This window comes from Budorcas taxicolor, chromosome 11 (assembly GCF_023091745.1).
Source record: "Budorcas taxicolor isolate Tak-1 chromosome 11, Takin1.1, whole genome shotgun sequence".
Lineage (NCBI taxonomy): Eukaryota > Metazoa > Chordata > Mammalia > Artiodactyla > Bovidae > Budorcas > Budorcas taxicolor.
This window is the reverse complement of record NC_068920.1, coordinates 129,111,850-129,256,028: the sequence shown is the minus strand read 5'-3', so window position 1 is coordinate 129,256,028 and position 144,179 is coordinate 129,111,850. Positions and strand designations below refer to the sequence as shown.

Genomic DNA, 144,179 nt, shown 5'->3' with positions numbered 1-144,179 from the left:
GATATACAATTATAAAAATTCACTAAATTATACTGTTAAGATTTATACATTTTATTGTATATTAATTATATTGTGATAAAATATACATAAACATGTAATGAAAAGGGAAATGGGAATCATGTTCCAGCCTATTAAAAATGATGTAGAATATTTTTTAAAGATTCAGAAAGAAATTAGAAATAAAAATATAATCACTGAACTCAAAAACTGAACAGGTTCTGCTTAAAGCTGTGGCTTATATTAAACCAAGTGTTCTATCAGGAATATTCAAAAAGCAGGAGAACACATCTGTTATTTAAAAAGATGTTTCCAAACATCAGAGAGCTACCAAAACAGTCAGAACTTGAACCTAGACCTCAGAGAGAAAAGAAGTGTAGAGATGGGAATCAGAAAAACAGATGCTTTTTCCTCTCACACTACTTACTGGAAGTGACAACAAAGAAGCTGAGAAACTAAGCAAAGCTTCTTCTGGTAGTCTTGAGAGTTAGCGAAATCAATAGTAGAGACAGGAACTCTGTAAAGTACTCCCAGGAGGGCACCTAGCAGAGGTATATCCTCAGAGTAAGAGTAATAGCCCTCACAAAGATCAAGCGAATTTCAAAATGGATTAAATCTTCACCTAGCACAATCGCCTGACTGAAGCAAAAGGAAATCACCTCTGGGGGAAGATACTATCCACAGCCTCAAATTATTTTCACTATTTTTCAAATACAATGTCTCTCATTCTTTGAAAAATGGGGCAAAGGTCCCAGAGAGCATCCAAGACAGCTGGCTACCACTTCAATGCCTACTTGGTTCCTCGAGCACCTTCACTGTGCTCAATAAGGTTAGGAAACTTACAATTCAAAAGTAGAAAGGGGGACTCTAAGTATAACAGGAATCATCTCATAAGATGGAAATGTTTTTCAGGAGAGAAAACTTTTCTCAGGAGAGAAAAATTTGACCCCTTATTTGGTTTTGTGGTAGTATCTCCAAAAATTCCAGATGACTGGATCAGCTTCATGGACTGGGAGACTGCCATTCCAGGAAAGAGGGGAAAGAGATTCCACTGAAAAGAGACTTGTTCCAACTACATTTCTCAGGGATAATTTTTCCATTCTCACTACCATAAGATAAATTTGTACAATCATTATTTCACACAATGCTCTCCTTCAAGAATAAAGTGTCTGATTATCTTAGAGGGAGGTAGGACTATAGTCCAGCAGTCACAACTAAACATATCATATTAGGAATACAGAAATTGCTAAATGAACCAAATTGTTGTTATTGTTTAGTCGCTAAGCTGTGTCTGACTCTTTGTGACCCCATGGACTGTAACCCACCAGGCTCCTCTGTCCATGGGATTTCCCAAGCAAAAATACTGGAGTGGGTTGCCACTTCCTTCTCCAGGGGATCTTCCTGACCCAGGGATCAACCTGCGTCTCCTGCAGTGGCAGGAGGATTCTTTAGCACTGAGCCACCATATTCAAGATCAAAACTGTGTAAAAGGTTTAAGAATTCACTGCCAAAACAGTATTTTTTTTAAAAAAAAGTCTGTGCACAAACCAAGAGTTTTGTACTCTTGTACCTATCAACAAATGATATCTTCCTTAAAAATGGATATTCAGGTAGAAACTTGCCTAGGAAATGTTTGCAAAATCTAATTTTACTATCTGCTGCTGCTACTGCTGCTAAATCACTTCAGTCGTGTCCAACTCTGTGTGACCCCATAGACGGCAGCCCACAAGGCTCCCCCATCCCTGGGATTCTCCAGGCAAGAACACTGGAGTGGGTTGCCATTTCCTTCTCCAATGCATGAGAGTGAAAAGTGAAAGGGAAGTCACTCAGTCGTGTCCGACTCTTCGCGACCCCATGGACTGCAGCCTACCAGACTCCTCTGTCCATGGGTTTTGCCAGGCAAGAGTACTGGAGTGGAGTGCCATCTAATTTTACTATCTACAACTACTATTAACTTAGCCAAAGGCTTGTATTATGACATGTCTCCATTTTTGTGATTTGTATATATTTCTAAATTTGCTGAATTGCCCTTAATTTTCTCAAGCATAGTTCCTCCCTTGAGTTTAAGTTGCTACATAAAACTTGCCTTTATTTAATACTGATGTCAGTATCTCAACTGCTACAAAATCATGTATTTTTATACTATAAATACTCTAGTACCTGCTTTCCTTTGCTGATTATTCCAGTTATTAAGATAAGCCTTCAATATTTTGCTCTTTGATGCTGCAGCTGAGCCTCTGTAAATCACATTTCTGCCTTACCAGCTGGCTTCCTGTTGAGCTCTGCCAATAGGAGGTGCCAGAGGCAGAGTACAAGGATGCAGGAGGAAGAAGGGAGTTTCTCCTGTTGGTTTCTTGTCTGTTTCCTGTTCCTGTGAGCATCACCTTAGCAACACATCTTCATTCAGGCAGCAGGAGTTCTTTCTCACAGGAGCAGCTGCATTAGGTTTGCAGTTTCTCAGCTGCAGCAGAACAAGACTCACTGGATACCCTCAAAAACACCAGCATCAGAGAGGTCTAGATCCAAAACTCATAAGGGCCTACCTCTCTGGTCCACTAGGAGGAGATGAGCAATACCCTCTCTCCAATGGCCTACACTTTAGCTTCAGGAGACCCCTCTTCTAAGTATGCAAATTTTAGTAATTTTAGCTTCTTACCTTTGCTCCCCCAGCTTTAGGGATGGTGTCTGCACTTGCTACCTCTTGAACAGCCCTCATTTTTGGTTTCTTTTCAGAAAGCTAGGCAACAAATTTATACCTGATTAACAATTCTTCAGTTACAATTCTCCATGTTAAAATAACTGGTATATCTCTCCAATCAATTAGGTCTTTTCTGACCTTCTCTTCACTGTTGTATAATTGAAGGAATGCAACTTTGCACATAATTTGATAGACCTGGACCACATATTTCATTTTGGAGTACTATATTAAATGGTACTTTTATTTTTTATTTTTTTTAAATGGTACCTTTAAAATGAAATAAGAATTGAAGGATTCATTATTGTTAAGATGTCAGTTCTCCCCAAACTCATCTATAGGTTCAATACAATCCAGACCAAAATCCTAGTAGGTTTTTTTTCTAGCAAGCTGATCCTAAAATTTATATAGAAAGGCATAAGGAATCAAATTAAACAAAACAATTTTGAAAAGGAAGAACAAAACTGGAGAGCCAACACTACCTGTTTTCAAAACAATATAAGGCTATAGTGATCAAATAGTTTGGTATTAGAGAAAGAAAAGACATACAGATGAGTGGAACAGAACAGGTAAGAGACCCACACATATATGATTAATTGATTTTCAACAAAGTATCAATGCAATTCAACAGAGAAAAGACAATGTTTTCAGCAAATGGTGCTGGAGCAATTAGACAACCATATTAAAAAGTAACACGAAAAAGTCCAACCCAGATCTGACATTATATACAATTTCAGATAAATAAACATTAAGAATTTTTATTATCAACTATTTTCACTAGAAGACTCTCCAAGAATATTTCAAGAAGAAGAAACCATTGCAAAAAGAAAAAGTGAGAAAAGAAATTCATAAATGTGTGTAAATCTATAAAAATATGCAATATCTGTGTAAAAAGCAGTAATATCTAGTTTTGGGAGTTTTAAAATGATTTTTAAAAAATACTACATAAAACATCTAACATAGGAAAGGGCAATTGGGGTTGAGGTAAAATAATATATCTTTGCATATTTCAGGAAAATCTTTAACATACTTAATCATTTTCAATTTTAAGCTAAATATAATTAAAATATGAAGAGCAACAATTAAAAAAACTAAATGAGTAAAAACAAAAATAAAATTATATCACTTCCAAAACAGTACAGACAAAATTGAATCCAACAAAAAGTAAATAAATCCTAAGATTGCTAAGAAATGCACTGAAAATATGGGCAAACAGCAAGCCCCAAAATTATATATCAATATAGTATAAAAAAACAGTGACTATAAAAAAGAAAAACTGATTACACTCAAACTTAAAAAGACTGTCATTTTGGATAACAAACAAAATCCAACTAGGTGCCACTTATAAGAGATCTACCTAAAAGATGACACACAGTAGCTGAAAATAAGACTGAGAAAGATGTACCACGCACACATCAAATGACAGAACTGATAGATAGCTCTCTAGTAATATCAGACAAAATATAACTGCACAGAAAACACTGTTAAAGAAGGCCACTATCTAGTGGTAAAAGTTCAGTTCTCAAGAAGATATAGCTATTCTACACTTTCATGCAACTAATAACCTATCTAACAAACATATCGAGCAAAAATTGACTGATTATCACAATAAAAATCTTTTAATGTACCTTTCTCAGTTACTGAAAAGATCAAAAACTCAAATACTAACAAAGCTATAGAAGATTTTGAACAATACATTAAGAAGCTTGACCTAATGGACTGTTGTAGAACCCTTCCCCCAACCATTAAAGAATATGCATTTTTCTCAATCTATTGTTGAACTATTACAAAAAACTGACCATGAATTGACAGTAGGGAGACCACAAAGCATGTCTCTATTAAGTTCAAGGAATATATACAAAATAGTTCACATTTTCTGATCACAATGCAATTAATTCAGAAAAACCAAAAATGAACAAAACCACTTTTATTTGCGCATTAAAAATGCACACTACCAAAGAGAGTAGTTGATATCTCCAGTGGTGCTCAAACTTAGAGGCAAAAATAACTAGACACCTGAGAGTTATAACAGCCTCAGAAGAAAGTCAACAAACTGAAGAAACATATACCCATCTGAAATAGAGCAGAGCAGATGAACCAAGGTTTGTTTTTTTAATAAGCATTAAAAGTATAAGTAATAAACAAAATATTAATAATGCAAAACAAATTACTTTTCGAAAACACAGTAGAACTATTAGATTTGGTGACTATAATTGTTGAAATAAAAAAATCACAATAAAGGAATAAATAGAAGGATGGATTCAACTAAAAAAATGAATTGGTGAATTTGAAAATTAGATTGATAAACTGTCCCAAAATCAAGCATGAAAAAAATTAAATATATAGAAGACTTTAAAATATATATATATATATCTACCATGGGAATTGTCTGGTGGTCCAGTGGTTAGGACTCTGCGTCCACTGCAGGGGACCGAGGTTTTGATCCCTGGTCAGAGAACTAAGATTCTGCAAGCCTGGTGGTACAGCCCAAAATAAAAAAATAAATTATCTACCAAATAGTGGTAGAAGCCAAACATCAAGAAAGTAGGGGCTCCAGAAGAAAAAAAAAAAAAAAACGAGAAACTATTTGAAGAAAAAAGCAAAAATAAATTTCCTACAATGAAAGAAAATTAACAAGTTTGAAAGGGTTCGAGGACCAGCAAACATGATAGTGATATGTAAGAATATCAAAATAGGGAGAAATAGATAAATTAACATTTGCTATTAGAGATTTTAATATATTCCTCTCAGAAGCTCATAAATCAAGCCAGACAAAAATAAGCAAAGATATCGAAGATTAGGACAACACAATTAATAAACCTGGACTATCAATAGAATGACTCTATGCCCCAATTTGTCCCCAGACAGTACTGGGTTAATGCCTATTACCCTGGATAATTATTAATAGTATCTCTCTCCAATTTGTCATAGTTTGGACAACAAATTATAAATCATGCTGGCTATTTAATGTATTTAGAACTTTACACTCAACAATAGAAAATTTTAGCATACATGTAACATTTACAAAAACAGATTTTGTATTAGGCCATAAAAGAAACCTCTATAAATTCATTCATTTAATCATTCTTTCATTCAAGAAATATTTGTTGAGCACCTAACATGTGTCTTGGCATTTTTCTAGCCCTGGGAATACAGCCACAGTGCTAGCTACATGGCACAAGTTCTCAGGCAACCATTCACATCGTGATCTAACAGAAATACAGCCAGGAATGCCGTATAGAACCACTCCAGTGCTTGGTGATCTATCAGAATGGCTACCTACGAGTTTTACAATGCACAGACCACGTGCCATAAGTGACAGTCTTGCGTATAACAGTGAACAAAACAAAAATCCTGTCCTACTGGAGCTTATATTCTAATAGAGACAGAAAAAGAACAAAATACAGAAAGTGTTTAGTATTAAAGAAGGTGTAAGTGATATAAACAAGAATAAAGTAGACAATGAAGATAGGGGTACCAGAAGTCAGGGCTGAGGAAAGAGTAGTAATTTTAAATAGAGTGTTCAGGTCTACTAAGAAGGTGACATTATAGCAAAGATTTAAATGAGGAAAAACTGAACCACAGGGATATCTGGGGAAAAGCATATTAGGCAGAGGGAACAGCCACTGCAAAGGCTCAGTCATAGGAACGTTCCCGGCACATTTCAGGGAAAGCAAAGAAGCCAGTGTGGATGAGTTCAGAGAAGAAGGAAAGCTTAGGTGATGAAGGGAGGAAGGTAAAATTGGCCAAATGGTATTGAGTCTTATTGGCCACTGTATGGACACTGGCCTCTACAGTGAAAGAAACTGGAAGACCTCTGCTGCTGCTGCTGCTGCTAAGTCGCATCAGTCGTGTCCAACTCTGTGCGACCCCATAGATGGCAGCCCACAAGGCTCCCCCGTCCCTGGGATTCTCCTGACAAGAACACTGGAGTGGGTTGCCATTTCCTTCTCCAATGCATGACAGTGAAAAGTGAAAGTGAAGTTGCTCAGTCGTGTCCGACCCTCAGCAACCCCACGGACTGCAGCCTTCCAGGCTCCTCCATCCACGGGATTTTCCAGGCAAAAGTACTGGAGTGGAGTGCCACTGCCTTCTCCGGGAAGACCTCTATAGAATTCTAAATAAAGGAATGACATCATCTGACCCATGTTTTAAAGGATCACTTAGGCTGCTCTGATGAGAACAGATTGTAAGAACACAAGGTTACCCAAAGAGAAACCTGCTCAGAGGCTGTTACAATAATCTAAATGACAGATGAAGAAGATTTAGATCAGAGTGGTTGCAGTACAGATGGTAAGAATGGTCAAATTCTGAATTTATTTTGAGAGTAGAGCCAATATAATTTCCTGACAGTTAATATGCAATGTGAGAGACAATCAAAGGTGATTCCCCCCAAGGACTTTGATCTGGAAACTGAAAGACTGAAGTTGTCTTTAACTATGATGTAGAAGACCGAAAATAAAGCAGTTTTAGGACAGGAGGACTGTTTGGGGCATGTTAAACTTAAAATGTCTGTTAGACATCCAAGTAGGGATATTTCTGACAGCACCTGGATATATAACTATGTAATTAAAGGGACAGCTCTAGGCTGTCGATTAAAACTTGTAAATCACCAGCAAATAGATTTTAATACTTGGGACTGGAAAACCATGAAGATTGAGTCTGGAAAGAGGACTGAGCTGTGGGGTGTACCAACACGGAGAATGATGAGAGAAGACACTGAAGAACAGGCTGTGAGGCTGAAGGCAAGTTAGAGTGTGAGGTTCTGGAAACCAAGAGGGGGGAAAATCATTCCAAGGGGAATGCTGATAGCAGATTAAGTAAGATGAGGAAAACTAATCCTGAAATTCAGAAAATAGCTTACACTGTTCTCTTGGTAATTGGTTGAGGGGAGAATGGAATGAAAAAAGGAGAAAGTGAGTACAGAAAAATCCTTTCAAGGAGTTTTGCTGTTAAGGGAATCAGAGAAAAGGGGCAGTATCAGAAGTGAGAACTGCAATCAAAAGAAGGTTTTTAAAAAGCAGTAAGGAGGGTGGGATGGGAAAGAGCAGGCTGGTAATGCTAATGAGAAGTGGAAAACCCAGTGAAGAGGAAAATGATGATGCAGGAACTGGATTGGAAATGAAGGCGACTGCAGAAGCAATACCTCCCAGTAGACGCGAGGTGGCCAAATTTAGGAGCCTGAGGATTCAATTGAGAATAACAGGAAGGCAGAGGGAGCAGAGGGGGACAGATACGGTGGAAGGGCGGAGGCAGGGGTGGGTGGGGTTGCAGGTTCTCTCCTAGTGGCTTCCACTGTCTCAGAAAAATAGGCCAGGAGCTCTCAAGGGTCACAGGTCAGAGGGGAGCGCCAAGTAGCCAAGGCCAGGGCCACTCCCAGGCCTTGCGGAGCGGGAGCTGAAGCTTTGGGAAGCTGCTTGTACGTATGACACCACTTATTCAAGAGGAACACTGGTCCATACAAGCAAAAGAGAGTGCCGGAGCCCCCACAAACCAGGGTTGCCCCCGCAAACCGCAGAGGCCCACCGGGCCCAACGCCCCGCGCGGACCGCCTCCCCTCAGACATGCCTGGCCAGGCACAAAGGAAGATACCCGGGTCCTCTGGCCAGATACAGAGAAGCTACGCGGGCCCGCGCAACAGCTTTGTGTTCTAGAACGTTCCTCTCAAGCAACCTGCACGCCTCAGAAGACGCGGGTTCTCTCTGAGGCAAGCAGGGAAACTCACCTCCACTCAGTCCCTGGGATGTTGCAACGTTGTTGGGGATCCATCCGTCACTGGGGGGCCACATCTCCTCCCCGGGGTCCTGCCCTCAGCTGACCGCCACCCGCCTCCAAGAATCAATGAGACACCCCTCTCCCCGCTCCAAGACCCATGAGACCCCCAAGACCCGCGAGACCGCTGAGACCCGCGAGACCGGCGCCCACCCCTCCCCCGCCCTTCGGATGTAACCTCCGCCTAGTTTCCGCTGAAGGGCCATCCTGGGCGGGCAGCAGGACATCCTGAAACCCCAGGCTTCTGTCTCCTCTGGAAACAGCAAGAGATCCTTCTTCTCTTAGGTACAATGAACCTCACTCCAGTGTCCGCGCTTGAGCCAGCCTGGGCCAGGCTTCCCCGGAACCCTTCGATGCGAACAAGCGAGGGCAGTGTGGGCAGCGGAAGTTATTTCACTGAGCCTCGGGTGGAGAAATGATCAGAAATAGATGGGGGATTGGTCAAATGGGGAGCAAGGAGAGGAGCGGGGAGGAAACCTGCAACTTTAACCTGAATGCACGAGGACTTTGGACCTACATACAATATAGCAGGAAAATGAGAAACCTTAGGAAGTTTGTTTATGTGGACTCGGTAAGGCTGGTTGAGGAGGTCTTAGTGTGAGTGCACACCCTGCCCACCCCTCCCCACCCAACACAGCAGTCCCCTGCACACTCCTTGCTCACTGGCGAAATGGATACATCAGTAGTCACGTGGTGTTTGACGCGCAGGTCCCAAGATACCATGATTTTCATAATGTTTTCCATTTACCCTTTCCTTTTGAAACAATCTCCAGTGTCTTATCAAACTCATGTGAAATTTCCTTTCTAGTGTACCTAGTTTAAGTTGTAGAAAATTCCAGAGGACCTCAGATCCAAGACTTAAGTGTGTTTTGATACTTAAACTGTAAGTCAAGTTTTGTAGCTCCTTGTTCAGATGCAAAAGGAAAACAGAGTCAATATAAAGCAGGCTTTACCTTGGTCAGATTTTTTTTTATATATATATAGTTTTTAAAATTTAAGATTTTACAGACTTCCCTGGTGGTCCAGTGGTTAAGACTTCACCTTTCAGTGCAGGGAACGCAGGTTCTATCCCTCCTCAGGGAGCTAAGATCAGACATGCCTCAAAAAAACCAAGCAATATTGTAACAAATTCAATAAAGGCTTTAAAAAATGTTTAGTTGAGGTATAATTGACATGTAGTCACATACACCTGTGAAACTAACCCTACAATGGAAAGAGTGAGTATATCCAGCCCTTCTAAAAGTTTTGTTGTGTGCCTTTGTAACACCTCCATTCTGCCCTTTTTGGCTTCCCCCTACCAGTCAGGTGACTGATTTACTTTCTGACACTACAGATTAGCTTTTATTTTCTAGAATTTTCTATAAATAGAATCCTATATTATTTATTATTTTTGTCTGGTTTCTGCCATTCTGCATAATGATTTCAGACTCTTTTATGTCCTTGCATGAACTGTATCAGCAGTTCATTCCTTTTACTGGTGTGTAGTATTTCTTATATGAATGCACCAGCATTTATTTTTTAACTTATTGATGACTATTCTGATGGTTTCCATTTTGGGCTATTACAATAAAACTATTGTGAATATTCTTTAATAATTATAATAAAAAATATGAGCAAAATATCGGCTGTGAAAGGGAGAGACAGCAAATGGACTATGAGACTATGATAGGACTGCTGAACAGGTGCAAAGGCTCCATTGACGTTTGTAGTATGAACTTAGAGTAAGGCCAATCAGCATGATTTTGTGTATCTTTCCAGCCATCTTCAGCTGCATGAGTATAGGCATAAAGACAGAGTTACATTTAACCAAGGTTAAAGTTTTTCTCTGAGAATATTTCAAGGCAGAAGGGGGGCAAGATATTTGAGAGTGCATCCAACAGAGGAAGGATGCTGGTTGGCCTTCAAGTTTGGAGAAGGACTTGACTGTGTTTGTGTTCAAGTATATATACATGTGTGTATATATACACACATATATAGATAATTTTGTAACTATAATCTCAGTATGTATGTGTATGTGTATATATATATGCATGTATATATACACCAAGTGTATATACTTCAATCTTTTTCTGTACCAAACTGTCAGCTTAAGCTCTTAGTTCATGCCAAGAGACATGAAAAAGAGAGAATGGGTGGTTTATTTGTAGGACTCTGGGACATTCCAGAAAGGCTATTCAAACATATTTGAAGGGAATTCAGCAAAGAAATAGGATGGACTCATCCATATCCACCTTTTTCTCTGCCACTCTCCACTGCTCATCCTCAAGCTGTAAGAGGATGGATTTGTGTGTTAATACACACTGCAGGAGGTCTGTTGTGGTCTGAACCACTTTGTGATGGCCTGAACTAAGTATTTTCCACAACAAAAAGTCACAACATACACAAATGTTGACAGAGTTTACATAGAACACTAGAATGAGCACTCGTCCCCTGAACAAGTAAACCTAGGCTCAGGTTCCAGTGTACTGAACCCTAACAGGCAAGTCTCCTAACCTTGCTGAGCCACTGTTTCCACATCTGCAAAATGGGATCATTCTTGATCTGCCCATCTAACAGAATTATAACAACAATCCTTTGGGAGAGCAGAGGGTATGTCTATCTCATTACTTATTTGAACCCTTGTATCTTGGACAGTGCTGGGCTCATAGTAAACTCAACCAACATTGATGGTTAAATGATAGAGCAAATGATAAATATGAGAGAACATTTTTAAACTAGCAAGTATGACACAAATGTTTAAGAATCTGCATTCATTTTCTGACTTATACATTCTTCTTTCTCCACACTGGTATTGCTCTAGACAGTTCCCCTGTAACAGGACCATGCTTCAACCTAAAAGTTTTCCCAGGCCTCCCTGGCCAATGTGATATCTCCAAATATCCAACCAGCCAACCGAAAATCAAGAACAACAATCCCCAGCACAGCTGAGCTCTCCTAGGTCACCTAAGTCACAGTGCTCCCAATATCTTGAACATACCAGTCTCCCAGGGCCACCCCTTGCACAGAACCCTCCCCTCTGCAGACCTCCAGGGATATCTAATAAACTTGGTCCACCAAGAGCCCTCCCTAGTCAAACAAATTTCACTCAAGACCTCACCTTCTCCATCTCAGCCTAGCTTCTCGGCCCCCTTTTATCCCCATTTCAGCCCAGGACTCCAGTCTCTTTAAACAACCCTCCTGGCAGCTGGTAGAGGAAGAAGTGGAACCTAGTGGCAGCAACCAAATTATTAGCCCCTTTACCTTTACTTTTTAGCAACTCTAAAAGCAATGTCATGGGTAACCCTAGAGTAATCCAGGACAAATTCAACAGAATACTATCCTTTCCAACACTTCTCAGGTGAATGTGACAAAGGGGAAAAAAAGTTTCAAAAGCTGATGCCACCACTTAGACCACCTGTTAGCCAAGTGATATGATGCTTAATGTCTCCAAGCTTCCATTTACCACCTAAAAAGTAAAGATTACAGTATCTTTTGCACAGGATTGTTGGATGGATAACAGAAATCATTTAAGTACCTAACACAGCACCTGGCACTTTATATCTTAGCGTCAGTTTCTGTCCTCCCCTGACTCAAGACATCCAATTGCAGCCACAACCCAGACCCAAATGGAAAACTTTCCCATGTTTTACTTGTGGACCCTTCTTCCTTCATCACTGCAGGAAGGAAATTAACATTTCCTGGCACTCTCCTCTTACCTGACCCTTCTCAGAATAACCCTGGGATGACTCTCTCTTTCACAGAGGCTCAGAAATGTCAGGTGACTTTCTCAAAGTCACACAGCTCCCGCAAGGCTTAGCTGAGATTCAACCCTGCTTCTCTGGAATTCGAGTCTACTTTTATGCTTTCCACAGCTCTTCCCTTCAAAAGGATGCATATGAATCAGAATCACAAACTGGTTTAAATGATTATACAACATCAAGGAAAGAAACATCATCCAAGAAGGGTAGTTTACTCAAGGGACAGCTTTTTCCTATTTTCGAATATCCGGCTGTCCTTGAATCTCCTTCTCTCATCTGAATTTTCCACTCACTCCACAAGGTGGCAGTATTCAGCAAAGTTAGGTGTAAAGCAATGTATTTACCAGGGATCCTTGAGGGTATCAACCCCTCATATTTATCAAGCCCCTGCAAGGAAAAGCCCTTCACTGATAAGTACCCTGGAATATGCTGGGGAGAACAAAGATGAATATCACAACATAAAAGTGTCCTTCAACTCCCCTAACCCCGTGAAGACAAAAAGTGTATTTTCAGGTGCTGACCTGCTGCTTGGTTCCTACATTACAAGTCAAGGCAGAGAAACAAGAAAAAAAGAAATGAAGCAAGGGAGAGAGGGATAGAGGGAGCAAAGAAGGAGGGAAGGAAATGCGATAAGAAGGAAAAGAAAGAAGGGTAAAGACAAAAAAGGCTGGCAAACAATAAAGGAACATGGCCATGGTTAATAGTCAAGGAAAGCAAGAAGGAAAGAGAAGAACGTTTTGATAGTAAGGACCTTACATTTCTAGCAACCCAGGTCAGTACATGTACGAAATTTGAGAGAGATGATCACTTAGGCAGAGTCATACAGCAGTCGGGGCAGAATCACCATTTGTGCAAAGCTAACTTTCAGGAGTGGTGGCTGCCCGGGCGCAGGAGGGCCTAGAGGAGCCATCCCACGTTGAAGGTCAGGAAGGGTGGTGGGAGGAGATACCCCTCATCCAAGGTAAGGAGCAGCGGCTGTGCTTTGCTGGAGCAGCCGTGAAGAGATACCCCACGCCCAAGGTAAGAGAAACCCATGTAAGATGGTAGGTGTTGCAAGAGGGCATCAGAGGGCAGACACACTGAAACCATACTCACAGAAATATAGTCAATCTAATCACACTAGGACCACAGCCTTGTCTAACTCAGTGAAACTAAGCCATGCCCGAGGGGCGACCCAAGACGGGCGGGTCATGGTGGAGAGGTCTGACAGAATGTGGTCCACTGGAGAAGGGAATGGCAAGCCACTTCAGTATTCTTGCCTTGAGAACCCCATGAACAGTATGAAAAGGCAAAATGATAGGATACTGAAAGAGGTACTCCCCAGGTCAGTAGGTGCCCAATATGCTACTGGAGGTCAGTGGAGAAATAACTCCAGAAAGAATGAAGGGATGGAGCCAAAGCAAAAACAATACCCAGCTGGTGATAGACGCAAGGTCCGATGCTGTAAAGAGCAATATTGCATAGGAACCTGGAATGTCAGGTCCATGAATCAAGGCAAATTGGAAGTGGTCAAATAGGAGATGGCAAGAGTGAACGTCAACATTCTAGGTATCAGCGAACTAAAATGGACTGGAATGGGTGAATTTAACTCAGATGACCATTATATCTACTACTGCGCGCAGGAATCCCTCAGAAGAAATGGAGTACCCATCATGGTCAACAAAAGAGTCCGAAATGCAGTACTTGGATGCAATTTCAAAAATGACAGAATGATCTCTGTTCGTTTCCAAGGCAAACCATTCAATATCACAGTAATCCAAGTCTATGACCCAACCAGTAACACTGAAGAAGCTGAAGTTGAACAATTCTATAAAGACCTGCAAGACCTTTTAGAACTAGCACCCAAAAAAGATGTCCTTTTCATTATAGGGGACTGGAATGCAAAAGTAGGAAGTCAAGAAACACCTGGAGTAACAGGCAAATTTGGCCTTGGAATACGGAATGAAGCAGGGCAAAGGCTAATAGAGTTTTGCCAAGAGAACTCACTGGTCATAGCAAACACCCTCTTCCAACAACACAAGAGAAGACTTTACACATGGACATCACCAGATGGTCAACACCGAAATCAGATTGATTATATTCTTTGTAGCAAAAGATGGAGAACCTCTATACAGTCAGCAAAAACAAGGCCAGGAGATGACTGTGGCTCAGACCATGAACTCCTTATTACCAAATTCAGATTTAAATTGAAGAAAGAAGGGAAAACCACTAGACCATTCAGGTATGACCTAAATCAAATCCCTTATGATTATACAATGGAAGTGGGAAATAGATTTAAGGGCCTAGATCTGATAGATAGAGTGCCTGATAGCAAGACATCTTGGAATGTGAAGTCAAGTGGGCCTTAGAAAGCATCACTACGAATAAAGCTAGTGGAGGTGATGGAATTCCAGTAGAGCTATTTCAAATCCTGAAAGATGATGCTGTGAAAGTGCTGCACTCAATATGCCAGCAAATTTGGAAAACTCAGCAGTGGCCACAGGACTGGGAAAGGTCAGTTTTCATTCCAATCCCAAAGAAAGGCAATGCCAAAGAATGCTCAAACTACTGCACAATTGCACTCATCTCACATGCTAGTAAAGTAATGCTCGAAATTCTCCAAGCCAGGCTTCAGCAATATGTGAACCATGAACTTCCTGATGTTCAAGCTGGTTTTAGAAAAGACAGAGGAACCAGAGATCAAATTGCCAACATCCGCTGGATCATGGAAAAAGCAAGAGAGTTCCAGAAAAACATCTACTTTTGCTTTATTGACTATGCCAAAGCATTTGACTGTGTGGATCACAATAAACTGTGGAAAATTCTGAAAGAGATGGGAATACCAGACCACCTGACCTGCCTCTTGAGAAATCTGTATGCAGGCCAGGAAGCAACAGTTAGAACTGGACATGGAACAACAGAGTGGTTCCAAATAGGAAAAGGAGTATGTCAAGGCTATATATTGTCACCCTGCTTATTTAACTTCTATGCATAGTACATCATGAGAAACGCTGGACTGGAAGAAACACAAGCTGGAGTCAAGATTGCTGGGAGAAATATCAATAACCTCAGATATGCAGATGACACCACCCTTATGGCAGAAAGTGAAGAGGAACTAAAAAGCCTCTTGATAAAAGTAAAAGAGGAGAGTGAAAAAGTTGGCTTAAAGCTCAACATTCAGAAAATGAAGATCATGGCATCCGGTCCCATCACTTCATGGGAAATAGATGGAGAAACAGTGGAAACAGTGTCAGACTTTATTTTGGGGGGGCTCCAAAATCACTGCAGATGGTGATTACAGCCATGAAATTCAAAGATGCTTACTCCTTGGAAGAGAAGTTATGACCAACCTTCATAGCATATTCAAAAGCAGAGACATTACTTTACCGACTAAGATACATCTAGTCAAGGCTATGGTTTTTCCTGTAGTCATGTATGGATGTGAGAGTTGGACTGTAAAGAAGGCTGAGTGCCAAAGAATTGATGCTTTTGAACTGTGGTGTTGGAGAAGACTCTTGAGAGTCCCTTGGACTGCAAGGAGATCCAACCAGTCCATTCTGAAGGAGATCAGCCCTGGGATTTCTTTGGAAGGAATGATGATAAAGCTGAAACTCCAGTACTTTGGCCACCTCATGCGAAGAGTTGACTCATTGGAAAAGACTCTGATGCTGGGAGGGATTGGGGGCAGGAGGAGAAGGGGACGACCGAGGATGAGATGGCTAGATGGCATCACTGACTCTATGGACGTGAGTCTTAGTGAACTCCGGGAGTTGGTGATGGACAGGGAGGCTTGGCGTGCTGTGATTCATGGGGTCGCAAAGAGTTGGACACAACTGAGTGAGTGAACTGAACTGATCTGAACTTTCAGCCATGAGGCACCGGTAGGGCACTGAATCCAAGCAAACTCCATAGGGCTCCAGGGTCAAAGACCCATAGATTGCACAGTTAAAACTGACCTAGGGCTACTACTTCCAGAAAAAGGAACAGGCATATTTTTCCCTATGTTTTCTGCTAAGTACAAATAAAATCCTAGACTCAGAGAAGACAAGCAGACTAGAGACCTCATGACACAAGGAGCTACACAATGGTGAGTTCTCTAAGTTGTTTTTTACAAAATCCAGTTTGTGATATTTTCTTTCTTTGTTGTGTTTTTTTTCTACTTTCTATAATAGACATTTATTTCTCGCAGTTCTGAAGGCTGGAAGTCCAAGATCAGGGTGCCAGCATGGTCTGGTTCTGGTGAGAACTCTCTTCTTGGCCTGCAGACAGCCACCTCCTTGCTGCGTCTTCACATGACACAGAGAGAAATAGATCTTCTTTTTAATATTTTATTATGTATTTATTTGGCTGTGCTGGCAACACACAGGATCTTTGACCTTTGTTTCAGCTGGATCCTTTTGGTTGCAGCGTGCAGGATCTTTAGTTGAGCATGTGGAATCTTCAGTTGTGGCACGTGGGATCTTTAGTTGCCGTGTACTAACTCTTAGTTGTGGCATGTGAGATCTAGTTCCTTGACCAAGCAGAAAACTCAGACCCCCTGCATTGGGAGTGTGAAGCCTTAGCTGCTGGACCACCAGGAAAGTCCCCTTCCTCTTTATAAGACTACAGTCCTGTTGGTTTAGGGCCCCACCCTTATGACCTCACTTAACCTTAATTGCCTCCTAATGACTATCTCCACATACAGTCATATTACGGATTAGGGCTTTGACATTTGACTGGTGGGGGGCACAATTCAGCTCCTAGTAGTGGGGGAATTGATGGGTTGGGTTATCTCAGCCTAATATCATTAAGTATTCAAAGGAGACAACTATTTTTCTGTGTCCAGAGCCCTTGCCCCCCAAGCCACCTTCTAGTATTCTTGCCTTCAGTGATCTTTAAGGAAATGCACTGGTCTCGCCAGCATGAAAACTTAGTATACTTCAGTTCAGTTCAGTTCAGTTCAGTTCAGTTCAGTCGCTCAGTCATGTCCGACTCTTTGTAACCCCATCAATCGTAGCACGCCAGGCCTCCCTGTCCATCACCAACTACCGGAGTTCACTAAGACTCACGTCCATAGAGTCTGTGATGCCATCCAGCCATCTCATCCTCGGTCGTCCCCTTCTCCTCCTGCCCCCAATCCCTCCCAGCATCAGAGTCTTTTCCAATGAGTCACCTCTTCACATGAGGTGGCCAAAGTACTGGAGTTTCAGCTTTTAGCATCATTCCTTCCAAAGAACACCCAGGACTGATCTTCAGAATGGACTGGTTGGATCTCCTTGCAGTCCAAGGGACTCTCAAGAGTCTTCTCCAACACCACAGTTCAAAAGCATCAATTCTTCGGCACTCTGCCTTCTTCATAGTCCAACTCTCACATCCATACATGACTACTGGAAAAACCATAGCCTTAACTAGACGGACCTTAGTCAGCAAAGTAATGTCTCTGCTTTTGAATATGCTATGAAGGTTGGTCATAACTTTTCTTCCAAGGAGTAAGCATCTTTTAATTTCATGGCTGCAGTCACCATCTGCAGTGATTTTGGAGCCTGGAAAAATAAAGTCTGACACTGTTTCCACTGTTTCCCCATCTATTTCCCATGAAGTGATGGGACCAGATACCATGATCTTCGTTTCCTGAATGTTGAGCTTTAAGCCAACTTTTTCACTCTCCTCTTTCACTTTCATCAAGAGGATTTTTAGTTCCTTGGTGCACATTTAGTATACTTGGTGCACATTAAATATTATGACATAATCAGTGTAGGTCAGAATGCTCAAGACTGAAAACTTCTGGCTGCACCTACAAAATGGAAACCCAGATTCTGGACTTTGGTGAATTCATCACAGTACATACAACTGCAAGAGGTTTCCTAATGGTCAGCCAGACTCACCCAAGAAATATTCTTCTGCACCAACAGCTGCTATCTTGCCTGGCTCATGTAGAAGGAGGAAACAACAAAGAGAAAGGGCTAAGGAGCAGGCCCTTGCAGTCCATGGGCATAAGATTCCCTGGAGTTTTGCAGTGCCCAACCTGTGCAGGGGCCCTGTTTATGGTTACTAAAGCAAAGTTCAAATGCCAATGCTTTTACTTACCTACTATAGGATTCTATGTAAGTCATTAACTTATCTACCTTGGAAAGAGTATGTTGAGAAAAAAAAATATACACCTCAGAAAAGTGAATTGAGTGGAAAATGGTATGTGAACCTTTAGCCCAGTACCTTGCATTGGTAGGCAATCAAAAATTATGATTCTCTTTATTTTTAGTGAAGAAAAAAAAGAAGGAATAATAAAAGCCATTGGGGAGGCATTGTGCATTTTGTTTCAACATATGATTTCCACTGCTGCCAACTTAATATTGCAATGAAATGGTTATTCAGAACCATTCCATAAAATCTGCAGGGGCTGTGGGGCATAAGAGAATAGTAGATGGAATAGCCCATGAAATGGCATGGAGTCCACATTTCTGCCCAGAGGGGATCCATTTTCAATTTTGATCATCACTCCCCCATCAGTAAGATACTCTTCCTGCAAAAAGCAGCTAAAAATTCCCCCTAATTGGCATGAGGAAACTTCCAGGAATCATATATAAGTTCATTATCTTGATTCTATATGTATCTATGTCAAAACATCAAATTATATGCTTTAAATAGGCACAGTCTATTGTATATCAATTAACACTGATCCAGGTAAAGAATGCCATATATTGGGTGGGGGTACAAGGGGAGGGGGTGGTAGGAGATTAAATGTAGGATAAAATGTGCATAGATTAGAAGGAGTTGTCAGAATTTTGAAGGACATGGTAAAAGGAATAAATCTCCTAGGAAAGTGACTGATCAGGACTGCTGTTAAAATAAACCTGGAACTATTTTTATATGGGATTAAAGGCCTTTAAAAGAAAGTGCCATCCCCCCAGAGAATGGGACAGAAATGACTTGAAACACAGCAAATCCTTAAGAGGAGTCGTTTCACAGTCACTTCTAACCCATCCTGTGTACTGCTGTCAGAATCGTTTTTCTCAGAGATCACTTTCACCATGAGCTCTCCCATTTCCTGTGGTCCTGCATGTCTTATGTGGACGAGTACAATACCTGCCTCGCCTGTCCCCAACTTTTCTCCTCTACTATCCAGTCTAACAGGCCCACTGGCTTTCCCCAGCACGTCCTCAGCAATCCCGAGGTTACACCATTCCTTTCCACTCCATGGCTGTCCTTCTCCTTTCTCCTTTCAAATCCAAGCTGCCCATCCTTTTAGACCCAACTTGATTTCACATCCTCTGCAAATCCATTCTTGGCTTCACCACTAGATGATAAATTATCTTTCCTTTCATTAAAAACCTATCTATAGAGACTATATTTCTGAACCCAAAATGGGGACATGTGGATGTGGAATTTTCTACTGTTGACAGATGTGAAAGACAGTCTGGGAAATGTTGCTTGAATGCTCAAAAATTGGACTCTGGAGACTGTTTTGATAGTTAATGGGGCCAGCAAACAGAATATTTGAAATGGTGATAGGATAGGGCATTCAGGATGCATGATTGTATTTGTCCTTCAGCTTTTGGTATGAGCTACATACAGTGCATTATTAAATGCTTTTATCCATGTTATTTTTCCCAAACTCAGCTTTAATTTCATTGGGAAGAGGCACTATATCAATACCTAGATTTACTCCCAACACCTAGGTAGAGCTATAGAGCAAAAAACTGATTATGAATAAATAACTCCAAATTCATAATCTCTGTGGGAAAATAATTCCCATATAGTATTACCATTATCCACACATACTTATCTATTCTTCTGTGAACAACACCTCACCCCTGGGATACAGCTCATATGAGTGATACATAGGAGAAGTAGAGTCAGGAATTTTTGGGGTGGCTCCAAGAGTAGACACAGGAATCCTGTGTCATTTGTGGGAATTCCCTGGTGGTTCAGTAGTTAGCACTCCATGCTTCCATTGCAGCAGGCATGGATTCAATCCCTGGTCAGAGAACTAAGACCCCACAAACAACTCAGCCTGGGCAAAAACAATAAGAAACAATAAATAAATAAAATCCTGTCATTTGTACTATTCTATAACCCATACCTACAGTTCAGTTCATTCAGTTGCTCAGTCATGTCCAACTCTTTGTGACCCCATGATTGCCAGGACTCCCTGTCCATCACCAACTCCCAGAGTTTACCCAAACTCATGTCCATTGAGTCAGTGATACCATGCAACCATCTCAACCTCTATTGGCCCCTTCTCCTCCCGCCTTCAATCTTTCCCAGCATCAGGGTCTTTTCCAATGAGTCGGTTCTTCACATCAGGTGGCCAAAGTATTGGAGTTTCAGCTTCAACATCAGTCCTTCCAATGAACACCCAGGACTGATCTCCTTTAGGGTGGACTGGTTGGATCTCCTTGCAGTCCAAGTGACTTTCAAAAGTCTTCTCCAACACCACAGTTCAAAAGCATCGATTCTTCAGCACTCAACTTTCTTTATAGTCCAACACTCACATCCATACATGACTATTGGAAAAACCATAGCCTTGACTAGACGGACCTTTGTTGGCAGAGTAATGTCTCTACTTTTGAATATGCTGTCTAGGTTGGTCATAACTTTCCTTCCAAGGAGTAAGCGTCTTTTAATTTCATGGCTGCAATCACCATCTGCAGTGATTTGGGAACCCCAAAAAATAAAATCTGCCACTGTTTCCACTGTTTCCCCGTCTATTTGCCACGAAGTGATGGGACTAGATGCCATGATCTTAGTTTTTTGAATGTTGTGCTTTAAGCCAACTTTTTCACTCTCCTCTTTCACTTTCATCAAGAGGCTTTTAGTTCCTCTTCACTTTCTGCCATAAGGGTGGTGTCATCTGCATATCTGAGGTTATTGGTATTTCTCCAGCAACCTTGATTCCAGCTTGTGCTTCCTCCAGCCCAGCGTTTCTCATGATGTACTATGCATAGAAGTTAAATAAGCAGGGTGACAATATATGGCCTGGACGTACTCCTTTTCCTATTTGGAACCAGTCTGTTGTTCCATGTCCAGTTCTAACTGTTGCTTCTAATCTGACCTGCACACAGATTTCTCAAGAGACAGTTCAGGTGGTCTGGGATTCCCATCTCTTAAAGAATTTTCCACAGTTTGTTGTGATCCACACAGTCAAATGCTTTGGCATAGTCAATAAAGCAAAAGTAGATGTTTTTCTGGAACTCTCTTGCTTTTTCCATGATCCAGCGGATGTTGGCAATTTCATCTCTGGTTCCTCTGCCTTTTCTAAAACCAGCTTGAACATCTGGAAGTTCATGGTTCACGTATTGCTGAAGCCTGGCTTGGAGAATTTTGAGCATTACTTTACTAGCATGTGAGATGAATGCAATTGTGCAGTAGTTTGAACATTCTTTGGCATTGCCTTTCTTTGGGATTGGAATGAAAACTGACCTTTCCCAGTCCTGTGGCCACTGCTGAGTTTTCCAAATTTGCTGGCATATTGAGTGCAGCACTTTCAAAGCATCATCTTTTAGGACTTCAAATAGCTCCACTGGAATTCCATCACCTCCACTAGCTTTATTCGTAGTGATGCTTCTAAGGCCCACCTGACTTCACATTCCAGGATGTCTGACTCTAGGTGAGTGAACACACCATCATGGTTATCTGGATCATGAAGATCTTTTTTGTGTAGTTCTTCTGTGTATTCTTGCCACTTCTTCTTAATATCTTCTGCTTCTGTTATGTCCATACAATTTCTGTCCTTTATTGAGCCCATCTTTGCATGAAATTTTCCCTTGGTGTTTCTAATTTTCTTGAAGAGCTCTCTAGCCTTTCCCATGCTATTGTTTTCCTCTATTTCTTTGCACTGATCATTGAGGAAGGCTTTCTTATCTCTCCTTGCTATTCTTTGGAACTCTGCATTCAAATGGGTATATCCTTCCTTTTCTCCTTTGTTTTTTGCTTCTCTTCTTTTCACAGCTATTTGTAAGGCCTCCTCAGAGAGCCATTTTGCTTTTTTGCACTTCTTTTTCTTGGGGATGGTCTTGATCCCTGTCTCCTGTACAATGTCACGAACCTCCATCCATAGTTCATCAGGCACTCTGTCATCAGATCTAGTCCATACTTTAGGGAAGGTAAAAAGTAGTAATAAAATAAGTCACTGCTAAAATGTAGAGTGAGTTTCTGAAACTTTAATATGGGTAAGAATCCCCTGAAGAGCTCATTAAAATATGATTCCCAGACCCCATCTCCACAGATTCAGTATTGAGATGGTGCCTGGAAATGTGCTTTCCTCACAGTCTCTCAGTTGAGGCTGGTGCTGCTGATCTTTGCACCATGCCTTGAGGAGAAATGATGTAGAATATATTAGTAAGACCTTTTTGCAGAAGTGGTGGTAGGAATCCAAGTCAGGCCATCTTAAGTAAGAAAATGGATTTGTTGGAAGGAAACTGGAATAGGTAATTCACAGTGTGAGTGGGAAAGTTGCAGAAGTGAGTGAAATTCTGACGACCTCGGGGATCCATGTTTCAGTTATTTATTGCTATATTACAAGCCATCCTAAACTTTGTGGCTTAACACAGCAATAATTTATTTTGCTCATGAATCCAAAATAATTATTGTTGTCGTTTTAGTCACTAAGTGCATCCAACTCTTTGTGACCCCATGGACTGCAGCCTGCCAGGCTCCTCTGTTTTCTAGGCAAGAATACTGAAGTGGGTTGCAATTTCCTTCTGGGGTTTTTCCCGATCCAGGGATCGAACCCGTGTTTCCTGCATTGGCAAGCAGATTCTTTACCACTGAGCCACCAGGGAAGCCTGTAATAATTATTACTATTACCTACTATTTGGGCAGGGTTCTCATCTTTAGTCTTTGTGGTATCAGCTGGGATTCAAAGACTAGGGGTGACTTGACAGCTGAGATCTGGAACCATCTAAGGGATCCCTCACCCACTTGTCTGGTGATTGATGTTAGCTGCTGATTGAGACCTCATTGAGGCTATCAGCCAGAACACCTATTCATGGTCTCTCTATGTGGCTGCAGGCTTCCTCATAGTATGGTGACTGAGTTCCCAGAGTAAGTGTTCCAAAAGAATCAGAGGGAAAGCACGTTATCTTTTATTACATATCCTCAGATATCCAAAAAAAAAAGTCATTTCTACCATAGTCCTGAGCTTACCCAGATTCAAGAAGCAACATAAACCCCATTTCTCAATAGGAGGAATGAAAAATCACACAGTAAAAAGAGCTAGAGTCTGGGAGACATTGTTGTGAGCATTTTGAAAAATACAATCTACCACAGTCCGTCCTCTGAGATATCAGATCTTCAAGTCAGCCAAGATGGACAGGGTGGACACACACTTGGGGATGGCAGGCGAGATGCAGAGTCCAGAGAAGCCAGGAAGGGAAAGTTGGTGGGTTCTGTGGTGGGAAAAGCGAGGCCCATGACAAGTGGGCACAGCCCAGCATACTTCTGCATATATTACCTGATTAGTTCTCATAACAACCCTGTGATACAGATATGACTTCTATTTTCAAATTAGGAGATGGATGTTCTGAGAGACTGAGAAATTCTCCCAAATTCATCCAAGAGGTAAGCAGTAAGGCTGTTTGAACAGAGACAAGTTGAAGTTCCAGGAACAAATGGAAGTCACACCAGTAAGCAAGAGACCTGGGTGAGCATACTCTTGTCCTAGGGCAGCCCTTGACTCCTCTCATTCCAGCACTGCCCACAGTGTGTGGTCCCCAGACCCACATACTAACACATGGGCCCCACCCCAGACCTCTCTTGGAGTGAAGTCTTTGGGGTTTTCAACAACCTTCCAGGTGGTCTTGAGCACACTCAAGTCTGAGCAGCTCTACTCTCAGTTCAGTTCAGTCCCTGAGTCATGTCCGACTCTGCAACCCCATGGACTTTGGCAGGCCAGTCTTCCCTTCTGTCACCAGCTCGTGGAGTTTACTTAAACTCATGTCCATCGAGTTGGTGATGCCATCCAACCATCTCATCCTCTGTCATCCCCTTCTCCTTCTGCCTTCAATCTTTCCCAGCATCAGAGTCTTTTCTAAAGAGTCAGTTCTTTGCATCAGGTGGCCAAAGTATTGGAGTTTCAGCTTCAGCATCAGTCCTTCCACTGAATATTCAGGACTGATTTCCTTTAGAATTGACAGGTTGGATCTCCTTGCCATCCAAGGGCCTCTCAAGAGTCTTCTCCAACACCACAGTTCAAAAGCATCAATTCTTCAACGCTCAACTTTCTTTACAGTCCAACTCTCACATCCACACATGACTACTGGAAAAACCATAGCTTTGACCAGACAGATTTTGTTGGCAAAGAAATGTCTCTGCTTTTTAATATGCTGTCTACGTTGGTCATAGCTTTTCTTCCAAGGAGCAAGCGTCTTTTAATTTCATGGCTGCAATCACCATCTGCAGTGATTTTGGAGCTCAAAAAAATAAAGTATCTCACTGTTTCCATTGTTTCCCCATCTATCGGCCATGAAGTAGTGGGACCAGATACCATAATCTTAGTTTGTTTAATGTTGAGCTTTAAGACTCTCCTCTTTCACTTTCATCAAGAGGCTCTTTAGTTCTTCTTCACTTTCTGCCATAAGGGTGATGTCATCTGCATATCTGAGGTTACCCATATTTCTCAGGGCAATCTTGATTCCAGCTTGCGCTTCCTCCAGCCTAGCATTTCTCATGATGTACTCTGCATAGAAGTTAAATAAGCAGGGTGACAACATACAGCCTTGATATACTCTTTTTCCTATTGGAACCAGTCTGTTCCATGTCCAGTTTTAACTGTTGCTTCTTGACCTGCATACAGGTTTCTCAAGAGGCAGGTCAGGTGGTCTGGGATTCCCATCTCTTAAAGAATTTTCCACAGTTTGTTGTGACCCACACAGTCAAATGCTTTGGCATAGTCAATAAAGCAAAAGTAGATGTTTTTCTGAAACTCTCTTGCTTTTTCCATGATCCAGCGGATGTTGGCAATTTCATCTCTGGTTCCTCTGCCTTTTCTAAAACCAGCTTGAACATCTGGAAGTTCATGGTTCATGTATTGCTGAAGCCTGGCTTGGAGAATTTTGAGCATTACTTTACTAGCATGTGAGATGAGTGCAATTGTGCAGTAGTTTGAGCATTCTTTGGCATTGCCTTTCTTTGGGATTGGAATGAAAACTGACCTTTCCCAGTCCTGTGGCCACTGCTGAGTTTTCCAGATTTGCTGGCATATTGAGTGCAGTGCTTTCACAGCATCATTTTTCAGGATTTGAAATAGCTCCACTGGAATTCCATCACCTCCACTAGCTTTATTTGTAGTGATGCTTCCTAAGGCCCACTTGACTTCACATTTCAGGATGTCTGGCTCTAGGTGAGTGATCACACCATCATGATTATCTGGGCCTTGAAGATCTTTTCTGTGTAGTTTTTCTGTGTATTCTCGCCACATCTTCTTAATATATTCTGCTTCTGTTAGGTCCATACAATTTCTGTCCTTTATTATGCTCATCTTTGCATGAAATGTTCCCTTGGTATCTCCAATTTTCTTGAAGAGATCTCTAGTCTTTCCCATGCTATTGTTTTCCTCTATTGCACTGATCATTGAGGAAGGCTTTCTTATCTCTCCTTGCTATTCTTTGGAACTCTGCATTCAAATGGGTATCTCTTTCCTTTTCTCCTTGCCTTTAGCTTTTCTTCTTTTCTCAGCTATTTGTAAGGCCTCCTCAGACAACCATTTTGCATTTTTGAATTTTTTTTCTTGGGGATGGTCTTGATCCCTGCCTTGTATACAATGTCAGGAACCTCTGTCCATAGTTCTTCAGGCACTCTGTCTATCAGATCTAATCCTTTGAATCTACTTGTCACTTCCACTGTATAATTGTAAAGTATTTTATTTAGGTCATATCTGAATGGTCTAGTGGTTTTCCCTACTTTATTCTATTTAAGTCTGAATTTGGCAATAAGGAGTTGCTAATCTGAGCCACAGTCAGCTCCTGGTCTTGTTTTTGCTGACTGTATAGAGCTTCTTCATCTTTGGCTGCAAAGAATATAATCAATCTGATTTCGGTATTGACCATCTGGTGATGTCCATGTGTAGAGTCTTCTCTTGTGTTGTTGGAAGAGGGTGTTTGCTGTGACTGAGAGTCAATTCCTAGGCAGGTTGATAAGAAGTCTGGGGGTCCCCAAGGAGAGAGGGGTCTGGGGTTCTCGAGGAGGAGATAGGGGTCTGGAATTCTCGAGGAGGAAAGAACAAACTTTCTTTTTTTCTACATTCCTTAGGATTATATAACAATAATGTATCCTGCTTGAGGACAGTTTCTGGGAAAAAACCTCTGGCTAATCCTGTAATCTTAAAATGTAAATTATTGGAGTGGGTCTAGTAAGGTCTTTACAGCCTCCAGACATTCTTTTGATTCACTGTAATAACTAATTTAGAAGTATATAACTCCATTGCTAACACTAGTGAGGGGGCACTCTTTCTGCCCCTTTCTGATGTCTATGTCAGAAGCTTTCTCTATCTCTTTTATACTTTAATAAAACTATATTACACAAAGGCTCTGAGCAATCAAGCCTCGTTTCTGGCCCTGGATTGAATTCTTCTCCTCCAGATGCCAAGAATCCTTGCATCTTTCATGGTTCAGCAACAACCTTTTATGACCAGTGTGTTCTCTTGGCAAATCTCTGTTAGCCTTTGACCTGCTTCATTTTGTACTACAAAGCAAAATTTGCATGTTACTCCAGGTATCTCTTGACTTCCTACTTTTGCATTCCAGTTCCCTATAATGAAGAGGACATCTATTTGGGGTGTTGGTTTTAGAAGGTCTTGTAGATCCTCATAGAACCATTCAACTTCAGCTTCTTCAGTGTTACTGGTCAGGGCATAGACTTGGATTACTGTGATACTGAATGGTTTGCCTTGGAACAAATCAAGGTCATTCTGTCATTTTTGAGATTGCATCCAAGTACTGCATTTCAGATTCTTTTGTTGACTATGATGGCTACTCCATTTCTTCTAAGGGATTCTTGCCCACAGTAGTACATATAATGGTCATCTGAGTTAAATTCACCCATTCTAGTTCATTTTAGTTCTCTGATTCCTAAGATATCGACGTTCACTCTTACCATCTCCTGTTTGACCACTTCCAATTTGCCTTGATTCATGGACGTAACATTCCAGGTTCCTAAGCAATATTTCTCTTTACAGCATCAGAATTTTACTTCCATCAGCAGTCACATCCACAACTGGGTGCTGGTTTTGCTTTGGCTCCATCTCTTCATTCTTTCTGGAGGCTTCAAGATGGTGGAGAAATAGAACAGGGAGACCGCTTTCTCCCCTACAAATTCATCAAAAGATCATTTGAACGCTGCGCATCTTCCACAGAACAACTTCCAAACGCTGGTGGAGGACACTGGAACCCAGAAAGGCAGTCCATTCTCTTCAAAATAGGTAGAACAAAATATAAGAAGCAAAAAGAGGCGCGAAAGAGTTAGGGACGGAGACCTGTCCTGGGAAGGGAGTCGTGAAGGAGGAGGAGTTTCCACACTGTAGGAAACCCTCTCACAGGCAGGTCTGTGGGGTGTTTTGGAATCTCAGAAGGCAACATAACTGGGAGAAAAAAAATACCCATACAATACACACCTAAGCACAACTGCGGAAAAGAGAACTTTGCTGCAAAAGCCTCTAACCTAGCAACCTAATGCGCAACCTGGCCTGCTCACAGAACAAAGGATTGAGTGAATACCAGTGGAGAGCTAGCTGGCTGCTTACTGGCTAACTAGCTGTGCACTGGCCCCTCCCCACCCAGAGGCAGAGAGGCAGGCTTGCGACAGCCAGAGCCTGAAGGCAAGGGGCCGCTACAATCTCAGCCCAAAGACTGCATCTTCCACCAAATTGTGAGCAGGCTCCCAGCTGCTAACCACATCTTCCTGAGATCCTGGATGGTTGGCATCCACCAAGAGGGTTGCAGCCTGATATCAGCTCTCCAGAGGAGACATACGGCACACCTGAGACGGTGCTCTCACAGCACACCTGGGAAACCCAGCAGCAGGGACCAGGGAGGTGATTAAGATGCACGGCCCACCTGGGACAGTGCGCTTGCCAAGCACCTGGTCACCTGAGCTGCTCTGACCTGGGAAGGGCACAAAATGCACACCCAACCCACAGAGACTGAGCCAGAACTGTGTCTGAGTGTCTCCCGTGGAGGTGCAGGTCAGCAGCAGCCTGCTGCAGGCGCTCTGGGTGAAGCAGACCTCGGTATGGCATAAGCCCTCTTGGAGGAGGTCGCCATCAACCCCACCATAAAGCCGCCAGAACTTACACAGGACTGGGGAAACAGACTCTTGGAGGCACAAACAAAACCTTGTGTACACCAGGACCCAGGAGAAAGGAGCAGTGACCCCACAAGAAACTGACCCAGACTTGCCTGTGAGTGTCCAGGAGTCTCTGGTGGAGGTGTGGGTTGATGGTGGCCATTATCTTCATTACCTCCACCATAGTTTGACCTCAGGGAGGGAATACAGCCCCGCCCATCAACAGAAAATTGGATTAAAGATTTACTGAACATGGCCCCGCCCATCAGAACAAGACCCAGTTTCTCCCTCAGTCAGTCTCTTCCATCAGGAAGCTTCCATAAGCCTCTTATCCTTATCCATTAGAGGGCAGACAGAATGAAAGCCACAATCACAGAAAACTAACCAAACTGATCACATGGACCACAGCCTTGTCTAGCTCAATGAAAGTATGACCCATGCTGTGTAGGGCCACCCAAGATGGACAGGTTATGGTGGAAAGTTCTGACAAAATGTAGTCCACTGGAGAAGGGAATGGCAAACCACTTCAGTATTCTTGCCTTGACAACCCTATGAACAGTATGAAAAGGCTCTGTTCTACTCCATCCTATACCCACTGTTTACTCCAAATAGCCTGGGTCCACCCATGTCAGCTGTATCCACAACACGAGAGGCCTGCAGGAAACCTGATTAAACAAGGACAAGATGGTTCGGATTACCTATGACTTACCTTATATGGTTGCTTTGAGGGTGACAAGAAGTCAAATATATGGACATATAATTGGCTTCGCAAAAACTCTTCCTACCCTGACTCCTTAAAGTTACTACTCCCTTACTCTATGTTCCTCTAAACATATAAAGTTTGGGTTACTTGTTTGTTATATTTTACCAGTTGCCTTTCATGTTGGTGATCTGCTCATGTTTATGTCTTACTTCCCAATTAGGTTGTAAACACTTCAAGGCAGATGCAGGCACAATGCTCTATTAATGTTAACATACCCCTGGTGACTAGGACAGAATCTCAACAGAAGCTGAAATATACCCCTGGTGACTAGGACAGAATCTCAACAGAAGCTCAAATAGAAGTAGCATTTTTAAGCCTGCATTTGTAGGTACTTGATAAACATTTTGCTAAATGTTTTATATGCATTATCTCATTTGATCCCTATAACCACAATCCTATAAGCTGGGTATTACCTTGAGGAAACTGAAATTCAGCCTCACATATATGTGGGAACTGAAACAAACCCAGGCTTTTGTGTGATACCAAAATCCCTGCTCTCAGCCAGTGTGATACAGTGTAGGACATCTACATTCATTGTATCAAAGTGGCACTGCTTCTTACAAGCCCTTCTATGAGAACTGGCTGTGTCAAGTGTTTAATATAGTAAGTGCTCAAAAACTATCAGCTACTTTCAATATTCAACATTATGTTTTAAAACTCCTGGTCTTGCCATACATTGACATGTATTGTAAAGTAAAATAAAGTAAAAATAAAATTTAAAACTCCTGGTCATATATAGCATTTGATTTTTTTGTTTCTCAAAACAACCTTTGGGGTATAGAACCCCCATTATTATCTTTAATGTTACAGGTGGAGAAACTGAGGCTTAGGGGTGTGAAGGAGCCCGGGCATCTCCTGCTGTTCATCCCTCTTTCCGCTCTGCCACTCCTTCACTTATGTCACACTCCATCCAGTCTGGAACAATCTCAGTTCAGTTCAGTTGCTCAGTCATATCCAACTCTTTGTGACCCCGTTGACTGCAGCACGCCAGGCTTCCCTGTCCATCACTAACTCCCGAAGCTTGCTCAAACTGATGTCCATTGAGTCGGTGATGCCATCCAACCATCTCATCCTCTGTCATCCCCTTCTCCTCCTGCCTTCAATCTTTCCCAGCATCAGGGTCTTTTCCAGTGAGTCAGTTCTTTGCATCAGGTGGCCAAAGTATTGGAGTTTCAGCTTCAGCATCAGTCCTTCCAATGAATATTCAGGACTGATTTCCTTTAGGATGAACTGATTGGATCTCCTTGCAGTCCAAACACCACAGTTCAAAAGCATCGATTCTTCAGCCCTACAATTCTGGGCTGTTTCCAACTCATGCCCTACCAGACTCCCACCTCTAAAGCACAAGAGCAAAGACCTTCCTCCAGCTACAAGGAGTCTAAGAAAAAGCAGGTACAACTTCTTCAGGTATCAAATTCCTAATCTTTACAGGACAGAGAGTAGCTCTGGCATCTGAGCTGAGGCACCTTCTCTGATGCCTCTCCAGAGCTTTCTCCTCACAACCGTCTCATCTCCAACTCCTCTAACCCCACTCCAGGCTCACACTCTGGAGACTTCTTTTGACTTACTCCCCTGAGTTCAAAGGACTTGGGAACCAGTATGGGAAAAGAGTGTCTTCTGATTGGGCTCTTCCAGGAGCAAACCTGTCCACTTGGGTTTAATCCCCCTGCATGATCAGCTCTAGGGAAAGGCTGCTATTTGAATTCATCATTCTGGGTCTGAAAAATTGATCCACACTCCTCAAACTTTTATTTTTAATAGGATTTTTTTTCCAAGCCAAATTTTTCCAGAGCCCATAATAAAAGAGATAAAAGTGGTAACAGTTTCTTTAGACAGTTTGAAGTTATTCCATGTGCAGAATCAAATGTATCCCTTTTTAGGGAAACTGGAGAGCTAGGGCTCTCCAACAGTTTGAAAAGCCCCTAGATCACTGGGCCACTGGGCACCTGCCCAGCACCACCATCCTCTGGGTTAATGAGTATGACTTGTGAAGAGCAGTGTGTTAATGCTTAACTCAAATAAGGTTTTGAAGGCAAGGGGGATGGGCAGTGTCAGTAGCATAATTTATGGGCCTCATGCATTCATTATTAATATTTACTGAGATTTAAAGGGAGGGGGCAGATGCTTAAAGAGAAAACCAGAGTTGCTCATATACTACTTTCTCCATGAAAGAAAAACAAAATTCCCTGGACTCACAAAACCCTTGTGAAACTTAAAAAAAAAAAAAAAAAAAAAAAAAAAATATATATATATATATATATATATACACAACCTAAAAGTTGAGAGTTATGTTTTATTTGGTGGGAATTTTTAGGACTTCAAGCCCAGGAGACAGCATCTGAAATAACCCTGAGAGAACTGCTCCAAAAAAGGGGTGGAGGGACAAGTAGCCAGTTTATACAGAAGTTTGCAACAAAGGGCAGGTAGTCTGAACATCGAAAAATTATTGTTAGTTAAAGAAAACCAAACATCTCAAGTTAAGGAATTTAGTGCTTTTGTATGTATGAGAAGATGCAAGAGTCTGGGCTCACTGAAATCATTCCTTTCACATGCATCTCAGTTATCTGGGGCCAGTATCCTGTGTTTTTCTCATCATGGGCTCCCTTGGAGCTCACCATAGGGAGTGGCTGCAGTCTGGTGGCTGGTAGATCACAGGTATTCTTCTCCTTCCTGAGTGCCCTTAGGGCTCACCAGCTCATACTGGAGAGCTGCAATCACTGATAACTGTGACATCCGTGTTATAGGAAGGACTGGCAGGGAAGATTCCATTTCTTACTTTTACATTGTGAATCCACTTAAATTCAGTTGTAACCCACCCCAAGATGATGCCATTCTCCCCTCCCATCCCTTCCCCTCTCCCCCCTGCCAGCTTCAGCACTACTGTGTTCTTTTCTCAGAATACAAATTGAGCTTGCAGGAGGATGAACAAGGCTCATGGCAAGTGTGATCTCTGCAGGTGGGATGAGTCATCCAGCCTCCAGAGGGGCCTCTCTCCCCTGGCTTGCCAGCTTGTCTTCAGCCAGTCACCAGGGCCTGCTTACACATACCGGAAGGGATGTCTCCTGTACCATGTGGCTCTCTCACTCAGAGAACCAGTAACTGTAGTTAAATCGACCCAGAAGATGTTCTGTTCCCTGCATTTATTTTCTCTAACTCCAGTTAGCTTTTTTCCTCCTTTCTGTTCACAGTGGGCATGTTATTCAGATGAGATGGTAAAAGTAGACCCACTCTGTAGTAGAACAGCAAGCCTGTCTTCCCATTCTGAATTCTAAATGCTTGAAGGATTTTGAGCTGAACCTGATTATTTTTGCTTTTTTACCGCTTGCCGTTTCCCACTGATCTGTTTATTCCAGTCTGTCTTGCAAACAAATATACTTCACTTCTCTTTCTCTCTTAATCCTCTGGCCCTTAGTTTTCCCGCATGGTTTTCCCCCACACTTCCCAAAGGCCTGTTAAGTGATAGTCACAGTCTTTCTTCAGACAAGGAGGACAGGCTGCCATCTAGTGTCCAAAAAGGGACATGCGGACATGAAAGAAGTTAGCCAACTTCTGCAAAAGTACATTGCTCTGCCAATTTCTGGGAACAAGGATAAAAGTTTGTCACAGAGACAGGCTGTATTCATTAAGCGCTAAAGAAATGGTATGTATTTGAGAAAAAACATTCTTCTGCCCTCTCCTGTTATAGAGTTACCAAACATCCCAGTTTGCTCAGAAACCTAAGACACATAACTTATCGTGCTAAAATCAGGAAAGTCCTGGGCAAACTGACCATCTGGTCACCCTATCTGGAGAGATGAAATGGCCCTTGAGTCAGAAACTGGAAAAAAGAAGAGACTTTGGGCGTTTGACTGAGGAGAGAAGACTCAGCTTGAGAAAGAGAATTTTTGCTTTTATAGAAGAGACTTTGTGGATGTCACAGGGGCTCTCCCTTTCAACCAAAGAGCAGAAAAATTACCTGAGCACTAGCAAGAAATATCTGGGATCAGGAGACTAGACTGAACTCAGGGGATTCTCTGGGGTCCTCCAGACTGAAGAATCTCAGTTAAAATCATCAGTCTCCAACCTGGATAAATGGTGGTGGTTTAGTTCCTAAGTTATGTCTTACCCTTGCAACCCCATGGACAGTAGCCTGCCAGATTCCTCTGTCCATGGGATTCTCCAGGCAAGAATACAGGAGTGGGTTTCCATTTCCTTCTCCAGGGATTGAACCTGGGTCTCCTGCATTGCAGGCATTTTCTTAACCATCTGAGCTACAAGGGAAAACTGGACAAAGGTGGATCCTATATTGCCCTTACACACTTGGACTGGAATGGGTGAATTTAACTCAGATGACCATTATATCTACTACTGTGGACAGGAATCCCTTAGAAGAAATGGAGTAGCCATCATGATCAACAAAAGAGTCCGAAATGCAGTACTTGGATGCAATCTCAAAAACGACAGAATGATCTCTGTTCGTTTCCAAGGCAAACCATTCAGTATCACAGTAATCCAAGTCTATGCCCCAACCAGTAACACTGAAGAAGCTGAAGTTGAACGGTTTTATGAAGACCTGCAAGACCTTTTAGAACTAACACCCAAAAAAGATGTCCTTTTCATTATAAGGGACTGGAATGCAAAAGTAGGAAGTCAAGAAACACCTGGAGTAACAGACAAATTTGGCCTTGGAATACGGAATGAAGCAGGGCAAAGGCTAATAGAGTTTTGCCAAGAGAACTCACTGGTCATAGCACACACCCTCTTCCAACAACACAAGATATCTACACATGGATATCACCAGATGGTCAACACCAAAATCAGATTGATTATATTCTTTGCAGCCACAGATGGAGAAGCTCTATACAGTCAGCAAAAACAAGACCAGGAGCTGACTGTGGCTCAGATCATGAACTCCTTATTGCCAAATTCAGACTTAAATTGAGGAAAGTAGGGAAAACCGCTAGACCATTCAGGTATGACCTAAATCAAATCCCTTATGATTATACAGTGGAAGTGAGAAATAGATTTAAGGGACTAGATTTGATAGATAGAGTGCCTGATAAACTATGGACTGAGGTTCGTGACATTGTACAGGAGACAGGGATCAAGACCATCCTCATGGAAAAGAAATGCAAAAAAGCAAAATGGCTGTCTGGGGAGGCCTTACAAATAGCTGTGAAAGGAAGAGAAGTGAAAAGCAAAGGAGAAAAGCATCTGAATGTAGAGTTCCAAAGAATAACAAGAAGAGATAAGAAAGCCTTCCGGAACGATCAATGCAAAGAAATAGAGGAAAACAACAGAATGGGAAAGACTAGAGATCTCTTCAAGAAAATTAGAGATACCAAGGGAACATTTCATGCAAAGCTGGGCTCGATAAAGGACAGAAATGGTATGAACCTAACAGAAGCAGAAGATATTAAGAAGAGGTGGCAAGAACACAGAACTGTACAAAAAAGATCTTCACAACCAAGATAATCACAATGGTGTGATCACTCACCTAGAGCCAGACATCCTGGAACATGAAGTCAAGTGGGCCTTAGAAAGCATCACTATGAACAAAGCTAGTGGAGGTGATGGAATTCCAGTGGAACTATTTCAAATCCTGAAAGATGATGCTGTGAAAATGCTGCACTCAATATGCCAGCAAATTTGGAAAACTCAGCAATGGCCACAGGACTGGAAAAGGTCAGTGTTCATTCCAATCTCAAAGAAAAGCACTGCCAAAGAATGCTCAAACTACCGCACAATTGCACTCATCTCACATGCTAGTAAAGTAATCCTTAAAATTCTCCAAGCCAGGCTTCAGCAATACATGAACCGTGAACCTCCAGATGTTCAAGCTGGTTTTAGAAAAGGCAGAGGAACCAGAGATCAAATTGCCGACATCCGCTGGATCATGGCAAATGCAAGAGAGTTCCAGAAAAACATCTATTTCTGCTTTATTGACTATGCCAAAGCCTTTCACTGTGTGGATCACAATAAACTGTGGAAAATTCTGAAAGAGATGGGAATACCAGACCACCTGACCTGCCTCTTGAGAAACCTATATGCAGGTCAGGAAGCAACAGTTAGAACTGGACATGGAACAACAGACTGGTTCCAAAAAGGAAAAGGAGTACGTCAAGGCTGTATATTGTCACGCTGCTTATTTAACTTCTATGCAGACTACATCATGAGAAATGCTGGGCTGGAAGAAACACAAGCTGGAATCAAGATTGCCAGGAGAAATATCAATAACCTCAGATATGCAGATGACACCACCCTTATGGCAGAAAGGGAAGAGGAACTAAAAAGCCTCTTGATGAAAGTGAAAGAGGAGAGTGAAAAAGTTGGCCTAAAGCTCAACATTCAGAAAACGAAGATCATGGCATCTGGTCCCATCACTTCATGGGGAATAGATGGGGAAACAGTGGAAACAGTGTCAGACTTTATTTTGGGGGGCTCCAAAATCACTGCAGATGGTGATTGCAGCCATGAAATTAAAAGACGCTTACTCCTTGGAAGGAAAGTTATGACCAACCTAGACAGCATATTGAAAAGCAGAGACATTACTTTGCCAACAAAGGTCCATCTAGTCAAGGCTATGGTTTTTCCAGTAATGTATGGATGTGACAGTTGGACTGTGAAGAAGGCTGAGCGCCGAAGAATTGATGCTTTTGAACTGTGGTGTTGGAGAAGACTCTTGAGAGTCCCTTGGACTGCAAGGAGATCCAACCAGTCCATTCTGAAGGAGATCAGTCCTGGGTGTTCTTTGGAAGGACTGATGCTAAAGCTGAAACTCCAGTACTTTGGCCCCCTCATGCGAAGAGTTGACTCATTGGAAAAGACTCTGATGCTGGGAGGGATTGGGGGCAGGAGGAAAAGGGGACAACAGAGGATGAGATGGCTGGATGGCATCACTGACCTGATGGATGTGAGTCTGAGTGAACTTCGGGAGTTGGTGATGGACAGAGAGGCCTGGCGTGCTGCGATTCATGGGGTCTCAAAGAGTCAGACATGACTGAGCGACTGAACTGACTGACTGACTAACTTGGAATTGTTGATCTGAGCTGTATATTGTTTGTATAAATCCCTATATGTGGGGTGTGTGTGTGTGTGTGTGTGTGTGTGTGTGTGTGTGTGTGTGTATGCTCAGCTGTGTCTGACTCTTTTGTGACCCCATGGACTGTAGCCCCCCAGGCTCTTCCATTCAGGGAATTTTCCAGGCAAGAATACTGGAGTGGGTTGCCATTTCCTCCTCCAGGGGATCTTCCTGATCCAGGGATCAAACCTGCATCTCCCACATCTCCTGCATTGGCAGGCAGATTCTTTACCACTGCACCACCTTGGAAGCCCTAAAATTCCTAATATAATTTTAATGCATCAAGTAAATGCATTCAAGTAATTCAAGAAGTAAACCAGAACTGGTGCTTTATTGACCATTTGGGAATCCCTCAGTAAGCATGTGGACTTCAGGATAGTCATGGACCAAATGTTTGCTTCCTCCAAGATTCATATGTTGTTTCATTCTCAATGGGATGGTATTTGGAGGTGAGGTCTTTAGAAGATGATTGTTTCAATGAGATTATGAAAATAGTCCCCTTCCTGGCATTAGTGTCCTTAAAGAAAAGAAAGAGATTCTTTTCCACCCCAAAAGAAGAGCTCTCTCTATCCACCCCACCCCCAGGCCACGTGAGGACACAGCAAGAAGACAAGAAGGAAATTGACTGCAAGCCAGGAAAAAGAACTGTCACCAGAAACTGACCATACTAGCTAGCATCCTGACCTCCAACTTTCCAGCTGCCAGAACTGTGAGAAACAAACGTCTGTTGTTTAAGCCACCCAACCTATGGTATTTTGTTATACCAGCCAGAGGTGACCAAGACAGAAGTCGATCCGGGCTCAAACTATGATTCTGCCATTAACCAGCAGCATGATGCTGAGCAGGTGACAACTGTGCTGAAGCTCCTCTCCTCAATGGGCTGTTGTGCAGATTGGATGGAGCATGCACATATAGCACTCAGCCAGCATTTGGTCAGCACTGAGCAAACCTTATTGTCAGCCAAGCATCCCAGAGCCACTTCCCAGACCTGAAGCCAGAGTCTGAGGGTTTTTTCCCTTTTTTTCCAGCAAACCTCAGATTAAGCCTGCATTTCTTTCTATTTGAAGTTTTCAGCAACTTCTTTACATCTTGATTTCCTTCCCAAATAGTATCTATTCCCCCTCCCCATGACTGGCTGCAGAGTGGAGATAATAATAGCAATGGTGGGGATTAAATGAGATAATTCATAGAAAGAGCCTAGAGCAGAGCCTGAGGTTAAGAGCTTAAAAATACTCCTGTCATTGTTACTGTATCTGGCCTTTCCCCTTCCCAGCCATAGGCCCTGTTCATTTCAGCAATTGCCAGAAATAAAGAAAACAAAGTTTTCTTAGAGATCCCCTAAGTTTCAGCTTCAAAGGCCTTCCTGGTTCAGCTGTTCATCCATTTCATTCAGCAAAGATTTGTGTCTCCTGTGCCAGACAATGGGCGAGGCAGGAAGACCACAGGATAAACACAGACCCTGCCTTCAGGAAGACTGGTTATTAAAGGCAAATTACTGTGTGATGTAAGAGACAGGGGGACTTGGAAAGAACTTGGAACACATGAACCTGTGTCCCAGGTAGGATCTCCTATGGCAGTCATACTCAAACTGACACATGAAAGATGAGGATAAGAATGAGAAAAGGGCAGTGGAAAGGTGAAAAGAATTCCCAGCCTCGAGAGAGAAGTCAGGATGGCCGATACCAGGGCTCAGAGAAGGAGAGAAGACAGAATAGGGTGGTGTGGGGTGACGCTGCAGAGGGAAGAGGCAGGAGCTAGAAAGCACAGGACCTTAATAAGGACATTGGACTTCCTTCTGAGGGTGATGGGGAGCCCCAGAAGAGCTGGAAGTAAATGATGAGCTTTTAATTTGGAACATTTGCTTTTATTCCTAAGGATAAAACTGAGCAAACATCATCTACCTCTTCTGTTCACTAAATTTTTCAGAGACATATAGTCCAGTTCAGTTCAGTCGCTCAGTCGTGTCCGACTCTTTGCGACCCCATGAATTGCAGCACGCCAGGCCTCCCTGTCCATCATCAACTCCCGGAGTTCACTCAGACTCACGTCCATCGAGTCAGTGATGCCATCCAGCCATCTCACCCTCTGTCGTCCCCTTCTCCTCCTGCCCCCAATCCCTCCCAGCATCAGAGTCTTTTCCAATGAGTCAACTCTTCGCATGAGGTGGCCAAAGTACTGAAGCTTCAGCTTTAGCATCATTCCTCCTAAAGATATCCCAGGGCTGATCTCCTTCAGAATGGACTGGTTGGATCTCCTTGCAGTCCAAGGGACTCTCAAGAGTCTTCTCCAACACCACAGTTCAAAAGCATCAATTCTTTGGCACTCAGCCTTCTTCACAGTCCAACTCTCACATCCATACATGACCACAGGAAAAACCATAGCCTTGACTAGACGGACCTTAGTCGGCAAAGTAATGTCTCTGCTTTTGAATATGCTGTCTAGGTTGGTTATAACTTTTCTTCCAAGGAGTAAGAGTCTTTTAATTTCATGGCTGCAATCACCATCTACAGTGATTTTGGAGCCCCCCAAAATAAAGTCTGACACTGTTTCCACTGTTTCCCCATCTATTTCCCATGAAGTGATCGGACCAGATGCCATGATCTTTGTTTTCTGAATGTTGAGCTTTAAGCCAACTTTTTCACTCTCCTCTTTCACTTTCATCAAGAGGCTTTTTAGTTCCTCTTCCCTTTCTGCCATAAGGGTGGTGTCATCTGCATATCTGAGGTTATTGATATTTCTCCTGGCAATCTTGATTCCAGCTTGTGTTTCTTCCAGTCCAGCATTTCTCATGATGTACTCTGCATATAAGTTAAATAAGCAGGGTGACAATATACAGCCTTGACGTACTCCTTTTCCTTTTTGGAACCAGTCTGTTGTTCCATGTCCAGTTCTACCTGTTGCTTCCTGACCTGCATACAGATTTCTCAAGAGGCAGGTCAGATGGTCTGGTATTCCCATCTCTTTCAGAATTTTCCACAGTTTATTGTGATCCACACAGTCAAAGGCTTTGGCATAGTCAATAAAGCAGAAACAGATGTTTTTCTGGAACTCTCTTGCATTTGCCATGATCCAGCAGATGTTGGCAATTTGATCTCTGGTTCCTCTGCCTTTTCTAAAACCAGCTTGAACATCAGAAAGTTCACGGTTCACGTATTGCTGAAGCCTGGCTTGGAGAATTTTAAGGATTACTTTACTAGCATGTGAGATGAGTGCAATTGTGCGGTAGTTTGAGCATTCTTTGGCATTGCCTTGCTTTGGAATTGGAATGAAAACTGACCTTTTCCAGTTCTGTGGCCACCGCTGAGTTTTCCAAATTTTCTGGCGTATAGTTAGGGTGGGACCATTGGTAAGAAATACAGGCCATTCAGACAAATAAATCTCATCCCAGAAGACTTCCAGACTAGGAAACCAGACTCTCATAGAGCCTGTCAGGCAAGGTTGCACATTTCTTCCCAGCGACTCACGCAAGTGAGCAAGAGCATCAGTGCGGAGCTCTGCCCCCAAGCCCCAGATGGTGAGGGCTGGTGGGGATGTATCAGTGAGCCAGCTGCAGGGCCTACACATGCCTCCTTTTTCTTTTTATAGCTAATCTTACTGCTAGTTTTTACAGTTACTTGACAAACCCAGCTTATTCTAACCCCTATGTGTTTCTGAAACCCCTACCTTCTGTATCAGTTGATCTGTCATGATGTAACAAAAATAGCCTCAGTGCTTTTGAATGTGGGTGGATGGATGGGGTGGGAGTATAGAGAAGTTGTATATAAAAAGACAGAGAGAGAGAGAGAGAGAGAGAGAGAGAGAGAGAGAGAGATCTCTTTTCAGTCTTCACAGAACTTACAATCTTGTTTTGGGACAGAGTGGGGTGAATTCAGTAGGAGAGTAGAACAGTGATAATGATAGGGACAAAGTAGGTGATTAAACAGTTAATCCCACTAAGGAATCATAAGTAAAGAAAACGTATGGGAGATTCCTTAAAGTTAATGTTCACTCAAGAAAGCAGGTTTGCTTAACCACAAAACCAGGCAGGCTTGCTTAGCAACAAAACTGTGCCACAGAAACATGGGACAGACCCCAAGCAATAGTGGAATGAGACCCACATCCTGCCCAGTGGGGTCAGTAAGTTAATGATTCCTAGGACATGTTACTCTGTATACACTTAAAAAAAAAAAAAAAAAATATATATATATATATATATATATATATATGGAAAAGGTGACATTATACTGAAATGTGAGATGATTTATCATTCTTTAGTACATGTTACCACCTTTTTACTCATTTCCATTTTGTCATGACAATCCTAGTTTGACCAAGCAGGGACAAGAAAACTATCCCACTTGACATGGAAGAGGAACTGATGATAGAAGCTTGACGTCTACTCAAGAATGGGGAAGAGAGTAGTCTTCTTCCCTTCTCCACTCTCCTTTGGATTATAAATATAGCCCACTAAGTTCTTGGGGTGGCATCCTCTTGCCCACCTGCTTGTAAACCTCACAAACATCCTATTCTAATAAATCGCTTCTTGGGCCTTCTGTGGAAGTTCAGTGGTTAAGACACCAGACTTACATTGCAGAGGGCATGGGTTTGAGACCTGGTTGGGGCACAATGATCCCATGTGTCTTGCTGCCAGAAAACCAAAACATAAAACAGAAGCAATATTGTAACAAATTCAATAAAGACTTTAAAATGGGTCACATCTAAAAAGTCTTCCAAAAAAAAGATTACTGTTAATTAAAGAAAAACCAGACATCTCAAGTTAATGAAGTTAGTGCTTTTCTATGTATTGGAAGATGCAAGAGTCTGGACTCAGAAATCATCCCTTTGATATGCACCTTAAATATCTAGGGCCAGTATCCTGCTTTTCTGCATCCTGAATCCACTCAGGATACACATTTACAGATGGGAGTGGGGCACCAGTGGCTGATGGCTTGATGACTGCAACACCCTCTGTTACTGATTTGGCAGGTACCACTTTTCATCCACACTTTACAAAAGGAATTACTACAATATTTACTTATATAAGTACTTTCCCTAAACCACTTAAAATAGGCTTCAACTTGAAAAACACTGATTTAGAATCAACATTTCAGAAACTCATCTAGTACATAAGTGAAATCATTTCTACAAAAGAGGGCAGAGTATATAAAATGTGTCTATTCTTGGAACCTGTTGTTTTTTTTAACACTTTGCCCACTGACACCTGGCTTCACTTTTGAACAATCTTTTTCTCCTGTTTATTTTCTCTTTTTAAAAGTGCTTTCTCCTATTTACGCCTGTATGTTTTTGCAAAATTTTTTAGAAAATGCTGAAAAGCATAGAAGAAAACAAAATCACGTATACCCCTAACATTCTGGAGATAACCAAAGTAAAGATTTCTAAATATTTTCCTTTAAATTCTTTTTGTAAATTGAGATTGCACTTGACAGTCTCGTTTTGTACAGAGCATATAGAGTGAATGTGCTACATAATAACGGCTCTATTGAGCTGAATGAGACCCTAGTGAACAGGAGGCAGATGGCACAGAATGGTGGAAAAAGCCCAAGAGTTCGATTCTGACTTTGCTTTCTGGTAACTTGTAGATTTGGGGCAAGTTATTTAGCCATATAATAATTCTTACCACATTGAGCGGTTGTGAGCATTCAATAAAATAAAATATGTAAAATAACAGAAAAGTGGTGATGCTCAATAAATTATAGTCATATCATTAGTACTATCAGCAATAATGTCTTTACTGGTGGCAGCTCAGTTTTAAAGCAAGAGAGTTTAAATTGAACAAGCTGGCTGGAGCCAGACACAGTGGGATAGGAGAGGGTGAGAACTCTGTGCTTTTTGGTGGAATCTAGCCTTGTGTGTCCAGAGAAGACTTCCCATATTCAATCTTACCCTTGAATACGTTGGTCTAAAAAAGAGAAAATCAACGGGAGCCAACAAACCCTATGTCCAGCCACGAACTTAAGGATAGTGATCAGAGCTCTGTATCACTGGCCCAGTGCAAGAAAGAACATGTAGCAACAGCTGCCATGTGTCACCCAGAGTTCCCTTTGGGATACAGGACTAGTTTCCCAGCTGCTGGAATGCTGTTAGCAGATCATCCTTAGCTGTCAGCCCTCTCTAGGGGTGACCTCAGTGAAGAAAACTGACTTGCGAAATCTTTTTGGAATGAGTCTCATCCTGTGACTGATGATATAAGGGTATAAAGTCCTGAGAAAAGCAAAGAAATAGAAGCTACAAAGAGGAAACAATGGAAATTTTAGAACTGAAAATCATAGTAACTGAATTGAAATAAATCCTAATGATGGGATTACAGCAGAATATAGGAGACAAAAAAAAAATCAGTGAACCTGAAGATAGGACAATAGAAATTACTCAGCCTGAACAACAGAGAGATAATATGTTGAAAAATAAAAATAAGCAGAGTGTTAGATATTTATGGGACAAAAACAGAATATCTAACATTAATGTTCTGGAAGAAAAGGAGAAAGAGGACTGAACTAAAAGAGTCTCCTAATATATATTGACTGAAAAGTTGCCCCAAGTTAGTAAAAGACATAAACCTACAGATTTTAAAAGGTGAGCAAACCCCAAAGAGTTAAAAAAGAAACTCACACTAAGGCATGTCATAATCAAACTTCTGAAAAGTAAAGACAAAGAGAAAATCCTAATATGAAATGGCATCCCTTTATAGGAGAAAACAATTTGAAATGACAGCAGATTTCAGAAGATAATACATGGAATCCAAAAGGAAAGTAACATGACATTGTTCAAGTGCTAAAAGAAAAGACTTGTCCTCCCGGAGAAAATGTCCTTCAGCAATGAAGGAGAAATCAAGTTATTTGATTTCTCAGATATTCTCAGATGAAAGAAAACTAAGAGAATTTTTTTGCTCATAGACAGAACTACGCTAAAAGAATGGCCAAGAAAATTTTCTAACAGTAAGAAAATGTTTTTTAAAGGAATCTTGGAACATTAGGAAAGAAAACAAGAGCACATAAGCACAAATATGAATAAATATAATAGTTTTTCCCTCTCTTGAGTTTTCTAAATTGTTTGATTACTAAAGCAAAAATTATAACACCATCTGATATGGCTCTTTATATAGAGGAAATGTTTAAGACATTTGTATTACAAGTGGGGAGGGCAAAGAATTTAAATTTCTGTATTTCATTTGAAAGAGTAAAATGTTGACAATAACAGATTGTAATGAGTTAGGTATATATAATGTACTACCTAGAGAAACCACTTAAAAAGCTAACCAGGACAAATACTCAAAAGTGCTATAGAAGAAAAGGAATTCTAAAAGAAACATTCATGTAACCCACAGGAATGAAGGGGGGGGAAAACACGAAAAACAAATACAGAGAAAACAAAAGGTAAAACACAGACTTAAGTCCTAACATACCAATGATTACACTAAATGCAAATAATCTAAATACACCAACTTAAAAATGGAGATTGACAAAGGGAGTTAAGCATATTACCAAACTATATGCTGAAATCAACTATGTGAAATTTGAAATTGTAAACCTACATCCTAACACAAGATAGCATATCATATTTGTACCATAATTTATTGAACCATTTCCCTACTAATAGACATTTAGATCTTTTCCTGGGTGTTTTTTTTTTTTTCTTTTTCTTTTTTTGGTACTACAAATAGTGCTTGAATGAACTCTCTTTTACATATATTCTTATACCCTTGGATAAGTGTTTTCACAGACTAAGTTCCAAAAGTGGAATTGTTGGTCTAGAGTCTTACCTAAAGTCAAACTTTAAAGCAAGTGTGGGCTGGGAGGATGAGCGTAGACTTCATCTCAGAAGGTCTGTATCTGAATCCAGCCTTTGCCATGTGCCTAGCACTCTGTGACATTGGGGGTTTATACATAAGAGATAATGAGCATGTAAACATCTTCTGGAAAACAAAATTCTGTACAAATGGAAAAATTATTCATCAGGTTGTATGGCATAGCAGAGTTTCCCTGGTAGCTCAGCTGGTAAAGAATTTGCTTGCAAAGCAGGAGATCCTGTTTCGATTCCTGGGTCGAGAAGTCCCCTAGAGAAGTGTAAACTACCCACTCCAGTATTCTCGGGCTTCCCTGGCAGCTCAGATGGATAAGAATCCACCTGCAATGCCGGAGACCTGGCTTGGAAACATTCCCTAGAGAAGAGCATGGCAACCCACTCCAGTATTCTTGCCTGGAGAATCCCGATAGACAAGGGAGGCTGGCGGGCTACAGTTCATGGGGTTGCAAAGAGTGAGACCCAACTGAGTGACTAAGCACAGTACAGCACACGGCACAGTTAAGAGAACAGGATCTGGAGCCAGACTGCCTGAGTGCTCATGTAAACTCCACTGTTGACTTTATGCCCTGGGAAGATAGCTTAAGCTTGCTATGCCTCAGTATTGTCATATTTTTATAAGATGGGGATAACAATAGTAGCCATCTCGCAGAGTTGTTATGAATATTAAGTCAATTAAAATATGGGTAAAATATCTAGAATATTGAATAACACATACTAAGAGGCAATACATAAACCGTGAACTTCCAGATGTTCAAGCTGGTTTTAGAAAAGGCAGAGGAACCAGGGATCAGATTGCCAACATCTGCTGGATCATGGAAAAGGAAGAGAGTTCCAAAAAACATCTATTTCTGCTTTATTGACTATGCCAAAGCCTTTGACAGTGTGCATCACAATAAACTGTGGAAAATTCTGAAAGAGATGGGAATCCCAGACCACCTGACCTGCCTCTTGAGAAATCTGTATGCAGGTCAGGAAGCAACAGTTAGAACTGGACATGGAACAACAGACTAGTTCCAAATAGGAAAAGGAGTATATCAAGGCTGTATATTGTCACCCTGCTTATTTAACTTCTATGCAGAGTACATCATGAGAAACGCTGGGCTGGAAGAGGCACAAGCTGGAATCAAGATTGCTGGGAGAAATATCAATAACCTCAGATATGCAGATGACACCACCCTTATGGCAGAAAGGGAAGAGGAACTAAAAAGCCTCTTGATGAAAGTGAAAGAGGAGAGTGAAAAAGTTGGCTTAAAGCTCAACATTCAGAAAACAAAGATCATGGCATCTGGTCCAATCACTTTATGGGAAATAGATGGGGAAACAGTGGAAACAGTATCAGACTTTATTTTGGGGGGCTCCAAAATCACTGCAGATGGTGACTGCAGCCATGAAATTAAAAGACGCTCCTTGGAAGAAAAGTTATGACCAACCTAGATAGCATATTCAAAAGCAGAAACATTACTTTGCCAACAAAGGTCCGTCTAGTCAAGGCTATGGTTTTTCCTGTGGTCATGTATGGATGTGAGAGTTGAACTGTGAAGAAGGTTGAGCGCCGAAGAATTGATGCTTTTGAACTGTGGTGTTGGAGAAGACTCTTGAGAGTCCCTTGGACTGCAAGGAGATCCAACCAGTCCATTCTGAAGGAGATCAGTCCTGGGTGTTCTTTGGAAGGACTGATGCTGAAGCTGAAAATCCAATACTTTGGCTGCCTCATGCACAGAGTTGATTCATTGGAAAAGACTCTGATACTGGTAGGGATTAGGGGCAGGAGGAGAAAGGGACGACAGAGGATGAGATGGCTGGAGGGCATCACCGACTTGATGGACATGAGTTTGAGTGAACTCCAGGAGTTGGTGATGAACAGGGACGCCTGGTGTGCTGCAGTTCATGGGGTCGCAAAGAGTTGGACACAACTGAGCACCTGAACTGAACTGAACTGAAGACAATTTAAATACTATCATTCTTATTATTACTGTGATTTATTGGAGACCATACAAAGCATTACTTCATGAAGAGCAGAGCTAACCAAATACTTCTTGATACTTCTTTTGGTTTAAAAGAAGTTCTCACATCTTCTTAAATTATGAAAATCTCTCTCACCATCTGCTTCCCCTTACTTGAGCTTTCTCACCCTTTATTAAATTTGTTGTCCTTTTCAACTTGTTCATGTGTCATATAGAATACTACATATGACCTACATTCTACATATTTAACTGAAAAACTGGGTTAAAAAAATAGAAACGCTAATACTTCTCAATGATTTATAGGGAAAAAATTACAATGACATAATATAGTGCTGCTCTGAGAAAATTTTTTTTTTAAAATCTGCCAGTGTATTGTATTGCCATCTACCATCACCAAAAGGCACTGATTATTATTCATGGTGTGTTCTTCTTGAAATACAGATGGCACATCCATGAAAGACAAAGCTCAGCCCTGCTTGAAGTCTTTCTGCAGAACTCCCACTGAGCTCAGCTGCAGTAGTGAAACAGAGCCGTCACTGTAGGTACAGTTAACCCCATTTGCCTTGAACATATTAAATGACATGAGGTTTCCCAGGAACACAATGGCCATGGCACTGGGGAAAGACAAGACTATTTATAATCTGATAAACAAGCACTGATTTATGTTTCTATCTACTATGTGGTCATTATCTTTTTATCTTTGAAATCTTCTTTCTTTCCAGCGCATGCCTCTCTTTTCTTTCCTTTTGTTTTTCCAAGAAGTGATAAGTTTGCCCATTCTCCAAAGTCCATTTTGGAGCCAGGGAACATTTCTGCAGAGGTTAAAAGTGTGCTAGCCATAAGCCACTTCCAAGATTATTGATAAAATTACAACCTTTGTCAAAACAAAAGAACTTCTGTGAACTCTGTAGGATGAAATATTTTCCAATTAAAGCTTATTCAGCTGGCACAGGTTAAAGTTCAGAATTTTAGTAAGGATGTAAAGGTATCGTGATCATTAATTTATGTGTCCATTTGACTAGATCATAGGATGTCCAGATATCTGGCTATACATTATTTCTGGATGTGTCTGAGGTGTTTCTGGAAGAGATTAGCATTTGAATCTGTAGACTAAGTAAAGCAGATTGTCCTTCCCAAAGTGGCTGAGCTTCACCCAGTTCACTGAGCTCCTGAATAGAGTAAAAAGGCAGGAGAAGACTGGATTCAACCTTTGAGCTGGGATATCATTCTGCTCTTGGCATTTCTGGATCTCAGGCCTTCAGACTCAGACTGCAATCTATATCATCAGCAATCTGGCTTTCAGACCTTTGAACTACACCACATTCCTAGACATCCACTTGCAGATTGCAAACGTTGTACTTCTCAGCCTCCATAATTGCATGAGCTAATACCTTATGATAAATTAATGTATCTATCTATCTATCCACCTACATTCTATTGGTTCTGATTCTCTGGACTAATGCAGGCTTCTTAATAGAACTCCTTGATAGAATAGTCCTGTCACCAATACATGTTTACTCATTTTCAAATTTGCATATACTATTCCTTTTCCAATGGACTTGCCAGGTAGCACTATTGGTAAAGAACCTATCTGCCAGTGTAGGAGACATAAGAGACCTGGGTTTGATCCCTGGGTTGGGAAGTTCCCCTGGAGGAGGGCATGGCAATCCACTCTAGTATTCTTGCCTGGAGAATCCCATGGACAGAGGAGCCTGGCGGGCTACAGTCCATGGGGTCACAAAGAGTTGGACACAACTGAGGTGACTTAGCACACACACACATTCCCTTTCAAATAGTGTGGCTTCTGTTCCTAAAAACCTAGGTTTTGAAAATTTTGAAATTGAGGATATCAAGATCTTACAGACCTTGGGATTAAAAACAAATGTACCTCTAATTATACTCTAAAATAATGTATTGGTCCAGACAAATTTTTTAGGCTGGCCTTTATGGTCTGTTTATTAAATCTATTGTCAGTTTAGGTCTCCAACCTTATACTTGGCTACTGCTCATTACAGATGCTATTCTGTAAAACTGAGTCCCTCAGTCTTCCATTTTCCCCAAGAATACTAACACTTCCTATCTCTGAGCCATAGTTTAAGGGCAAATTGATCACCAAGGAACTTTTACAACAGATGCTAGAATGCAACCTGGCAATGTACTCAGCAATAAAAATATGTGGCTCCATCTGCCCAGAACAGGACCACCCTTCTTTGGGGAAATGCCATTATTATGGACTGAATGTTTGTGTCCTCCTATTAAAATTCATATGTTGAAGCCCTAATCCCAATGTGATGATATTTGGATATGAGACCTTTGGATGGTAATTAGGTCATGAGGGTGGGTCCTAATGAATGAGATTCATGCCCTTAAAAAAAGAGGCCAGAGAGCTAGCTCACTGTCTTTCTATCATGTGAGGATACCTGATGTTGGCAGGTCTGCAACCTGGAAGAGTGCTGTCACCAGAACCTGACTATGTGCCAGCACCCTAATATGGGACTTCCAACCTCCAGGACTGTGAGGAACAACTTTCTGTTGTTTATAAGCCATCTAATCTATGGGACTTTGTTATGTACTAGAACAGCCATTTCCCCAACTACAACCCTGCTGCTGCAGCTGCTAAGTTGTTACAGTTGTGTGCGACCCCATAGATGGCAGCCCACCAAGGTCCCTCGTCCCTGGGATTCTCCAGGCAAGAACACTGGAGTGGGTTGCCATTTCCTCCTCCAATGCATGAATGTGAAAAGTGAAAGTGAAGTCGCTCAGTCGTGTCCAACTCTTTGAGACCCCATGAATCGCAGCATGCCAGGCCTCCCTGTCCATCACCAACTCCCAGAGTTCACTCAGATTCATGTCCATCGAGTCAGTAATGTCATCCAGCCATCTCATCCTGGGTCGTCCTCTTCTCCTCCTGCCTCCAATCCCTCCCAGCATCAAAGTCTTTTCCAATGAGTCAACTCTTTGCATGAGGTGGCCAAAGTACTGGAGTTTCACCTTTAGCATCATTCCTTCCAAAGAAATCCCAGGGCTAATCTCCTTCAGAATGGACTGGTTGGATCTCCTTGCAGTCCAAGGCAGGGAGGTATAGGAGTTGCCAATCGTAAGACCTCACATATTTGGCTACAGTGACTGGTCCCAAATCTAGGCAGGCTAATCAGAATCCTCTCTAGGACTTTCCTAAATGGAGATTGCAAGAAAAAGACTTTCCTCTCCAGTCAGGAACCCATAATAATGCAGGCATGGAGCACCATGAGGCCATGTCAGGGAAGGGAAAAGAGAAAAGGAAGTAGAGACAGAATTAATCATTCTTGGCCACATCCAAGTTCTCTTAGGCCAGATCAGACCACCCTTCCTGTTCTGTTCTCTGGTGATGTGGGCATTCCCTTTGTATGCCTAAGTTACTTCAGGTTGGATTCCTGGATTACTGGTGTGACCTGGTACTGACAGTTTTGCAGAAGATGTAAATTCTTCACATGATCATTTAAATTCTTCACATGATACAAAAATCAATCCTCAGTAAAAGCTGAGGGCACACTAAACTTAAAAGTGCTTGCGGCGACCAAATTTATCTTTATCAGTTTTCTGGTTGCTAAACATACATATTATAAAATAAGTTTATGAAAGATAGTGTACAAAGTGACTATTTCAGATTTTTGTCTGTATGTATATAAATACATATAATAATTGTCTTCCCAAAACTTAGATCAGACTTTGAGTCAATCCTATAGCTTACGTCTTCCACTTAATAATGTATTTTGGATATCATGATACATTAATTTAGATAGATCTGCTTGGTGGTATTTTTTTTCCTCTCTCTCTCTCTTTTTTTTCATTTTACTTTACAATACTTTATTGGTTTTGCTGTACATTGACATGAATCCACCATGGGTGTACATGAGTTCCCAATCTTGAACCCCCCTCCCACCTCTCTCCCCATATCATCTCTCTGGGTCATCCCAGTCCAGCAGCCCCAAGCATCCTGTATCCTGTATCGAACCTAGACTGGTGATTCATTTCTTACATGATAGTATACATGTTTCAATGCCATTCTCCCAAATCATCCCACCCTCTCCCTCTCCCACAGAGTCCAATAGTCTGTTCTATACATCTGTGTCTCTATTGCTGTCTCGCATACAGGGTTATCATTACCATCTTTCTAAATTCCATATATACGTGTTAGTATACTGTATTGGTGTTTTTCATTCTGGCTTACTTCACTCTGTATAATCAGCTTGCAGTTTCATCCACCTCATTAGAACTGATTCAAATGTATCCTTTTTAATGGCTGAGTAATATTCCATTGTGTATATGTACTACAGCTTTCTTATCCAGAATGGGAAAGACTAGAGATCTCTTCAAGAAAATTACAGATACCAAGGGAACATTTCATGCAAAGATGGGCTCAATAAAGGACAGAAATGGTCTGGACCTAACAAAAGCAGAAGACATTAAAAAGAGGTGGCAAGAATACACAGAAGAACTGTACAAAAAAGATCTTCACGACCCAAATAATCATGATGGTGTGATCACTCACCTAGAGCCAGACATCCTGGAATGTGAAGTCAAGTGGGCCTTGTAAAGCATCACTACAAACAAAGCTAGTGGAAGTGATGGAATTCCAGTTGAGCTGTTTCAAATCCTGAAAGATGATGCTGTGAAAATGCTGCACTCAATATGCCAGCAAATTTGGAAAACTCAGCAATGGCCACAGGACTGGAAAAGGTCAGTGTTCATTCCAATCCCAAAGAAAGGCAATGCCAAAAATGCTCAAATTACTGCACAGTTGCACTCATCTCACATGCTAGTAAAGTAATGCTCAAATTCTCCAAGCCAGGCTTCAGCAATACGTGAACCGTGAACTTCCTGATGTTCAAGCTGGTTTTAGAAAAGGCAGAGGAACCAGATATCAAATCGCCAGCATCCACTGGATCATGGAAAAAGCAAGAGAGTTCCAGAAAAACATCTGTTTCTGCTTTATTGACTATGCCAAAGGCTTTGACAGTGTGGATCACAATAAACTGTGGAAAATTCTTTAAGAGATGGGAATCCCAGACCACCTGACCTGCCTCTTGAGAAACCTGTATGCAGGTCAGGAAGCAGCAGTTAGAACTGGACATGGAACAACAGACTGGTTCCAAAAAGGAAAAGGAGTATATCAAGGCTGTATATTGTCACTCTGCTTATTTAACTTCTATGCAGAGTACATCATGAGAAACGCTGGACTGGAAGAAACACAAGCTGAAATCAAGATTGCTGGGAGAAATGTCAATAACCTCAGATATGCAGATGACACCACCCTTACGGCAGAAAGTGAAGAGGAACTAAAAAGCCTCTTGATGAAAGTGAAAGTGGAGAGTGAAAAAGTTGGCCTAAAGCTCAACATTCAGAAAAGGAAGATCATGGCATCCGGTCCCATCACTTCATGGGAAATAGATGGGAAACTGTGGAAACAGTGTCAGACTTTATTTTTTGGGGCTCCAAAATCACTGCAGATGGTGATTGCAGCCATGAAATTAAAAGACGTTTACACCTTGGAAGAAAAGTTATGACAAACCTAGACAGTATATTCAGAAGCAGAGACATTACTTTGCCAACTAAGGTCCGTCTAGTCAAGGCTATGATTTTTCCTGTGGTCATGTATGGATGTGAGAGTTGGACTGTGAAGAAAGCTGAACGCCGAAGAATTGATACTTTTGAACTGTGGTGTTGGAGAAGACTCTTGAGAGTGCCTTGGACTGCAAGGAGATCCAACCAGTCCATTCTGAAGGAGATCAACCCTGGGATTTCTTTGGAAGGAATGATGCTAAAGCTGAAACTCCAGTACTTTGGCCCCCTCATGCGAAGAGTTGATTCATTGGAAAAGTCTCTGATGCTGGGAGGGATTGGGGGCAGGAGGAAAAGGGATGACCGAGGATGAGATGGCTGGATGGCACCACTGACTCTATGGACATGAGTCTAAGTGAACTCCGGGAGTTGGTGATGGACAGGGAGGCCTGGTGTGCTGCAATTCATGGGGTCACAAAGAGTCGGACACGACTGAGCTACTGAACTGAACTGAACTTTCTTATCCATTTGTCTGCTGATGGACATCTAAGTTGCTTCCATGTCCTGGCTATTATAAACAGTGCTGCGATGAACATTGGGGTACACGTGTCTCTTTCAGTTCTGGTTTCCTCCGTGTGTATGCCCAGCAGTGGGATTGCTGGGTCATAAAGCAGTTCTATTTCCAGTTTTTTAAGGAATCTCCACACTGTTCTCCATAGTGGCTGTACTAGTTTGCATTCCCACCAACAGTGTAAGAAGGTTCCCTTTTCTCCACACACTCTCCAGCAGTTACTGCTTGTAGACTTTTGGATCGCAGCCGTTCTGACTGGCGTGAAATGGTACTTCATTGTGATCTTGATTTGCATTTCTCTGATAATGAGTGATGTTGAGCATCTTTTCATGTGTTTGTTAGCCATCTGTATGTCTTCTTTGGAGAAATGTCTATTTAGTTCTTTGGCCCATTTTTTGATTGGGTCATTTATTTTTCTAGAATTGAGCTGCATAAGTTGCTTGTATATTTTTGAGATTAGTTGTTTGCCAGTTGCTTCATTTGCTATTATTTTCTCCCATTCCAAAGGCTGTCTTTTCACCTTGCTTATAGTTTCCTTTGTTGTGCAGAAGCTTTTAATTTTAATTGGATCCCATTTGTTTATTTTTGTTTTATTTCCAGTATTCTGGGAGGTGGATCATAGAGGATCCTGCTGTGATTTATGTCTGAGAGTGTTTTGCCTATGTTCTCCTCTAGGAGTTTTATAGTTTCTGGTCTTACATTTAGATCTTTAACCCATTTTGAGTTTATTTCTGTGAATGGCATTAGAAAGTGTTCTAGTTTCATTCTTTTACAAGTGGTTGACCAGTTTTCCCAGCACCACTTGTTAAAGAGATTGTCTTTTCTCTGTTGTATATTCTTGCCTCCTTTGTCAAAGATAAGGTGTCCATAGGTGTGTGGATTTATCTCTGGGCTTTCTATTTTGTTCCATTGACCTATATGTCTGTCTTTGTGCCAGTACCATACTGTCTTGAGGACTGTAGCTTTGTAGTAGAGCCTGAAGTCAGGCAGGTTGATTCCTCCAGTTCCATTCTTCTTTCTCAAGATTACTTTGGCTATTCAAGGTTTTTTGCATTTCCATACAAATCTTGAAATTATTTGTTCTAGTTCTGTGAAAAATACCACTGGTAGCTTGATAGGGAGTGCATTAAATCTGTAGATTGCTTTGGGTAGTATACTCATTTTCACTAAATTGATTCTTCCAATCCATGATCATGATATATTTCTCCATCTATTAGTGTCATCTTTGATTTCTTTCACCAGTGTTTTATAGTTTTCTATATATAGGTCTTTAGTTTCTTTAGGTAGATATATTTGTAAGTATTTTATTCTTTTCATTGCAATGGTGAATGGAATTGTTTCCTTAATTTCTTTTTCTACTATCTCATTATTAGTGTATAGGAATGCAAGCGATTTCTGTGCATTGATTTTATATCCTGCAACTTTACTATGTTCATTGATTAGCTCTAGTAATTTCCTGGTGGAGTCTTTAGGGTTTTCTATGTAGAGGATCAAGGTTCTGCAAACAGTGAGAGTTTTACTTCTTTTCCAATTTAGATCCCTTTTATTTCTTTTTCTGCTCTGATTGCTGTGGCCAAAACTTCCAGAACTATGTTGAATAGTAGTGGTGAAAGTGGGCACCCTTGTCTTTTTCCTGACTTTAGGGGAAATGCTTTCAATTTTTCACCATTGAGGATAATGTTTGCTGTGGGTTTGTCATATATAGCTTTTATTATGTTGAGCTATGTTCCTTCTATTCCTGCTTTCTGGAGAGTTTTTATCATAAATGGATGTTGAATTTTGTCGAAGGCTTTCTCTGCATCTATTGAGATAATCAGATGGCTTTTATTTTTCAATTTGTTAATGTGGTGAATTACATCGATTGATTTGTAGCTATTGAAGAATGCTTGCATCCCTGGGATAAAGCCCACTTGGTCATGGTGTATGATCTTTTTAATGTGTTTCTGGATTCTGATTGCTAGAATTTTGTTAAGGATTTTTGCATCTATGTTCATCAGTGATATTGGCCTGTAGTTTTCTTTGTTTGTGGCATCTTTGTCAGGTTTTGGTATTAGGGTGATGGTGGCCTCATAGAATGAGTTTGGAAGTTTACCTTCCTCTGCAATTTTCTGGAAGAGTTTGAGTAGGATAGATGTTAGCTCTTCTCGAAATTTTTGGTAGAATTCAGCTGTGAAGCCGTGCTTGGCGGTATTTTAAATGTTTATGTTCGAAATGTGTCCTCCTAAATGACTCTCATTGGTAATGGTGGTCACTGAGGGTATGTGCTATTTCACTGATGGAATTCTAAATTAGAGCCAGGAGACCTGTGCAATTGACTTTTTGTGTGCAGACAGGTTTTGCAAGAAGTCGAATGGTTGATTTCTCATTTCCATGTCAGGCTGTTGGCAGTATTTCAAGTACTCTTTTGATTCAGGGTTGAATCACGGGACAAAGCTATAAGACACTTGCCTGGCAATTTGCAAGGTGATCTTATAAGGTGAACAGTACAGGGAAAACAAAACCTGCTCACTCCGGACTCACATTTATAATCAGGAGTTATGAAAATAATAACAACTAACACAACAGCAACTTTTATCAAGTACTTAATAGGTACCAGGGACACTGGCTAAGCACTTGACATCAGATGTATTATTTAATCCTTACAGTAACTCTAAAATTATCACTGCTGCTGCTGCTGCTAAGTCGCTTCAGTTGTGTTTGACTCTGTGCAACCCCGTAGATGGCAGCCCGCCAGGCTTCTCCGTCCCTGGGATTCTCCAGGCAAGAACAATGGAGTGGGTTGCCATTTCCTTCTCCAATGCATGAAAGTGAAAAGTGAAAGTGCAGTCGCTCAGTTGTGTCTGACTCTTAGCGACCCCATGGACTGCAGCCCACCAGGCTCCTCCATCCATGGGATTTTCCAGGCAAGAGTACTGGAGTGAGTTGCCATTGCCTTCTCCGAAAATTATCAGTGTTTTCAGTAATTAATTTGAAGCTTTTGTCTATAGTCAGACAGATCGGAAGTGTCAGCGCTGGTATTTGACCTTGAGCTAAATAACCCTAAAGCCTGTGTTCCTCATCATCAGTTATTCTGCTCTCCAATTTGCTCCCCCGCAGCACCTGACTTGAGATGTTTATCTATTGTTACCTCAAAACTCAGATTTTGAAATGTAAACATTTTTACTGTTAGCAAAGTTTGTGGAAATTTTACTAACGCTTTTGTGCTGAGTTTAAGATAAATTTAGAGGCGGATATTACAATATCCTTTTGGTTGACACAACCTGATGCAAACAAGGGTTGGAGGTTTATTGGTTGAGGTTCTGTTCCCTGACCACTTCAACTTTTGCTAAGTCAGATTTCTGGAAATAATATATGAAGTAAGAAAATTAAAACTAATTATGAATAGCATCATGTAATTTATAAGGAAATCAATATAAAATATGACTTTAGGAAAATCAGATGAAGTATTAGTTTCCTATGGCTGCTGTAACAAATTACCACAAAGCTAGTGGCTTAAAGGGGCTTCCCAGGTGGTCCTAGTTGTAAAGAACATGCCTGCCAATGCCAGTGCAGCAGATGTAAGAGACACAGGTTTGATCCCTGGGTCAGGAAGATTCCCTGGTGAAGGAAATGGCAACCCACTCCAGTATTCTTCCTTGGGAAATCCCATAGACAGAGGAGCCTGGTGGTTTACGGTCCATAGGGTCACAAAGAGTCAGACACAGCTGAAGCAACTTAGCATGTACAGTGGCTTAAAACAACACACGTGTATTATCTCATTTTTAAAAAATTAATTAATTAAATACTTTTGGGCTGCACTGGGTCTTCGTTGCTGTGCACCAGCTTTCCCTAGCTGTGGTGTTCAACTTTCTCTTTGTGGTGACTTCTCTTGTTGCTGAGTGTGGGCTCTAGAGTACATAGGCTTCATAGTTGGAGCACACAGGCTCCACAGTTGTAACACACAGTGTAACACACAAGCTTAGTTGTCCTGTGGCATGTGGAATCTTCCCAGACCAAAGATCGAACCCATGTCCCCTGCATTGGCAGGCAGATTCTTAACCACTGGACCACCAGGGAAGTCCAATTATCTCACGTTTTGAAAAATACAAATCCAAAACAGGTCTAACGTGGCTAAAATCAAGGTGTCGGCAGAGTTGTATTCCTTTGGGAGGCTCTAAGGGAGAATCTTTCCTTTGCCTTTTCTTGTTTCTTGACGCTGCATTCATGATTCATGGTCCACCTTCACTCCAATCTTTGCTTCCATCCTCACATCCCCTTCTCTGACTCTCCTACCTCATCTGTCTTTCTCTTGTTAGAAAACTTTATTTTTTAAATGATGGTGAATAGCACACAACATAAAATTTATCATCTTAACCATTTTTAAAAGTACAGTTTAGTTTTATTAAATGTATTCACATTGTTGTGCAGCTGATTTCCAGAACTTTTTCATCTTGCAAAACTGAAACTCTACTCCACTTCAACAACTCCTCATATCCCCTCCCCGTAACCTTGGCAACCACAATGCTACTTTTGGTTTCTATGAATTTGACTACTCTAGATACCACATATAAATGGACTGATACAATGTTTGTCTTTCTGTGTTTGCTTTATTTCACTTAGCATAATGTCTTGAAGACTCACTCATGTCATAGCATATGTCAAAATGTCTTTCCTCGTTCAAACTCAATAATATTTCACTGTATGGATAGGTCACGTTTTGTTTAAACATTCAGTTGTTGGACACTCAGGTTACTTCTACCTTTTGGCTATTGTGAATAATGCTGCTATGAACACAGGTATACAAACACCTCTTCAAGACTTTGCTTTCAATTCCTTGGGGAATATGTCCAGAAGTAGAATTGTTGGACCATATGGTACTTCTATTTTTTTATTTTTTGAGGAAACTCCATACTTTTCTCCAAAGCAGCTGTACCATTTTGCATTCCCTAAAACAGAATAACAGGTTTCCAATTTCTCCACATTCTTGGCAACACTTTTTGTTTTCTGTTTTATTTTTAGGAATAGCAATCCTGATAGGCGTGAAGTGACATCTCATTGTTGTTTTGATTTATATTTCTCTAATGGTTAGTGATGTTGAGCATCTTTCCATATGCTTGTTGGTCATCCTCCCTTCCTTTTATAAAGACCCTTGTTATTATATTGGGCTCACCAGGATAATCCAGAATAATCTCCCCATTTTAAGATCCTTAACATAATCCCACCTGCAAAATCCCATTTGCTATGTAAGGTAACATACACAGATCCAAGAGATTAGAACATAGACAACTTTGTGGGACAGAAGGTATCATCATTCTACTGCCAAAGCCAAGAGAATAAGAAGTCTGAAGAAGGATGTTTGGCTGATGATTTCAGGTACAAAAAAAGAAGAATTTTATGATCAGTGACCTTTGAGACAGCTTTTAGTAAAGTGGCAGGATTGTAACTCAAAATAAGTTATTAATATTTTTATGTTAACTACTAATATGAAATTATATTTATATATATCTGTTTCTTCCCAGAGGAGCTATTCTGTTTAAATTACCCAGAGTTCTCATAAGTTTGCTGCTGCTACTGCTAAGCCGCTTCAGTCCTGTCTGACTCTGTGTGACCCCACAGACGGCAGCCCACCAGGCTCCCCCGTCCCTGGGATTCTCCAGGCAAGAACACTGGAGTGGGTTGCCATTTCCTTCTCCAATGCATGAAAGTGAAAAGTGAAAGTGAAGTCGCTCAGTCGTGTCCGACCCTCAGCAACCCCATGGACTGCAGCCTTCCAGGCTCCTCTGTCCATGGGATTTTCCAGGCAAGAGTACTGGAGTGGGGTGCCATTGAAGTAAAAACTCTGTAATCCCAGGCTTGTCTGGCAGCTCTACTCTATGCAGCATTCGGGATCTGTGTTCATTTCCCTAGGATAGAGTCCTGGTCCTTATGGTTTAGGCAACATTCACTTTGTGGGAAGCAGGATGGATGGGGGGAAATGAATGTGATGTCAGTATCAGTTCAGTTCAGTCCAGTCACTCAGTCGTGTCCGACTCTTTGCAACCCCATGGACTGCAGCAGGCCAGGACTCCATCTATCATCAACTCCTAGAGCCTACTCAAACTCATGTCCGTCGTGTTGGTGATGCCATCCAACCGTCTCATCCTCTGTCGTCCCCTTCTCTTTCTGCTTTCAATCTTTCTCAGCATCGGGGTCTTTTCAAATGAGTCGGTTCTTTGCATCAGGTGGCCAAAGTATTGGAGTTTTAGCTTCAGCATCAGTCCTTCCAATGAATATTCAGGACTGATTTCCTTTAGGATTGACAGACTGGATCTCCTTGCAGTCCAAGGGACTCTCAAGAGTCTCCTCCAACACCACAGTTCAAAAGCATCAATTCTTTGGCTCTCAGATATCAATATAAAGCAAGGGGAAAGATAAAAATAGACAACTTTGTGGGACAGAAGGTGTCCCACAAACTGTAGTGTTAGATGTGAGGACAAGGCGCTTGTATGTATGTATATGAGTCCAACGAATACTTAGAGCAATTGAAGAAGTTGTGCATGTTGGAGGTTGTTGTGGACTGTGGTCCATTAACAGACATGAGAAGGGAGTGACCATCCTAGTCCTAAGCAAATTGTTTTTTGTCTCTGCTCTTGAGAGAGGAAATATGGATTCTATTTAGGACAAGCTGAGATAAAAGTCAAGCTTCAGACTTTTATCCAGGTATAGATGTCCATCAGACTTTAGAAAAGAAGAAAAACTGTTTTCATCCAACACAGAAGAAAGTACCAAGAAAATAGGTGATGTAGGAAGAAACACTGAGTGGAGAAACTTTGAAGTAGTTCACTTCCAAGTCTTCATCTGACTTATTATGAAGCATAACTATCTGCAGAGAATAAGACAGGTGGGTGGAGGCCCACATGTTTCAAGCTTGTGGAGCAAGGAGGTTTACTAGGTCTTGGGAAGTATGAGGAGGCAATAGGAGACTGCGCATGAAGCACACACTTGAAAAGTGGTCATACCTATAAAGCAGTAGCTCCAGTGTGGTAGCCAGGGAAGTCACAGTAAGGGAAGGCTGCTGCTGCTGCTGCTAAATCGCTTCAGTCGTGTCCAACTCTGTGCGACCCCATAAATGGCAGCCCACCAGGCTCCCCAATCCCTGGGATTCTCCAGGCAAGAATATTGGAGTGGGTTGCCATTTCCTTCTCCAATGCATGAAAGTGAAAAGTGAAAGTGAAGCCACTTAGTTGTGTCCAACTCCTAACAACCCCATGGACTGTAGCCTACCAGGCTCCTCTGCCCATGGGATTTTCCAGGCAAGAGTACTGGAGTGGGTTGCCATTGTCACATCGGGGCAAAGGAGAGGTCCAAGGAAACAGCAACAGAAGGGCATTCTGAAAGCCTGACCCAGGGTTTGCAGTTATATTGACTCACCCATTTGGGGGAATATCAGACAATTAAGGCCAGAAAGTATAATCAGTAACCAGAATAAAGCACCATGGTATGTTGGTGTATGTTGGAATATTCCTGTTTCTTGTTTTCTGGACTCGAAGAATGTCAGAGTTAGCATATGTCAAGTGATTAATTTTCTTCAAGAAATGTACATTTGGTGTAACGTTGGGTTACAACGCTGGTAATTGTAATATATAATATAAAGAAATATAATAAAGGGGGAAATGTTTATCCCAAAATACAGTAAAAAGGTATTTGATAAAATTACATATCCATCCTTTATTTAAAATAAGAAACTTTACAAAATAGCAATAACTTCTAGGAATTTGTTTAACAGAAATATTCAAATTTCTATACAGAGAATTCAGGAAAAATAAACTACAAAATCATTATCTTTACTATAAAAATAACAAATGACCCATTAGCATTATAATAGCTAATAGGAGAAGTTTCTATTCACAGTAACCCCCTGTGTTAGATTGCTAGAGCTGGCACAACAAAATACCACAGATTGGGTAGCTTAAATAACAGAAATCAATTTCTCAGGGTTCTGGGGACCGGAAGTCCAAGATCAAGGAGCCAGCAGGTTTGGTTTCTAGTGGAAACCTCTCTCCTTTGTTTGCAAGTGGCCATCTTCTCCCTGTGCCCACACACCCTGGTGTCTCTTTGTATATCCCAATCTCTTTTTTCACATGGATACCAGTCAGACTGTTCTCAGGCCTAATCTAACAACCTCATTTAAATTTAATAAACTCTTTAAAGGCCAAGGCCTTATCTCAATATCCAGTCATATTCTGAGATCGGGATTAGGGCTACAACATAAGAATCAGGGGAGCATAATCCAGTCCATAATATCCCCAGAAATATATACAATATCTAAATTTAAATCTAAGAAGATAAGAACAAGCTAAAGGAAGATAGCTATATCATGACGCTTCACTGGAAGACCTAAAAGAACACTTGAATAAATGGGGAGACATATCATGTTCTTGGTGGGAAAGTTTCAATAGTATGAACTGTCAATTTATTCAAGTTAATAAAGATATAACACAAATCAAACAAGGAAATATCAAATCTCTCAAATTTTCTTTTTATTTCTCTTCCATATTCATTATATTATCTCCAATGGTAAATTCTTTATTTCTAAAGGGCAGGCCACCATCAGTTCAGACCCATCAGGTTTTACCCTAAATCAACTTTCTAAACCTGGGATTTCCCTGGTGGTTTTTTGATAAGTGAGCTTTTCATGAGATGAGGAAAATTTAAACTTCTAAAGTTTTTTCTCATTAATTTGTTTTTGCCTTTAGTTTTCAGGTTTTTATCTGAACTGAAGGAAAATACTGGTGAGTTTTGGGGCTTGGTGAAGAATCAAATGCTGCTGCTGTTGCTAAGTCGCTTCAGTTGTGTCTCTGTGCGACCCCATAGACAGCAGCCCACCAGACTCCGCCTTTCCTGGTATTCTCCAGGCAAGAATACTGGAGTGGGTTGCCATTTCCTTCTCCAATGCATGAAAGTGAAAAGTGAAAGTGAAGACGCTCAGTCGTGTCCGACTCTTCGCGACCCCATGGACTGCAGCCCACCAGGCTCCTCAGCCCACGGGATTTTCCAGGCAAGAGTACTGGAGTGGGGTGCCATTGCCTTCTCGAAGAAAGAACTCAGGTAGTTGTCAATAAAGTTCAGCCACACTTGGGAAAATCCTTTCTTCAGGAGTTTCTGTATGCCCACACTTAAAGGTTTGGGGTTTATAAGTAAAACGTGGCCTACTATAAAGGCAAGAAAGAGTAAACAATCTCAAAAAGATCGATTACATGGTGCATTTAAGCTATCTGGGTACCTGCTTGGCCTAGAAAAACAGTCTGTTTTCATTTGTCATCACTAGGCCTCAGGAAACTAGGCCCTAGCCACCACCTGGTGACGCTGATGACGCGGGATGTCGCACAGCTGCCTCTGTTAAAAAGGCTGGGCAGTCTCCTTTAAGAAGCTGACTCACGTGGACGCTATGTTGTGTGCTCTCAGCTGGGAAGCGGGGTGGGTCTTAGGTCTCTCCACATTGGCTGCCTCGGGAGACTGGGCAGAGTTGGCCTCTTTGATTGGCTGTCCGGGTCCAGGGAGTTGGATCAGGGGCGGGGCGATCTTCAGGGAGATTGCCCCAGGTCTTGCGGCTTCTGGGAGGGGTGGGCCTCGACGCAGACTGGAGCGGGAGTGGGGGAGGGTGCGCCAGAGAAGGGGCGGGGCCTAGCGGAAGGGGCACGATAGCCGGGGGAAGGCGGGGCCTAGAAATGAAAGGCGTTCTGGGCCAACCCGGAGAGCCGACTGCTCGAGGGGCGGAGCTACACCGGGTGATTGACGTTGAGGCCAAACCAGGGAGAGGCGGGGCCAAGGCCAGGGCCTGACTAAACCTGAAGACTCTGGTGGCTAAGGGGCTTCATCCCAGCTGAGAAGCGAAAGCCGCAGGCGGCCGCCGACTTCACAGCCGCTCGGGGTGAGTGCGGAGGGCGGGGAGTGGGTTCGGGGCCGGGTAGGGGCTGAGGCTCCTCTCCGGATCGGAGGCTTCGAAACCCTCTGGGATCGGCCCAGGGCGGGGGGCCCAGGCAGGAAGTGCCTCTTCTTCGCCGCGCCCCCTCGGGGGTCCCAGCGCGACCGACCCTCGCCCCTCAGGGCGGGCCCTGGTGCCGGGGCTGCGGACTGACGAGCTGGCCTGTTTCCTCTTTGTGAGGCCCAGGCGCGGCGGCCGCCGTCGGCCCGCCCCCGCCGCGCAACCCGGGCGACTGGCGCGATCGCAACAGCCGCGACCCCCAGCTTGGCGCCCGCGCCCTCCAGCCCCGGCGCAGCCTCGGAGGCCCTGCACATCGCGGCCGGGGCCACAGGCCCCCAGTCCGCGGGCAGTTTGGCCGGCGACCCCACAGCCTCGGCTGCCCCGCCCCCATGGTCCGCGTCCCCGCCGCAGCGTCGGGGGCGCGCCCCGGGCTCCGCGTCGCGGAGGTCGCCGCGGGGGCCACGAAGTGAAGTCTAAACTCTGAAATATGCGGCCGTAATAACGCCACGGCGTGGGCCGTTCTTCAAAAGGGCCACATCCTCAGTCGGCTGGCACTTGCCACCGGCAGTGTGGCTGTGGTGGCTTTTGTTTGCTGTCCCGCAAAGGCTGGATGCCCGCCACCCTGCCCTCCTGCCCCCCAGGAGACCCCAGGCCGAGGGAGGGGTCCCCGCCCGCTTGACTGGAGGGCGTGGCGCGACTGTTGGGCGGCCGTCGGGCGACCCTGGCCGCGGGGCGGCCCGCTCAGCTGTTTCCGGCCCCTGTTTGTTGTGCGGGAGGAGGCCGGGCCGCGCCGCGCTCGGGCCCCGTCCCCTCCCGATTGGCCCGCGGCGTCACGTGCCGGCAATCAGCTGGGGCCAGCCGGGGCTTCGGGGCCTGGGCGTCTGCAGCTGTTCACACCCGGCGCGGGGATCGCCTGCGCTCCCCACGGCGAGCTGCATCCTTCCTCTCCTCGTTGGTAGGGCGGTAGGCACGCTCTGGCTCGTTTATTTTGCACTTGTAGGTAGGACAGTGAGTGTTGAGGACAGCGGAAGCTGGAAAACTGAAATACTACAAAGATCTGTTTTATCCCGACATCTATTAGTCTTCTGTTTCAGGGAGGGTCTGGGAAGGCGTACAGCTTATTTATTTTTAAATTTTTTCTGTTTACAGAGCCCTGTTGGTAGTCTGAGGATTTTTATTGCAGATCTCCTTGACAGATGGAAAACAAAGTAATCTTAGGCTGACCTTGTATTTTCGGAAAGTTAGACTTGCTAGTGAAATAACTGAGGATAATAGAGTATTAGCTAACTTTGCGCAGTCGCACATACAGTGTAGATCCTGTGTTCCAACAAAGATGATCCAAAATGTATGCAGTGTATCCAGGGTACATATTTGTGCCAGATGTGAAGTGTCTTGGTGTAATCTTTTTCTAAAAGTTTATTGCATACTTGTACTGTGTGTCAGATGAGAAGGAAATTGAAAAGAAATTGCCAACTTTTCTCTAGAAACTAATGATTTTTAGTAAAAAGCCTTAGGGAAATGAAGGGTAACAGCTAAATATTAGTAATTTATGAAATGAGTGTTATGAGAGTTCAAAAGTGGGACAATGAGAAATGAAAATGAAATAGGAAGCGTTCTATATAAAGTGGATTGGTATTGATTAGACCTAGAAAATGAAGAGGCTTTGAATTGCTATTGGGCAAACAGAGGCTTAGGAGAGAAAAAAAGGCCTGGAGGCTTTACAAATAGTGAGAAGGTGGAGCTAAAGGAATTTGGTACTTTGTACTAGAAAGGGAAAGTCGCTCAGAACTGTCTGGCTCTTTGCGACCCCATGGACTGTATTTGAAATTCTCCAGGCCGGAATACTGGAGCGGGTAGCCTTTCCCTTTTCCAGGGGATCTTCCCAACTCAGAGATGTAGCCTTTCCCTTCTCCAAGTGATCTTCCCAACTTGGGAATGGAACCCACGTCTCCCTTATTGCGGGCAGATTCTTACCAGCAGAGCTACAAGGGAATCCAGAGAATATTGGAGCCTATCCCTTCTCCAGGGGATCTTCCCAACCCAGGAATCAAACGGGTTTCCTGCATTGTAGGCAGATTCCTTATCAACTGAGCTATCAGGGTAGCCCTCTGGAAAAGGGAAAGGCCACCGACTCCAGTATTCTGGCCTGGAGAATTTCATGGACTGTATAGTCCATGGGGTTGTGAAGAGTGGGACACAACTAAGAGACTTTCACTTTTGTACTAGAATACCAAGCAAATGTCATGCTCTTTGGAAGTGACCAGTGTCTTCCTTTAGCACATTCTCACCCAGCTCAAGGCCCAATACAGGCGGGGTGCTTTGGGGGGGGGGGGGGCATGTTTTGTTTTAAGTTTATATCTGGCAGCCATCTTATCTATAGGAGAGCATGTTGATGAAATGTGCTTAAGTAAGTTATTTAACTCTATGGAGGAACCTAAATTGGATTTTAACAACATACAAAATATATGTTGCTACATCTGAAATATCTGATTGGATCCTTGAGGACCTTTGCCTAGGTTTAGTTGCCTTTGCTTTATTTAAGTGGTAGGAGAGGATAAAAAAAGGTTTAGAAAATAAAAAAGGAAGGGAAATAAGGCCAAAATTAAGTCTAAATGTGAGATTAAACTAGCTACTACCCTCCAAAAAACAGTCCATGAGACGTGAAGCTAGTCCTAAATATTGAGATGTGAAGATAGTCCTACTGAGTATAATCCTGCTGAGAGTATCATAGTGCCTAAATGGTTGTATAAACCAGTATCAGTTTCTCTGGTAATCCTGTGTAGTAATGGTGCTGGTGTAGGAACTGAACGTTAGCAGTGACATGAAACTTGCTACCTCACACGTGAATCAGGAAACCAGACAGTTGAACTACACTCCAGTCCATCCAATTAGAGACTTTTTGACTCATGGTATTGCATCACAACAAAGTAGAGAGATCCTGAGTTTGTCTTGCCAAAAACTGTTTTGGGGAGATTACCAACTCAGATTGTTTAGCTCACTCACCGAGTTACATGACTAGTCTTATTTTCAAGTGATGACTAAACAGAATTGTAGAAACATAATAAACTTGGAAAATGTTTAACAACAAGACATTATTTAGAGAGCAAAAAGAAAAATATAAGTTACTGTCAAATGAAGACCTGATGCCACAACTAGAATGTCATTTGAAACAGCCAACTAAACTGGTCATGTTTTAGAAGAGAACTAGAGGAAAGCATAGCTTGTTTCACCAAAACCTTGGCTTGGTGAATATTTTGTACAAAAGTTGGAGAGTTGGTTTTATGGATCAAACTCAATTTATTATTTTCTCTTGTAGGTTTTCAATAGAACTTATAAATCAGTATGAAATAGTTGATGAGATTACAGTAGAGATTAAGTGTTAATTATAGTAATCAGCCAAGGGCTGCCTTTGGGTTTTGTTCCTTTTGTTTTGGAGAGGGAGGAGACTGAAAACTAGATATACCAGCTTGTTTTTCACAAGTTTCAGTTTTAGCCAGACTTTTGCAACACACAGCCTCTCCTGGAAGGGCAGATTCCTTTAACCTTTTCTGCACTAGGCTCCTGCACACTGAAGTCCCTGGAGGAGAGAATCTTTGCATCTTGCATTTACCCACCAACTCCTAGGGTAGTGGGAAAGCCCCTCTTACCTGTCCAGTGATAGAGTTGGGTGGAGTGGGTGTTCTGTTGTCTGTGGCACTGCCTTGAGGAAATAAGTAAAAAAAAAAAAACCCACAAAGTCTGTGAACTGGGTGTTTTCCTACCAGAGGGTTCTTAGAGATCCCTCCCTGGTATTTTTAGGGCTAGGAAGTGTGATTCTTCCTTCTGTAAATTCTGCTTGCCAGGATTGAATCTGAACTGGATTATTAGTTACAGGGAGGGTAAGTGCCTATTTTAAGACCTAGAATTATGATACTAAGAATTTGAGATGCTTCAGAAGTTTCTAGCTTTCCTTCTGCATGTCATTTCTGTCACTTGGTCACTTTAGCGTTGACATGGTTAACAAGAAATGAAGCTAGTTAATTAAATTGTTATTGATTTGATTTTCTTTCTGAATCTTGCTTTCTTCATCTGTAATAGAGGGAGGTTAGGGTGGAGAATGTTGAAGATAATCTAGTTTTACTAGATTTACCTTTATTTAGCATTTATTGTGTGCCAGGCACTGTTCTCAGTGTAGTGCCATTTAATTTCCACAGCTCAGAGATGAATACTGATACCACCGTTTTATTGATGAAGAAACTAAAGTGAGGATACCTTACCCAAAGTTTACACAACTTTTAAGTGGCAAAGCTAAGATTTGAACCCAGAGTTCCAGTATTTGGGATACATTGTTTAAATCCTAGGGGTGGAGAGAGGAGGAGGCAGCAGCTGGTTATACTATCTGTTTTTATAGTCTATGTATTGTTGATCTTCAACATGCTGAACTTGCTACAGAAAGTTGAAGACTTTAGTTAGAAAACCCGTGAGGAAAATGGGAGTGGGACTAAATTGATTGTGTCAAATATTCCTGTTGATCCTTAAACCTGAATGCCAACCAAGTTTCCTTTTTATCTAAGATTGCCTGCTTTCTAAATGAAGAGCTCTTTTGCTGTCTGAACAAGTTTTTCAACAAGGGTCAGTGCACTTTCTTTCAAGGGCCAGATGGTGAATATTGTGAACTTTGTAGGCCGTAAGGTTTCAGTAGCAACTATTCAAACTCTGCCATTATACTGAAAGAGCAGCCAAGTATCGACAAATGGGTCTGGCTGTGTTCCAATAAAAATTTATGTATGGTCACTGAAATGTGGATTTCATGTAATTTTCATGTGTCACAAAAATAGTCTTTTGGTGTCCCCAACCATCTTAAGATATAAAAAGCATTCTTATGTTGCGAGCCATACAAAAACAGGTGGTGAGCTGATTATTGCCTGTAGGCCTTAGTTTTCTGACCCTTGCTTTTAAAGAAAATATTCAGCAATAAGCCAGACTAATGAACAAAGTATCATATTTGTTAATGTGTATATGTGTGTGTGATGTGTACATTGGCACCAGTGGTGAACAAGTGAAATTTGAAATTAATGCAGTACAATTACATTAGCATTCCCCCCAAGATGAAATATTTAGGTATAAATCTAACAATGTGTACAAGATCTATGTGAGGAAGAATATAAAACTAATGAATGAAATCAAGAACAACTAAATAAATGGAAAGAATTTGTGTGTTCATGAATAGGAAGACTCAATGTTGTCAAGATGTCATTTTTTCCAACTTGTTCTGTAGATTTGGTGCAATTTCAGTCAAAATTCAAGCAAGTTACTTTGTGAATATCTCAACAAATTGGTTCTAAAGTTTCTGTAGAGAGCAGAAGTCCCAGGAGAGGCAACACAATATGGAAAGAGAAGAATTAAGTCAGAAGACTGACACTACCCAACTTAAAGACTTAGTATAGAAAGAAAGTGAAAGTCGCTCAGTTGTGTCTTATTCTTTGCAATCCCACGGATTATGTCCATGGAATTATCCAGGCCACAGTACTGGAGTGGGAGCCTTTCCCTTCTCCAGGGGATCTTCCCAACCCAGGAATCAAACCAAGGTCTCTCGCTTCACAGGCAGATTCTTTACCAGCTGAGCCACAGGGAAGCCCACCTTCAAGACTTAGTATATATCTACAGTAATCAAGACAGTATGGTGTTGGTGAAGGAATAGACAAATGGATCAGTGGAACAGAATAGAGAGCCCAGAAACAGGCCCACATAAATATGGTCAACTGGTCTTTAATACAGAACCAAAGATTTGGCAGAGTTTGGTTATAAACTTGAACTTCAACACTGATTCCAAAGCAGACATTACTTAAGCACAATAAGTGCTCTCAGAATCAACACAGAGAACGTTAGTCATCTGTGAAAGCAGCTCATACTTAAGATATTTTACAAATGTGTCCCTGAAAATACTGTTACTCTTTTAAGTCCAAGCAAGGTGATTAGCATACCTGGGAAGTAATTTAGTTTTTTTTAAATTTATTTATTTTTAAACATTTTGTATTGGGGTATAGCCAATTAACAATGCTGTGATTTCACGTGTACAGCGAAGGAACTCAGCAATACATATACATGTATCTATTCTCCCCCAAACCCATCTTCGATTCAGGCTGGCACATAACACTGAGCAGAGTTCCATGTGCTATATAACAAGTCTTTGTTATCCATTTTAAACACAGCAGTGTGTACATAACCTGGGAAATAATTTGGATGTAAAAACAATTAGAAGGAGATTGATTGTGGAAGGGTTTGTGGGGATTTGGGGAGGTGATGAAAATATTCTAAAAAGCTGGTTTGTGGTGATGGTAGCACAATTTTGTAAATTTACTAAAAATCATTCATTTGTACACAACAGTGGCCAAATTTTATGTCAATTATTCCTTTAAGAAAATTGTTTTTAAAGAATGAGCTATATACTATCCTATCAGGTAAAAAGTTTCTGACAGGATAAGCTCTATATAAGCTCTTAGAAAGGGGTGTCTGAAGTACCTGCCTTTCATAAGTACATAAGGCTGGAGTACCTTACTTTCGTAGCTCTAGAAGTGATGAGAATGTGAACTAAGTTATTGATGAAGAATGGGGAAGAAAGACCTTGAAAAGTGACTTAGGAGGTCTTCTCAATTTTGCAGTTTCTTAGAGAAGTTGCCAGGGTTTCTAGTTTAGGAGAGGGATTACAGTTGCCACCAGCAAAGTTAGGGAAGGTAAGCGGCTCAGCATGGAGGCAGGAGAGGTGTGTGAGAAAGCTGAGGAAGAAAGACTGAACTTGGCTGTCTCTTCCGGTCACTAGAGAGTAGGTGGGGTTAAAAGAACTGGAGCAGAATTAGTTCAGATCCCAGCTTGGCCAGTTTCATAAAGTTACAGCCTTTATGTCTTCCTCTACAAAAGTAGGGTAATACATACCTACTAAGAAATTGTTAAGGTTGAATGTGATACATGAAGTACTGAATGCAGTATCCCATATGATGTTGATACTAAATATCAAGTCTCAGGCAGAGTTCAATATATTGCCCGCTGCTGCTAAGTCGCTTCAGTCGTGTCCTACTCTGTGCGACCCCATAGACGGAAGCCCACCAGGCTCCCCCGTCCCTGGGATTCTCCAGGCAAGAACACTGGTTGTCATTTCCTTCTCCAGTGCATGAAAGTGAAATATAAAAGTGAAGTCGCTCAGTCATGTCCGACTCTTAGCGACCCCATGGACTGCAGCCTACCAGGGTCCTCTGCCCATGGGATTTGCCAGGCAAGAGTACTGGAGTGCCTAGGTCCAGAGAAACCTAATTCAGGTGTTTTGCCATAGCTTTTAAGTGACCTTCCCCTTCTGTGGTGCAGTGCCAGTGTGCTTGCCGTCAGTCTCCTGAGTACGCACGGGGGAAATGAGCACCAGGTTGTACTCCTGGCCTGGCGAAGTGAAGGCCTAACATGAAATTCAATGGCCTGCGAAGGTTTTTCTGTGTTCCAGAGACCTTTGACAGTAAGCGGTGTTTTGCTCACTTCTGATAGATTCTCTGGCATTGTAGTTTATCTCTTTTGGCAAATGAGAACTACATTTTACAGTTCTATATACATATATAGAACTCTATACATGGCAACCACAACTAGGAATAGTGAGTCTGTAGAGATATTTTTGGTCTTGTAATGAATCATGTAACTGAATTCAGTAAAAATAGTTGGGTAAAAGTTAAAAATCGTCTGAATTTGAAGCAGGAAAGAGAAAGCATGATGTTAAGTCTATTTACCCCATTTAGAAATAGTTTTCATGTATCCAGTAGTGAGCAAATGGTCACAGCTATTAATACTGAACCAAAGATAGAACAATATAGGCAGAAGGTATAGGGAGAGTTTGTTTTGAAGTTCAGAATATTTTCCTCGGTAGTATTGCATCTACTATCAGTCAAGTCAAAAATATCTGGCTATTCATGAACTATTGTTGAAGTAACTTAGATGAATATTATATTTAAAAGTTTGAAGAAACATTGGAAGCCCAAGCTGGAGGATAAATGACAGGACAAATACTAATTTTTAGAGAAATAAAGACTGAGGAGTACGTCTTCAGAGGTGTTACCATAAAACCCTGCTGGTGATTCCTTTCTGTAAACGACTGGTAGTAAGAAACATGACCAAAACCAACTACTCACAGGCTCATTGAATGCTTAATTTGGATCAGAAGTCATAAACTCAGATGTCTTACAGGTGAAGTAATTATGTGGCACAAAACAGATAAAAAGCAAACGAAATGGCCTTGTGGGAAGCGTTGAAGGCACCTCTCAACTCTAGCCAGTTGTTGCCGTATGAGAATATATGTCCTGTGTTGCCAGCTCTCCCCATTGTTTAAAAAGAAAGGCTCAGAACAGGCTGTTAATGAAATCTCTCAAATTTTAAATGATTCTCAACTGTTTTTTATTAAAAATTAAAAACCCTGGGCCAAATTGAACACTAATGTTTTGGTGTGGGAAGGGTTGTTTTGTTCACTGCTGTGTTGCTATGCCATCAAATGAATTCAGCCAGCAGGCCTCAGATTTGTACCCTTTGAGCTTTGTGTAACAAATACTGTGTTCTTAGGCATCTGGGAAAAGTAATGCTATCCTAAAGACTAAAACAATAGGCAGCAAGTCTTTTATTGTTGTTTTGCAGAAATATAATCAAGAAAGCTAAATGTCATTTTCTAAGTCTTATGTTTTTACCCAGGGTTTATTCGTTGACACTCCTGTTTACTAGCTATAAATTGTAGTATATTTACTATTTGTTTTTCATTACTTATTAAACTTTCATATCATAGTATTTAGTGGGAGTCATAATTATCTTGGTGACAGAAATGTCACATTTCTGATGGCATTAAAACTGCCTTATGGCTGAAGTTGACAGATGTTAGAAGAAATGGGATTTTCTTTTTAATTTGTAATGGAATTTCCCCAAGTTTAAGATGACACTGGATTGCACATGGATTCTACATTTTTCTTTTCCGTAGCAGTAGCTGTATCAGCTCTGCATGGCGTTTTAAAGACAAATAATATTAAATATTTGAAACACAGGAGATGATCACTACATGAAGGAATAAATTCTTTTCAAAATGAAAAGCTACAGTGTATTCTTGATTATACCTAGATCTCTAAAAACGTGCTGTTTTGGGAAATTAACTGCAGTGAATTTGAGAAGTTGCATGTATTAACTCAACTTTTAAAATATTGGAATGTGATTATCCTTGTTTCAGAAGTTGGATTCAGAGCTTTTTTCCCAATGTTTCAGCACTTCTGTGATTTATTGAATCAAAAGACTTTCTTAAATATAGCAAGTTATATAATAACAGCTCATCTTGCTCTTTGTTCTTATTTTCCTAGCCTTATGCCAGCCTAGACCATCTTGTATGTACTTTTCTTAGAGGAGTCACTGTTAGAGTAACAGAAAAATTTTGGCTTTGACTTGAGTGAGCCATATTCTGATCATGATTTTCTGTGCTTGAAAGCTGTGTGACCTTTGATCAGTTAGTAACCTTGAATAATCTATGAACTGGAGGCAACAACCTTACAGAGTTGATGTGGATTTTGAAATAAGTAAAGCTTCTCTGGTGGCTTGGTGATTAAAAAATCTGCTGCCAATGCAGGATATGCAGGTTCAATCCCTGGATCAGGAAGATCCTCTGGAGAAGGAAATGACAACCCACTCCAGTGTTCTTGCCTGGGAAATCCTATGGACAGAAGAGCCTGGTGCCCTATAGCCCATGGGGTTACAAAAGAGTCGGGCACGACTTAGCGACTAAACCGCAACAGAGTGCCTAGTATAGTGCTCCGCAGCCTCAGGCTTACCAGCTTAGTGCCATCACCCTGCATGGTTGTGGACGCACCGATGACCAGAGAAACCAGGCACCCGTGCTCTCAAGCCAGGTCACACACTCTCGACCCGTAAGTCTTCCTCAAATTTCAGATACTCAGTATATACTTGTTAGTTGCTCAGTCGTGTCCAGCTCTTTGCGATCCCATGGACTATAGCCCCCCAGGCTCCTCTGTCCATGGGATTCTCCAGGCAAGAATACTGGATTGGGTTGCCACGTCTCCAGAATGTATACTTAACTCTGTACTAAACCTTTTTTCTCACCTCTCTGCTGGTGTTTCTGATCATTTGGTTTGATATTGTACACTGTCTTCTTGCGTTTTTCATATCAATCAAAAGAGAAGGGATATTCTTTGGCCTTCCTAGTGAGAATATTTACTTTCTTGACTCATTGCTTCTGAAGTGTTCTTAGCTTGAGTTTGCCTATTTGTTTGGTCCATGTGTGAACTTAGGATCCTTTCATTCAGAGTCAGCTATTTCATGTATTAAGTACTATGAAGAGATCATATATGTGTATATAAATGGTTCTCTGTGACACCACCAAGTAGATCCTAACAAGTTAAAAAATCATAATGCATTTCTTGTCCTTTTTTATCTGTTCCCAGGTTTTTAGAGCTTCAGCTATAAAAATGGGCAGGATTTTCCTTGATCATATCGGTGGTACCCGTCTGTTTTCCTGTGCAAACTGCGATACGATCCTGACCAACCGTTCAGAACTCATCTCCACTCGGTTCACAGGCGCCACTGGCAGAGCATTTCTTTTTAACAAGGTTTGTGGGGAAAACTGGTTTCATTTCCTCACTGGGTTCAGTGGAAATGTTTGATAGCAATACCAGAATACCCCTTAGAGCATGGAGATGCCAAGAAGATTCAGAATGAGAGCTGCACTCCATAGAAATTGCCTGCTAGTTTGTCTTTGGGACTTCAGGAAAAAGCATTACTAGACTGTGATTTTTAGGCTTGAGAGTTTTAAAGATTATGTGATGATAAGGCTGGTCTCCATTGCTTCAGGAGACACTCAGGGTAAGAATGTGGTAGTGACTTCACAGACTATCGAAGAGGCTGAAACACCCCCATAGCACTAATTTACCCTTACAGGGAGATAGCTGCATTAAGCTGTTGTAGCTTGACAGTGCAAGGGAATAAGGATCATCTAACTAACTTCCTGCTCTAATTGACCAGTCATCTTTCTGATTATGATTTGGCCAATAGCTTTGCTAACCGAAGTGTTTCCTGACTTACAGATTAATGCATAGTCTGCCTCTTTCTCTCATTTCTGGCTTGCTTTCAAATTGGTTGATGTGATTCTGCCTCCTGGAGTCTAATGGGTACTCGCAAAGTTGAATTTCTAGATATTCCAAAGATCCTTGAACTACAGAACTAGTCCAAGGTACTGTTTTAGATATTCAACTTAAACTTCCCCAGAGGACACCCCTGTCTACCATTTATTTAGAAACAAGTATTTTCTCTGAAAGAATTGATAGTGTATGTACATCTTGGTCTTTATTTAGGTATAGAGCAGGGGTTGGCACACCATGGCAGGCTGTTTTTGTAAGTAAAATTTAATGAACCACAACCATGTTTATTCATCTGTGTATTATCTATGGCCGCTTTTGTGCTACCACAGCAGAGCTTAATAGCTATAACAAAGACCAGATAGCCCTTTTCAAAGCCAAAGATATCTGGCTCTTTATAGAAAAATGAAGCATGGAGGATTATTGGAATCCTCCATGTTCAGAGTCATTGGAAATTCTTCCATAGATTCTTTGAACCCACTTGAAAACCATATATTACAACCTACCCCCAGGCTATTAGTAGATAAAATTGTTTCAGAAACAGATTTTACAAACGTCTCTTTATGGAATACCTGTTGTATACTAGGTTCTTCTGTATTGGTAGCCTTGTCTACACTCAGCATTGAATGGTTAATTATAACAGTGGGACCGAGACCTACATTTTATGACTCCAAGTTAAGGACTCTTCACTATAACATAGAAGCGTAACTAATGTATATAAATAGGGTGACTTAGAATAATACAATACATGATTGCATTACATATCCAGTTCAGCACAGGTGTTTACCTCTCCCAGCAATTTGTCAAAATAGCTCTTGGAAAGTGTGTTGCAGGTTTGACAAACAACTGCTATCTGCTTTTCTGAAGTTGCTGTTCTTTCACCAACAGAAATATTGTGTACCATTTTTGGCAGATAACTTACATGCCTTTGCAATTTTGTTTTCATGTGTTTCTTAGGTAGTTAACCTACAGTATAGTGAAGTTCAAGATCGGGTCATGCTCACTGGCCGCCACATGGTTCGAGATGTGAGCTGCAAAAACTGCAATAGCAAACTGGGATGGATCTATGAGTTTGCCACTGAAGACAGCCAGCGTTATAAAGAAGGTCGTGTGATCCTGGAACGCGCTCTAGTTCGAGAAAGTGAGGGCTTTGAGGAGCATGTACCATCTGATAACTCTTGAAGAAAAAGAGAGAAATCCATCTTTTCCCAGGTCTCCTTCACTGAAAACAAAAATCTACTTACATACACTGTCACCTTAGCATCAGAGTCGGATTCATGAACTGCGGAACAAGAGGTTGTGAGAATCTATGATGGAACCTTCCTTTCTTTCCTTTTTTTTTTAATTTTCTATTTTCCATCCAACAGCAGTGTGTAGAGAGAATATTATGCAGATGCCTTTTTTTTTCCCCCTGTGTTTACATCTTGAGGCAGAATAGTCTATCTACAGCTACATGGTGGGCTATGTGAGGAAAAAAATCTGGGCTATTAAGAGTGAAAAGTATTTTATGTAAATTTTGAAAGGAAAATGTGTCAAGAGCATGGTTTTTAAATTTATTTGGGCTTCATTTTAAGACTTTTTTAAAAAAACCAGTTATTTCACTTGATTTGCTAGCTTCAGAGAAGAGATCCGAATTTGTGACCAGCGCTAAAGGTTCAGTGTTAGTATTGCTTGTGCTGGCCATTGTGCCATATTCTTGTTGGAGATGAACCGTAGCATCAGAGCCCATTCTTCCTTGTCAGTCTTGACCCAAAGATGTCACCATTCCTAGTTATTTGTCACCACATAATTGGTGTTGATTGGAAACTTTTCCTGATATGGGGCAGAACTGCTTGGTTGTCTTTTCCATGTAACTTAAGCATAGTAATATAAATAAAGTAATAGTTGGATGTTTTTGGTCCTGTGTTGCTTTTAAAATCACCTTTCGAAAGAGCAGAGTATTTGATAAGTAGTTGTCATAGTAGTGTTTCTTTTCATCTCTTAAACCAAATTGACTGTATATAAGATACTTCTTTGTTTAAATTAAAGCATACTGTTTAAATCCACAGTATTGTATTTAGAAAACAACTGAACAGAATGTCTGTGCATTCATGCAGAAAGCATTTCTTCTGCATGTGTTTTAAATGGAGGGAAGTGAAGCAGCCTATCTAAAAATACTGCTTTGCAAAGCATTTCAGCATATCCTTTTCAATTTTGCATTGATTTTGACAAGTCTGTAGAGCCTGATAGTTACAGCAAAGGATTTAGATCTCCTAGCATTATTTTCTCAGATCTTCCTTCAGAAGTTTAGGTGTTGAAATCGAAACTGTACTTGGTCCCTTCAAGTTGATAGGGATCAAATTTGACTCAGGGGTTATTTGAGCCCAAAATTTACAGCATTAAGAAGTATTAAAGTGTAAATGTTTCTTTATCCAAACCATTTCTAGGTATTTTAGTATTTGTTTCTGGTGAAATAAATGGCATTAAAATTGGCTAAATACTTCAGTGAATGAATGAATGGCTGCTTGCTCAATTTCTAGGGTCTATAGCAGTGAATGTTATGATTAAAAATATAGTCTCTGTCCGAAGATGAAATTTGTCCTAAATTAATTGGCAAAATCATCCTGTCATTGATATTAGAAGTGACTTCTGAGTACAGTTAGGATTTTCTCTTATTTGCCTTTGGGCTCTTGGTTAGAGGCATATGTCTCTTGATTTGGTAGGTGTATAATACTGCATTTGAGATATGTGGACACAAATTCTTCTCTTTCCTTCACAATGGACTAAATCTTCAAGCATTAAGAAACAGCATTGATTCCCATTCATTTCCATACTGGCCTTTGATTAAATGCAGACTGCTAGTAGCATGCCTTACCTTTAGCACTATGTGCATTTGCTGTCACAATAAAGTATATTTTGTCTTGCATTGGTGCAAAACTGCTACTTATTTTCCACTGACCTTTTTCCTAGTGATCATCTTAATTTTTAATTTATGAACATGTACAGTATACCTTTGAGTAGCTATTGCTTTTTTCAGTAGGCAGTGATAAGGTGACATTATAGTTTAGTTAATTCTACCTAATTTACAACTGGAAATATTGAATTTACCAATATTAACTTCTCTGAGATGATATTTGCCTCAGACACTAGCAACTATAGTTGTAGTGTACATGAACAAATAAAAGTGTCATAGCACCAGGTTAACTTTTAGGTGACTGCACCAGAGCATGTTTCTCTCTGCCCTTCCTTTTAAAAACTTCCTTTGGCGAAAAAAAAAGGAAAAACAAAGAGCAATGTGGAGGGTCCAGTCAGATTGGATTGTTTACAGAAAAGTAAGCACACTGTTGACTTGAGATGGGAAACCACTAATGGGAATGATTTTGTTGTGGGAAGGGGGAAGGTTAACCAGATACAGGTGCGTATACTATATAATGAGTGGCTTACTGAAGTGTGAATACATCCTAAAGTGAGTATTCCAGGTTTAAAAATTTTTAGTAATTATGTAATAATTTAAGTTACAATTGCGAGTGGCTATTTTGATACTGGAGGAGAAAATAGCTATACCATTAACTTTTCTAAATTACATATTCATAAAGGTCGTATGGGGTGTTTAAATGCAAAGTCTGGGCCCTAGCCTAGACCTGTATCAGTTCACAGGTAATTTTTGGTCAGGCAGGTTATAAAAGGTACCAGTTGTAAAATATTCAGAGATATTATCATTTTTAGAACAGTTAAAAATACCTCACAGTTGAAACAGATCTAGTAATTAATTGCATGTCTGTCTTTAACACTGGCTTTCCAGGAGCCATATAAAACCAAACCTCTTAATTCTAATCTTAGAAAGATGTGAATTGAGAATAGAGCAAGATTAAACTGAAAGACTCCTGTTAGGGTAGCACATTACAATGATATGAAGGTATCTATTAGAAGCAGAACTAAGAGAAGTTAGCATGGATACTTATTGTAAATTGGATATGAATTGTATGGCTTCTATATTTTAAAATATTTGTATTTCCCAAATTGAAACTTCCATATTAAGGGAAAAAATACATACATTTCAAAGCACTATTAAGGGTTCTGTGATCCTGGGCATCGCTTTACGTATTTGTTTTTTAAAATCATCTGCATTTTGACCTCTTGGGGGCTTGTTAACAGTGAATTATGTCTTCATTCCCTCCCATGAAACTGGATTGGTCTCTGAGCTGGAGCCAAAAAATCTGATATTTTACCAAACCACAAAGATAACCTATCTCCTATTACATGAGAATCACTTATCTCAAAGGGTTATCCAAACAGTGTATAGTTGTGTTACCACTTGGTGAAAGTAGGTGTTTATCACGGGGGGCCCACAGACTTAGAAGTATGACTAATAAAAAACAGATAATTACAGTTTCCACCTGCTTTTTTGAAAACAGTGGCTTTTTAAAACAGTTAAGTACAATAGATAAACATATAAGGAGAGGAAAAGTCTCTGGGAAAGAGTTTCTAGAAAGATCACTGGACTTTAAGGACCGGCCATCAATGCTGTGATTTATTGGCTGTGTGACTTTGGGAAGTATGTGACTTAACCTCTGAACCTTAAGTTTTCTCAAGTATGGATTATGAAAACAAGCCCTATCTTAAATGATTCTGGTTATAAAATAGTGAGATACATGGCCTAAAAACCTGTAAAGTATCATGCAAATGTTTAGAATAACTGCTATATGTTTGTTTTCAATAATCCTGAACAACACTTCCCAACCTTTACCCTAAATTAATGAATGACTGGAATGCTTTCAAAGCTTTATAACTCCTTCCTGGTCTTGATATGTACTGCTAAACCTTTAAGCAAATTAGGGCATGAAATCTGCTATTTATCAAATGTTACTGTCTTGACCTTTCACCGTAAGAAATCTTTTATAATCTGCTACAATAGACACTTTACTTTCAAAAATCATCAAAGCTATTTTTCTCCCACCATGGAACAGAAGGAAGAAAAGGTAAAAAGTTCATTAAATACAACCTCAATGATAAAAATTTTAAAACTTCATTTCATATTTCCACCCCCAACCCCTGTCAGACAACATTGCTTTTTGAAAAGAGCACTACAAGAATATTCACTAAAATTCCACTAGTTAGTTTTCAAATCCAACTTTCTCTCTCCAGTGTTTGCCTCAGCCCGTCTCTCACTACTGCTATAATAAGACTGTGAGAAATCGTTCATACACGAAATCATCTTGTTTCAATCCTACTCTGGCAATATGCTCTACAGATGAACAAGTTGTCTCTCATCCCCAGATTTCTAGCAAAATACAAATTTTGTCTAATTTTAAAAACTTGTACCCAGAGCAAAGCCCGGCTTTGAAAAAGGTATTGACCAGAAGTTTTTAGGGATTGGTGCAGTTTGAGAAACTCCACTGGTGTGCCGGCGAGTCAGGAAGTTGGCTTCAGCTGTCCCCAGAATTTTCATTCCTCTTCCGTTAACTCTTGAGGAGCCATGGAGTAAGCTGTCAACAACTGGCACATCACCTTCTCAGCTAATCTGCTGACTACCTGTAGCCATCCCAGAAAATGCTGGGCAAGTGGAGGCAACACTATGAAAGCATGAAAATCCATGAGTATTCTATGTCCCTAACTAAACCCCCTCCCTTCCCCAGCTTCCAAGCCAACTGGAAGGAGCTCAGAGGCATTTCTGAAAGCTGTCAGTATGCCAAAAGGAGTCACAAGTATTTCCATCCCCTTCCTAAGTAAGTCTTAGGTCCTGTTTCTGAGTAGGCTCCTTAGAAAATGAGTTTCAAAGATGGGGGGTGGGGTGGGGTATATTTAAGGACTTGAGTAATAAGGTGTAAAATAGTCCAGTGGTCCCACTGAATAAAAAATGTTAACATAAAATCAGCTGAAATCCATGCTACCTGTAAAGCACCAGTAGGTGGCAGGAGTACACAGGATATTCAGTACTTCCGTGCCAGCCTGACCTGCCTTGGAGAAGAGTAACAGGAGGCAGTCTGTTATTGTCGTTACTCTGCTAGAGCTGAATTATTGTGGGGAGGGTCAAATCAAGTTATATGTGAGAAATACCCTAGAAACTATGAATTACTTACTATACAAACATTTGGAGAAGGCGATGGCACCCCACTCCAGTACTCTTGCCTGGAAAATCCCATGGACAGAGGAGCCTGGTAAGCTGCCATCCATGGGGTTGCGAAGAGTCAGACACGACTGAGTGACTTCCCTTTCACTTTTCACTTTCATGCATTGGAGAAGGAAATGGCAACCCACTCCAGTGTTCTTGCCTGGAGAATCCCAGGGACGGGGGAGCCTGGTGGGCTGCTGTCTATGGGGTCACACAGAGTCGGACATGACTGAAGCGACTTAGCAGCAGCATACAAACTAATATTGTTTCCTGGTTTTGTGTTGATAAGTGATTTTTTTTTTCTGCTGTGTTTCTTTTAGTATCTAAAGTTTTAGCTTATACAACTTCGAAATTTTTCCAACAACTTTCTTTATAATGGCTTTTATTTTGGTCTTGACAACCTGAGGTCATAGAAATATCACAGTGTGACTTTGAAGTTAGTTAACTTCTTGAAGCTTCATTTCCTCAACTTTAAAATATGGAAACTAATTTCCAGAGAACATGTGTGAAAACTGTAAGCCATGCAGTATTCTAAAAATAAGATATATTCCTATAAACTGAGTGAGGTTCAATGGATTATTTAACTAGTGTAGGCTCCAGTTGCTAGAAAGTATTTGCTCATACATTTTTCCATATTCAGCAATATTTGCCTGTTACATGTGTCAGGCAGTATGCTAGTTGTTAGTCAGCAACACCTGGCACCCACTTGCCAGAAGCCTTATGAAGGATGTTTGCAAAGCCCAGTAAAAAGCCTCAAAGCCACTCTATCAGTACAGGATGTGTTCTGCTGCAGGAAATGAAGGCATTCAACATAGGGACGCACAAGCTCATAAAGCAGAATAAAAGGCCTTCGTTCTTCCAATTGATTAAGTTATAAGTTTGAAAAAGAGGAAACCTCCCATATTAAATGTGAATAACAGAAATCATCCTTCCATGTGCAACGGATTCTGAAATTGGATTATCCTTACATTCTAAAGCTTCATCTGTCTCCCTTCCGGAAACAAATGTAAATCAGCATTTTCAGGGCACATGGAGAAAAGAAGGAACACCAGCTTACCTCTGACAACCTCTATGCCAAGTAGAGGACTTCCATCACAGTGAAAGGCAGGACCAAGGCTCACAGCCTTTGCACAAGAAACATTGCAGGTAAACTTAAACTGCTCTTTAAATTGGATTGAGGTATAAGAAAGGTGAAAGTGAAAGAATTGTAAACTCATAGGAACTCCGATTTAGGCGTTATCTAATTAGTGACCTCAAACTCAGATGCCTCTGGATCCCAGATATCTCATTAAAATAAGGAAAGTGGGCCGGGTATAAGACTACCGAAGGTGGTGGTACTACTGAAGGGAGTGAAGAGTGGGCGCATACCCCACTTACAGACAGATGTTTGGTTTAAGTCACCTTAGAGTAGCTGGCCAAACACAGCTTATCCTTTGTACCTTCAGAGCTTCTGCTTACATCCCTCACCTAGTCCATCCTCTCATTTTAAACATTTGGAAACTAGGACCAGGAGAGGAGACGTGACTAAGGCACGTTCTCATAAGTAGCAGAGAGGTTACATTTAAGGTGAGGCATGTCGCACAACAGAGCACCGCAGAATGAGCGAGAGGTCGCGTGTATTATTCATAGGAGGAGCCTTGGGAGGCAGACTGCCTAAGAGCCAGGACTCCATGGCCAGAGGGCCTGTGCTAGAATCCCAGTTCTAACACTTAAGAACTGTGCCCTGAGCAAGTTTCTTAACCTTTCTGTGCCTTGGCTTCTTTGTCTCTAAAAAGGGGATAATAATGGTACTGATTCCATAGGGCTGTGCTGAGGATAAAGTGAGGTAGTATGTGGAAAGCGCTTACACCTGTGACTTGTGCATCAGCACCTCCATTTGCAGGTAAGGAAACACCTGCTAACAGGTCAAGGTCACACAGCTTTACTAGAGGTCAGAAATCTGCATGCACACAAATCGGCACACACACACACACACACACACGAAGCTGGCATGGATCTCCCTCTCAGGCATACTGATTTCACAGCCTGACCTCCTGAGCCTCACATCTGCAGTGACCGAATCTCTGCCCATAGAGAAGGAGAGCAAGAGAGGCCAGAGCAGAGGCCAGAGCTCAGTGGCCACTTGGATTGCTCTATTCTCAGGAGTAATGTAGGCTTCCAGAAAAGCAAGCACAGGGACGATGCAGTTAACATGCATCAGTGTTTCTCAGACTTCAGCACATGTTAATATTAGAACTAACTGCAGGGTATGTGAAGACACAGAGCCCTGATACTGTGCACAGAGTTTCCGAGTCAGCAGGTCTGGGATGGGGCCCAAGAATTTGCGTTTCTAACAAGTTCCCAGTAATGCTGAAGAAGCTGAAGTTGAATGGTTCTATGAAGATCTATAAGACCTTCTAGAACTAACATCCAAAAAAGATGTCCTTTTCACTATAGGGGACTGGAATGCAAAAGTAGGATGAAGGGAATGGCAAGCCACTTCAGTATTCTTGCCTTGAGAACCCCATGAACAGTATGAAAAGGCAAAATGATAGGATACCAAAAGAGGAACTCCCCAGGTCATTAGGTGCCCAATATGCTACTGGAGATGTCAAGAGCTACCTGGAGTAATAGGCAAGTTTGGTCTTGGAGTACAAAATGAAGCAGGGCAAAGGCAAACAGAAGCACTGGTAATAGCAAACACCCTCTTCCAACAACACAAGAGAAGACTCTACACATGGACATCACCAGATGGTCAATACAGAAATCAGATTGATTCTATTCTTTGCAGCCAAAGATGAAGAAGCTCTATACAATCAGCAAAACCAAGACCCAGAGCTGACTGTGGCTCAGATCATGAGCTTATTGCTAAATTCAGACTTAAATTGAAGGAAGTAGGGAAAACCACTTGGAGAAGGAAATGGCAACCCACTCCAGCACTCTTGCCTGGAAAATCCCATGGACAGAGGAGCCTGGTAGGCTACAGTCCATGGGGTCTCAAAGAGTCCAACATGACTGAGTGACTTCACTTTCACTTTTCACTTTCATGCATTAGGGAAGGAAATGGCAACCCACTCCAGTGTTCTTGCCTGGAGAATCCCAGGGACAGAGGAGCCTGGTGGGTTGCCATCTATGGGGTTGCACAGAGTCGGACATGACGGAAGCAACTTAGCAGTAGCAGCAGCAGGGAAAACCACTAGACCATTCAGGTATGACCTAAATCAAATCCCTTACAATTATACAGTGGAAGTGATAAATAGATTCAAGGGATTAGATCTGATAGAGTGCCTGAAGAACTATGGGCGGAGATTCGTGACATTGTACACGAGGCAGGGATCAAGATCATCCCTAAGAAAAAGAAATGCAAAAATGCAAAATGGTTGTCTGAGGAGGCCTTACAAATAGCTGAAAAAGAAGAGAGGCTAAGGGCAAAGGAGAAAAGGAAAGATATAACCATCTGAATGCAGAGTTCCAAAGAACAACAAGGAGAGATAAAGTCTTCCTCAATGATCAGTGCAAAGAAATAGAGGAAAACAATAGAATGGGAAAGACTGGAGATCTCTTCAAGAAAATCAGAGGAACCAAGGGAATATTTCATGCAAAGATGGGCACAATAAAGGACAAAAATGGACAGAAGCAGAAGATATTAAAAAGAGGTGGCAAGAAAACACAGAAGAACTATAGAGAAAAGATCTTCATGACCTAGATAACCACAATGGTGTGATCACTCACCTAGAGCCAGATATCCTGGTATGTTAAGTCAAGTGGTCCTTAAGAAGACTCACTATGAACAAAGCTAGTGGAGGTGATGGAATTCCAGTTGAGCTATTTCAAATCTTAAAAGATGATGCTGTGAAAGTGCTGCACTCAATATGCCAACAAATTTGGAAAACTCCACAGTGGCCACAGGACTGGAAAATGTCAGTGTTCATTCCAATCCCAAAGAAAGACAATACCAAAGAATGTTCAAACTACCACACAATTGCACTCATCTCACACGCTAGCAAAGTAATGCTCAAAATTCTCCAAGCCAGATTTCAACAGTACGTGAATCGTGAAATTCCAGATGTTCAAGCTGGATTTAGACAAGAACAAGGAACCAGAGATCAACTGCCAACATCTGCTGGATCATAGAAAAAGCAAGAGTTTTCCAGAAAAACATCTACTTCAAAGGCCAAAGCCTTTGACTATGTGGATCACAACAAACTGTGGAAAATTCTGAAAGAGATAAGAATACCAGACCACCTGACCTGCCTCCTGAGAAATCTGTATGCAGGTCAAGAAGCAACAGTTAGAACCGGACATGCAACAATGAACTGGTTCCAAATTGGGAAAGGAGTATGTCAAGGCTGTATATTGTCACCCTGCTTATTTAACTTCTATGCAGAGTACATCATGTGAAATATCAGGCCAGAATAAGCACAAGCTGGAATCAAGATTGCCGGGAGAAATATCAATAATCTCAGATATGCAGATGACACCACCCTTATGGCAGAAAGTGAAGAAGAACCAAAGAGCCTCTTGATGAAAGTGAAAGAGGAGAGTGAAAAAGTTGGCTTAAAGCTCAACATTCAGAAAACAAAGATCATGGCATCTGGTCCCATTACTTCATGGCAAATAGATGGGGAAACGATAGAAACAGTGAGAGACTTTTTTGGGGGCCTCCAAAATCACTGCAGATGGTGACTACGGCTATGAAATTAAGCAAAATTAAAAGATGCATGCAGTAATTGCAATGCATATGCTCTAGTTGTTATGTATTACTTGCATACACCCTAGCACATGGTGGGTTTCTGTTGTAGCCAGCCTCCAAGATGGCACCAGGGATCCTCACCTTCTGGAATTCATACCCTCATGTCGTTTACTCCCACACTGAATCACAGCGAGTTCATGTGACTATTGTGCAAGTGACAGTGTGTGACTTCCAGGGCCAAGTCATAAAAGCCATCTGAGCTTCCTCTTCAGCTTCTTGAATCACTCGCTCTGGGGGAAGTCAGTCTCCTTGTTGTGAGATCAGGCAAGCAGCTGTGGAGAGGTCCCCTGCCAACAACCAGCACTAGCTTGCCAGGCATGTGAATGTACCACCTCAGAAGTGAGTCCCTGAGTTGCTTGCTGACATCTCATGACAGCCTCTTGGGAGACTCAGAGCTAGAAGTGCCCAGCCAAACAAAATTCCTGACTCATAGAAATAGCATTGTTGTTTTAAACCACTCATTAGTTCTGCAGCAATAGTTACCTAATACAGTGCTTTAAAGAAAAAAAAAAGTCAGTCTCCTCTCCCAAGTGAGAAACTCGTTGGTGTTTCTGGCTCAAATCCATGCAGTCTTCCATAGGACCAGCAGGGGACACCATTAGACCATCTTCTTATCTGGCTATGTGGGCATTTTTTTTTTTTTCCCCCACTCAAGCAGTGGGCACACCAAAGTTGGGCCAGAGGAAATACCAGACCTCCCAGGAAGCATGCCAGCCATCTCAGGCCCCTGCTTGTGGGATGGAGCTGATGGTGGTCCCTGCGGAACAGCCAGCCCCAAGAATCAGCTCAGAGCAGGCCCCCTGCCCCTGTAGCTAGGAACCCCAGAGAAGAGCTCAGAATCCTGCTCCCTAGCTTTAAAGCAAGTCCTGGGCAGGCTTTAATATAGCTCCCCAGTGGCCAGAGAAGCTCCGGCTCTTGGACTTGAGCAAAGACCCTGATCAGGGTTGCTCTGACCATGAGGCCTCTTTTGGGGAAATGTTTGTAGTCTTATCCAAGTGACTCATTTGCTCCTGAGAAGAAAGGACCAAAGAGAGCCTGTCCTAAGTGATAGGCCTCGCTCCCTCTACTGTGCTGGTGCACCCCAGCGCCCCACCCTGCCAGTGAGCACCCTTGTGGTGGCCTCATGGTCAGCCAGTGAGAGAGTCCTGCTGCAAGAAGGCAGTCGACACTGTCCTTGTGCCGGAGGCTTTGGGACCCCTCAGCACATACTAGCAACTAAACCACCGCATCACATGCTTGCAGACCCAGGCCCAGCCTCAAGGAGTAAGGAACTGTCAACTGGGTCTGCCCCAGCCATAGAAGAGCTGGGAAGCCAAGGACCACACAGCCAGCTAACCCAAGAGAGAGCCACCCAGCAAGCTGGAGACAGCTGGGGTCAGAATGCAGGTCCCTAGTTCCTTCTGGGAGGTGAGAGGTGGGTGAGACAGTTAAGCCCACCTCCCTGCTCTCTTCTGTCCTCAAGAAAGAGCAGAGAGCCCTGCTGGCCCTCTTCTCCTCTGAGGCTGAAACCCAGAGTATCAAAGGTCTTCCCACATCTTCTGCTATATCTTCCCAGCCCTGGAGAGGCTTTGTGGGGGAGGGTAGAAAGGGCTAGAACATATTCTGGATGCTTCACCTCATTCCTTGTTAGTGTTGGGGTCAAGGTAGGGGCTGGGGATGGGAAGTCATCTATGTGAGGGGGTGAGAGGGTGAAGATTTGTGTACCAGGAGTTGGCTGATCCCTAATACCTACTTCACTTGCCCTTAGAACTGGCTAGGAGGCAGAACCACCCTCCTGAGGGCTTATGAAAATATAGGGAAGGCATTTTTTTTCTTCTGATGTAGTGTGCTTAAGCATCTACACATTGAACTACATACATATAAGTAATATTACATGTTGCTTTTTATTTCTCCTTTTTATTGCAGAGTATTATTTTGAATTCTTTGAAATTATACACATCGATAGGTTTTAGTAATTACGAGTTTCAACACTGTAATGAGGCACATAATCATTTATGTGTCAGCTTGACAGGGCTGAAGGATGTCTAGGATAGCTGATAGTTAGCTGGTTTCTGGTTGTGTCTGTGAGGGTGTTTCTGGAAGAGATTAGCATCTGAAGAAGATCTACCCTCATCAGTGCAGGCAGGCACCATGCAATACCTTGTGGGTGTGAATAGAACAAAAAAAAGTGAAGGAAGGGCAATTTCCTCTCTCTCCTTGAGCTGGGACATCCATCTTCTCCTGTCCCCAGACATCAGTGCTCCTGGTTCTCAGGCCTCCAGACCTGGACTGAGTTATCCCACCAGCTGCTCTGACTCTCCAGATCAACCTCCATAATCACATGAGCCAGTTCCCATAATAAATCTCCTCTTGTATATCTATATATAGCCTATTGATTCTGTTTCTCTGGAGAACCTTGACTAATACAAAGCATTAAAATAGTTATTATAAGTGGGTATGGTTGAAGCAGTGCAGTAAAGGGATTGATTATTGCCTTAGCTCGTCCCTTGACAGTTCGGTTCTATAATAGGCACTCATTTCTTAGGCTCCAAAACGATGCTATCATTTAGCCTTATGAAGTTCTGATTAGAAAAAGTAGAGATAGGGGACTTCCCTGGAGGCCCAGATAGTTAAGACTTCATGCTTCCAGTGAAGGGACCACAGATTCCATCCCTGGTCTGGGAACTAAGATCCGGCATGGTGCAGCCTAATAAATAAATAAAAATAAAACAACAACAAAAAGTCGTATAAGGGGAAGAGCAGAAAATGCAAGTGGATACTTCAATGTTAAAAGAAAGAAAAGGCAGAGATAGTACTTTAACCTTTAACTACATTTTGAGCGTAGCCTTGTATTAACCCCGTTGTCAAGACATTGTGATAGCTATTCCTTATTAGGTGTCCTCTGGGCTTAGGAGCGCTTCCCTGGTGGCTCCGCGGTGAAGAATGAACCCGCCTGCCCAGCAGGAGACGTAGGTTTGATCCCTGCATCAGGAAGAACCCCTGGAGAAGGAAATAGCAACCCACTTCAGTATCCTTGCCTGGACAATCCCAGAGACAGAGGAGCCTGGCGGGCTACAATCCATGGTGTCTCAAGAGAGTCGGACATGACTTATCGACTAAACACTAACAACATGTATGGAGAGGTTTCCTTAGTGGCTCAGATGGTTAAAAATCTGCCTGCAATGCAGAAGACCCAGGTTTGATTCCTGGGTCAGGAAGATCCCCTGGAGGAGGAAATGGCAACCCACTCCAGTATTCTTGCCTGGAGAATCCCACGGACAGGAGCCTGGCAGGCTACAGTCCATGGGGTCACAAAGTGTTGGACACGACTAAGTGACTAACAAACACACAGGTTTAGGTGCCTTCATTCTGCAGGTCAGAGAGGTGGAAGCTCAGATAGTAAGTAATAAAAGAGATCATCCTGCTTGATCTGAAGGCCATGTTTTCCCAGCATGCCCTGGTGCTTCTAAGAGCAAAGTTGTACTTGACAGGTGCTATAGGCTGCATGGGTGCACCCCGACAAAATTCATATATGAAACCCAATCCCTAATATGATGGTATTAGGGGGTGAGGCCTTTGGGATGAACACAGGTCATGAGAGAGGAGCCCACATGAATGGGATTAGTGTCCTATAACGGAGACCCCAGAGAGCTCCCTGGCCCCTTCCCCCTTATGAAGACACAGCAAGAAGACAGCCACCTATGAGCCAGAGGCAGGCTCTCAGGCACCCAATCTGCTGGCTCCTTGATTTTGGACTTTTCAGGTTCCAGACCTCTGAGAAATAAATTTTTATTGTTTAAGCTACAAACTATATGATATTCTTATTATAGCAGCCCAAAGGGACTAAGACACCAAGTTCCAACTTGTTTGGGGAAGCCCACAGTTGGCAAGAAGTCTGATTCTGTAGTTACTGTCGCAAAGTGTCCCAAATCTGATCTCCATCCTGTATGTTGCACTGGGACCCTTGCCCTTCCTAGATCTCAGTCCCAGTGGTGAGAGAAACTCCAGGCCCTGGAATGATCTGTGACTAGATGACTGAACACACTCTCTGCCCAGTGAGTCACTTTCCCTCTCCAGGTATGCCATATTATTATTGTGCAAGAGCATATGTTTTTATATTTAATAGAGTTAATCATGTTCATTCCTTTTTTTTTTTTTAATTTTCCTGTCACATAGCTGGCATTCAGTAAATTTTTAAAAATATTTACTTTATATTGGAATAGAGTTGATTTACGATGTGTTAGGTGCAGGTGTACAACAAAGTAATTCAATTACACATATACTTATATCTATTCTCTTTCAGATTCTTGTCCCACATAGGTCATTACAGAGTGTGGAGCAGAGCTCCCTGTGCTATACAACAGGCCTTTGTTCATTATCTCTTTTACATGTAGGAGGAGTGTGTTGATGTTAATCCCAACCTCCTAATTTATCCCTCCATCACAACTTCCTCCTTTGGTAGCCATGAATTTGTTTTCTAAGTCGGTAAATCTGTTTCTGTTCTGTAAAAAGTTAATTTGTGTGATTTTTTACATTCCATGTATAAGTGATACCATATGATGTTTGTCTTTCTCTAACTTACTTCACTTAGTACAATAACCCCTATGTCCATCCATGTCGCTGCAAATGGCATTGTTTCATTCTTTTTATGGCTGAATAATATTCCATTGTTTATATGTACTACATCTTTATCCATCCATCAGTCAGTGGACATTTAGGTTGCTCTCATGTCCTGGCCTTCGTACATACTGCTGCAATGAGCATAGGGGTGCATGCATCTCTTTTGAATTATGGTTTTCTCTGGGTATATGCCCAGGAGTGGGGTTGTTGGATCGTACGGTAATTCTGTTTTTAGTTTTTTAAGGAATCTCCACACTATTCTCCATAGTGGCTGCACCAGCTCACATTCTCACCAGTAGTGTAGGAGGGCTCCCTTTTCTCCACACCCTCTCTAGCATTTATTGTTTGTAGACTTTTTGATGTTGGCCATTCTGTCAGTCAGAATGAATAATAAAAAGAATACTACATAAAAAGAATAATACATCATTATAATTTTTATTTGCATTTCTCTAATAATTAGTGATGCTGAGCATCTTTTCATGTGAATAATTTTATAAATGAATGCTTCAAAGAGCTTATGGTCATGGTGACATGATAAACTAAATAGATAAAAAGAAATGGTGCCATAGGAATATATTCATTCAATAGATGATTAAACAGCTGTTACATGTAAGGCACTGTGCCAAGTGCAGTGGAAGATCCTAGAGTGAATAAACAACAGATACGTACATAAACTACCTGGCCTTATCTCCACTTTCAAGGCACCCAGAATGAAGTGGAGACCTGGGCCGACCAGCTAGATGAGGTCTATAGAAACTGAAGCTCAGTACAGTTCTAGGTTGTTATTCAAGTAGAAATGCACAGTAGTGTGCAAAATGGATAGTACGCTGAAACCATGGAAAAGTTGAGGTGGCACCTTCTGGCCCAACGGAAAAAGTAGGGAGCTGTGAGAATTAGAGTGGTAGGCTTTGAGGAGAAGCTGAACACATGTTTTTAGGAAAATGATCCAAAAAGGAAACCCTGAAGTTATCTACATTAGGTCGATGACTGCCTTGACTCCAGGGACACTCACCTTTCCAATCCGTAGTTTCATCAGGCTACTCTTACCAGCAATAGGTTAAGAGCAAAGACAATCAGCAGAGGCTCCATCAACCTGTGCTGAAGGGGATCCCCAAAGAAAAATGCTTAGAAAACCATATGTGTCCCTTCTATGTGAACAGTTGAACAGTCTATCAGAAATTCATGCCTCCTTACAAAGAAAAAATCTACTCCCAACAGATCGGCATAGCTTTGTGAACTTCTGTGCAGTCAGGAAATTGATTTTCTGTTCTCTCTTGACTCCCTCTGAACAGTGGAACTCAGTTATTGAACTTTACTTCCTGGTCTCCCAGTAACCCTATTTGGTGACATTAGAATTAGGCGTTTAATTCAATGTAGTACAAAGCCCAATCAGATTAACTTTATGGTTTCAAGACCTCTGCTTGGAAACAGAATCCTATGTTCTCTATTCCTCTTCCAAAAATTGCCGAAAAGGTGGCGGGGGTCGGGGGAGGTGGACTAGGGGTAGGTGGAGTCAGGGGATAGAGGGTTGGGTAGGGGTAGGCGGAGTGGGGAGGTGGGGGAACCAGCCTGGGGTGCAGCGTGGCTCTCCTGGGTGATATGCCCCGCTACACCCTGAACCTTTGAACCTTTTCAGAGCAAGATAGCTACAAGCCTATTCTGTGAAGCTTGACTGGCACCTGCCTTTCAAAAAATAGAGTGACTACTAGATTTCTTTTCCATGGTATATAAAAATAAAGCGACACACTGAGCCGAAAGATAAATAGCTGACATCTTCAGGCACCCAAGGGGAATGCAGTTTACACGTGGCATTTAATATGATCCTTACCTTCAGCGCTCTTCATGGGCATATGACCCACATGGTCCACAGGGCCCCACTCTCAGGAGGGCCCCTGCCCTTGGTTTACTGCTTTGCTGTTGCTGCCATCACAAGAGTCTTACTAACTTTTGAGCAAGGGATTTTCCCTTAGCACAGGACCCCACAGATTATATAACCAGTTCTATCTTCACCATAACTCAGTTTGGTGGGCGTTATTGATCTCAGGGAAACAAATGTTCAGAGTGGGCTCAGTAACTCACCCAACGTCAGGTGGGAAATGGAAGAGTGGGGATTTGAAGTCAGGTCCCTGCTACCAACACCAAATCATTGTTCTGTTGTTTCAGGGATGCTGCCCCTTGGACTTGGTTGTCTAATTCAAGTTGGCTCATCTCTCTGAATTAAGATATTAATTCGGACCCTACAGGTTAAAGTGCATTATCAGGTGGGTTCCCCCCTTTAATCATCAAGATAATTACTTTAGAACTCTTATTAGTTCTACACATATAGTGTTTATTTTCTAACAAACTTTTTTCCAGCACAGTGTGACACATTTTGTCTTTGAAGCCTAGGCAGTCTTTTTATCCTCATACACTTTTAAAATGGCATTACAGATGTCGACAGGAAGAACATTTGCTCTATAACAAAATTACATTTCTTTCTAAGATGTAGTGATTTAATAATTAAAACAATATCCATGAAATATAAATACAAGGTATTCATAAATAAATTAAATTAGATTATGGCTGCTAAGAGCCAATTATCATGTGAAATATCTCTGATGGTTGAAATAATAAGAGAGCAGAATATTAATTCTGACAGTCTCTATAGGCCATGGTTATAAATGGTTAGAATGGTCTAATAGCTTATGGAGTTTTATTGAGATTTGAGACAGTCCTTAAAATACTCACTGTGTGTTAGAAAAGTTGTCTTGATTGATTTTAGTTATAATTCCATTATATGTTTACAGCATGGGAGAAGGAGGAGTGCTGTAGAACTAAGAAAAATCTGTTCTACTTATGAAATAATAGGAACTAAGACAGTGGTACCATGATTAAGAAGTTCCAACAAACCTCGATTTGAATACATTCTAGCTGTATGACCTTGAACAATTTACTTAAGTTCTCAAATGTCTTCATCTATAGAAAAGGATTGTAATGAGGAGTACATTAGACAATGCATAAAGCACAGAGCCTGGCACTTAGCAAGCCCAGAAGTAAATGTTAGTTTTTATGATTTCTGTTGCCACGGAGGGAGAACTTGAAGGTTTGGGGAATATAGGCCTTTCCTACCGCACTACGGTCTTAAGGGTCATAAAAATTTCTTCAACAATAACTTGATAAATTAGTGGGATAGCTCAGTGGTGTGCTGGGTGGCCAGGGGGGTCAAGGGGCCCTGACCTGCAGTGCTCCCTGATTTCCATGGTGTAAATACTCCCGCCATGACTGATCTCAGGCTACCAACATGATGCTGCTCAACATGGAGTTGGGAAAAAGATGATGCCGTCATCTCTCAAGAACTGGTGTGACCCGGTTCCAGGCCCACTGGGAAACTGTGGGTTCCAGTTCTGGCCCTGCAGCAATCAAATTGCATGTGTGTGTTAGTCACTCAGTCATGCCCCATGGACTGAAGCCCACCAGGCTTCTCTGTCCATGGAATTCTCCAGGCAAGAATACTGGAGTGGGTAGCCGTTTTCTTCTCCAGGGGGTCTTCCCAACCCAGGGATTGAAACCACCTCTCTTACGTCTCCTGCATTGCAGGCAGATTCTTGACCAACGGAGCCACCAGGAAAGCCCCGGGGCAATTCCCACCCTCCCTGGCCTCCGCTTCTTCATCTGTAGTAGTACCTATCTGGCATTTCTCATAGTGTTGATGTGACAATGAAATAAACAGAGAATGTGAAAAACTATTGAGCCTGTGAAACAACAGAGAGTAAATTGGCAGGAGTGTGGATGCACAGACTCCTGCAGTTACAGAGGAGCTTTGTCTGATTTTAAGGTCCCAAGACCCATGTGTGTTCTTTTGTCTTTTGATCTGCTGCTCAGCTGGGCCCTGGAGCTCTTGGTTTATTTACTCTAGTCTTTTTTTTTTCTCTCTCCAACCATTTAGCTCATAATGATTATCTGCACAATTAACATAATAAAGCAAGTCAGTTAGGCTCTTTCAAGCACTAAGGAACAATGACCCGCTCCTGTTTCTTGAGGCCTACTTGAATCTGAAAGGGAGTTTGAGAAAGTGCAGAGCTGAGTGCCGCTCACCCCTGGAGCACAGGAACAAGGATTCCTCATCCTTTGGGACCTATGTCTGTCCTGGTGGCCTGGTCACCCTGTTTTCCCCTCAGACATGGGTGCCCTTAATTTCTGAGTCTAGTCCCCCCACTTCCTGCCAATAGTCACACAGTTCTCTCTGTGTGTTTTATTATCTACTCTTGATGGCTTGTCACTGTGGCCACTTCTGCTTCGACTACAATAAAAAACTGCACGTCACGGCAGGAACCCGAGTCAGACAGGGGCCCAGATCTCTGCGCCACTGGGGACTTCCGTTGAGCTGGTTATGTAACATTTCTAGGCTTTGGGTCTCTTTAACTGCAGAACGGGGATCACAGCGCCTACCTCATAGGGCTGGTAAGACATTCCAATTGTTGGAACATGTCAAATGTTTAGAAGAGTATCTAGCCCACAATTCCTTGTTGATAGCCGGCCTGCTTCTATACCACTGTCAACTTAAAAAAGTTGCCCAATAGAAGGTTGTGAGTAAAGTTTTATTTGGGGCAAAATGAGGACTGCAGCCTGGGAGACAGCACATCAGATGGCTCTGAGAGTCTGCTCCAAAGAGGTAGTGAGGGAAGATCAATATATGTGATTTTGGTGAAGAGGGAGTTCAATCCAATCAAATGCTTATTTTACAAAAGGTTTTCTGCTAGTCATGAGGAGCTGATGTCACCATGAAGGGATTTAGTGCTTTTCTCAATATGAGAAGATGCAAGGATTGGGATCATGAAATCAGTTCCTGAAAATACCCAGCTATCTAAAGACCTGTTTCACCAGTTTTCCTGGCACACCAAGTGCCTCATTCTCCACCCAGAGCTCCCTTCAGGGCGGGCTGAAGGTCAACAGCTGGAGCAGCACAGGAGTCAGTCCCTGCAGAGGCAGATGGCAGATGCCCTTGGCAAGGGCCTGTGGTTGACACCATCTATCTGTGGTCTCCCTGCCAAGCCTGGGCTCTGATTGGGTCTCTCTGTCACAGTCCAGGGCAGCGGTTCTCCTGAATGGAGTGCTTTCACAGGCCTTCCCTCTCGTCTGCCTCTATGTGGCTGCTCTTGGCTGCAAGGCACTACTGCAGGACACAAAAGGGCACACTGCAAGTAAGGAGCCCATCTTCAGCCCTGAGGAGGGCTGTGGCTGTGCACACACCATGAGTCTCTCCACCTCTCTCCTTGACAGCAAGCAGCCCTTTCTGAACATCTAACAGGAAGTGACATCCAGCCATAAGCATATCCAGGAAGACATATTGCATAACCGGGTAAAGGAAGGTGTTGAGGATTCTAATCAGAGGAAAATACAAGGAAGTTTGGTGGCTTTTTCATTGGTGGATCTTTTAGAACTTTGTCCTTCACTCTCCTTGATTTGAAGTTTTAGTCTTCAGAGGCTGTGCTGGCTGTCAACTTTTTTCAGCCCCAACACCCCGAGTGGCCCACTCCTGTCAATAACAGCCTCTGAGGCTGCCAGTGAATCTCAGGCTCGGGTATAATAATCTCTAAGGGCTTGGTTGGGTTGATAAGAAACAGTCAGCTTCTTCATTTTCCTCAGAGGGAAAGCATTTAAGAGTGTGTTTCCAAGGTTCAGCTGCTCATCTAATAACAATAATAATTACCTTAATGTTCTTCAATAGGGAATTAGTTAAACAAATTATGGTACATCCATGGTACATGATGCAGCCATTAAATTAAATGGAGTAGAACAATACACTGTATTTCATTAATGGTTACACGGCTCTAAAACTGTACCATGTGGGTGGTTTTGTGAGTGTTGCAACTTGTGGGTGGGGGTTGTTGTTAAGAATTTTGGAATTAAGAAGTAGTCCAGCTGCATCTTGAATTAAAATCAGACCCCTGGATGTGAGCCGAAATTGCATTTGCATCCTGGCCTCCCAAAAAGGGAACAAGACAGGACCCGGCATGAACAAGTTTCCTGAAACACCATTGGAAAGCCAAAGGGACATTGTAAAGATGAGCCTGAGACTGGAATTACAATTTCTGGGAGATGGCATAGTTCAGAACTGGGTGTTCCAAGGGGAGAGCGATTATGTGAGTCACTAAATGGAGGAAGTCTCTGAGACTCCCTTGTGGAATCAGCATCAGCTGGTCAAGCTGGTTCAAGGCCAGCAACCTGCTCGCCCACCAGCCACTACCTCGGGGACTGAACATCTGGGAAGCACAGGGTCTAACTTCTTCCCACTGGGAAGATGCACAGGGAGCCCAGTGCTGGGGAGCAAAGAAAATGTTTGAGAAGGGGTTAGAACATGCTACAGAAAGAGGACAAGGATTAACAGACACGGGAGCAGGGAGATGCCACCACCCACCCGTGGGAACATTTCCAAGGCCCCTAGCCAGAGAAGTGTTGGCAGGAGGGCCTTTCTGGGCAGGCGGGTCACCCTTGCTTCTTGGAAATGGCCACATGGCAGGACACATAGCAACTGGGATGGATACTTCAAATTCAAAACTTAACAGCCAGGGCTCGGGGAATGTTGACATCTCCCCAGACATCTGCAGTGCGCTTTCTGCCTGGGTTCCTAGGGCAATGATATGCAGCCAAAAAATGAGCAAACCACCGTGTTTTGGCCCTCATTGTTATTCTGAGGCGCCATTAAATGTGAGTGCCCGTGAGCTGAGGAAGAAAGAGAAGCTGCGCTAGCAGCCAGCAAGAAGCAGGACTGAGATGTTCAGGCAGGCCTCCACCAGAGCCAGTCTGAGATGACTCCACCCTTTGAGGACAATCCCTGACATTCCAGGTCTCAAGGCGTGTGGACAAGCAGGTTGCCCTGACCAGCGCTCTCAAATATGGAATATAAGTCTTGAATTTGCTTTCCATGTGGCAGAATAAGAAGTGGGAACACTGTACTCCCGTCATTCACCCTCAGATATTTCACCATGAACTTGGAAGTGGCTTTGTAATTACTTGTCTATCTCTGTGTAACACTGTGGCCCAATACTCAGTAGCTTTAGACAGTAATGATTTATTATCTCTCATGGGTTCCATGGTTCAGAAATTCAGACTAAGCACTGTGGGGAGAGCTTGCCTCAGCTCCACTCTCTCTGGGGCCTTACCTGGAAGGAGCCACAGCTGGGACTGGGATGACAGAAAGGCTTATCCACTCACGCAGCTGACTCTTGAGGCTGACTAGAGGCTGATACCTTTACTGGGCTATTGCCCATAAAACCAGCATGAACCCTCTTCGCGTGCCTTGGGCTTCCTCAGAATATGGCGTCTGGGATCCAAGAACAAGGACCCCAAGAAAGCCAGGCAGACATTGTATCCTCTTTATGTACTAACCTTGAAAGTCACATAGTATCACTTCTGCCACATTTTTGTTGTGGTCAGAATTGAGTCACTAAGTCTCACCTGTATTTAAAGGGAGGATTAGATTCCATCTTCTGACAAGAGGCGGGTCAAGGAATTTGTGGATCTATTTAAAAACCAGAGTTACATGGATTAGGACAAATAGAGATTGAAAAGCAGCTTGCTCCCCACAGCTCCTTTTCCTCACCGTAACTAAGGTGTTGAAGCTTGTAGGGAGTAGGAATTGAAAGGTATCATTAAGACTTTTGCTATGGAGATGGTGCCATTCCATCTCCAGCCTAGTATGTGAGGAGGAGGTGAGATAGATTTGCTCAGCTCCAGCCAGCAGTACCCAAAGAATCTCCAGAAAAGAATTAAATATGGTCCGAAGAAGGTTATGATGTAAGAAAGGGAGGTTCTAGCCTGTAAACAGAGGGCATTAATAGGAGGCATCGCTAGACATGGGACATCCCCTTGGGAAAGTCCACAAAGAATCAATAGAAGGGAAGGGGAACTGGACAAAACCTCTTAGCATGTGAGCAGGAATCTTTCTAGTATTATGGGTTTGACCCTGGCCTTTGCAACACAATAGCTATTTAAATTATAAGTGCCTTAACCTGGATGCTTAGCTGTTAGGAGCTTTGGTTTCCTCAGCGGTAAAATGTGAATGAGAGCATCACCCAGCTCATAGGGTTTGTGTGAGATTTAAAACCCACAGTGCCTGACACCTCACTGTTGCTTGTTGTTGTCCTCTCACCAGGCTGGCCCCTCCCATCTCTAAAGAAGACTCAGTTTCTTCCTCTTTCTGAAGCTCTCAGGAGTCTTGTCTGGCCAGGGAGGTTTCTGTGTGCTTTTCCTTTGTAAGAGGAAAGAAGGACCATGAAAAAGAGAATAGGAACCAGGACTCAACGCTGAGGGAGAAGTTTTTCATGGAATTTTGAGGAATGAAATTCAGGATAGTTCAAGAGTGTAAACCAAGATATAGGAGAAAAGAAAAAAAAAAAAGGAGGATTTTCTAAGACAAATCCTTCACGTGGTTCAAAAAATACAATTACGAACTAGAGTTCATTTTTAATTAACTTTTGGTTGTTGGGGATATTTTTTGATCAGGACACTGCTCAGAATCTGGAGCATGTGGAAACAGTTTAGTGTATGTTACATATTTTTAACTAAAACTAAGGCTCAGAGCTGTTGGTATAGCTTGATTCCATTTATGTATGCTTTTGCATAGAAAACTTCTGGAGGAAACACAAGCCACTATGAACAGTAGTTTCCTTTGGGCTGAAGGAGAGGTTGTTATTTGGTTCTCTTTGGCTCCATAAATTTTTCTTTAATAAAGGCATATATCACTTTCCGGATCTACTTAAGTTAGGTGTTTGTTTTTGTAAATAAGTTACCTGCACACTGCGACGAAGAGGAGCCACCGCTTGCCCCAACTTGCCTGTGTGAAGCTATGAAGACCCAGCACCGCCATAAATAAATAAATAAAAAGAAGTAAACAATGGATGTACCTGTGTTCTCCCCCAAAAAAACTATTTACAAAAACAGATGATGCTTTTGTAATCTGCAACCCTTTCTCTAGACTACTTTCCTTGCAAACAGAAGAAAAACCAGCTCTAATTTGTTGGATATTAAAAAAAAAAAAAGTTTCAACAGTCAACTGAGAAGCTGCTCTCTTAATGCAGCTAAAGACTTGGGGGCACTGGCAGGGACCATCCCCAGGCAGAGTGACCTCAGCTCGGAGGGAGGGCCAGCTCCCAGGTCAGGCTCTCCTGCCCCTCCCGGCAAGGACCACCTCCTTCACCTCCTTCCTCAGCTCATTACGGCCCCTGGAGATTGGCCCTCATACATTTCAGGGCTCCTGATCAAGAGGAGACACTTCTCACTGTGGAAAATTTGTTCTATTTCATTCACGGAACAGCATTTTCTTCCGTTGTCTGATGTATTGATTAGATTTCAGACAGGATAAGTGGGGTTGATGTCATTAAGTAAAAAGTCATCTCCTCTGGAAACAACCCAGAAAGTCTGGATTCCATGTTTAAAAGCCTTGGATCCCGTTAAGATGACATATTGAGAACCACGTGGATTCCGATTCAATAGGAGAAGTGAGAACTCCAAGTACCAGCAGGTTCGTGTGGACAGCTGAGGGGCAGAGACAGGGAGGGTGGGAAATGAGGGCAGCATAATTTGTCAGTAAGGTCAGAGAATTCTCAGCCACTTTTCCTCAAGAACAAGTGATCAATAAATCAAATACAGCCCATTTGCCAGGGTATGGCTGAATAAATTACAGTACCCCTATAACACTCTTCTTTCTGCCATAGTGTGAAATCTTCAAGCAGAACTGAGAACAAATAACACCCGAGTGAAGCACTTGACATTTTAGTCACGTTTCAGATGAGGCAGCTGATACAATGGGGACAACACGGTGCTATAGGTTGCATTCTGTCCCCTCAAAAGGTATGTTCCAGTCTTAACCTCTGAAATCTATGAATGTGACCTTATTGGGAAACAGAATCTTTGCAGATGTAATCAAGTTAAAATGAGGTGATACAGGATTAGGGTGGTCCCTAAGTCCAAAGTGATTGGTATCCTAGGCTCCTCCCTCCATGGGATTCTCCAGGCAAGAGTACTGGAGTGGGTTGCCACTTCCTTCTCCAGGGGATCTTCCCGACCCAGGGACCGAACCCAGGTCTCCCGCATTCCAGGCAGATGCTTTAACCTCTGAGCCAGTGGAGAAGCCCCTTCCACTAAGTCCAAAGTGATTGGTATCCTTATAAGTAGAGGGAGAAGACATAAAGGAAACCGACTACCATTACTGAGTAAAAGAGGTCAATCTGGAAAGGCTACATACTGTATGACATTCTGGAAAAGGCAAAATGATGGAGACAGTAAAAAGATCAGTGGTTTAGGGCAGTGACTTTTAGGACTTTTAGGGCAGTGAAAATGCTGTGTGATATCATAATGATGGTTTCATGTCATTATACATTTTTCCAAACCTACAGAGTATACAGAACCAAGAGTGATCCCTAATGCAAACTATGGACTCTGAGTGAACATAAGGTGTCGATGTAGGTTCATTGATTGTAACAAATATATTACACTGGGGGCGGGGGCAGGTAGGCTGATGTGGGGGAATTCTGAGCATATGGGGGCCATAGGGGATATGGGAACTCACTGTACTTTTCACTCAATTTTGCCGTGAACCTAAAACTGTGCTAAAACGTAGTCTATTTGAAAAACAGAGAGAGAGAGGGAGAAGCCAGTGCTCATCTCTTGACAAATTGAAAAACGCCTCTCCAAGTTCTGTCTCTAGTCACTAAAGTGTTTCCTGTTAGCAGTGGCCAGTGGTGGGATAACACTGAGTCCAGGTATAGGAAAAGAAACATGCCGGCTGCCTTCCTCACTTGTTAGCTTGAAAACACAAAGGTGGGGGACTTTCCTGGTTGTCCAGCGGCTAAGACTCCGTGCTCCCAATGCAGGGGGCTGGGGTTTGATGCCTGGTCAGGGAACTAGATCCCACATGCCATATCAAAGACTTAGCATGCCTCAATTAAAGATCTCACTTGCTGGCACAGTCCAGTACGTATTTTAAGAAAGAAAGAACAGGAAATGTGCTTTGTCTGTGTGTTGTTTGATGAGGGGCCAGCAGGGCGCGCTCTTTAGCAGGCGCACACCCACTGAAATAGGAGCATGATATTTTCAGCAGAGCTGTGTGTGACCTTCACCCTGAAGTGAAAGTGCCTGGATGGTGGCAGAACATCCTGCTTGGGGGTTAGGGGGTCAGTCATTCCAGGGCTGTGGCCGTGGGACTGGATGACAAAGCATGACCCAGAGTTGAGGGAGGGGAAATGTCACAGTTTCCATCCCCACCAAAGATACCCCGTGTCTTAAAGGTGGTAAAGCCAGAGGGAGGGAAGCAGCTGCGGCAGAGGGGTGTCGCCTACTCCCCTCCGCCCACCTTTCCTGCCTCCTCCTCCTCATTTTGGAGCTGTGCCAAGCATTTCACATGCATTTGTGTGTGTGTGTGTGTCTTACTACTTTCTTTTAGTTGATCTACAATGTTATGTTAATTTCTATTGTACAGCAAACTAATTCAGTTATTTATATAGTGAGTACATATGTGTGTATATATAGCACATATATATATCAATATATATGTATACCATTCTTTTTCATATTCTTTTCCATTGTGATTTATGACAGGATAGTAAATATAGTTCTCTGTGCTCTACAATAGGACCTTGTTTATCCATTCTATATATAATAGTTTGTATCTGCTAACCCTAAACTCCCAATCCATCCTTCCCTCTCCCCTTTGACAACCACAAGTCTGTTCTCAATGTCTGCTTTACATGCATTTCTTAGTCTCTGGCAAAGTCTAGAGATGACCCCTTTCCCTGTATGTATAAGTGAAAGGGCCCCTGAGCCTATCACTTACACTCTCTGCAGCTCAGTTCCCATGTCTGAGGTGGGGACATTAGCACCTGCCAGGGTTACTGAGGGTGTGGAGTAGTGGAGACAACTCAGGCTTTGAGTGGGGCAGCTCTTGATGTTCTGCTCCCCAGGTCTCTTCCTCCCCTTTCACTCAGAGATAATCATACCTCCTGCATAGGATTTAGGGGAGACTTTAAAGAACTTAATGGAGAGCTGCCATTTGAACAGCCGTCATGCCACGGTTCCAACACACACCCATCTAGCATAGTGCCCAGTGATGGCATATGTGAGATTAAGCTGTTCCCATTTCACAGATTAAGACACCAAGGGCAGATAGGTTAAGTCCCAAAACTTGACCCTAAAGCCAAGCTGGAGTGCACTTTTTAGGATAAGCATCCACAGGACAGCAGGCACTCGGAGCCGTTAGCGCCCTGACCCTTAACTCACAGCGCTGACACAAGAATCACATAACAAGGCATTTGTAAACAACACTGGGAAAACAGTGCTTTGTAAATATTGGCAACTTAAAAAAAGAGAACTATTTTTTAATTTGACATTTAAAACCAAGAGAACATCACAAATGTATTCTTGCGGATAACCTTATTTAGACTAAGATTACAAAAAAAGTTCACCAGTGGAAAATATTTTTACAGCTCCCCCAAACTGTTTACTAACAAGCATCCACAGATTAATTTTTAGGGTGCTGATGTAGTTTTGAATGTCAAATGACAGTCTGCTGGGACAGAAAATAAAAATAGAGCTTTTTGTTAACAACAACAGGACATCATTTAGCCTGTGTGAAAGCTATTCAGTAAAAAATACACCTCTTTCCCCCCGGTGTCTGCCACATGCAGTCTTGTCTCTGCCTCCCTCTCCCGCGTCTGCACTGGCTTCCCTCGGCTTTGCCTCCTCTGTGAGCGTCGCACTGATTCCCCGCTTCATGTCTTCCATTCCCTCTTCACTGGGCATTGACCGTCGTTAGTGAATAGTTGGGATGGAGCGCTCTAGGACAGAAGTGAGGGCTACAGGCGAGGCCCCCTGCGCAGGGCCAGTGCAATGGACATGTGGCCTGTGCAGCCACACAGGGTTCCACACTTACAAGGAGGCTTCCCCACTCTTGCTTTAGTGCTCTGCAGTTGCTGTCATGAAATTCTTAAGAATTCTCTCTCTGCATTTGCATTTTTGAGTGAAGTGTGATGGGACAGTGGATCCTGGTTTCATTCACGGTCCTTCCCCTTGCTGCCTCCCAAGAATGCTCTTCTCTGGCCCCCGGGGCCCCAGGCCTTGCCTGCCTGCCCCTCCCCACTCCTGTCTGGCAACCACTGCCATCTTCTGCCCAGGGGGTCTCATTGGAGGAACACCCCCGAGGACTTGATTTCAGGTATGGGGAGGGTCATGGTCAGACACATACTCCCCTCCTGCCCCAGAACATCTCAGGGTGCAGCTGCCACCAGCTGTCCTCCATCAGGGCTGGCATGGGTGGCCTGCCCAGAATGTCTGGAAGGCAGGGAACTGGCCTGGAAGTCCAACCTTCAGATGTCAACCCATTCCAGGGGAAGGAGCCCAGGTGATGGGAAAAAGCAAGAGATAAGCATGTCCTCCAAAGGGCATTGATGTCAGAGATACAGAACAGATTTGAACAAGTAGTGAGGGGAAAGGCAGGCCAACTCTTCTCTGTCAGGCTTCTTAAACTTTAGAGTGTAGAGGAGACATTTGGGCAGAGTATAAAATTCAGATTTCCAACCTCACACATGAGAGAGTCTGACTCAGTAGGTCTGGGGTGGGCCCTGGAATCTGCATTTGTAACTGCCTGCCTGGATATGGTAGAGAAATCCTGCCTTCTGCAGCCTCCATTGCCTTGGACCCCAATGACTTCAACAGCAGAGTGTAACCGTGCACCCCTATTCTCTCATTCCTAGGGATAGTTTCCTGGAAGTGGGGTCATAGAATCCGAAGGTGTTTCTTCTTCTCTTTCTTTTTAAAAATATGAATTTATTTAGCTGCTTCGGGTCTTAGTTGCAGCATGCAGGCTCTCTAATTACAGCTTAGTTGCTCCTTGGCATGTGGGATCTTTGTTCCTCAACCCCGGATCAAACCTGCGTCTTCTGTGTTGAATGGCAGATTCTTAACCACCAGACCACCAGGGAAGATCCCTGAGGATGCTTCTTTACCAGAAACCCTGATCTCATGCCTGCTCTGTGGTTATACACTGGGCAAGAAAATTCCCTTTCCAGCTGGAATGACTCAAGATTTTGGGAACAAACAGGTCTGCAAGATATTGGATGGGAAAGACTCTCTTTACTGTTGAGCTGAATCTCTGTAGGTCCTGCTTTCTTCAAAGAAAGCATATTCCAGCTCTACCAAGCTAAAACACTTGCAAGTTTTGTGACTGTCAATCAGAGGTTTCGGTTGTAAACCATTGAAACTGTTCTTGGTGTTCTGTAACAGAGTGATAATTATTGGAGAGTATGGTCAGCAGAATAATGGTACTTAGAGATGTTCATGTCCTAATCTCTTGGTCCTGTCAGTATGTTGTCTTACCTGGTAGAAGGAACTTTCCAAATGTGAGTAAATCAAGGATCTTGAGTTGGAAGCATACCCCTCAATTATTTGGGTAGGCCTGATGCAATCACAAGAGTCCTTACAGGAGAGAAGCAGGAAAGTCAGAGTCAGAGTAAGCAATGTGACATTGGAAGGGGAAGTCAGAAAGAGATTGAGGATACTCGTCTGCTGGCTTTGAAGATGGACAGAGAGAGGACATGAATCAAGGTATGCAGGAAAAGGCATCATTCAGAAGCAGGAAAAGGCAGAGAAATGGATTTTCCCTGAGAGCCTCAGAAGGAACCAGCCCAGGAGTTCCCTGCTTTTGGTCCAGCAGTTAAGACTCTACGCTTCCAAAGAAGGGGCGAGGGTTCAAGGCCCGGTAGAGAAACAGATCCCACATGCCATGCAAGGTGGCCAAAAAGTAAAAAGAAAAAAAAAGCCTAATGCAGAAGGAACCAGGCTTGCCAACACCTTGATTTTATTCCCAATGAATCTGTTGGCTCAAGAGGTAAAGAATCGGCCTGCAATGCAGGAGACTCAGGAGTCACAGGTTCAATCCCTGCGTCAGGAAGATTGCCCTGGAGTAGGAAATGGCAACCCACTCCAGTATTCTTGCCTGGGAAATCCCATGGATAGAGAAACCCGGTGGGCTACGGTCCATGCGGTTGCAAAGAGTCGGACATGACTGAACACACATACATACACACAGACCTGTTTCAGACTTCTGACCTCCAGAATTATAGCAAGTTTATGTTGTTTTAAGTCACTAAGGTGATTTGTTACAGCAGAGTTAAGAGACTTCTACGGCAGGAAGAAGGCAGCTCAGAGAACCAATGGGGAGCTAGAGAATCTGGCCCGGGTGGGCGAGGTGCAGGTGACACCTGCCCCAGGAACAGCCTGCTCAGGACACTATCCCTGATGGGCCCTCACCACTAACTCGGGGGCCCCATGGCCCGGGGGCTGTGCTGCTGCCGCCTGGTCCAGCCTCATCTCACACCTCTCAGCCGCAAGGCAGCAACGCTGGAGTAATCTCCATGGGGGATGATCAGCCCATCCCCCACCTGCCAGGGCTGAGATAGGGATTATCTGGCCTCCTGAAGTTTCCATTTTCCAAGATGCAGGGAGTCCCTGCTTCCAAGCTATCTCAGGAATTCCCCACTTAGGGAAGTATTCAGTTGGCAGCTGGCTAAAATGACAAATTCCCACCCACCTGGCTTTAGGCAGGTCACTGCACCTCTCTAGGTCTGTTTCCATGTCTGTGAGATGGAGAGTTACTGTTTTTCTAAGGTCACTTCCAGCCCTTACATTCAATAAATATTTGTAATTGGTGGGGTGAGGGGGTAGAATGGAGCCGTTCACTTGCTGGGACTCTGAGAAAAGCCGCTCATAGTTCGGGCACAGGGCACCCACCTTGCTGCCATGGCTCTAAGCACAGCAGGTATAGAATTCAGACTCTTGGTCTGCAGAAACCTAGGCCTTTCTGCACTTAAACCCACACCAAGATGGATTTGTACATCAAGATTCTCAGCAGCTGCTCTTGGAATGGGTGAAGGGAAAACGGCGGCTCTACGTAGATCACAGAGAATCCTGGACACTAGGCCCCGCTTGTGCAGCCAGCAGCAGCTCGCTCAGCCTCCTCTTCTTGGAGCTCCTGGGGCAACAGGAGTCAGACACCTCAGAGCAGGGGATATACCATAACCAAACTGCCCTGACCCATGAGCATCCGGGTAAAGGACACAGAAGGCAACGTGCAACAGGGAAAAGCCATCCGGGGGGCAGGAGCTAAGTGTTTCTCCACTCAGTTCTCAGGCAGGGAGTCAACTGGAGAAGGAGATAAACAAACAAATAAGAAAGTGAAAGTGTTAGTCGCTCAGCCCTGTCCGACTCTTTGCGACTCCATGGGCTGTAGCCCACCAGGCTCCTCTGTCCACAGGATTTTTGGCAAGAATACTGGAGTGGTTTGCCATTTCCTTCTCTAGAGGATCTTCCCAACCCAGGGATCAAACCAGGGTTTCCCGCATTGTAGGCAGAGTCTTTTTGAGCCACCAGGGAAGCCCAAAAAAGCCATAAATAATCCACCGAAGGTACTGTTAACATTTAGGATTTTGTCTTTTATATGTTTTTCTGTTACGTATTATACACACACACATCTATATTTTTAATTCCATAACTGTAATTAACTTGTTTATACAGTTCTGAATCCCACTTGTTTTCCTCTTAACATGTTTCTTCTACAAAATTCTTGGAAAACATCACTTTTAATGGGTATCTGTGTCCATCATAAAGCTGTAGCATAATTTATTTAACCTTTTCCCTGTTGTTGAACATTTATGCTATTTTCAGTTTTTCACTATCTTTAGTGATAATGATATGTCTTGAACATCTATATACATCTTAGTTCCTATCCTAGAATATGTCTTCAGGAACCTGGAATTATTGGTTAAAGAGCACCAACGTTTATCCCCCAAAGAAACGATAACCCAAATATTTAGAAAAACTATCCCAAGAAGGAGTTTCTTCCTACTTTCAACCCCCAAGACAGGAATGCTTCCTAATTACATTGTTTGCCTGAGACTTTTTGGTAAGGAATGAAGAGTGGCTCAGTGATACCCACCTCCGATTCTTGAGTAATTAAGGCACGATCCCAGGCAACAGACAGCACCCTGTTCAGGATGCCAGGGGACTCTGGCTCGGGGTCCCTCGGTACTGAATTGCTGGACTGATATGTGTTCTGATGGTGGAGACGGGATGCAGGGTGGAGAGTAGATGCCGAGCGCAGGAGCCGTTCTAGCTCTGCTCCTCAGCAGCCTTCTCATTGCAGCCCTCCAGACTGGGAGTGCTAGCAGGGGCTCAGGATTCAATGATGCCAAGGCCAATTGTATCTGAGGTTTGCTCTTGGCCAGAACTGAGAACAGGGTAAAGGGAACTGCCTCTGGGTCAAGGTGAGCCTGTCTGGTTGGAGGTCCCAGGGCTACCGCGGAAGGAAAGAGCAAGCGGAGCATCAAGCTAGGTGTGGTGGGGAAGGGGAGCAAAGATGCTGGCTCACGTGGGAACCCAGCCAGAGGAGCCTTTCCATCGGAGAGAGTGGCCCTGCCTGTGGATGGTCAGTCTTAAACCTCCATGACTTATGACTCAGTGCTAAAACCATCCCTTCATTTTGAAAGGAAGAAAACTAGTATCCACTGGGGATTTGCTGTTTGCCAGGCACTTTACAACACAAGGGAAGCCTATTAATCCCCATTTTTACAAATGAGCACACCAAGGCCAAGAGAAACAGAAGGCCTTGCTTAAGGTTACAGGGCTAATTATTAAAGGGCTGGGACTAGAACTGGATACAGAGGCAGGCACAGTAGGGAGACCAGAGACCTTGGGGTCTCATCAAGCTCTGCTGTGTGTTAATTCTTTGAATATAAGGACAGTACTCCTGCCCTCTGAGCTTCAGCTTTCCTCGTCGGTAAGACAGGGGACTGCCTGCTTGTAGAGTTCCTGTTCAGAGCAACAGGGATAATGCGTGCACAGGACCTGGTATCAGGCTTGGCCCACAGGGCAGCTCACTGAAGACAGCTGTAACATTCATCAGGTTTGCCTCTGTCATCTCTCCTGGGAACCCTGATGGGGAAGCCATCCAGCTATGGATCACGGGGATTTCTGGGAGACTTAAGTTGAGGGCAAATCCCCCCAGTCTCTGACCACCTCCCACCCTGCATCATGTTTCACCCCCGCAGTGCACGCTGGCTGCTTGATTACAATGATCTGGCTTTTCTCTCAGAGAAACAACTTGACCAGAACGCTAGAAAGAAAGCTCAAAACTCTACATCCCTTTCCTGCTTCCCAGATAGACTTGGTCCCCAGATAGAGGGGGCTCCCCAGTGACTCAGCAGTAAAGAGTCCTCCTATAATGCAGGAGCTGCAGGAGGCATGGCACGGGTTCAATCCCTGGGTCTAGAAGATCCCCTGGAGGAGGGCATGGCAACCCACTCCAGTATTCTTGCCTGGAGAACCCCATGGACAGAGGAGCCTGGCGGGCTACAGTCCATGGGGTCGCAAAAGACTTGGACATTACTGAGCGACTGAAACAGCAAACATCAGATGAGGGCTGCGGGGAGCACCCGTAAAGGCAGTGTTTTTAACTTTCCGTATATTTGTACACCATCCAAGAATCTTGTTACGATGTGGATTCAGATTCAGTAGGTCTAACAAGCACCTGGATGAGGGAAGTCCATACTGCTGGTTCCAGGACCACGCTCAGAGAAAGACGTTGATGTACTGCCTGTCTCTTACCTTGCTTCAGTCCCGAAGTTGTGTGACCTATAAAAACCTCCTTGCCATCTTCATGCAGCTGGAGTTGTATGGGCAAGTGCTGACCAAGCAAGCTCTTCTCAGCAGACACTTTAATGTAGTTAAAACCCACGCTAGATTCTTATCAGTTCTGCTCTATATAAATAGGGTGTTCAGATATACACATTTCCAAAAAAGGTGTCTTTGGACCAGAATCTGTTCCCATAGGTCACACAAAGACTCTTATGGGGTAGTGGGGTCTTCCTTCTCTCACTCCTTTCTATCCTTTGGGTTATTCACCTTTCGAAAACTGAAATTCGGCTCAACCATAATGATATTAAGCTGAACCTTTTGCTATTCCATGAATGGGCAAGTCTCTGAATACCCAGTGAAAATTACCTTTCTCCTTTTGTATTTGCTAGTTGCTTATATAAAAATTCATGTTCTATATATTTAGAGCACGTAGGCTCAAATTTAAGAAAGTGCATTATATGGTAAAAAAACATAATACAATGGATATTCACTGTGCATTAGAAAGTGATCTTGGTTTCATAGAATCACTACAGCATGCCATCAGGTGATAAGCTCTTTTCTGGTCATTTAACTGTGAAAATCTTGCTCTCAGAGATTCTAGTTTAATTGGTCTAAGGAGGAAGTAGGGTCCTAATTATATTTAAAGCTCAAGGAGTGATTGTAATACACATCCAGGTTTAAGAGCTACTAGCCTAAATGATGTCAAGCTTCCACCTTTAAACTCTTCAGGTGACTTGCTGTTCATTTAAATTCAGCACACATTTCTGTACAGCAGCCGCGTTCCAGGCACTGTGTGAGGCTTCAGATACATGAGTAAATCAGTCCTAGTTCCTACTTTCAAGGCACCCACAGTCTAGCAAGGGAGATAAAGCATACAGAATTAGTTTTATCTGGAGGCCCCACAAACAGAGAAACAGGGAATTGTTGTCTGTAATATACAAATAAAAGATGAAGAAGAAACAGGCAAGCCTGTATGTTTCTCTCCCATCGTTGGTACTCTGCCTCTCCCTTCCCCCCAGAAGGAACAGAAGATGGATTAAGTAGGAACACAATGAGCTACAGGGCAGACGCTTGGCAATCATATCTGAGTTCTGGGGTGAGTGCTCAGGGGTCTGGGAGGCTGAAGTGTGTAGTCATCCAAACTGGATGATTTCTTAATGCAGGAATGCAAAACCTGCCCACAAGTGGCAAAGTGTGAGATGCGTATCAGCAGAAACTATCAAGAAATTAAAGTTGCTTTCTCTACCTCTTTTTCTGAATAGTGCCCAACCTCCAGGTTTGAGTGCCCTTCTTCCCAGATGGCCTCCCCTGATCCCCTCGCTGCTTTGTGTTCCTCACCCCATCCAGGCTTACCTGTCCCCAAATAACCTTGCACTAATGGTGGTTCTGACTCCTATGCTGCAGGTGTCAATGAACTGGGCTGGCTTCTGTATGGTGCTATGAATGGCCAAAAAACCCACTCAAAAACTCTGGTGGTATAAAATAGGGAGTCTATTCCTCCAAAAGTCACTCCAATATGGAGGAATTCAAGAATGGGATATTTTAATAAATGCAAAACCAGGTAACCCCTAGCTTAAATTAATCCACTCAAGAGTAAAGCAAATGGGTTTTGGCAGAAAGTAGCATATGCCGCAAGCATTTCCCTTGACTTCACTTCTGGGCCTTCGAAAGTATGGTCAGTATGGTGTTATGGCCAAGGTCCCAATCCCCAGAACTGAGAGAACAAGACATCCACAGCAATGCAAATACAAAAAGGGAATTTATTGCTAGCTCGAGCCAGGGCCCAAGTTTCATCCAACGCAGTGGAGTGGAACAAGGGCCCCGAGCCCTGAATTACAGCAGTATTTATAGGGTTAAGACAAAGACAGGCAATTGGCAGGGGCGGATTGGTTGCAAGCGTTCCTTAGCATCTACTAATTGGCTAGATTTTCGCACGCGCGGGCTTTCTCGGGGGGTTTTCATCCTCGTCCTGATAAGCTTGAACCAGGCTACAGGGAGTATACTGATTGGTCGAGTCCTGGCACCGGTGGAGGATGATCTCAGCTCCTCCTTGGCAATAACTCAGCCCCTCTGTGAAGGAGACTTAGGCCTACCTTGGCCCCCTGAAGCCTGTCATGGCGTCTGTTTGATCCTAACATTCGCCCCTGTCTTTTTATCCTTGAGAGGAATCTTCCTCTCCATTCTGAGACACTGCCTGATATTGTTGCCTCAGTGCCATTACCTGAATGGTACTGATTTGTTCTTTTACAAAGATTATTAATTTATTTAAAATACATGGGCCAAAAGTTAGAATGAGTAGGAGTATAATGAGCGGTCCGAGTAGGGTAGAAATTAGTGTTGTTAGCCAAGGAGATTGATAAAACCAGGACTTGAACCACCCCTGCTGGGCTTCTTGCTCTCTCTTCTGCTGTGCTAATCTTTTTCTCACTTTTGCCATAGACTTTCTCTCCACCCCAGTGTGGTCTGCATAAAAGCAACATTCTTCTCCCAAAGTTGCACATAATCCGCCTTGGTGTAGGGAGATCAAGTCTAGGCCCCTTCTGTTTTGCAAAACCATTTCTGACAGTGAAGTTAGGGATTCTTCAAGGTGGCTGATTGACTGTTCTATACAGGTAATGTCTTTATCTATTGCCGCTCGTAGGGAAGTGAATCCCTGATTTTGCATAGTCAGGGATGTTATTCTTGTCCCCGCCCCAGCAATCCCGAGACCGAACATGTTCGCTAGCATGATGGGTGTGATAGGCTCTCTCTTAACTCTGTTTTTCCCCAACTGATCTATAGTCTCCTTGGCCCAATAGTCATACATAGCTTCTTCTGGGTGATATATGATTTTGGGCATCACAGTCACTAATACACAAAACTCTATTCGGATTAAAGACCGATGCATATAGACACGGAGTCAGCCTGGTATGTGAGCAGACCCACCATCCCCCTGCCTTGGGCACAATCCACTTTATTTGGTCCAGTTCTGTGAGATTGACTGTTCAGGCGCACAAGGGAGTCTTTTCAAGTGGAACTTTACCTAAGCAAAGTCCTCTTCCCCAAACTTCTTTCATAGTGAGACCAACCCTATGTTTTCTCCAATGACATTGAGGTGGACCTGAGCTGGTGGACAGGTTGTAAGAAACATCTAAGCCTATTGCTTCATAAAAGGGAGGGTAAAGAGTGTAGCAGAGCCAACAAGATTGAGTCGTTCTGGGGTTAGAATGGTTTAGGGCTTTAAAGGCTGCTTTAGCTAGATCCCATAACGGGTCCGACGTTTCTAGGTTGGAGGTGGAGGACAAGGGGTCGAGGGCCTCCGCTATATTAGGCTGGCCTCCTGGTCAAGAAATGGAGGGCGTAGGGCTCAGAATTGTAGCCCTCTGAGTTGGATCTGCCTTAAACACCCTTTGTGGGCCCGGATTTTCAATCTGATTGGGGCCTACACTTTGGGTTTGGATAGGTTCTAGGATCTGACTCACAATCAAGATTCCCCCAGGTTTTACACTGAACCAATCAGCCTGTAGCTGGAAGCCCCAAGATAATCCAGACACCCAAGACTTTTCCTGCATAGCCAACTTCTGGTTAAACGTTAATTTTACCTGAGCAATCTCATCTTTAGGTATCTCATCTTCCTGATCATGGAATTCATAGAATTCATCTCTTGACATAGGCTGAGTGAAGGAGAAGTTGACTAAATCTCGGTTGCTAGTTTTCCATCTCCTTACCCCATCATTTGAAGTCACACAGCTCCATGACCTACAGAAGTAATGTTGTATACCCCCACAAGCTTCCTCGTCACTTTTATGACCAGGACATGCCCCAAAACCTCTAAATCGGATCAAAGGCACTGACCAAGGGGTGTCCACTAAGTCCTTGAGGTCAAAATATAAGTCAGGCCACCAGGTGTTCGGAGGATGTATCTCGGTGGTCATATTGAGTACCTCTCATGTCAGCCCATTTTGAAGTCTCTAGGTGATCTTGACAGGTTTATGTGGGTCAATGCTGGCAGTTCCGGGGTCGAGGAGGCCAGCCATCATCAGGAGAGTCAGAGTGATCCGTCCAAGATCTGCTGTCGGACGAGCTTCAATTTTAAGGGATTGGAAGGATGCAGTGTTGACTTCCATTCTCTTTGAGCCCTCTCTTGTTCTTCTGGAGTGGCCTGTCGCACGTGGTTGCAATGTACCCAGGGTCCAATTCCGTCTACTTTGAGGGCAGTAGGGGTGGTAAGAAGAACACATAAGGGCCCTTCCATCTTGGTTCTAAGGTCCTTGACTGGTGTCTTTTAACCCAAACCCAATCTCCTGGGCCTATATTATGAGACGGGATTGTTCCTTCATTTTGGCCCTCATGAATTTCCCGTACCAATGACCAGATATGTTTATGTACCTTACTCAAGGCTAGCATCTCCTGTTGGAAAGCGCGTAGCGGGAGAGGTGGTTTGGTTTTTCCCTCAAATGCTGGACAAACGGGGGGTGGACTTCCATATACAATTTCAAAGGGAGTCAAACCCAGTTTATAGGGAGTGTTTCGTGCCCGAAAAAGCGCGAAGGGAAGGAGGGTCACCCAGTCCCCACCAGCCTCTATTGCCAGTTTTGTTAAAGTTTCTTTTAGGGTCCGATTCATTCTTTCTACCTGTCCTGAGCTCTGGGGACTGTATTCACAATGTAACTTCCATTTGGTCCCCAGGGCTGAGGCCAGTCCCTGAACAATTTTACTCACAAATGCAGGTCCATTATCAGAGCCGATAGATGCCGGCAGCCCAAACCTAGGTATAATCTCTTCTAGGAGCTTCTTAGCTACTACTATCGCTGTCTCCTTCTTAGTAGGGTAAGCTTCTACCCACCCAGAAAATGTATCAACCAAAACTAACAGGTAACGGTACCCATACTTGCCTGGCCTTACCTCAGTGAAATCTATCTCCCAATGATGTCCTGGCCTTTCCCCCTGATATCTTACACCTGTGTGCTGTCCTTTTCCTGGTCTCATCATCTGACAGGGCTTGCAGGTGCAGACTATATCCTGGATGGTTTTCTTCTGTTGGGGAAACCGCAGCTGCGCTGTTTGTAGGAGTGTCGAAGTCTTTTTCTCTCCCAAATGGGTAGTTTGATGTAAATGGGTACAGAGATGCCTGCCCAGGTCGGCAGGAAGCAACAAGTTGTCATCTTGGTCCCGATACCATCCGTTTTTGCCAGCAGGACGGGTGGTATTATCTTGCACCCAGCTCAAATCAGAGGGGGAGTATATGGGGCTTGGGGGAAGTGTTCCCATCCCCGGCGGTGGCAATCCCACAGTCAGTGTATGGGCTTCGTGGCCTCCAGCAGCTGCCTCACGGGCTGCTGCATCGGCAGCACGGTTGCCTCGGGCCCTGGCACCCTCTCCTTTCTGGTGTCCCGGGAGATGCACTATGGACACTGCCCGGGGCAAGTGGACCGCTGCCAAGAGTGTGCGAATCTCAGGCACGTTTTTAATCTCTTTTCCCTCCGCCGTCAAGAGCCCCCGCTCTTTATATATGGGGCCTTGAATGTGCACAGTGCCGAGTGCATATCGGCTGTCAGTGTAAACAGTGATTCTTTTTCCTTTTGCCCTCTCTAGTGCTTGTATCATAGCTATCAGTTCTGCTTTTTGGGCTGATGTTCCAGGGGGCAAGGCCTCAGCCCAGATGATCCTTCCAGTGTCATCTACTATGGCTGCCCCCGCTTTTCTCTCTCCATCCTTTATATAACTGCTCCCGTCCGTGAACCATACCAGCTCACTGTTTTCTTTTCTTTTTTTTTTTCAGCTCACTGTTTTCTAATGGCAAGTCGCTGAGGTCTTTTCGTATGACGGTTACCTCAGCTAACATTTCAACACAGTCATGGAGGGGCCCATCCTCCTCTGGGATGGGTAGCAAAGTGGCAGGGTTCAGAAAACAAGGTGTTTTAAAGTGTATCCGGGGAGTATCCAGCAGCAGGGCCTGGTAATGGGTTAAGCGAGCATTAGAAATCCACTTACCCGGTGGCTGTTTGAGGATCCCCTCTATGGTGTGAGGAGTGTAGACCAGGAGACGCTGTCCATAAGTCAGCTTGTCAGCATCATGGACAAGGAGAGCAATGGCCGCAATGATATGGAGACAGGGTGGCCATCCCGCAGCTACTGGATCCAGTCGTTTAGAGAGATATGCCACAGGCCGTCTCCACAGTCCCGATTGCTGCATCAGGACTCCCTTCCCTACTCCCTGCTTTTCATCCATAAACAGTTGAAACGGCTTAGCTGGGTCCGGAAGAGCAAGGGCTGGGGCTTCCAGTAACGCCTGTCAAAGTTCCTGAAATGCCTGCCTCATTGGCTCAGTTCAAGTCCAGTCTCTATTTTCTCTGCTTCCTTCATATAGAGGTCAGGCCTTTTCAGCAAACCCCATAATCCATAGCCTGCAGTACCCAACCATCCCTAAAAACTCCCTCACCTGCCAGGGAGTTGTTGGCTCGGGGATCCGTAGAATAGTCTCTTTCATAGCCTGAGTCAACCATCTTTGTCCCTGTTTTATTTTATGTCTCAAATAAATGACTTCCTGTCCAGCAGTTTGGGCCTTCTTCGCACTTGCCCGGTACCCCAGTGTCCCCAAAGTCTGGAGGAGATCGCCTGTGGCCTTTAGGCATACCTCCTTAGTCGTAGCGGCCAGCATGAGGTCATCTACATACTGCAACAGAACGACTTCGGGGTGGCTGGTTCGATACTCACAGAGATCTTCGCCTAGAGCCTCGCTGAACAACGTCGGCGAGTTTTTGAACCCCTGTGGGAGGCGAGTCCAGGTCAGCTGCCCCACAGTTTGGCCGTCCTCGTCAGCCCATTCAAATGCGAAGATTTCCTGGCTCTGGGGGGCCAAAGGCAAGCTGAAAAAGGCATCTTTCAAGTCTAAAATTGTATACCAGACATAGTCTGGTGGCAAGCTGCTCAGGAGGGTATATGGGTTAGGGACAGTGGGATGAATGTCACTCACCCGTTTGTTGACTTCACGAAGATCTTGGACTGGTCTAAAGTCTGCTCCCCTGGGCTTTTTCACAGGCAACAAGGGAGTATTCCATGGGGACCGGCACTTTTTGAGAATTCCTGCCTTTAGGAGGTGCTGGATGTGTGGCATAATTCCTTGCCAGGCGTCCTGGCTCATGGGATACTGTTTCACCCTCACAGGAATAGCATTTACTTTTAATTCAACAACAATGGGAGGTCTTTGTTTAGCCAGTCCCATTCCCGCTATCTCTGCCCAGGCCAGAGGGTATTTCTGAATCCACTGTTGCATAGCAGGATCCACCGCTGCAGGGGGTTTTGGTGAATATAGTCTGTATTCATCTCTCAGTGCCAGGGATAAAACATGAATTGGTTGTCCAAGCCCATCTGTGACTGATATCCCCCCAGAGTCAAAGTGAATTTGCGCATTGACTTTGGCCAATAGGTCTCTTCCTAATAAAGGGGCCGGACATTCCGGGATCACCAGAAATGGGTGGGACACCCGTTGGGCTCCCAAGTCCACTTTTCGTTTAGTAGTCCAGTAATATCTCTTTGTCCTGGTGGCTCCCTGGACCAAGCTAGTCTTTTTGGACATCGGCCCAAATTTTGGGTTGAGAACTGAGTATTGGGCTCCCGTATCCACCATGAAGCCGACCGGTTTCCCCTCCACATTAATAGTTACCCAGGACTCGGGGAGAGGTGCCAGGCCCTGACCCCCCTAATCACTATCTTCCCCTGCATATAAGACGTGGGTCCCCGAGGAAGATTCTTCCTTTCTTACAGTCTTTTTCTTCAGATCTCTCTTGGGGCACTCATTTTTCCAGTGTCCCTGCTCTTTGCAGTAAGCACATTGGTCTCTCTTTAGGGCAGGTCTAGCTGGTTTTTCCTTTCCTCCCAACCGGGTGTCTTTAGTTCTCAGGGCTTCGGGCCCCTTTCTCGTCCCCGCAAAAAGGTCTGAGCCAGCTCTTTCTGATTTCTCCAGTTTTCTTCAGCCCTATATTCCCTTTCCTCCCGTCTAATCCGTTCCTCATATTCTCTTTCTTCCCGTCTAATCCGTTCCTCCCTCTCCTCAGGGGTCTCTCTGTTATTAAACACTTTCTCAGCTGCCCTCACCAAATCCTGTATTGACAGTTCCCCCAGCCCTTCTATCTTCTGTAACTTTCTCCTGATATCTGGAGCTGCCTGGTTCACGAAAGCTAACAGAACTGCTGTGCGTGACTCATCAGCCTGAGGGTCCATGGGCGTATACTGCCTAAAGGCTTCCATTAACCTCTCTAAGAAGGCTGCTGGGCTCTCGTTTGGCTCCTGTCTTATCAGATTCACCTTAGATAAATTTGTCGGTTTCCTGGCGGCTGCCCGGAGACGGGCCATTAGAGTCTGGCGAAAGACCTGAAGATGCTCCCTACCTTCCGCACGCTCAAAGTCCCAGTTCGGCCGCACAGAAGGGAACCCTTCCTCCACTAGGTGGGGCTGCATGGTCGGTTTCCCATCCACTCCGGGAATGTGTTTCCGTGCTTCCGACAGAATTCACTCCCGTTCCTCTGTGGTGAAAAGCACCTGTAACAGCTGCTGACAATCATCCCACATAGGATTGTGAGTAAACAGGATAGTATCTAAAAGATCAATAAGGCCTTGGGGCTTTTCAGAAAAAGAGGGGTTTTGAGCTTTCCAGTTATATAAGTCGCTGGTAGAGAATGGCCAATATTGGTAATTCCGTTCTCCGTCAGGATTTGCCGGCCCGACCCGGACAGGAAGCGCTCAAATGGTAGACGAAGGGGCCTCTCGGCTCCCGTAGTCAGACGAGTCCCCGCCCCCTCGGGTCCTTCCGCGAGTTCCCTGGGCTGGCCCCCCTTCCTGCTGAGGAGCTGAGGGTTCTGAGTTCCCTCTTTGTTCTCTGGACGACACCTGAGGTACCTGCGGGAGCAAGGGTGGCGGGATATACGGGGGAGGCGAGATTTCAGTGTCTAAATCAATCAGACTAGGGTATAGAGAAGATTCCTGGGGTATCGGTTTCTTCCAGCTCTCCTGTGCCTCCCGGTTTTCTTCCTTAGAGCTCTCCATGACCAGGACCTGTGGAACAGAAGCACTGGGGGGGCGGGGAGGGGGGGGTTTGTGAATAAAGGGTTTCAGCCAGATGGGAGGGTCTTCTGCTAGATTTTCCCAGACCAGGATGTAAGGAGCTTGGTCCGGATGGCCCCGAGGGTCAGGAGCCATTATCTTTTCTTTAACAGCCTGGATGACCGGCAGGCCGAAAGTTCCCTCCGGCAGCCAGCCAACCTGAAACGTCGGCCACTCAGATGAGCATAGGGTTTTTAGCTTGCTCTTCTTTACTAGCAGGGATAGATTCTGAGCCTTGGACTTAAAATCAGAAAAATGGTCAGTCATTACAGATAGCGGTGTAGAATAACTTTGACCCATGGCGGCAACACCCACAATAAACACACAAAAAGCACGGCACCAGCACACAAAGACAAGCGACAGACAGTAGACAAACAAATATTGGCCGAAAACACTGAACTAGGTTTATCCCGGGTTGCTGTTGTCCTGTTCCCCAAAATTACCTTACCAAAGGGCGTCCACCGCCCACCAGACTCAGGATCGGGAGAAACGTTTTCCCCCGTTCCTTTACAGAATGGCTAACAGAACCAGCTGCCTTCCAGCTCGAATGCTGGGCCCCAGACTTATGCTGGCTGGGCGACTCTTTCGCCCCCTGACCTGATACCGGCGTCCAGATATACTTCCTACTAGTGAGGCTTCCCTTATGTCTGGAAAGTGTTGTTCTTCTCAGTCAGGGGATCCCGGACGAGCCCCCAAATGTTATGCCCAAGGTCCCAATCCCCAGAACTGAGAGAACAAGACATCCACAGCAAAGCAAACGCAAAATGGGAATTTATTGCTAGCTCGAGCCAGGGCCCAAGTTTCATCCAACGCAGTGGAGTGGAACAAGGGCCCTGAGCCCTGAATTACAGGAGTGTTTATAGGGTTAAGACAAAGACAGGCAATTGGCAGGGGCGGATTGGTTGCAAGGGTTCCTTAGCATCTACTAATTGGCTAGATTTTCGCACGCGCGGGCTTTCTCGGGGGGGTTTCGTCCTTTTCCTGATAAGCTTGAACCAGGCTACAGGGAGTACACTGATTGGTCGAGTCCTGGCGCCGGCAGAGGATGATCTCAGCTCCTCCTTGGCAATAACTCAGCCCCTCTGTGAAGGAGACTTAGGCCTACCTTGGCCCCCTGAAGCCTGTCATGGCGTCTGTTTGATCCTAACAATGGTCTTGTGAGGTCCTCTCCCACAAGTGAAAGAGAGCTTGCTTCCAGGCAGAGTTGGCCAAAGAGGAAATGGGCTGCTTCTTAAGATGCTGAATTTCCGCATTGGAAAACTTTTCTGAGGATATGCGGTGAGGTTTGGGGGCAGGACTATTTGAACAATGAATAGGGTGTTGGCTACTTTTAATGAGCCTTTCAGGGAGCCTCTAAAAAGCACTTCATGACCTGTGTTTAGTTTCCTTCCAGCTCTGTGCAAGCAGAGGAGCAGGGACAGCTTGCACGGCAATGAGCACGAACAAACATGAGCTGGGATTCGCCTTGAATCTCATTCTGTGACGTCAAGTATTTCCTATATCTCAGCCCTCACAGTCTCTCCGGGGGGCAAATGTTATACCCGTTTTTTGTTGTTCTTGTCCAACTCTTTGCCACCCCATGGACTGCAGCACGCCAGGCTTCCCTGTCCTTTACTATCTCCCAGAGTTTGCTCAAACTCACGTCCATCGAGTTGATGATGCCATCCAACCATCTCATCCTCTGTCGTCCCCTTTTCCTCCTGCTCTCAATCTTTCCCAGCATCAGGGTCTTTTCCAATGAGTCAGCTCTTTGCAGCAGGTGGCCAAAGTATTGGAGTTTCAGCTTCAGCATCAGTTCTTCCAGTGAATATTCAGGACTGGTTTCCTTTAGGATTGACTCGTTTGATCTCCTTGCTGACCAAGGGACTCTCGAGAGTCTTCTGCAGCACCAGAGTTTACAAATAAGGAAACTGAGGCTTTAAAAAACTGAGATTTGCCCAATATCCCACAAAAGACAAGCAGTTCAAACCCAGGTTTCCTAACTTTTAATCTGATGTTCATAGTATAATATCATGATCTCTATTCCATTCAGATACAGTAAGAGCTGGAAAAATCCCCGAGTATTTATTTAAGAAAGAAAATGATCTCAAAGAAATGGATTTGGTGGAATGGAATGGTGGTTAGCTCAAGGCAATGTCATGAGTCGTCAGCAGAGGGCAGAAGCCTGCCATTCTAGATGCTTACATCCTTGAAAGCCCACGGGCACCTGGGAATGAGTGTAGTAAGAATTTTTCACTGAGAGGGCACCCAAAGAAAGAGCAGAAAAGTGCCAGTGTGGACTGCTGTAATTTCAGATGGCATCTGGGAGCCAGGGGCACTGAAAGAAAATCCCTCCCCACTCTGGTCCCCTGCACCCAGAAGGAAAGAGGCCTGCAGCAGCAAAAGACACTGGAACACGAGCAGGATTCTAACGAGAACAATCCAAGGTTTTGGTCTGAGTCTAGCTAGGGTCACTTTCCTTCTGGATGCCTGCCTATGCACCCATGAAAAGAAGATGACAACTGCCTCGTAGGAGTCTTAGGACAATCAGCTAAAGCGTTAAGAAAACTGTTAAATGTACCGACAGGTTAGTGGAGGTGGGTTTGAAGGAAGGTTGCTCCCTCTAGTCTCTGACTAGCACGTGAGCTGTTGACAAGGAGGCCAGGTTGACACCTGTGGTGGGAGGTGGGTGAGGGACGCGGGGCTGGCATGAGGTGGTAGGCAGAGCAGGGGATGCCACTGCCCCCATTCTCTGGTTTACGTCACTCTGACCTCAGGACACTGCTCTCCAGTTGGCATGCTTCACATGGGCTGCCTGTCCCTGGGGTCCTGTGTCCTCAGAGGAGAGCCCCGTACCTCCCAGGTAGCAGCTGGGTTCAATGACGTGGCCCAACTCCCTCAGCCCCACGGGTGCTGGGCAGAGTCCCCTCCCAGCCAGACATCTCAGAACTGAAATGCTGCTGGTAAGGCTGAGTACAGCAGACCAAGGGCCCCATAGCTGCTCACCCCCAACCCGGCACTTGTCACAGTAACAGCACTTTACAGTTCTTCCCAGGAGCACAACCTCCTGTCTCATTCGTGATTTTGTTCATCAGCCCAACAGTCCTGAGAAGACAATAGGACAGATACGGTTTAATTTCCATTTTTTAAGATAAAAGAAATTCTCAGCCAACTTAATGATTTGCCCAAAGTAATGCAGTGGTTAAACAAAACCCAGAAAATCCCAAACTCAGAATCTGGTCTTATGGCCCTAAAGATACCACCTTGTGCCAATGATTCAAACCAGAGATCTTCCATCTCTCTCCATCTGCTCTCCCTCTTTTTAAACTCCTGGGATTCCCAGATGGCTCGGTGGTAAAGAATCCGCCTGCCAATGCAGGAGACACAGTACGATCCCTGAGTCGAGAGTATCCTCTAGAGAAGGAAACTGGCAACCCCTCCAGCATTTTTGCCTGGGAAATCCCACAAACAGAGGAGCCTGGAAGGCTACGGTCCATGGAGTTGCAAAGGAGTCTGACACAACTTAGTAACTGATCAACAAAAACAACGTAGACATAAAGATCGTCATTCTCAAGTTGTCAAGCTAGGCAAAGACCTCTTGTTTTATTTGATTTAATTTTCTCATCATCCCCAGTTTGTGTTCCTATTCAACACCTCTTCTTACCCGCTAAACGGGCACCACATCCCATTTGGTTGATTGGTTCTTTCATTGATTGATTGAGTCATTCATTCATTCATTTGTAGGCTTGAGTCAGAAACATTTCTAATACTGTGTTTATGATGTTATTAAAACAAGCGTTTTTTGTTAGTATTGGTCACAACTCATGGACTCTAACTTTTTTTTTTTGACCTTCCTAGTCATTTCCCATTTCTATGTATATGCTTTACTCATTCCCTGCTTCTGCCATCCCTAATTGTATTACCTGCTACTTGTGCCTACTTAATTTGCTTTATTTTTACTGGCTTCTAATGTTTTTTGTACTATTCTCAACTTTATCACCTCGGAGGTATTTCTCTGCTCGTTTTATATTATTTGCTTGTTTGCTATACATGCTTATGAGTCCTGCATCCACACTGGTGATGGTGACGTCCACAGTCAGCCACGTTAGTCAGTCCTCACCATCACCTAAAGTCCGCGTGAACTCCTTACAAGGCTGACAGTAAATCACTTAACTCTTGCTCTGATCTTGATCCTTTTATAAGTTTCACGTACCCCGTAATAGTTGAATGCTGGAACAGCGGTGTTCAGTAGATCTTTCCACGATAATGGAAATGTTTTATACTGCTGTGCTGTCCAATACGGTAGCCACTAGCAATGTGTGGCTATTTAAGCAGCTGCAATGTGGCTTCTGTGATTGAGGAGCTAAAAGTTAATTTTAATTAATTTAAATTAAAATGTAAATAGCCTCATGTGACTACCTAGTGGAATACACAGACCTATCGCATTACTACTCAAAATGTGGTCCCCAGACCAGAAGCATTGCCATCTGGAAGCTGGGAGCTTGTTAGAAATGCGGAATCTCAGGTGTACAGAGGTCTGCTGAATTAGCTCTGCATTTTAACAAGATTCCCCATATGATTTCTAGGCACATGCAGTTTTCTGCCCTTCCTCCAGAACTATTGAGATATAATTGACATATAATTGTCTAAGTTTTTAAGATATACAATGGTGTTGATTTGATATACTTGTATATCGAGAATGACCACCAGAGTGCTAACACCTGCATCATGTCACATAATTACCATCTCTTTTTTGTGGTGAGAACATTCGAGTTCTACCCTCTTGGCAACTTTCAAGTGTATAATACAGTATTCTTAACCATAATCACCATACTATATATTAGATTCGCAGAACCATTTCATATTATTACCAGAAGTTTGTACTCTTCAAGCAACATTTCCCCGTTTCCCTCACCCCCAGCCCTGGGAACCACCACTGTAGTCTATTTCCATGAGTTCAGCTTTTTAGATTCCACATATAAGTGATAAACAGTATTTGTCTTTCTCCGTCTGACTTGTTAGTCACTTAGCATAATGCCCCCAAGTCCTATCCATATTGTCACAAATGACAGGATGTCCCTCTTTCTCATGGCCAAGTAGCATTCATAGATACGTATTTCACATACAAATGGTTAGAGGAGATGTGAGATTATATCTGTATCACATCTTCTCTATCCATTCATCTGTCGATAGACACTTAGATTTGGTTTTCAATTTGGGCTATTTCGAATAAAATACTGAAAGGAACATGAGAATGCAGATTTCTTTTTGAAAGCCTATTTTCATTTCCTTTGGATATATACCTAGAAGTGGGGTTGTTGGGACCATATGGTAGTTCAATTTTTAATTTTTTTGAGGAACTTCTATAGTGGCTGCACCAATTAACAAGCTTACCAATAGTACAAAATGATATCTTTTTCTTTACATCTTTGCCAATACTTGCTATCTTTTGCCTTTTGGAGGATAGTCATTCTAACAAGAGTGAGGTAATGTCTTACTGTTGTTTTGATATGAATTTCCTTGATGATTGGGGCTTCCCTCATAGCTCAGTCAGTAAAGAGTCTGCCTGCAATGCAGGAGACCCAGGTTCAATCCCTGGGTTGGGAAGATCCCCTGGAGAAGGAAATGGCAACCCACTCCAGTATTCTTACCTGGGGAAATCCCATGGACAAATGAACCTGGCAGGCTACCATGGGGTTGCAGAAGTCGGACATGACTTGGTGTCTAAACTACCACCTTTCCTTGATGACTAGTGATATTGAATGCCTTTTCACCTGTTGACCATTTATGTGTCTTCTCTAGAAAGATGTCTTTTTTAAAAAAAGAAAAAAAAAGAGCGGCTCTTCTGTTTGTTTTTGCCATTGAGTTGTATGAACTCTTTACACTTTGGGATTCTGCTGCTGCTGCTGCTGCTGCTGCTGCTGCTAAGTCACATCGGTCATGTCCAGCCCCTTATCAAATATATGATTTGCAAATATTTTCTCCCATTCTATAGGTTTAAATTTTTTTGTTTAATTTTTTTCTTCTCTTTAAAGGTGTGATGCTTTTTTTCAAATACCCCATCGTTTGTTTCGGCTATTCTGAAGAAAACAGTATGCTTTTCATATATTTTCTATTTTAATATAATTTTTGGTGATGTAGAAGAAAGATATTTGTGATAGCTTTATCGAGCAAACTTGCTGAGCTGTCTAATTAGTTCTAATACTATAGTGGATTTTCAATGTGATTGGTCATCATTCTCTCTCTTTCCTTCCTATAGCTCTTTTTTATTCTTCTGATAAATGCTTTGGCTAAGTCTCTAGTGCTCAGCTGAACCATAATAGTTATAATAACCACCCTCGGTTGTGGGGATGAATCTAACTTTCTTCGTGCAACATCTACAACCTGGGGCTCCTGCATTGCAGGTAGATTCTTTACCATCTGACCCTCCAGGGAGGCCCCAGACACTTAATATACAGTCTTCATCGAGTTGAGAAAATACACATTTATTCTAACTTAGTGAGAGACTTAAAAAAATTCAGAAGAGTTTATTTGATAGAAATGCTTTTCAAATTAAACGTTCAAATATTTTAAAAAACATTTATTGAGATAATCATGGGAATTTTCTTCTTCAGCACATTAATGGTAAAAATTACATTAATAGTTTTTTCTCACACCATACTTTCCCATGTTCTAAAAATAAACCTTACTTTGGAAATAACTTTATAAATATATTGTGGATAAAGTTAGCTAATATTTTATTTAGAATTTTGTATCCATATTCCAACATGAAATAGCTGTATATAGTTTTTTGTTTGTTTTTAACATCTTTATCTCACTTTGCTATGAAGGTTAGACCTATGTTATAGCAAAGGAGAAACTGACTTCTATTTTCTGGAACAATTTGTATATATCAGTATTATCTCATTCTTACAAGTGAATAGAGCTTATCTATAAAATCATTGGAGCCTAGGGCTTTTCAGGAATAGGGGACATCTTTGATTATATTGTAATTCTTAATTAACCCTTGACAGTTCAGTTTGCTATTTAATGTTGCAATTTTAGAATTTCATACTTTTCCAAAATTGTATCAATTTTACTGTCTCCAAATTATAATTCTTCATGACATTGTTAATCCAAAATTTTTCATGTTCATGCTTCTTTCAATACTAATTGCATATTTACATCTTCTCTTTCTTTCCTTCGCTAATTTTGTTACATATTATTTGTATATTTTATAACCTTTTAAAGAAACCAGCTTGTTTTATGTCTTGTTGTTTCTTCACTCTTTGTTTATCATATTTCTGACATTATATGTATGTTTTCTTTCCCTCTCCTCCTCCTTCTTCTAGGTTTATTTTGGAGCTTTTTTCTAGTTTCCTGCATTGAAAAATTAGCTCTAAGAATGTTTCAAAAAGGGTTTGGATATAAACTATCTTAATAATTATATACTTGATATGATTTTAATTGCATCTTTTAAACTTGCATTTGAATGATATATTCATTGGATATAAAGCTCTAGGTTTGAAGTCTTTTTCCATCAACATTTAAAATATTACTTCATTGTTTTCTTATATCCATTTTCGTTATTGTGGCTTCATGTTATTCTGATTCTTTTTCCTTTTTACTTCATCTATTTTCTGTTTATAAATACTTTGAGAATTTTCCTTGTTGTTAATATTCTTAAATTTCATTACAATATTTCTAGGTGTGACTTCCTTTTTCATCTATCTTGTTTAGATACACTGAATCCTTTCAACAGAAGCTTTTTATTTATACAAAATCCTCAGTTATTATACTTTCAAATGTATCCTCTCCCCTTAATTCATTTTCCCATTCTGACTTCAAAGCCTGTGATACTAACCACTACAGTGTCCTCCCTCTCTGAAAATTAAGCCAACATTTTGTTGCTCTTGTCTGTTTAGGCACGGCTTCCCTCCCCGACACCGTGAAAGGCAGTGGTAGGGGCTTGTTTTGCCTCAGTATTCTTATTGCATCTGTGCTCACTGTGTGTTGAATGAATGAATGAATTTAGAGAATAGAGGAGTGGCAGTGGCCGCAGGATTGGAGTAGGAGCTGCTGTGGGGCCAGGGCAGCAACCAAGCTTCGTGACCCTGTGCCCGCACCCGGCTGTATCACCTCTACAGGGTGGCAGCCCCTTTAGCAGACCCCTCCCTCTGGGAGGAAACACCTGCAGCACCCAGCACAGCCCAGTCACTCTCTAAGATAATGACCTGGGATAAGAGTCAGCATATCTTCAAGCAGCTCTCCACTCGGCCCAAAGCTCCTTTCAGACAGCCATGGGGATCCCGATGGGTTGCTGGTCTGAGTCCTTCCTGTCCAGCTGTGGGATCTATGGCAAACTGCCCTCCTCTTTGATCCTCAGTTTTCTTTTTCATAATTTGGGGATAATGTCACTATCCTATCCAGCTTCCAGGGGAGTAAGGAGGAGCAAAATAGATGTTTAAGTGTCTGTGAACAGGGTGCTGCTGTCCTCAAGGACATAGCATAGTGCACGTAAAAAATCTCTGACCCTGGAGCCTGTGTTCTGAAGGGAGCGCCCACATGGTGCTCCATAGTTCTTGATAAAATCCTGCTTCCTTGGAGAGGAGCAAGACTCCCCACAGGTCTGTGGCTTTCCAGATCACTTGAAACTTCTGAGAGCTAGAGCCAACTCCAGGTGGATGATTCCAATGACTCTTCACCCTCCCCTTCCACACCTTCACTCATACCCCTGACCCTAACTCCATCCCCTCACCGTCCTGCTCTGGTTTCATTGAGTTTCCATTCTGGCCTTCCCTGCTTGTAAGAGGGTCCCACATTCTGAGCATTTTCTTTCCCCTCTGCCCAGAAGAACTGCCTTTGCTATGTATATACCTTACGACCTGCTCTCAGGTAGGCCTAAGCTGAGGAATTCAATCTAAGAGTTCCTTGGATGACATGGGTTTACTCCTCATAAATTATATATATTTTATTTCCATAGGAGACCCAAAGTCTTAACACAAAAGGTAGAGATACCAGGTCTCTCGGCAGCCTGGTAGCAGGAAGAGAGGAGAGGGTTGTTCCAAGCCCTTCAACTAACCCAGTCGGGAAATAATGTGGCCTCTTGAGAATATGCCCTTGGTTTCCCAGGCACAGACATCTTTCTGAATGAGATTCTTTCTTTGGGACCAAGGCTATCAGCTCTCTAGAACCAAGCCCTTACTTCCAACTTCTCTTAGTGGCCAACGTCAGAAAATTTTTTCCTTTTTTTGGCTACACTGGGTCTTCACTGCTGCACGCAGGCTTTCTGTAGTTGTGAAATTCAGGCTTCTCATTGCAGAGGCTTCTCTTGGTGCAGAACACTGGCCGTAGGCGTGGACTTCAGTAGTTGTGGTGCATGGATTCAGTTGCTCCAAGGCATGTAGGATCTTCCCGGACCAGGGATAGAATCCATGTCCCCTGCATTGGCAGGAGGATTCTTAACCATTGGACCACCAGGAAAGTCCTCTTCAGTTTTAGTTTTTAAGTAGATCTGATGCCCTTTTAGTATTCCTGCTTTTCTAATCTTTTTTCATAAATGTCTTCCTCTTCTATAGCTTTAAGAGGTTTCAAGCATGAGATAAGAAATTGGATTTTATTTTCTTGGGCACCATCCAACCCCGAATTCAATGATTCTTTGAAATTTGCAACATGGTTAACACTAAACCGGCACCACTGAGGACCACTAATGATTAAACCACAGTGATGTGGATGGTAACCATCTACTTGATGAGAAGAAACAAGCCTAACCAGTAAGTTATTTATCTGGTGTTAAGAGATGGGAATACCAGGCCACCTGACCTGCCTCGTGAGAAACCTATATGCAGGTCAAGAAGCAACAGTTAGAACTGGACATGGAACAACAGACTGGTTCCAAATAGGAAAAGGAGTACGTCAAGGCTGTATACTGTCACCCTGCTTGTTTAACTTATATGCAGAGTACATCATGAGAAATGCTGGGTTGGAAGAAGCACAAGCTGGAATCAAGATTGCCAGAAGAAATATCAATAACCTCAGATATGCAGATGACACCACCCTTATGGCAGAAAGTGAAGAGAAACTAAAAAGCCTCTTGATGAAAGTGAAAGTGGAGAGTGAAAAAGTTGGAGTTAAATGTTAAAGCTCAACATTCCGAAAGCGAAGATCATGGCATCTGGTCCCATCACTTCATGGGAAATAGATGGGGAAACTGTGGAAACAGTGTCAGACTTTATTTTTTGGGCTCCAAAATCACTGCAGATGGTGACTGTAGCCATGAAATTAAAAGATGCTTACTCCTTGGAAGGAAAGTTATGACCAACCTAGATAGTATATTCAAAAGCAGAGAACATTGCTTTGCCAACAAAGGTCTGTCTAGTCAAGGCTATGGTTTTTCCAGTAGTCATGTATGGATGTGAGAGTTGGACTGTGAAGAAGGCTGAGCACCAAAGAATTGATGCTTTTGAACTGTGGTGTTGGCGAAGACTCTTGAGAGTCCCTTGGATTGCAAGGAGATCCAACCAGTCCATTCTAAAGGAGATCGGTCCTGGGTGTTCTTTGGAAGGAATGATGCTAAAGCTGAAACTCCAGTACTTTGGCCACCTCATGCGAAGAGTTGACTCATTGGAAAAGACCCTGGTGCTGGGAGAGATTGGGGGCAGGAGGAGAAGGGGATGGCAGAGGATGAGATGGCTGCATGGCATCACCAACTCGATGGACATGAGTTTGAATGAACTCTGGGAGTTGGTGATGGACAGGGAGGCCTGGCGTGCTGCAATTCATGGGGCTGCAAAGAGTCGGACATTACTGAGTGACTGAACTGAACTGAACTGAAGATTATTGAGTTTCTCTGACATTATCTAGGTTGAATATTCAAACTGACTACATTCCTAGTGTGCCATGGAAATTCTTAGTAATGACAACCATAGATAACACACAATAAACCAGGCACTGTCCCAAGTACATTACATTCATTAACTTATTTATTTCTCATAATAATACTTTGAGATAATTAATACTTTCATTTCTACATGACAGAAGGGAAAACAGGCCAAGTAAGGTTAAGTCATTTGCCCAAAATTGAAGTTGGTAAATGATAGACTTGGGATTCAAACTCAGCTTAGCAGAATGGCTTCTTTCCCACTATTCATAGTTCCTCCTAAAGCTCAGAAGAGGTTATTGTGCACCCCCTGTATATAATTATGCCCTTATATTTCCTCATATGAGACTACTGGAACCCTTTTCTTTGCCTCTTGTCATTTTGTGTATGGGTTTTAGCTTTTGCACACCAGGAAAAGTTGGAAGAATTAGGAGACCTTCGAAGGAGGTAAGAACTGCAAGTGAAAATTATGAAGCTGCAATAAGAAGTAAGCAATGTTTGAATCAAAGTGAGAAAGGTTAGAGAGGGGAGCGAAGGAGGAAATGAGGGGTCTTATGGAGAGTCTGGAATCATAATCACATGTCATACAAAATGAAATGAATAAATAGGAACATTCAAAATCATAAGGATGTCAAATTCATCTGTGGAATTTTAATCAAAGTCCAACAGGGTGTTTTGTTTCATTTGGAACTAGACAATCTGATCTCAAAAGTGATTTGGAAGAGGAAAGAGCCAAGAATAATGGAGAAGCAATTTTGAAAAAGTACAGGGTAAAACTTGCCCTACCAGATATCAAGACTTATTATCAAAATATTTAGTAATGAAGACACTATTGTTTGGGCAAAAAGATACACCAGTGGAGCAGAATAGAGAACCCCGCCACTGGCTTACCCATACTTGGAGACAATACAAGGCAGAAATGTCACAAATCAGTGTACATCTATTTAATCAATGAGTCTAAGGAGCAACTGTTACCCATATGGAAAATACAGAATTAGATTTCTACCCTAGATCAACTCCAGGTAGATTAAGGAACTAAAAACAAAAAGCACAAGTTTGAAATACAAGATGAAAGTATAGAAAAATTCTTCATGACTGTAAGATAAAGATTTCTTTCAGAAACATACACATACAAATAGAAACCATTAAAAAAAAGGATAATCTTGGCTGCTACAGTAAAATTAACTTCTCTATAGCAAAAGGCCACTATAACAAAGGGAAAAACAAACCATAGTCTGGGAGAAGATATTCATGGTGACTGTAACATATAGAGAAATCTCTAAGATTAATTAGAAAAAGATAAACAACAGATGGAGGGAAATGGGCAAAGAATATAAACTATCGATTTGCAGACAGGAACTCTGGAAGGTCAATAAAAATACAGAAAGATGCTAGCTCTCACTATTAATCAAAGAAATACCAGTTAAAATAGTAATGTAATACCATACACACCCACCAGATCAGCAAAAATTTATGTTAGCCAATGCCAGGTGCTGGCAAAGATGCTAAGTTATGGAGCCTCATTCACTGCCAGTGGGATTGTAAACTGATACAAGTACGCTGGAGAGCAATTTGGCAGTGACTAGTAAAGTTGTAGGTGGTCACGTCCAGAAATTCCACTTCTAGGCGTATTGTCTTGTATGTGTGCACAAGGAGATATGCATTAAGATGTTCGCTGCAGCATGCCCATCAAGAGAATGGATGACAAAATTGTATTATAGTTATACAATGGAATACAATACAGTGTGTGTCAGCATAGATAAAAATCTCATAATTGCAGTGCTAGGGGAGACATACACATTGCAGAAGATTATGATAATATATATGTTCACACACATACATATATTAAAAGCTGGCTCAGCATAATAACAGTTTATAATGTTTATGTATACATAAAAATGCAATAAATATAGTAAAAAATATAAAAACATGCAGGAAGATGATTTAACACTGAATTCAAAATGGTGCTTCAGCCTGGGAAATGTGGGAGGAGAATGGGGTGGGGAAGAGTACGGAGGGAAACTCAGTTGTGTTTCTAATATTTACTTTCTTTGAAGTAAAAAGACCTGAAGCAAATAAGACAATATGCTAATATTTGCTAAAGCTGATGTGGCCATCATTAATACTGTCTACCAAATATTTCTGGCTCTCTGCCTTCCAGGCCCATGGTCAGATTGCATTTTCCATTCACTTTGAAGTTAGGGGTGGCCTGGAGCCTTTGGCCAATGAACTGGAGTGGAAGTGACTTGCATTTCTGGTCTCATGAGCCTGCACACGAAAGTGTTGCCCAACATGGTAGGCTAGGGGCAAAGCCTCAGGCCCTAAGCAGACATGATATCTCCAGGTAACCTGTGAAGGACAGGTAGATGAGTGAGAAATGAACTTTTGTTCCTTTCAGTCACTGAGATTTGGGGATGTTTGCTATCACAGCACAACAAACTGTCCTGACTGATATAGCTGGGAAGTATGTCCACAGGGGTTCACTGTATTAGTCTCTGATTTTATCTACATGTTGAAATATTACAAAGACATTTTAAAAACAGCTTTAAAATTGGACTGGATTAATCACATTTCTCAGTTCATGACGTTATCTTTATTGGTTTGCATAGGTCTCCTCTCTTATTTTATCGGTGCTTGTTTTCTTAGTGTCTCAGACTGTGGATGGAAGCGATGCTGAATGACAGGAGCTCTAGATCCCTCTAGATCCCTTGATAGGGGGAATGAATGATGGGCTTGCCTTCGTAGCCTGAGTCCAGAGTTCCTGCAGCTCTGTTTGGTAGCCTAGAGCATCTCTCATCAGCTTGTGGGAGTCAGAAATTCAATTAGAAAGTCTCGGCTCTTCTCCAGCGAAATGTAAATAAGAATTATGCTGAATGCAATGGTCCCAACTGTTGCTGACTCTTTGTCTGGTTTTAGAAAAATCATTTCACCCTTTGTTCCCAATTCTCTGATGTGTCAGAAAACGCTAACCTTGCCCCCAGGGAGTCCTTCCCCTACCCCCTCAGAGCCCAACGCCTGCCCTCCATCCCCACCAATCAGCAACTTTTTCCCCAGACGCAGGTCATCTCTGCAAGAAAGGCTAAGAGAACTTTCCCACCCTTTCTGGCTCCCAGGTTGCTTTTCAGGGCTGCCTCCAAAACCCTCAGGGAGTGACAACCCCAGGCAGAGGTGGGGGCAGGGGACAGAATGCTGGCAGAAGGAAGAGAAACTTGTGCCTCTGGACAATTCTGCCCTGTACCACGCAGCGAAACCCAAGTGGTGCCTGGAAGTCACCGTGAAATGTGATGCCTTTGAGAAGTTCCGTGGAAAGAATGACATCATGACCAACCACTCCCCCCACCCCACCTTTTTTCCAGTGGGAGTGAGAAATAAATAGACTGACACATTTTCCAGTCAGGGAGCGATTCTGGAGAGCAAGTTTACCTTGGCACAGGAGCTCAGGTGGGGCTGTGAGAAACCTTATCTGTGCTTGCCCTGTAAACAAGGAGCCTTCCAGCTCCCCGGAGCCTTGGCCACTGGGCAGGTGACTGCAGCAGGCAGGTGAGCAAGGTGAGCCATGGGCTGGCTGGAGTCAGTGCAGAGTCAGCTTGGCCCCGAGCAGGCCATGTTAAGTAAATATTGCCTAGATTTGACTGACGGACTCATTTACTGACTGTCGGTTGGTTGCCAAGAGAAATGCCATCAACTCCACCAGATTCAAAGGTAAAACTGATGTCCTTTAATTTGATGTTTTTCCACCTGTAATGTGCATATGGTTCCCCAGGGGGATCTCATTAAAATGCAGCTTCTGATGCAGCAGGTAAGGGCAGGGCTCAGAAATTGCATGTCTAACAAGCTGCTAGGTGATGCTGATAGTGCTGGCCTGTGGACCACATGGTGAGCTAGCAATGCCTGAATGTTTCAATGACTGTACATTTTACAGTTGAAATAGTTACCATTTAAGGAGCTCTGTCTGACTCTGTGACAAGTGTTTGCTAGGTGTTTTCTGTCCTCAGGCTTTTGTAATCTTCTTACCAGTTCTACAAGGTGGGCATTGTTATCCCTACTCCTTCCTTGGCAGGCAAGGAAGTTGAGGTCTAAGAGAGGTTAATTCCTGCTATGTAAGTGTCATTTCCAAGAGCTTTCATTGCTGCCTTCCCTCCCCTTTGCAGCCATCTGAAATAACCCAAAGACAAAGGATAACAAACACCCCATGGAAGGGCCGGGCGTTGTCTGCTTGTGGTGATCGGCCCTCTTGACAACCAGAGAATGAGTAATACCTTTTGTTCAGAGTCAACAGGGCCAAGTACGGGAATTCAGGAATCCTGGAATGAATGTTTGGCCCATAATCCCTGGTCTCAGTAGAGACAGTTGCTCAGAAAGGTGGACATGTCTGGATTTCAGATCCCTCTGGTATTGATGTGTTCGCCCCTAGGACATGCGGTTGGAGATTCTTAATACCAGGAGGAGACGCTTTGATGTGTCAGCTTGGAAAGAATGCCTCTTAAGGGCCATTCAGGACTGCAGGAGGGGAAAAAAAAAATGCCCCAGCTTGTGGAAACACCAGAGTGAAGGCAATTATAACTGATTGACCCACCTGGAGGTATTTAAATACCTTGAAGAACTGTGATGTGACCTTGTAAAACCTAGACAGCTTCCTGGTAGGCACTTGCATCACGTCTGCATCTCAAGAAGCAAGGCAGTCTGACTCGTCCCCACCACACACAGGCAAAGTAGGAAAAACATGAAACTCTCTCCCAGACCCTTGGAAGACCTATATTCTGTGACCATTCAGGAAACCGGACTGCTGTAGGACTCCATTAGTATCTGAACCTCACCCACGGTGGTTCTAAGAGGCAACCGTGATTTGTACTGCAGGGTGGAGAAGGCCAGGTTCAGGCCCTCTGGGAGGCTATTATAACTCCATCACAGAAGAAAATACTCCGAGAAGCAAGTCCCAAGACAAACTGAAGCCCTCCAAACTACGAGCAAAGCTAGTGGAGGTGATGGAATTCCAGTTGAGCTGTTTCAAATCCTGAAAGATGATGCTGTGAAAGTGCTACACAATCTGCCAGCAAATTTGGAAAACTCAGCAGTGGCCACAGGACTGGAAAAGGTCAGTTTTCATTCCAATCCCAAAGAAAGGCAATGCCAAAGAATGCTCAAACTACCGCACAGTTGCACTCATCTCACCACCTACCAAAGTAATGCTCAAAATTCTCCAAAGCCAGGCTTCAACAATACATGAACCGTGAGCTTCCAGATGTTCAAGCTGGATTTAGAAAAGGCAGAGGAACCAGAGATCAAATTGCCAACATCCACTGGATCATGGAGAAAGCAAGAGAGTTCTAGAAAAACATCTACTTCTGCTTTATTGACTAAGCCAAAGCCTTTGACTGTGTGGATCACAACAAACTGAGGAAAATTCTTAAAGAGATGGGAATACCAGACCACCTGACCTGCCTCCTGAGAAATCTGTATGCAGGTCAAGAAGCAACAGTTAGAATTGGACATGGAACAACAGACTGGCTTCAAATTGGGAAAGGAATATGTCAAGGCTGTACATTGTTACCCTGCTTATTTAACTTCTATGCAGAGTACATCATGAGAAACGCTGGGCTGGAAGAAGCACAGCTGGAATCAAGGTTGCTGAGAGAAATATCAATAACCTCAGATATGCAGATGACACCACCCTTATGGCAGAAAGCAAAGAAGAACTAAAAAGCCTCTTGATAAAAGTGAAAGAGGAGAGTGAAAAAGTTAGCTTAAAACTCAACATTCAAAAAACTAATATCATGACATCTAGTTCCATCACTTCATGGCGAATAGATGGGAAACAATGGAAACAGTGAGAAACATAATCTTTTTGGGCTCCAAAATCACTGCAGATGGTGACTGCAGCCATGAAATTAAAAGATGCTTACTCCTTGGAAGAAGTTATGACCAACCTAGACAGCATATTAAAAAGCAGAGACATTACTTGGCTGACAAAGGTCCATCTAGTCAAAGCTATGACTTTTCCAGTAGTCATGTATGGATGTGAGAGTTGGACTATAAAAAATGCTGAGTGTCAAAGAATTGATGCTTTTGAATTGTGGTGTTGGAGAAGACTCTTGAGAGTCCCTTGGACTCCAAGGAGATCAAACCAGTCCATCATAAAGGAAATAAGTCCTGAATATTCATTGGAAGGACTGATGCTGAAGCTGAAGCTCCAATACATTGGCCACCTGATGTAAAGAACTGACTCATTGGAAAAGACCCTGATGTTGGGAAAGACTGAAGGCAGGAGGAGAAAGGGACAACAGAGGATGAGATGGTTGGATGGCATCACGGACTTGATGGACATGAGTTTGAGCAAGCTCTGGGAGTTGGTGATGGACAGGGAAGCTGGCATGCTGCAGTTCATGGGGTCTCAAGGAGTCGGACATGACTGGGAGACTGAACTGAAAAATTCATACTTAATTTGGCTATTTACATATTACATCATCCCAGAAAGAAATATTTGAAGGAGTTTTCAGAAACCATATAAAATAGAACAAAATAGGAAAAAAAAAAGCAGTGGAACTATGAGAGGAAGGGAAAATAAAAGATAAAAGAGGATTAAGTCTAATGTGGTCAATAACTTAACAGATGTTTTAAGGTCCCATGCACAGGACTTAGGTATCTTAAATCCAGCTGTGACATCCTAACCTACAAAGCAAAAAAGAAAAATACTGACAGTATTTACTATACCTACGCTGTAAAAATGAAGCAGTGGCTGCTCCTGGTGTTGAGGCTCCCCCATGGGGCTTCAGGATGGAGAATCAAGACACAGCAGAATGTCATAGACAGTGTCCTCAACACCAGCTCTATGGGGAATCCCACAGGCTGTTTCCTGGGGACGTTTCCTCTACTGCGGCCAGTGTGGGCTGATGGCTGTGCCAGTGCCTAATCCATTGAGAGCAACTGTGAAAGATTCCAGAGTGACCCCTTCAGAGCTGGCTTAGGCTTAGTCCCAGGATAAAAATCAGAGGCAAAGAACTGCTCTGGGAATCTGACAGTGTGCTTTCTAAGCACTCCCCAGGCCTGACTCTCTGGGAAAATGAATTCTGTCTGTCCTCCAGGTCTCCTGCCCACCTCACTCAATGCATGTGAGTCCTTAGCACTCCCGGCATATCTGCAGACAATGAAGGCGATGGAGCCCTTCCCTGAACTGGGAGTGGTCTGACCCCATGGCTCGCTGGGCACGGAGCAGTCTCTTTTCCTAGCAAGCACAGGCCGAGGAGCCGAGGGCCAGGGCTGGTCCTGAGTTCATGCTGTCAGAACTGAGGAAAGTCAGCTCCTTTCTCTGGGCTTTAGCTCTGCTGCCAGCAAAACGGAGAAGGTGGGCTGGCATCTAATCTGTCCCTTCCCAGAGGATTCCCCCAGCCGCTGTTCTATGTGATGCACGGCAGATTGAAGAGCAGTCAGAAAGCAGGGCTGCTAGCTTTGGGGTCTGTGGTGGAAATGGAAACGTGCCACCTGGATCGCCTTCAGGAAAGGACCTGCTGCCAGCTGCTGCAAGTGGGGTGAGCAGACTCTCGCCAGCTGCTGACTCCTTCAAGGTCAGCCCCAAGCCTCCTCTCCCAAGATCAGGCCCTCCTCAGGACAACTCACACTGCAGATGCAGGAGGAAAAAGGCCCAGGTAAGTTTTGTCCCAGTGTAGGACACTCTAAGGGCTTCCCTGATGTCTCAGCAGGTAAAGAATCCACCTGCAATGCACAAGAAGCAAGAGATGCTGATTCGATCCCTGGGTCCAAAAGATCCTCTGGAGGAGGGCATGGCAACCCGCTCCAGATTTCTTGTCTGGAGAATCCCATGGACAGAGGAGCCTGGAAGACTGCAGTCCATGAGGTCACAAAGAGTCGGAGGGACTGAGGTGACTAAGCGCAGCACAGCACAGGATACTCTAACAGGTAATATTTGCCCCAAAGCTCCCCATAGGCTTGGCTGAGATTTGTTGAGGCTGCATCAATGTTAGACTTCTTTCTCAGCCCAAGTCGACTTCTTCCCCCTCCTTTCATCCGTGTTGGTCCCAAGCCCTCTCTCCACAGCTGTCTCTGAAGAACCTAATCAGAAACACGTTCAAAGCACTCACAGCATAGAGACTTGCCAGGCACTTGACCTTCAGAACAGAAGCCTTAGTCACCAAGGACCAGAGGGAGAGAAATAGCTAGCGTTGATGGTATGACAGCACTTGCAGCCACAGCTGCATCTCAACAGACAGTCATCACATGGACACCCCACCCACCTAAAAACCAACATGACTCTCTTCCCCCCAAGACCAGCCCCTTCTGGGCTTTGCTCTTCCAGCAGATGGTAACAGTTTTCCAGTCATGCAAGCTCAAGGACTCCAAGACTCTTCCAATTCCCTCTGCCTTCTGCTCCTACCTCCAAACAATCACTGAGTTCTAAAGCCTTCATCTTTGCATGGCCTCTCACCTTGTCATCTGCATCTCCCATGGACACAACCTCCCTCTTGGGCCATCACACCAGATCTCCTTCTGACCTCCCTTTCTCCAACTTGCCCCTCCTTTCTTACTGTTGGATGGTTATCCCCATGTGGGCTCCTGTCAAGAAGACAGCCCCGGCTGCTCCCCATCATCACTCTACAGAAGGGAGAGAACGTTAGAGAGAGCGGAGTCACACCGATCCTTCACACCTGTTTCCCCTGAAGTCACTGGGAGGTATTTGTTGCTGCTTGTGACAAAGACTCAGACACAAAGGTGGTTAAACAACATGAATTGGATAAGAAGTTTCTGTTTCTATCTGGACTAAGGTCAGCGTTATTTCCCTACCTTAGACCCAGAAAACAGAGCACTTTTTCAACAGCCGAGGTGCCCCTGGCACGTAAGTGTATGTGCCTGTGTGGACATGTGGAGGTCCCAAGAACAAAAGAAGAGCTGGGTGACTTGCTGGCGTTCGATACCAGGGTATTTCTTAATGTTCTTTGTTGAATAAATAGCTTTCATCTGCCCATGTCCCTGTGTGCCAAAGGGCAGGCTGGCTGTGAAGGTGGAAAGCCATTTGCCTGCCAATGAAGGCCAGTGGAACCTCCCTGGGCTTTGATGGAAATGCAGCAGTTCATATACCATGCGCTCCTAGCTAAGGCACTGGCAAGTGTGAGACCAGCGCAAATATTCCATGAAATGTGCTGGGAAGAAGGAGAGATGGGTTATCAACAATTATATTCGGCATCATTCTCTTCTAAGACAACTGCCTTGGCCTTTCTGTCTCAGGAAATAAGAAAAGGGTTGCTGCCTTTACTATGTTTTCCTGTTAACAAGCAACAGAATGAAATAATTGATGCAGGTTTTACTTTCCCTTCTTTTTCCTGTTCATCTTTAAGCAGGTCCAGTAGAGGCTAATTTACACCACACCACCAAGGAAGCTGAGTGTCAGCCCCTGCATGCATGCCCAGTTGCTTCAGTCGTGTCCGGTGCTTTGCAACCCCATGGACCTGTCAGGCTCCTCTATCCACTGGATTCTCCAGGCAAGAACACTGGAGTGGGTTGCCATGCCCTCTTCCAGGGGGTCTTTCTGACCCAGGGATTAAACCCACATCTCCTGTTTCTCCTGCACACCAGGTGGATTCTTTATCACTGAGCCATCAGGGAAGTCCATGTCTGCCATTACTGTACCCTTACGTGTGAGGAGCTGATGACGGCGAATATCGGGCCTATTTTACAGAGGGGCAAACTGAGGCCAGACTAGTGAAGAGACCTATTTGTTCTCTTATTAAGAATGTCAGACAACATCATATCTGGTGTGTAATTCATTAGTCTTTATGTTTTCTGCTTTTTAAATGAGGAAATTAGTAATTACTGTGGGAGATTAGGGTCCCGCAGATGGAGGCAATAATGTGAGAAAAACCCTGGGGAGTAGGTGTGGAGGGGACCCCTCTAGTGAGGAAAGGGATGTGAAGTGGATCAGGGCTTTCACTGCTGGGCTCTCCACCTACTCCTAAATAAAAAAAGAGCACGTGGCTAGGGGTAGGGAACCCCACTCCCACACCCTCCCCCACCCTCCAGAAGGACTCAAACACACCTCATGCCCCAGCTGCCCTCAATAGTAACATCAAGGGCATTAAATTTAGAAAATAGCCTCCGAAGGATCTCTTTCCCCCTTTCTGGTTTTCCTTTCCTCAGAGAAGGCCAGGGTAACAAGCAACAAGACGGCCAGGTGCTTATTCAGAGGGCAAACGGAGATGCAAGGCAAGACTCCTGCAGGAGTTCAGGCGTCACACGTCAGGACTGGGGTCATGGAGGCCAGCTGCCCACTGTACCCAGTAGCTGGTGAGCAGCGCTGTTCCCTGCTTTGCCAGAGCTCACGTGCCACACTGTCTGCTGGCTAGGCTTAGAAACCTTCACAGAAGCCTCTGCCCCCACCACCCCCCTACCCCGGGGCCTCAGCAAGCAGGTGAAAGGGCACTTGTTTTTCTCATCATCCCGATCTGTCATCGGCTTTGCTCAGGCTGGTGCAGGATTTCAGCAGTGACGTCAGGGCCACCTCTATCCTGGTGCACACCTGAGCTGCTTGGCCTGGCCTGGGCCTGACCAGAGGCACTGGGTGCCTGGGGTCCACTTGGAGAAATTCCCTTTGGTCTGAAGTTCCATCCCTTCTTAGTAAAAAGGAAGGAGGAAAATGATCTGCCCAGACATTTTGTTGACCCCTCCTCGCTGGTGTTAATCTGCTACTATGCTGTCGGCAGGTTAGAGCTGGGGACTAGGATTCGCATCAGATCCTTCCAGAAGGGCTGTAGCCGACTATGGAAATCATTTTCCATATGTGCCTGTGGTTGCACCCGCCCAGACTTTCTGAGGGGTGCACTTCCTTCTCTGTTCCCAGCCTTCAACCAGCAACCATCATCCAGCATTCGAGCCCACAGAGATCTTCCTTCTCCCTCACTCAGCCTGCCTGAAATGACACTATTAGACGGAGACCCGGGAGGTACTTCGAGCATGTCATTCTCACAATAGTGTGAATTTATTTGGCAGATCAAGTTTGCTTGCCTGGAAGCTGCCTGAGATTAGGAGGTGAAGGGCAGACATTTCAATGGAAAATAAAAAGATGGTTTTGGAGTTTGGAGGCTGTTATGAAGGAGGGAGCATGGGTTTCTTAAGATCAGTGGGTGTCCGAGGCGGGTCATAAAAAGGTGAGAAACAGGAGGAGATGTAAGGGGAAGTCTCAGAAGACCCAATTTCACATAAACTCAATCTGACCTACTTAACACTTCTACATAGGCCCCACCCAGCTGGAGGAGAAATGCTGATATTAACTCAAATAACAGAGAGGCGAGGAAAACAGGACTGGTTTGGCTAGTAGAAGTGACAGACTGTTTTTCTGCCAGAAATTCCGGGCACAGTCCACTCTGCAGAGCACACGGCCCTTTCCTAACAAATAAGCATCCAATTAGCATGCAGACTTGGGGTCCCAGGGGCCTCCAATGCCCCTTCCCAAGATCTCGATTCTTTGGCTCATTCCTGGTTCCCAGCACATGCTGCCACTTTCTCACCCCTCGTCTTTGCTTATGCCACTCTTTTGCTAGGATTTCCCTTCTCTGACTTTTCCCCATCCTGGAAATGGCAATCCACTCCAGTACTCTTGCCTGGAAAATCCCGTGGACAGAGGAGCCTGGTAGGCTACAGTCTATGGGGTCGCAAAGAGTCGGACACAACTGAGCGACTTCACTTCTGAGGCCAGCTCAGTTCAGTTCAGTTCAGTCGCTCAGTCGTGTCTGACTCAGTAGCATCCTTTCCCTTTAGCTTCTCCAGATAACATTCAGTCGATCATTCAACCACTATTTCTTGAGTGCCTACTATGTGCCAGGTACCTTTCCAGGTGGTGAAGGTACAGCAGGAAATGAAACAGACTCAATCCTTACCCTTATAGAGCTTATCTTCTGGTGGTCAGCACCCATCTTCCCAAGACAAGAGCAATCACAACAACCCCCCATGCTCACATCTCTATCACCCTATCAGATGATTCTAGAAGGTGCTGGCCTCGCCCCATCTCCCCAGGGACAGACACCATGCCAAGCAACAGAGGCAGCCCCTGATTTCTTTATATAAGGAACTCAGGGACAGAAAATCTGGTAGGAAGTGTAGAGGCTAGGGGTCTTATATGCAAACTGTACTTGCGTAGCTCATGTGCTGTTTTTATTCAGTTTTATCGTTGTTTAGAGGATCACTAAAGCAATTTAGAATCGATGCTTTTGGAATGTGCTGGAGAAGACTCTTGAGAGTCCCTTGGACTGCAAGGAAACCAATCCTGCATATTCATTGGAAAGACTGATGCTGAATCTGAGGCCCCAATACTTTGGCCACTTGATGCAAAGAACTGACTCATTGGGAAAGACCCTGATGCTGGGAAAGATTGAAGGCAGGAAGAGAGGGGGGTGACAGAGGATGAGATGGTTGGATGGCGTCACCAATTCAATGGACACAAGTTTGAGCAAGCTGCAGGAGTTGGTGATGGACAGGGAAGCCTGGTGTGCTGCAGTCCATGCGGTCGCAAAGAGTCAGACATGACTGAGTGACTGAACTGAACTGAAAGCAATTTAGTGATTTGTCTTAGAGCTGTGTTGGCCTGTCAGATCCCTTGTTATCACGTAGTCTGTGTGTCTGTTTGGGATGGTTTTCAAGGGTGATGGAGGTGGGAGAGAACTGAAGATCTCCGGAAGTAATTCCTTAGAACTCCACCATCTGGCACATAGTAAGTGCTCATTACCTCCTAATTCTACCTGTTGGTAGAGTTGTTGAAAGGTCAGGAAGGTGTAATATGGACCCAGCTATCTGATCCCGAGACTGGGCACCATGTGGGTGTGAAGCACACCAGGGACTCCAGCGTTCTGGTGTTAGCTCGGATTACTGAGTTGGCAGGGGCCTTCCGAAGGAGCTGCTCCTTGTGCATAATTCACTGCTTGTTCCTCCAAGGAGGAGCAGTGGGTGTGAAATCAACAGGGACGCCGCTGCCCCTGGAGGAAGCTAGCTGACATCCTGTATATTCGAAAAGAAAACTGAAAGCGCTTTTCTTCACAAGAAACCATTGTAAGTGTTTTCCTCTTTTTTTCCTAACCCCTCAGGTACCACGGAGTTTCTGGGGTCCAGAGTTGTGGGTGAAACAGTGAGGGGTGGGGGATGGAGTGTAGGGTGGTATGAAGGGAATCTGGGTTGTTCTGTGGTGCGTGCTCTTTGTCTGATTTGAGGGAGGTATCAGCCTACCGGAGCCCACCCCGAGGAGCCCTCAGCTATATGATCTGTGATCTGCGTCCTGGTGATAGTAACCTCTTTTCTGGCTGTTAAAATGCATTCCTGTGTAGATGGGGAAAGAGAGAAAGCAAGCTAGGGCCAGAGCCGGGACAGGAATGTGACTATTTCCTTAATTGGACATAAGAGCCTTGAACTGGTTCCAATTTCAGTGTTTTCTTTTAAGAGCCTGGACCCTAAAGATTCCATAGAGTTTTCTTTCTCTGAAAAATCCCTTTGGTTCGTTCAAAGGCCCCTTGATAGAAATAAAGAATAAGCCAGGGTTGAATGTCTTTGATATTTAGGAAGGCAAGAGTTCACAGGCTGCCAGACCCCAGGCTTCTCTGGTTGGAGGGTGGGGGCGGTGAGAGCAATCTGGGCAGAACAATGAAGGCTCCTCTCACGATGGCACATGGCAAGAGCATCCACGGGCTTTATACTGGGCTGCAGAGCTCTGAGCGGAGGATGCAAAGCAAGTCCCTCTTGAGCATTTATAGAAGCAATTTCTCTCCACCTTATTAGCACCCTGAGAGCCAAAAAGAGACGCTATTGCCTGCTTTATTGCTTTAAGAGCCTGAGACCAAGAGTTCACACAACGTGCTGAGGACTTACAGCAAAGTCAGAGGAAGGCTAGAGGGTGCTGTCTGCTGGGTTAGGGTTGCTCTGCATGGTGGGCTGCTAAGTCCCTAGTGGGTGAGGTGGGAAAGTGTGTCCGCACTCTCAGGCCTGCTCATTCATCGTGTGCCCAGAACCCAGCTGAATGCTTGCTGGGAGGCACCAAAAACTCCAGGGGATGTTGAGGCGAGCTGCTGTGCTGCTGGGGCCACAGCAATGCCCACCAGGCAGAGCTTCTCCGCTTGCCTCTGATGTCTGCCCTCCCCTACCGCCCCCAAAGCTGGAAATTTCAGTCAAGGGGCTCCAGGGGAAAATGGGGCAGTCTGTGGTTGAACTAAGTGAGAAAATGAAGCGTATGCAATCATGTCTGCTGAACACCCCTTTCCTCCGCCCGCCCCACACCTTAAAAACAAGCTGCGCGTCTGCTCAGGGCTTTCCAACTCACCAAGTGTTTTCATAACATTATCTCATTTCATCCTCACATCAACCCACACACATTCTTGCCTTTCAGATTTCTTATACACTCAAATGAGTTTCACTGAAAAAGGCTAGAAACTCCCCATCTCCCACTCACTTTTTTTTTAAGCCCCAAGCCTTTGATGGATACCTTGAGAAGTTCCTGGATCCCCAGGGTAGGAAATTTGTTTATTCTGCCAGCTGTAGCCCACTGGATGGACACAAAGTAGTCCTGATCTTTGCTATTAGAATCAACACTTTTGTATTCAGTTTATAGATTAGTAGTTAAAACAAATAAAACCACGGAGGCCAGAATAAACGTCGTATTGTGGGGAAAACATAGGCTTTAGAACCAACAAGCCCCAAAGTCAAATTTTAGTTGAGCCATTTGAGAGTCATGTTACTTAACCTTTCAGACCCTCTCTTTTTTTTAGCTATAAAATGAAGCAATAGTGCCACTGTCTTCAAGCTGTTTATGAAGAATAAGGGTTTTAACAGATGAGTGTACCTCAGCATGCAAAGTGACTTAGCAGCAGCAGCAGCATGCTTACATTGTGAAGTCCCTTCTAACTCCACCAGTAAGGACCAGCTCCACCATTTCTAGCAAATGACAAGCAATACTGCCTTTTGGCAAAGCTAGAGGGAGATAATGTGTGGAAGTATTTTGCTAAATGAATGTGGATGGAGACTTTTTCTCCTCAATGAATAATCAGCTACGTGTCCTGCATACATGGCACAGTGCTGCCTGAGATAGCTCTAATGAGAAATAAAGCTAAGTACTTTTATTCTTTTTTTTTCAATTCTTATTTTAGGCAAGAGGAGAAAGAGCTGGGAAACTGGATTTATGTAATGTTGGAAAGCAAGGCAGTTCTGATTGTGCTTTATCGAAGCATAATTGCAATTCACCTCTCTAGTTCCTGGGGATAAAGACAGGAGAAGGGGAATATGGAAGAGTATTTAGTTCCCTGTTCTGCACATAGTAAATGCTTGGTAAATGTTGGTGGTGGACTGAGAGGGTTTTGAGAGACCAGATTATGTGTTTGATTTCTGCTGCTGACTTCCTGGCAAGTGCAATGCAAGGTGTGGGGTTGTAGTGGAAAGAACATTTGACCAGCAGTCTGAAGGCCTGCGTTCAGTTTCCATCTATACCCCCTTAACAGCTGGCAACCTAGGACATGCCACTTAATCTTCGATGTCTTCTTACCTGTAAAATGAGGACACTGGACTCGGTGATTTGGAAAGTCTGTTTCAGCTTTAAAGTTTTGGGCCTCTACGCAACTTCATGCATTTGTGTTCCTGTTTCTTCATTTATTCAAAGGCGACAGAAACCTATCACATGGGATATTGGGAAGAAATGGTCAGCCTGCAGGTTAAAATAACCTATGTCTCTACCCACAGCAGTGTAGCTGAGTGGCTGTGTAATCCTTGGAAAACCCCTTCATTTGTTTCAGATTCAGTTGGAATATTTGTAAAGTTGTGCTGTGGTAATCTTTCTATTGATATGTTCTCTTGAGAGTTGAGATCATGGAAATGCTTTGAAAACCTGCAAGGTACTATATAGAGTATTCTAATTGAGAAACAGTATAGCTGTTATGGGCTTCCCAGTTAGCGCTAGTGGTAAAGAACTCAACTGCCAATGCAGGAGACAGAGATGCTGGTTTGATCCCTGGGTCAGAAAGATGCCCTGCAGGAGGACATGGCAACCCACTGCAGTATTCTTGCCTGGAGAATCCTATGGACAGAGAAGCCTGACAGGCTACAGTCTATAAGGTTGCAAAGAGTCAGATACTGACTGAAGCGACTTAGCATGCACATGCATGCACGCATGGCTGTTATACTTGTATCAAAGTTTAGCCCCCTGCTTCCCATATTTTCAAATGAATGAATATGTCACAAGGATCCAGAGGAGAAACGGAAAGTCTGGATTTGGGGTCCCAACCCAAAGATTACTTTCAACTCCATCCTAAGAAATGGATGAAATTTAGCTAAAACTGGTATTAATACAAAGTTTCGCCAAGAGAAGCATAAGATAATTACCTCAATGTTCTCCAATGTAGGAAAATTTTCCAGAGACCAGATAGGCCAGATATCTGCTGGTAGGGGCCTTACTTCCCATTCTTTTCTCCAAATGAAGCCATTTTGACACTAAGGAGTGTATAAGTGTGTGGGGGGGGGGTAGCTTTCTGAGTTTTGAGAGTTTCATAAAGCAATAATGACAAAGATTCAACACAGGGCTGTTGGTTGTGTAAGTGGTAAGACAGCCTTCATGCCAGGCCTTGCCACGGATTGTTACTGAGGAGAGATGGCAGAGAGCACCCAGGCCCTGGCTCAGGAACTCTTGTTTAGGTGCCCAGAAAGTCCAGGCTGGAAACCAGGTCTCCAATCACCGGCTTCTACTTGGGCGGAGTAGATGACATGTCACCCTCACAGGCATCCTTTGATAAGCTTCCCTACCTTGCAGACAAAGCACAAACAGCGCCCCCTGTCGGCAGAAAGCGCACACTTGGAATCTGACCCCCACCCACCCCCATGACACCTGCCCAGAGAAGCATTATCACCCTCAGCAGGATACTACCGTCAAAGGAGCAGAATGAAGGTGGTACTTGGCAGCTGAAATCAATTTCTGATAGATCTTGTGGGGTAGGAGTGGAG

At 43.3% G+C, this 144,179-nt stretch overlaps 1 protein-coding gene across 1 annotated transcript; it reads right to left on the bottom strand.

Annotated features, from left to right (window-relative positions):
* Positions 1-61,958: 61,958 nt before the first annotated feature.
* On the bottom strand, positions 61,959-116,674 carry LOC128055716 (uncharacterized). The gene is given in 8 exon segments (XM_052648259.1): positions 61,959-62,552; positions 111,444-111,511; positions 111,514-113,036; positions 113,068-115,170; positions 115,221-116,013; positions 116,236-116,326; positions 116,423-116,533; positions 116,645-116,674. Coding segments are annotated over 8 exon segments (5,313 nt in total).
* Positions 116,675-144,179: the final 27,505 nt, after the last annotated feature.